At 38.8% G+C, this 121896-nt stretch overlaps 2 protein-coding genes across 4 annotated transcripts; both read left to right on the forward strand.

Moving 5' to 3' along the window:
* The first annotated feature begins 65115 nt into the window (after positions 1-65115).
* Positions 65116-86704, forward strand: CAV2 (caveolin 2). 3 transcript variants are annotated; one of them, XM_058528755.1, is made up of 4 exons: positions 65116-65424; positions 65765-65952; positions 70506-70671; positions 86040-86704. In XM_058528755.1, exons 1-3 carry the CDS (start codon positions 65275-65277, stop codon positions 70654-70656), a joined length of 489 nt encoding a protein of 162 aa, XP_058384738.1. In that variant the 5' UTR covers positions 65116-65274; the 3' UTR covers positions 70657-70671; positions 86040-86704. The 3 variants fall into 3 exon arrangements, with proteins under 3 accessions (XP_058384738.1, XP_058384748.1, XP_058384729.1); XM_058528765.1 differs by lacking the exon at positions 86040-86704 and adding an exon at positions 83884-83902; XM_058528746.1 differs by lacking the exon at positions 86040-86704 and having other exon boundaries at positions 65119-65424; positions 70506-72011.
* A 1172-nt stretch (positions 86705-87876) lies between these two features.
* CAV1 (caveolin 1) lies at positions 87877-121628 on the forward strand. The gene is made up of 3 exons (XM_058528775.1): positions 87877-88045; positions 89457-89621; positions 119371-121628. The coding sequence occupies exons 1-3, from the start codon at positions 88016-88018 to the stop codon at positions 119710-119712; spliced, it is 537 nt and encodes a 178-aa protein (XP_058384758.1). The 5' UTR covers positions 87877-88015; the 3' UTR covers positions 119713-121628.
* Positions 121629-121896: the final 268 nt, after the last annotated feature.

Raw genomic sequence — 121896 nt, forward strand, 5'->3', positions numbered from 1 at the left:
TCAATGTTAAAAATTTTTTCATAACTGCTCAGTATTCTACTATATGGATATAATTTATTTTAAAGTGTGTTCACAATTATAAGTTGCAGAGACAGTATTCCATGTTCACCAAAATCTATTTCCTCTACTGCCTAAGAATACAGCTGGAATACATTTCCCAGCCTCCCATACTATTGAGTGGCCGTAGACTGTGTCTGGCCAACGAGACATGAGCGGAAGTGATCTATGCCACTTGCAGGCTCAGCATAAAGCATCTTCCATGGGACCTCTATATTCTTGCTTCTATGTAGGCCAGCCAATGGTAGAGGATCTCCTTCAGAGGACTCCTAGGCCTCAGGAAATGGAGGAATCATAAGGTGGAAGGGGTTTGAGTCTCTGACTAACTACAGTCATGTGCTACATAACAATGTTTCGGTCAAAGACAGACTGCATATACAATAGTGGTCCCATAAGATTAGCACCATATAGCCCAGATGTCTAGTAGGCTATACCATGAGGTTTGTGTAAGTACACTGTATGATGTTTGCACAATGACGAAATTCCTAACAACGCATTTTTCAGAATGTAGCCTTGTCATTAAGCAGCGCATGACTGTATATGGATGTGCATTCATCAAGGACATGCATTTTGGAATTTGTGTGAGTGAGAAATATACTTTTCTGCATGTTAAGTGATAAAATTTTCAGATTTCCTTGTTATAGCAGCTATTGTTGTTACTTACTATAAATAATACATGAGCAATACTTTGAAGAACTTCTTTGTAGCTAAGTCTCTGTGTAAACACCTGATTATTTACTGAGAATATATCCTTAGAAGTAGAATTTCTGGGTCAAAGAGTGTGAAAACTCAAAGTTTTTTAAATTGCCTTCCAGAAAGCTTGTGTATTATTTAAAACACGTACCAGCAAGTCAATGAGAATTTCCTAAATAATTGACTTAATTACAATCTAACATTTTCTAACACAGGCAGATAAATTTTATAGGAATTTGCTAGGATCATGCATCAGCTCTTCTACTAATTATTTATATGTCTTAAACTAAATCTATGTAACATACCCATCCCTCAATTTGTTTCAAGGATTGAACATCATGGAATATTATATACTTAAAAAATTATAGGGGCCGGTCCGGTGGTGTAGTGATTAAGTTCACCTGCCCTGCTTCGGGGGCCCGGGGTTCGCGGGCTCAGATCCCTGCATGGACCTACACATTGCTCATCCAGCCATGCTGTGGTGGTGTACCACATACAAAAAAATAGAGGAAGATTGGCACAGATGTCAGCTCAGGGACAATTTTCCTTACCAAAAAAAAAGTTATAAAATATAAGACAATACAAACACAAAATAGATATGAATCTAATTTCATATATTTGAAATTAATAGTTGCAATACCAAATTTCATTCTGCCTTTATAAAATATCCACTGAAACCCTGCCCATATGATCTTTAATTAGATTTTCACTTTGGTGGACTATCATAGTAGCATTAGTTACTTAACAATACAGATGTTTCCTTCTTGTAGTTTTTATTGGCTCAAAATGAACATAAGCTTTAGTTCAAACAAATGTGAGAGAGTGAAATTTAAATGGGGAAGTGTCAAAATGTGCACTAGAAGAGAAAAGGAGATCAATGTATCAGCTGTTTGTTTTGTTTTCCTTTGAAAATGCTGCATCTCTGCTCCTGGTTTGACACTTGGAGGCTAGAAACTTTCCAGCTGTGTGAGCAGAACTTCTGTCTCTTCTTGGGAGCAGCAGCAAGCCATGGTAGACCACAAGAACCAATGAAAATACCTCATCCTATTTATACTGGATCACATTTCACCATTTCTGACAGACGGAACCTTTCGAGAAGAATATTAATGACTGTTGGGAGATGACACTAGTCATTTAGGGTAACACTCGATAAATAAGCACGTGATACTTTACACAGAGACTCCCTACATTTGTAAAATGCTTGGAAGCCAAAGGAAGCTTTCCTGGGGCTTTGGTAGTTTTTTCAAATAATAAAGCTTAATTCTGTACAATTCCCACATATGGTTAAAGAGTCCAGTAGTACCATGCTATAGTCTTTTAAAATATCTCTATTACTTTATATTTTTCTATATAAATTCTGGAGTTATGCAACTTAGGTGTTACTTGGTTTAAAAATATATGCTCTGTTTCCACCAATCATAAACCAAATGAATTAGTGTCTTAATGAAGGACCATGAAAGATACCTAATGTCAAGAAGTCATTGGTGACATCTTCAAGGGGGCCTCCAAAGCCCCTCACAGTGGGTAGCAGCCACTGTGCTAGCCAAAGGCCTAGAAGGCACCCCAGGGGAGAGGCACAATCATCCCTTACTCGTCCTGACTAGAAGGATCATTCGCCATATTGGTGGCCTAAGAAGAAGAGGGGTGACAAATACCTGCAAAGAAAACCAAATTTCTGCTTTCTGAAGTGAATATGTCCTGTTTTATCCTAATCTTTTTTTTTCTCCCCAAATCTCATGGCTATCAACCTAAAACAGTGAAGTATCAGACTAAGATTATTCTGACTAGAACAAGATGATAAGAGATCATGCACAACTGTGTATTTTATTCGAACCTCTTGCAGTGATACTACTACTGCCAAACCCCTTTTAAAATGAGTCACAATATTTCTCAATACAACTGATGACCAAAGGGATTCTCCTCTGGTTATTTTAGGAGCCCCATATTTTCTCTGATAAATTATCTAATATATCAAACATTGGATTCTCCTATCAGAGACTAGTCACTAAGCAAACAGTCAAAATCTTCCTCCAACAGAGGTTTTTCTGGTACGCGAGACTCTGCAGTCATCTGTAAAGAATAGCAAGTACTCCCCAAAGAACTGTCCCAGGATTATCCCTGCAAACGTCAGGAGGAAATCCCGGAAACCCTGTGCCTGCCACAGCATGAAATATGTCAAAAATGCTAGGGGTGCAGGGTGTGTTGACTTTGCTGTTTGGGATACAGACAACACACACTGCACAATGTTAAAGAAACAATTCAGACCTTCATCAGGGAAAATGAGTTATTTTAAACAATGTAAAGACAATACTCGGTTCAGGGGGAATTCCACTGAAGGAAATTATTAAAGAAAAATGTTGACAAGCTTAAATACGAATCCATGGTTAAATATAATAATGAAAAATCACGTGGAATGCTAAATTTTATCATTGTACAATTCTCATAAAATTAGAACTCTCTAGATGATGTTGGTGACACTGCTACATTTGTATCTGGTATTTTAAAAACAGAGGCTTATTTAAAGAAATGTTTGATGAGTATTGAAATGTTGGAGGAATTAAGCTGTGAGTGAAGATTAAGAAATTGTATAATTTGGCAGGATAGCAACTAATCAGGAAATAGAAAAAGAGCATAAATTCCATTAAAATGAGGAATCACTTAAGGTGGCCCATGGAGAGATATTAACTAGGAATGATGATTGGAACATATGAAAAGGAAAATTGAAGAATAAACACAAGAAAATTTTCCTGACAGTCAAACATTTTCAGTCTCTAGGGAGTCAACGGAAAATCCATCAATTGGGTTATATTAAACTGCACTGTTCGGAATCTACTTCTCAACTTTGCACTCTGAGAAAATATGTGTGCTGCCCCCAACAGCAGACTTCTTTAGGTTTTGGTATATTTTCTTTATAAACTCCTCCTTCGTCACTAGTCAATGATAGCCAGGAAGAACTAGTAAAGATGACAGGTAGCCAAAGTGGAAATGAGAAGTACCCAACTCTAACTCCCGATATCAGTGGATATATTAATCCACTTAATTTTCTCAGAAAAGTATATTGATAGTTAATAAATGATTTGTAAATAATTCCCAAAATACCACTGAAGCTACAATTTCTACGGCAGAAAGTCAAAATTCATATCTGTAATTGTCTCAATTCTCTAGAATGCATGGGTTAGTTTCAAATTTTCATAATTAATAGAGGAAATCTGATCTCCAATTCAGATCACAGGGACTCTCAATTCTTTACAAGTGAAGTGACATTTCATTCATGATTAAGAAAGTTCACTTTAAATGTGTTAAAGAGTTAAATGAAGTAAACCACATGTTCTATATTAATATCATTAGATACCGTCTTATTTCAACACAAATAATATGACAGCTTACAATTTATTAACATTAACAAATTATTAACATAATTAGTAATAATATTACTAATTATTAATGGCTCGATACCTAAATAGCTCTGTTTGTTCTATGGTGACAGTGGTCTCTGTCACAGATTTCGTAATTTTTGTTAAGCAAGATCCCAGAAGGCTGGGGCAAAGGTTTTCTTACCCTTGTTGAGACTATGTGTGGATGTCATGGACGGCAGATGTCTCCAGTGAGTGCTATTTTTCATTCAAATTTACTCTCCCTTTTGCAGGCTAAACTAGTAGTTCAGATATTTTCCATTAATATTTGCAAAGTCTCTTGCCAATTTGGGAATTCTACCGATTAGACTTTCCATGGGATGTCTCCATGAGCAGCTACGTATGCAACGTGGTTCAGGTGTCACTTGTAGACGTTTCATCTCCGTAACCAGTTACTTTCATTGCTAATATAATCTGAGCAATTCGAAGACAAAATGAGGCCAGAACAGCCCCTACACTTTCTTCTCTCTTTTTTGTGAACAGCCTCTATTTTCCCACCCAAAAGGATTGCTCTGTATAGATTTTCTCAACCTGTTTAATGGATCATCTACTACATTTAAGCCACTCTGTAGCTTTTTATAAGCCACACCAAGCCTTTCCCTTTACTACTGCTTTCCACAACAAGCTTGCAGTCCCCTCTCCACTGCTGATCTCAAGATGAGTTTTGCTCCTTGTAGGTGTGATACTGAACTCTGTTCCCATCTTCTCTGTCTAACTTAGTGGGAGCGGAGGAAGCATAGAGATGACGACACACACACACACACAGCACAATTCCTTAGGCACAGAGAGACCCTGAGCTATTTGTCTTTCTGATTGTCCTACGGCTGAGAGAGGAAGAGAGATGCAGAGGAAGGAACATGCTAGGTTTGGTATGATCCTGTTTGGTATGATCCAGCTATTATAGAGGTTATGTACTCTATACTCAGGTTATATACTCCATAGTCAAATTCAAATGCTAAATTGCAGATAAGGAAACTGAATGAAAAAAATAATATGTTCCCTCTTAAATCATCATATTCATTCTTTCATTATATTTTGTTCAACACACACAATATGACTATCCTAGTCACATCCCAGACTCAATGCTTTTTTTTCCTTTTGCAATCACAGATGGCGCCTGTAAGCCTAAATGTCCAGTCAAAAACTCTATTTGTGCCCGGTTTTTCCTCTTGCCTTAATTCTTCCTCTAATTCCGGCTCTACCCACCCAGTCTTTGATTTTTCTCACAGAACTCTTTGGTTTTCTAGTTATTCATCTCCCTTTTAAAGAAAGCTTCCTCCCTTGGATCTGTGTAATCTTTCTCGAGACCACACAATGTGCCTTTTTGTGTGATGATAGTGGACAGATGTGATTTTCCAATGTGTTCTATTTTGCTTGCTTATTTATGTATTCTTCAGACTTTAGTCTTTAGTCTGGAACAACATAAATCAAGACATTCATTTCTCCTAATTTATATTGAGGCGGGTTTTCATTAATTTGAAATGATTTGTTAATTATACAAAGTTCTTAAACCTCTTTATTGAAAATCATAGAATATACCAGGCAATGGTCAAAAGCACGTTTGTTTTTAAAAAAGATTTTTTAAAAGCTAGGCTGCAGTACTATTTAACGATAGCTTGTTTTTCACAGAACAGTTTTCATAATATTTATGCAAAATGAACACAAGTTAATGTTCCGTAGCCCATGCATCAAAAAATTCCAATTATGTTTCTCTTCCTTGAGATGGCTATTTTATGTTAGCAGATGATATTAGATCCAGAAGAGAGTTTAGTAGTTATCTAGCATTAAATCTTATTTTACAGATGAGGATATGAAAGCCACAGAAGCTGAATAACCCGCACGTGGGTTTATGGTTTGTGAGGGGCAAAGCCAGGATTGTAAACCAGGTTCCGGATGCCCAATTCTGGGCTCTTTCGCAATTACCTACATCTCAAGGGCTCATCCCTAGGATAAACAACTACAAATATCACCCCTGGGTCTGGTAGGTCACGCGGTAAAAGGACCAGACAGCACAAGTGGCTGCTTGGCAGGGCCGTATCAGGAACTAAGTATTGGGTGGTGGGCAAGGAATGAAAAGAGGGAGTAGAAATGAGACCAGGAATGTGGACCTGCTAAACTTGGGAGGATGGAACACTGGCACCTATGTTCTCCACGTTCACTGAGCCAGACTGGGACAAGGGTGGCAGGGAAAAGGCTGCAGTTTTTTCTGAAAGAAAGATAGAAAGGATCACTTCCAAAGGCAGATCTCCCTTGGAATCAGGAAATTAGACTAGCGTTGCCTGGGAGAGGTTAGTTGTAGTTAGCACATTGTCTCACTCATTAATTAGTTTAAAACATGTTGATCAATTGACTTTCATGTAATTTGAATTAAAAAGCAGCAAAGTGGAGTAGGGGAAAGGAAAACATTAGTCCCACAGCAATTTCAGCTGAAAAACATTTTCAGAGGACTTCTACCAGCAGCACAGCTAATGGCTGTTTCAGAAGCATGCTTACTCTGAAAGAAAATTCTTTTTTGACTTAGTGTGCTCCTTAGAGTATCTACATTCTTATTCATTTACCCATTCAGTTGTCAAATTTAGGATCTACCTACTACATGCCAAACAACTTAATCATTGTCAATATTTACAATAAAGAGAAGGCTTTTCTTTCATGTGGTGAAGCCTTGGAAAACACGTAATCCTTCCTTTAAAGTGTTTGTAAATATTCATTCTGCCAAGCTGAAATAAGTTATTGTGTTTGTGTTTGGAGCAAACAATTCCAATGTTTCATATTAGAAATGCAATTCATCTTATCTTCTTGAATGTTAAATCAACAAAACACACCTAAAAGAGTTGACTGTGGAAGAATGCGGTGCAATCAGCGTATACCAATTCCGAGAGTACGCACTTATTTCAACCGTGTATCATGTCATATAAAACGTATTCCCAATTAAGTACAGCACATAAATAAATTACAGTGTTAAGACGGTGGCATTAACTAATACATTTTTTAAACTTCAGAGCAACTTCCTCACCATCTTGGATAAAGATATTTTATGTACATTAATTATGTGGGAGGATTTGGTTTTCTCCTCCATCTCCCTAACCCCAGTCCCACTGCTGGTCTTCAGTAAAACAGATTAAAGAGAAAGAGATTTTGTTAGCATAATACACATACGAAAGAACACATGAACCATATTAAATATGTGTCTCCATGTGTAACAGTCATCCTTCTAGTAGCATCAATGCCTGAATTACTCCACTCTGCTCTCCTTCTAGAGTCCTGGCTCTATCTTGGAGGAGTAGAATCATATTCTGCAAATCCTGCATATCCGTGGAAGGGACTTTATGATCATGTTATCTTCAGGGTGACGCGTGGACAAGAAACAGATCTTCCTCTTGTAAATATTACTGCCTTGTAGCATAACTTGGAACTGTTATTTTATTTTGCTAAGAAGTTATATTCCATCCTACCAAATAATGGGGAGTTGCAGTGGAGAATAAAGCCATGTCTTAGCATATAATTACATGTATAATTAGCTTACATACAAATTAACTAAACAATTAAATTGTATATGCAATTACAAATGCATTTAGTACTTATTTTGGTTATTGTTTTGCCTTCCAGTGTGCCTTCAGTAAAGATTGTTAATATGCCTTAAGCCACAAGCCATGTGAGGCCAGAGAAAAGTGTTTTACAGAGTCCCCAATGGATTCTGTTGCCCAATCTAATCCCCTTTCGCTCCCCAAAACACTTCTACAGGCTAATGCAAAAGGATTGCCTGAATTATCATTCCCAGAGATTTGGGCAGAGTGCCACTAAAAAGACAATCATCTCAGGAAGCAAATATCCATTAAAAAAAAAAAAAAAACTTCCTTCAAATCAGATGCTGCTGACAAGCTCATAGAAAAGACATGGGCAAAGAAAAAAATTCAAAAAATAATGTCTTTCACTTGGTGCTTGGCACATTGTAAGTACCCATGAAAAGGAAATAATCCCTGTGTTTAAATGAGCAGACTAACCTGAACTGTCCACATTTAACTATGATATAGGCAGACAAGAAAAGTATCATCATCAGGGAACACACACTGTTACCCAAATAGTTCTCCAGAGAGAGAGGGCTCCAGAGAGGTCTCATGAAATTTTCCAAAATAAAATCTCAAACCAAAATCAATTAAATCATTAGAAAATGTAAATATGAAATGAGGGGGAAGAAGAATTGAAAAATCTAATAATAATATCCTGTCATTGGGAAAGGTCAGAATAACTGTCAAAACATATTTCACCTCATATTAGAAGGAAAGATGCCAGGCATTTCCTGTATTTGTTAATTATCATCCCATTGCAAAGAAGTTAGCCATCTTTTAGCATGTTTGCCAGATTAGTCTAATCAATGATTATTAACGTATGTTTTAGTATCAAAACCTAAGAACTGATGCTATGCCAAAGAAATCAGGGTGTAGACAAAAGAAATGTAAGGAATTCAGCCTCACCTTTTAAAGTTTTCAAGAGAAACTATTTCATGAAGAAAACATTTGGATTAACATAAGAAGTTTATTTCAACTTAGGAGTGTGTGAGTAGCAGATGAAGCAATGGAAGGTAGCTGAGCACAGGATGTGGAGTTGCCTGTGAGTCTGGCTCCTCCATTTTCTATTAGATTCTACACGAGCTCCCGCTGAGTGAGTGAGTGAGTGCGGATCCGAAGAATAGACACGAGTTAACCAACTTCTGAATCCTGTCTTTCTCCGCCCACCACACCTATTCTCAAAATACAGCCTTCCACACTCCCCCCCAAAAAGATCTCTTCAGTTTAAAATAGTCCCTTAGCAACACAGACAATGGTGTTTCCGATGTCTTTTTCTTAGATTTTTTATTTATTTGCACAGATGTTAGCTAGTCTATTAGTTCTCACATCGCAGCTTCCCTCCATGTTTATTTCCCCAGTTTTACACCAGCCAATGCGGTATTATCTCTCTAAATAAAGGAAATGTGCCAAAGTATAATTTCATAGTGGTCTCTGCTAACTTCCTTGTTTGCCCCCTACCTTGTCAGGCTGCTCAGTTCTAGGTTTCCCCACAGTCTGTGGGAACTTTTCAAGGATTTTGGATAATAGCTGACATTTTGTGCGTTATGCCTGGCAGTATGGTAAGTGTTTTTTATGTGTTATCTTATTTGGTCCCTAAAACAACTCTGTGAGATATGCACTACCATTAGCCTCATTTTTAAGATGAGGAAACTGAAGCTTGGAGAGATTAATTCACTTGCCAAAGGTAAATCATAGAGCTGGGATCTGAGCTCAAAGACGCTAACTCTAAAACCCACACTGTTAACCAGTTCAATATACGTGTGGTTTTTTAAGGAAGTATTAAATCTGTCCAAATTGCCTTCTGAAAAATGAAAAGAAAGAGAAAATAAGAGCAGAGGACACATTCTCTTATCCTGTCACCTTCCTTCCACAACCCACATGGAAAAGACCCGTACTTAATATTTTATTTAAAAATGACCAATGTACCAGCATCTATGCACTTTTCTTAAATTCATTATAATACCTGAGATAATCTTCCACTTTCTTAAAAAGAACTGTTATCAAAGACTATACTCTCAGGGCCAGCCTCAGAGGCCTAGTGGTTTAGTTTGGTGTGCTCTGCTTTGGCGGCCCCGGGCCTGGCTCTCAGGCATGGACCTACACCACTCATCAGTGGCCAGGCTGTGGCAGAGACTCACATACAAAATAGAGGAAGATTGGAAACAGATGTTAGCTCAGAGTGAATCTTCCTCAGCAAAAAATAACTATATTCTTGTCAAAATATAATGTCTTTCTACTTCAATCGAGGAATTATAAGTTACCATGTTGGGAAAAAAATTCACATACTCTCATTCATGGAATTCCATATGGTAATTTTGAGGTACTCATTGGTTGGGAACCAGGTAGGGCTTTTTTCTTATTTCTTTTTACAATTTTATTGAGGTATAATTGACATACAATAAACTACACATATTTGAAGTGTACAATTTGAAAAGTTTTGACAAAAGTATACATCTGTGATACCATTACACAATCAAAATAATAAATATATCTATACCTCCAAAAGTTTCCCTGTGTCCTTTTGTTATTTCTCTCTCCTGCCCCACTCTTCCCTAGGCAACCACTGATCTGCTTCCTGCTAATACACATTGGTTTTCACTTTATAGAGTTTTATATGAATGAAATCATATAGTATGTACTCTTTTGTGTCTGGCTTCTTTCACTCAGCATAATTATTTGAGATTCATCCATGTAATAGCATGTATCAGTTGTTCATTTTTATTGGTTGTGTAATATTCCATTGCCTGGATATACCACAGTTTGTTTATCCATTATTAGTTGATGAACAGTTGGGTTATTTCTAGTTTTGACTTTTACATGTAAAGCTACTAGCAGCATAAGTGTACAGGTTTTGTATAGATACACTCTTTCATTTCCCTTGGGTATACCTCAGAGTAGAAAGACTGGACCACATGATGAGTTTAACTGTTTAAAAAACTTCCAAATTGTTTTCCAAAGTGGTTGTAACTTTGTTTATTTCCACCAGCAGGGTATGAGAGTTAGATAGAAGAATAACTTTGTTTTTCTCAAATCCTGATCATCAAGATCCAACGGATCTAAGTTCTAAATAATATGTTGAAACACAAGATGGAGGTCTCCAATTTCTTTCTTGGTGATGAATTCTACTAAAATTTACATGCTTATGAAACTTAAACTAGCATTCCATTTCAGACTTATTTTCAGAGCCCCATATTCAAGTGACTAATTTACAATCCATCCAGTCACCCACACTAAAAATCTCAGAGTCGTTCTTCAGTCTACATTCTGCCTTATACCCCACACATAAATGCCAAGTCCTGGTGTCATCTTAAAGATATCACCTATTCAGCCCACTGCTCCATCTTTAGTTTAGCATTTCATTGTCCCTTGTAAGAGTCTTTTAAACGGTTTCCCTGGCTCCAGAATGGGACTTCAAATCCAACCTCTACATGTATAGCCAGGAAAAGATTTAAAATAAAAATATGACCATGTTAGTCCACCTGACTCACAAGATAAGGTTAAAGCTACTATTGCACATATGGCCTTCCATCTTTCCAGGTTTATCATTCATCACTTCCTATCTTCCCTTATTGCCCATGAACTGTTTGTAAGTCTCTCACATACCATGCTTTCTTCCCTCCGTGCACTAATACATGCTGTCTATTCTCTCTAGAATGGCCTCCTGCCCATTATTCAGCTAATTAACTCACCTCCATCATCATGTCCAACAGGAAGTCTTCCTCAAATCCCCAAGTCAGGTAAAGTTCTCTTCCTTGGTAGTTTCATATTTCCATGGGCATACTTCTATGACAGCACAAGCAGATTGTTTCTAATTATCTATTTATGATTTTCCCCCTGTAGAATATGAGCCCTTTGGCGCAGAGGTGTTTCTAACTCATTATTGTATCAGTGGTGCATAGAGCCATGCTTAGTGCATAGCAGACAACAACAAATCTAGATTGAATGAACAGAAATGTCAAAGTCTGAGAGATTTGGGGAAAGAGAACCTGCCATAAAGTCCTGAGATGCTAGGATATATTGGATCATAAATATAATACCAGTAGACCGGGGACCTGTGAATCTGCTATTAGATGCATTTTGACATAGTATATGGATGTTCTAAATTTAAAGTCTGCCTAATGATGAAATCCAGCCATTTGTGACAACATGGATGGACATTGAGTGTATTATGCTAAGTGAAATAAGTCAGAGCGAGAAGGTCAAATACCATATGATCTCACTCATTAAGTAGTAGATAAAAACAACAACAAACAAACACATAGAGACAGAGATTGGATTGGTGGTTACCAGAGGGGAAGAGGGGAGGGAGGGGGGCAAAAGGGATAATTAGGCACACATGTGTGGTGATGGATTGTAATTAGTATTTGGTTGGTAAACATGAGAACGTGATGTAATCTATGCAGAAATAGAAGTATAATGATGTACACCTGAAATTTATACAATGTTATAAACCAATGTTACCACAATAAAAAAATAAATAAAGTCTGCATAAATTACAAAGATTGACTGCCTTCACTGGATAGGTGTGTTTTTTAGTCATTACCCCTTTGTGCACATGATATAATTTCACTGAATAGATCTGGCTTTCAAGAGAAGTAAGCACATTGTCACAATAAATTCGTCACATAGCAAGTTTCTGTAGGATTCTCCCAAAATCGTGTTGTATCATTTGGCTCCTCAGGGAATAAAAAGTTGATGCCTGGAGAATACTTTCTTAAGGACTTTTGAATTTCCTTAGAAAATTATGTCATAAATATGTCAAGGGCTCTTGAATTGAACTTCTTATAATACTGGACAAGGACAAAAAATACCTTTTGAATAAATTATGTAATTAGTTAATTGTCTTGGAGACCCTTGACCAAAACAGGGAAATGCTTCTTCAGAATGGCTCTCATCTTCTGAGGATGCATCTGCATAAGTAGCAGGGCAAGGATGTGTGACTCAGAAATTCCACTCCTTGGAAGTCAAAGGCATATTTTTTCTTTTTCTATCTGGGCTTAAAGCCAATGTCACCATAGCCTTAATGGACTCAGTGTAGCTGTGAGTCGTGTGACCTCAGGAGTACAATCATAAAGATAAATTTAAAATAGCATTCCAGGAGATAGCTGACACTCTATTATAAAGTGAATAAATACGGATGGGGCATAAAACTGGAAAAATGGCATCGCTATATACATGAAATTGCTACAAAAGAGTTCTAAATTTTCACTAACATTTATCTTCCTGTGACACAGAGAGAAACCTAAGTTACATGCCCCCTCAGTCTAGCTCACTGAAACAAGAGACCACATGATTTAGATTAAATTAAATTCAATTAAAGAAATAGTTACTGTACTTATTAAGTGTAAGGCAATTAGCTAGGATACCATAGTGAACAAGATAGACTCTGTCTCATGGTGTACAACAGTGTGTCAAGAATTAATTTAGAACAAGGATAAAATGAAAAGTGATGTTAAATTAATATATTCCTTAGATTTTATTTTACCTGATATTAAGATTGCTACACTTCGTTAGCCATTGACTGATACATATTTCAATACTCATGTTTTTTATTTTTTGAAATCTTTTGTTTATTTCTTGGAACTTCCTGTTCTTGGTTTTATTGATATGCTATCTCTTGAATGTCTCTGAGGACATTAATAATTTTTTTTCTAAGTTTTCTGTTTTCTCAATTAGTTTCATTTTCTCAATTGATTTTTCTCAATTATTTGGTGATTCCTGGTGTGTTTGAGAATCCCTTTTTTGCTTTTTGGTGGTTGCAATGGGTCATCATGGAGAAAGGATGGCCTATGCTACCATGCAGAGCGCAGAGTGCTAGCAGCATATCTTCTGGGTTTGGGGGCTTCCTGCTGCTCCTAAGACCTCTCTGTCTCTCTCTGTTTCTGTCTGTCTGTCTCTCTTTCTCATCAGGGCCAACACATATGCTCACTACCCTTCATTGCAGGGAAAAACATTGTTTAAAAAAACCTCTCATATTTCAACAGAAACATGGCAAAAGAAAAGAGAGAACCGGCTCAGAATGCCAAAAACAGTTTTATAAATATGTACCTTAAAAATGCCCAGATTTAATCTGATCCTGACAGCATTCCTGACATATATTTGACGAAACCCTTGCTTTCCAGAGTTGATTATTCTGGATAGTATATATATACACATGTATATATATACACATATACACGTACACAAACACACACACACACAATCTGCCATCTTGCTCTCTATGTGTGTGTGCATTTCTCAGATACAATGGTCCACAAAGTTCTCAGTGTTATAAAAACATAACTTTATTTCCTCTAACAAATTTATCTATCATGAGCTCCCACCTCTGCATGATATTTAAAAAATCCCAATTTTGTCAACTTCCAATTTTCTCAGTCCAATCCAGTGATTCCTTTTAACCAATCCCGATTTTTTATTCATTCACATTTAAGGTATATGTGCTCCTGTTTTACCCTTAACCCATATTCCTTAGTCAAGAGGGCAGGTGATCGTTAGAGAACTGTCACCCTTCAGTGGTGCTGGGAACAGGAAATCTATCTTTCAGTCTCCCTTTTTCTCCATCCTATGCTGAGATTCTTTCTAATGATGTAATTTGACTCATGTGAAACTGGACAGCATGTGTGAAGCATATGGCACACTCAGAGGGCAATTGCCAACGGGTGGGTCACCTGGCACTTTAGCACTGCCTTCTTGTCCATTGCTGGTATGGTCCACTCACATCTCTGCTTACTGCTTTCCCACTCCCAAGACCTCTTGACCAACTTGTCCCTTCTCTCAAATGTGGATACACCACTTCACTGCCCCTAGTAGAGTGTACCAAATCTACGAGGCTGCTGCCTTCCAAGATTTTAGATGAGTAGTGGGGCACAAGACCATTTATTCTCGTATTCCTACTTAAGGTTAATCATATCACATGCTCCACGTACCACACCCCCACACACACCAGAATCCTAATGTGCGGAGGGGCAGAACACATGGTCCCTACAATACTTCTAACTTACTTATTTTCTAAACTCACCACTTCTCGTGAAGTTCCTTTACCTAGTACGAAGGGCAAAAAGACACTCCTATTCACCCTGCTAGTGGAACTACACCAAATCTTTTTGGTCTTAAACTGAGATGTGTTTTAACTGTAAGAGCTTAAAATATAGCTTGGAATATAGAATGTAGAAGCTCTTTGTTTTCACCTGTGGGATCTTCCTTCCCTGAACAAACAGGTGCACCCCTCCCTCGTTGCCCAATAGGGAGAAGGTGGCAGTTCAACAGGGAAAACAAGCAAGTGCACATTCGTTAGTATTTGAACCGTTGCTCCACCACAAATTAATACTTCCTATGCAACTTATACCTTTCTCGTCTCTGCAATGAGACTGAATGGGATCATCCCAAATTTGCCTTCAGCCTGAGTCTAAGCGGGTTGGAATCATAAAACTTGATCTGCATGGTGTGCTGTAGTTTGTCTTCATGTAGAGATAGCAGAGCTAGTACTTTGAATAGGCCATCTGGTGAGCTCAGGAGGGGCTGGGATGGTCTGTGATGAAACTGATAGATGAAATGTTAAATTTTTTTTCTTATCGCTCCTGTAAGGATCTTTCCTTTATCGCAATACCTTTTTTTAAATTTTATTTATTTTTATTTTTTTCCAGATTTATTGAAGAATAATGGACAAACATAACTGTATATATTTAAAGTGTAAGGTATGATGATTTGATATACATATACATTGCAAAATGATTACCAAGATCAAGATAATTACCACATCCATCGCCTCACACAGTTAACTCTTTCTTTTTTTGTGGTGAGACCTTTAGTTCAATTCTTAGAGATACAGGCACAGTCTAAGGCCTGTTCGTGACAATTGGCAGTGACAAATTAAAACAATCATGTCTGTCACACTCTATTTTTCATTGTCTTAATGCTCCACTTTGTACTGCAAGACTACATTCCTCAGGGCTTGGCAGAGAGAGAGAAAGAGAGAGAGACCCAAAAGGTCACACTCTAGTTCTCTACCATTCAGGACTAACAAACACAAAACTCAACAGGCACTGTATTCCAAATTTGTTTACAGAGGAATAGGAAGATTAAATTCTCTCTAGTTAACATCAAAATTCAGACTGCCTTGTTTAGACTCCCCGCTGGTGATCAGAGGTATATTATATTCTTTGTGAAATGACCATTCAGCATTAACTTAGCTTTGGATTGTTTTAAAATCCTAATGTCTCCAAACACATGGTATGTGTTGTCATATTTTATTTGATACAATAATTATTTGGTAAGGATAACATTTCTTTATGCTTCTACGGAATATATTCAACCTCCAGGCAAAGAACCAGGAATTGTAGAGAAGGAAGAATCAAAACCGTCTTTGCAAGAAAACAATTTCCAACAAAGTATTACTTAAAAATTTGAAAAGAAAGTCCAATTCCACTTCTAAAATTAGTAAGTAGAAGGAAGATGAATACATTCCACAGTTATTGGAAAATGATGGAACTAATTCTGAAATATCACCTAACAATTTTTCACTGTGATGCTCATAATAAATTCTTTTTGTAATGGGAAAATGACATAAGATTTTCATGCTTTGTGCATATTTAAAACAAGAATATTCATGAACAAAAGCAGCATGCCTTGATGGTTTCAGAATTAGGAGTTATTCTTCAATAACTTATTCTTCAATGGAATTTTTAAAACATCACTTAAATGTACTGCAATTTTTCTTCCATGAAATACATTTTTCAGATTCACGTGTCAATCAGAGAACTTTGGAGTAATACACTAAAGCTACTAATAAAATGTTATAATCTGAAGACCAAGTGAGAGCCTTAATTCAAAACAAAGATACCATTTTTTTTTAACCTGGAAATTTTGCCATCAATAATCTGCAGATACAAATGTGAAAAATTAAACATTTGTTATATTCAACTAGATGAGAGGCATAAGAAATATCTGGGAAGAAAGGAGGGAAAAGCCAACTATTTTAGTGTTGAATTGCCATCATCATAAATAGCATGTTGGAAGGATATCAAATGACACGTGCCCTATCAGGACCTTTCTGACTACAGGGTAAAAAATACTAGTACACAGTTAACTTTTGGAAATGGCTGTTCTCACTTTGATACATCATGGAAGATTACTAAAGCCAAAATAAATATCGAACTGCCCAAAAAGCACCCAGATTATTAAAATAAAATGAAGTCCCTGTGCCATATTTTGGAGCTAAATACCAACTCAGTGCCTGTCCCAGAAAAAGTACACAGTAAATATTTTTTAGAAACAATGAAAGAAAATGCCCATTGGTCAATGTATTGGTCAGACTGGTGCATTGATAAATGATAATTTAGGATTACAAAGATTAACGCTATCTCTTGTTTCATAAGAAAAATATGTAAAAAAATTACAATGCGATGTATTAAGTGTAATAATAGAGTCACAGTAAGTTTTATGGAATATAATAAAGAATGAGTAACTGCCTAGAGAGTTTGCAGAAGCAGCCACAGAATGAGTAGTAGTATATGAGCTGGTTCTTGAAGCACGAGCAGGATTGAAGTAGGTGGAGAAGAGTGGGAAAGGATCTCAGAGAAAGAAGGGTCAGCATATACAAAGGCATGGCATTTAAAAAACGTATTTAAAGCACAGTGAGGAATTCAGTAGGGCAGGTTTAGGGGTGTATGTGTGAGAAAGTGGCATGAAATGTGGTTGGGAAGTCAGATCCAGTCTATCTTGTGAAAACGTTTTTAAGCCATTCTAAAGATTTTGAATATTTTCCTATAGGTCTCAGGAAGCCATTGACGTTGTTTAAGCAGAAATAAGGTATAACTGAATTTGGGTTTTATAAAATTTGCTCTGCTTGCAGGATGTAAGAAGGCTCAGTCCGGGAGAGAAGATCAAATTAGGAGAAAGGCTCTCAAGATAGAAATCCCAAGAATCCACAGAGAATCCAAATACAACAACTGACAAGTACCCACCACTCTAACTCCAAGTGGTTGGGCCTCAATAAATACAGAACTCATGAGATAAATGAACAGATGAATGTGCATCTATTGGAGTTAGCTCTGAGACCAGTTTTAAATGTGGCATACAAAATTTTAGTGAAACAGAAAACTGAGATTGCAATGGGCTGATTAGCAGACGTTCTGTGATATATCCTAATCTCTTACTTTTCAGAGAGAGTTTCGATCATATTTAGTTGCATATGGGCTCAGAGTGAAACTAAAAATCAAGTCAAAGTAGTAAATCATGCTGCAGATTGTACTATATTGTAGTATACTGTTTTTATAAAGTATTACTAAGTACACAATGAGAGCTAAATAACTCTCAGTTCTATTTTCACACTGTTTTCTCTCTCAGAATTAACTAAAATATTCCAATTTCTTAGCACGTTGATTATTTCATATTTTGTAAAAATTATTTAGAGATAAATTTTATTTCCCCTGAAGAGTTTCAATCTGACATGATTTTAAAAGTTTCCTTGAAGAGGTTGTTAGAATGATTTAGAAGTTTACAGCTTAAAGATAAATGGATCTCTAACCAACCTTGTGATGTCACCATGTCTCTGAGGGCCTGCATCCTCAAAATGAGAGACGTAGTGAGCACTGGGGTTTCCTGTCTACCATTCACTACCCCAGCTCTTGGTAACAACCATTCTCAGTTTGCTTGTTCACGTGTCCCATAACGAACTTGTGTGCTTCAGGGAGAGCTGAGTTCATCGCTGGATCTAGAGGTAAGGCAGGAAGTTCAGGCATAAAGTGACCTGCACAAGCCCATCCATTGGTCATTGGTACTGGAGGGTATGTGACCTAATTTCTGTCTGTGAGGCTACAGGAGGTATTTTCAGGGGCTTCTGTAATAGAAGCTTTCTCTTCTGGGGCACAACTGGAGACACTGTCTCTTTCTCTGGATAGTGGCACCTAGAACAACTATAGCCAACCCCCTACTAGATCTTCCATCCAGTTGAGGATGAGGCTGACATCTTGAGAAAGGCAGAGCTGTGAAAATTATAGGGAACCAAACCAGACTATCCTAGAGTCTGACCTATCTCTGGACATTTTGGTTACATGAGCCAATAAAATCCTCTACATAATTTAAGCCATTTTTAAATGGGTTTTCTGAAACTTACAACTGAAAGCATCTCCATGGGAAGAAGTGGTTAACAGAAAATGACTAAAGATGTCATAAAGGAGCAGCTAATATGGAGATTAAGAGAAAGGACATTGAAACCATACCACTTGGGCTGACTCTGCACCCCCTATCTGTGTGATCTTAGGGAGTCATGTAGACCTGCTGTGCCTCAGTTTCAGTATCTGTAAAATGGAGATAATATTGTTTACCTCTCAATGTTATGAGTTAGTAACAATGAATTAATAAAAATGAGTTAATATATGTACAGAGCTTACAATAGTGCCTACCGCGTTGTCAATGCCTCAAAAAGAGATAGCCTTTATAAAGGTCTTTCTAGTCTTAATCTGTGGTTCAATTATTTATAATTCTGTAATCTAAAGCACATGGTATAGTATTTCCACTTGCAAGTTTCATTGCAAACTTCACAGCCAGATTAACTCTTAAGATCAAGCATGGACTGCAGTAGATCCAGGAATGAACGCAGAACTTCTGAACCATTCAGTCATTCAGCAAATATTAATTCTATTATGAAAAGTGTTGGATTTATAGATATATTCATTTAACAACTGCAGTGGGCCAGACATTGTTCTAAGCTCTTGAGTTATAATAGTAAACACAACAGACCCAGTCTCTACCCTCATAGTGTTTCCACTGGAGTGGCCATTTGAGCTCCATAACTAAGTTATGTTCCCTGCCCTTAACTTATTCAGACCCTGGCAGTACAGTTGGTGTCCCATATAGAAAAATGTTTTAAACTGTAGGACACTGTGATAAGTGTTATCATACAATAAAATGTATGGTATGGTGGGAGCAAGAAAACAAGGGATGATTAGAGAGAAAGATGTGCTTCCAATGTCTGACAAGGGGTTAATCTCCAAAACATACAAAGAACTCATACAGCTCAACAACAAAAAACAAACAACTTGATCAAAAAGTGGGCAGAGGGTATGAACAGACATTTTTCCAAAGATCGCCAACAGGCCCATGAAAAGATGTTCAACATTACTAATCATTAGGGAAATGCAAATCAAAACTACAATGAGATATCACCTTATACCTATTAGAATGGCTATAATTACCAAGACAAAAAATAACAAACATTGGAGAGGATGTAGAGAAAAGGGAACCCTCATACACTGCTGATGGGGATGCAAACTAGTGAAGCCACTATGGAAAACAGCATGGAGATGGCTCAAAAAATTAAAAATAGAAATACCATATGATCCAGCTATCCCACTACTGCGTATTTACCTAAAGAACTTGAAATCAACAATTCAAAGAGACTTATGCACCCCTATGCTCATTGCCACATTATTCACAATAGCCAAGATGTGGAAGCAACCCAAGTGCCCATCAACTGATGAACAGATAAAGAAGATGTGGTATATATATACAACGGACTACTACTCAGCCATAAAAAAAAGACAAAATTGTCCCATTTGCAACAACATTGATGGACCTTGAGGGTATTATGTTAAGCAAAATAAGCCAGACAGAGAAAGACAAACACTGCATGATTTCACTCATATGTGGAAGATAAAGAGACACATTGACAAAGAGAATAGATTAGTGGTTACCAGAGGGGAAAGGGGTTGGGGGGTGGGGAAAAGGGGTAAAGGGGCACATATATATGGTGATGGATAAAAATTGGACTATTGGTGGTGAGCATAAAGCAGTGTATACAGAAACTGATATATAATAATGTACACCTGAAATTACACAATGTTATAAATCGTTATGACCTCAATAAAATAATTTAAAAAAAAAGATGTGCTTCCAGGATGAAATGGAATTTGTCAGGCATACTGGTATTAGGCAGAGGAGAATCAAGTCTCTCAATGAACAAAAAAGGGACAGCAACACATGTAGAGGAAGAGCTGTCACACAGTATGGCGCACGGATTCAGAAAACACAAGGTGCCTCGTATGGCCCTGCCTTCGGGCAAAGTCAGAGGGACCGGCAGAGCTCAGACCCTGGAGGGCCGTGTGAGCAAAGCTAACAAGTTAGACCTGACATGATAGGAGCTAATGGAAGAGATCTGTCATATAAGTGTTGGTCCTACAAGGTAAGTGAGGAAATGTGAGCACATTGGGTGCCTCCTGACAGATAAGAGTGGATAAAGAAATGAAAGAAGTGTTCAAGAGAATGAAATGTATCCCCAAACAAATTGCCCTTACTAATTTTCTTTTAACAGATTCAGATCACTAAAAATACTTAATTCATTTTTAGAAGGTTTTAAAAAATAATAAAGATTAAAACACTGAACTGCATAACACCAGAATCTGTTGATTCACTTTGATCCTGAAAACATGATGCCTTATTCAAGTCAGCTAATATGTTTATGTTAATTTTTAAAAAGAACAAACAATACTTATGTGGCTCTAGCATATAATGCTTAGAGTTCGAGGAAATTATGTTAGCTTCATATCCAGGCATTTTGGCTGGAGCTAAAATATCAAGTGTTGTTTATGCATAAAATCATGTCATCTCAGAGTTGGAAGATCTTCAAGGTCATCTACTCCAACATCCAGACCAACACATGAGGCCATCCTCTCTAAGCCATCCAAATTCTTTTAAAAAGGCCTTGTATTTATTCATCCAATGAACATTTGTAGAGTCCCAACAAAGTGCAAGGTACTGGACCGGGTGCTGGAGATATAGGAGTTAACCAAACATACACTTTCTTCATGAAAATTTTTTTACTTTTTAAAAAAAATTGCCTAATTCACTGGCAATTAGCAATTTAGACTGCTGTTTTTCTTCCTATCACCACCATCCTCCCTCCCCTCAACATCAAAAAAATGCAAACCATTCTAACTGGCCAAGTATGTCCTGGAACAATGTCCACTGGCCCTCCGGGAGTAGCATGAATTCTATTCTTAGCCTGCTCTACTCCTCAAGCACTCAGCCACTCCCAAATGTTCACCCCTTATCTCTCTCCAACTCTCTGCTTTATGACTTTAAAAAAACCTACTGTACCTATCAGAAGCAAAAATAATGATTAAAATCTCCCTACTCAGAAATTTAAATTCCCAGTTGTTTTAATTATAGTAGTGTTTCTGTTGTTAGTGCCATCAAGTCAATTCTGATTCCTGTTAAAACCAAGATCAGTCTTGCTATACCCCTCTCACTGCTCACTCAGGGTCAGGTCCCACAGTTGAGAGTTTCACCAGTCTCCGTCCTGCTTACTCCTAGTTTATTTCCTTGCCCTACTACTAGTGTTGTTGAGGGTCTAACATGTCTTAATAGACCCCTGAGCTTTTCTGAAATATTAGAATCAAGGACAATGGCTTATGACTATCTTGGAGATTATCAAGATTCTTGTAGTATTTCATTTTAGTTCTGACCTGCACTATTTTTAGTTTCTCCTATAACTAATAGTGCTGTAGCAAAATTCTAGTTTACTTTTGATAAACATGGACTTCCATTTTATAAACACATCTAATCATTTATAAAGAAAATAAACATCCAAAGAACTATGCACAAATAACAAATGCGACTTTGCATAATCTCTAATAGTGTTACAATACTTTTTAGTATTGTAACTAATTTTTAGATGCTTGTGACTGATTTTTGTTTTGGATATATCTAAGTCTGCATTGTCCAATATAGAAGCCACTAGCCATACATGATTATACAAATTTTAATTAATTAAAATGAAATAAATTAAAGATTCAGTTCCTCAGTCTCATAAGCTACATTGTAGGTGCTACATTAGAGGCACATGTGGCTAGTGGCTAGAGTGTTGAGCAGCATGTGTAGTTGTCTCCATCGCTACAAACAGTTCTATTGGACAATGCTGATCTACGTGGTGTTAATGGTAAAGGTATATCTATAAGCGAGAATGATGTGTTCAAGAACAGACTGAAGTTCTTCAGGTTGTTAAATCCTGCCTTCCTTGTCTCATGAGTAAAATGGAATAGGCAAGTGTTTCACTATCTTGTTCTTTCCTCTTCTTTATCACACCAATAATAATTATTCATTATTGACAAAGTTAAAACACAAAGAAGTAAAAAGAAGTAAATCATGAATCACCCTAAATTAGGGGATGTTACCTTGATATAGAAATTCATCTAGAGTAATGATTGATTCTTCTAATTTTTCTGTTTAAGATACTTTTCTCCTTGACTCTTTCAGTAGGTAATAAGTGGATCTGCTGTGAACCTCACAAAAATCTACTACCATTTTACATATTAATATGCTCATTCATCAAGTAATCATAAAAATTTCCTGTGAATTAAAAAAAAAATTTAGACAGCAGAAAGACAGGTGCTCCACCCGGGGGGAAAAAATGTAGCACTTTAATGTAGATTAACTAATTTCAACTATTAGGAAACCCAGGGAATCCCATCCTTTTACAAAAATATTTTCACATTCTCTTTGAAAAGCGGAGTGGGAGAATGTTGAGGAAATGAGGCCTTCCTGTTTCTGCCACATGTGGATAATTATCCAGCTGCATTTCCAAAATAAGAATGGCTGGAAAGTTCTTTCAAAGAGCTCCTCGCAGCTGAATATCAAAGGAAATTTGCATGTTTCTAAAACTATTGTTCTTGTGGTTCATGATGGAATTATGAGGGCTCTCCTGTTTTTGTCTCTAAATATGAATAAAGAGAGTTCAGTGATTTGAACCTACAGGATCTCCCTGCAGATTTTTCTTCTTTTATGTGACGGCTGTATAATAAGCAAAGAGCATTTTGATGAGGACAAGTTCACTCCATTTACTTGAGGCCAAAGGCCACTGTAAAATCTTTGTTCTTCTTGTATTTCTAAATAGATCAGATTTTTTTAGTGTTTTATAAAATTTTATTAAGTACTCTTTATTAGTATTATTTTAATCTTTCAGAACTTTTTTCTTCCATTCACATCTAAGAAAAAGATCATGTCACAATAATAATGTCATGCTTTCCTTTACTGAACAAAATATATTTTACAGATGTTACTCGTTTATTACAAATGCAGATCTGAAGGAGCTTTAGGCAGTCAGTCCAGTCTGTTCTGTTTCCCAAGAGAGCTGATGAAGCCTGAGCTGGTGAGACCACCAAGACACAGTTCATGGTAGCAAGAGGGGGCAGAGTGTTTGAGATAAAAAACAGAGCACGCAAGTAGTTCTGCACTCCAGCGTCAGCGTTGTGACCATCATGCTTCCTCTCTCGGATGGGTCACTTTCTTAGAAAAGGAAACTTTTACCCCAATGTTAAATTCAAGATTTCAAAACCATTGAAACATTTTCCATATAATATTAAAAAGTACAAGAAAGGGTGGCAGTGGGGGAGCAATCAATGAAAAAATAAAATCAATACATGCTGATAAAAAAGATAAAATCTTCTGAATGAAAGTAAACAAATTTAGCCAAGAAATTCTTTTATGTAGAATAAAGAAGTTTAAAACATGGAAATGCATACTTGGTGTGAGATGTTAAAATGTAAATCATCTTTAAATACAAAATAAAAGACAAACAAAAAATTATACTGTTGGAAGAGTATAATATAGGGCGAGGGGCCCTAGGTCTGGAGAGTGATGTGGGTCAGAATTAGAAAGATGTTCTGTGATGTAGAAGCTGGTAATTTGAAAGAAGTTTGGCGTCTGAGAGAGGTGAAGGAGGGAGGGGAGTATAAATATTTTTCCACAAACACTCCTAGATCAGGAATTTATGTGACTAAGGCATGGTACATAACTGAAGTTTTTAATATGAGTCTAAAAAGATGTGACAAATTTCTCTGTAATTCTCTTGTGCTATATTTCCGTTCATGAAAGCAAAACAGTGGCGTCCCCAAGTTTTAATATTTGGAAAGTTTCCCACAGGGAATATCAAAAATACATATTCTTCTACTTCCCTTACTCTTCCACAATTAAATCCTGGCTTCGCTCCTCACCTATTATGGGACTGTGAGCAAGTTATCTGGCCTCTCGGTCTTGGCTTCTCCACCTGTAAAACAGAGAGACTAAGAGCACCTATGACAGAAAGTGGTTATCATGATTAAATGAGATAACGCAGACAAAGCACTAAGCACAGTGCCTAGAATATAGTTAGGTCCTCAGTAAATGGAAGCCATTCAAACTATCTCTGTCTTTAAGACTACGGAGATATTTCACGGGAACAAAGCAGTGATCTACGTAGTTTGTCAACCCGTGAGGGGAAAAAATAGCTAATGTGACAGAAGAGGCTAAACATCAGTGTCCATTGAGGGATGGCTCCAGTTGGTAATGGAGTCTGTACCTGTGGATTTCAGATGACCAACTGAACAAACCAGTAAGTATTGCTCATTTGCTTTACAGAGCAGCGCTCTGTTGGACAGCGTTATCCAGCAGAACTTTCTCTGATAATGGAAATATTCTATTCTTCTGTGTCCAATACAGAAGGCTTTAGCCACATGTGGCTGTTGAGTAATTGGCATGTGGGTAGTATGTGAGAAACCCAACCTTTAATTTACCTTATTTTAAATTTAAGTAGCCACACACATTATACCACATATATTCACGCACAATCACATATACATACATACACCTCTCACCCACATCCACACATACACCACACCACACACACGCAGACACAAACACTCACACATCACAAACACATTTACATAGTTCTTTTATATTTCTCTAAATGATTGGCTGATTAATTTTATTTAATTTTCCTCTACATCCAGGTATATTGTTTAGTCAGTCCATTTCTAAATACTTCAGAGAGCATATTTCCAGTATTAGCATTGTATACCTTCTCTCAGTTTGTTGTTAAATGGATGGCAAGGGTTTATGTTCCTTAAATTATTACATCACACCCACATGTTAGGGGTATTTTTACTTGGAGAAACATACACTTCTTTTTAGTTATCTCACATTCAGGTGTTTAAAAAACAGCACTGACAACTTCCAAAAGCAGTCCTGGCTTGGGGAAAGTGACCTTAAAGTGGTGTTTTTAGTACAGAAATAACAGGTAGTCACACACAAAAAGGTGATATTCCAAAAGTTAAATTTCAAGAGTATTTAGAGAGTATTTTTCCTTGTAATAGTGTTCTAAATAAGTGGTACATTTCCCATAATGCTAAAAGGTCTATATCGTTACCAGAATTGTATATATTTGCAATGAAAAGAACAGAAAGTTATATGTTGCAGAACTGTCAACCAAACAGGAAAATTGGACAATAAATACTTTTCCTTTTGGATTGTCGACACTGAAGAAAATCCAACACTTACAGATGATTTTAAGGGGTTTATGAAACTTTTGTTTGGTTTCACGTCAACACTCACCGTTTTCTGCCCAGCAGCAAGGAGAACTTAGCCTGTGCAGCCAAGATGTAAAGCAGGGTCCAGACCAGCAAGTTGGCCCACACCTCAGGGAGATTGGTTAGATATAAGGAGATTGGACAAGTAAATAAAGACATTGAGGATAATGAGAGCCATGCTTCTCACTGTTGAAGGAGGGAATTCAAATATGAAAAGGGAGAGTGCTAGAACAAACCCTGTAGCATTGGATTGGAATTGAAAGTATAGGTTGAATTCATGGCTTTTAATATAGGTAGATAGATAACTAGACATGTAGAATTAGATATAGATGTATGTGTGTCTATAAATAAATGTGTGTGGGGCAGCGTGGATATGCATTTATTTCCTAGCTCTGTCTGATGGAGGGGCCAAGAAGCAAGGAACCTCTAGTAGCATAAGCACATCTAGCACCCAAATCTGTTTCCAAATACCATTCTCTACTAAGAGTAGACAGGAATTCTTGGAGAAATGACTTATTCCGGGTTGGGATAGGAAAAATACATGATTCAAAAAACATGGTGCAATTACACAAAGTAATTTCAATAGTTGCTTGCGTTTTTCAAAGATATTTAGGGTGGTCCAATCTTTATTTAAGCAACACATCCTAAGATTCCGTTTGCCCCACTCTTCTCCATATCTGCCACACCCTGCATCTGTCTTAAATCTCTCAGTCTCTCTATCTTTCCCCCTCAACACCTAATAAACAAAACCCCTACGGCTTCTGACCTTTCTCTTCATTCTTTGGCTCCCTCCTCAATTCTTTCTTTTTTCCCTCTTTGAATAAATCCTTCCACTGCAAATCCCCCTTCCTTGTTTCTTCTTTCCTGTCTTTCTGACTCTGTGGCATATAAAGCCAGGAACCAAGACAGCAGATTCAATATATCTCCTAGAAGTTAAGAAGGCCAAGCTACCAATTCAGGATTCTCTTACAGATGTGGCCGAAGGGAGAAAACACGAAGCACTTATAACTTAATTTTTTTCCTTCTAATGCTTTTAAAATCCCAGGCATATGTATTATCAGTAGTGGTAGCACTAATCCCTGTGCCTCTTTTCTATCATCTAAATAAATTTCTTAAAATACCACACACAGAGTTAGCCATATACATGCAGTTGTTTGTTGCCTATATAATACTATAAGCAGAATTGCTTCTTGTCAAAAATATATCCTCATTTCAGGTTGCAAATATCCCATTAGAATGGGGTAAGCACTTCCTATCCAAGCATTATTACATAAAAATATAAATTCACCTAGCGGAATAAAACACTAAACAGCTATCAGTCTTTTACAATCAATATATCTGGTTCTTTCCTGTCAGATAGCAGCATCAGACAATGTCCAGAATGGGTATATTCGTTTTGTGTGTGAGGAAGATCAGCCCTGAGTTAACATCCATGCCAGTCCTCCTCTCTTTTTTGCTGAGGAAGACGAGCCCTGAGCTAACATCTATTGCCAATCCTCCTCTTTTTTCTGCCCAAATCCCCAGTAGATAGCTGTATGTCATAGCTGCACATCCCTACAATTGCTGTATGTGGGACGCCGCCCCAGCATGGCCGGACAAGCGGTTCATTGGCGTGTGCCTGGAATCCGAACCCAGGCCGCTAGTAGCAGAGTGTGTGCACTTAACTGCTAAGCCACAGGGCAGGCCCCAGAATGGGTATATTCTTAACAGAGGAAAGGCTGATGGCACTGTACCATAGGGTACAGCTGGGAAGAGTGTGCTTGAAAGAGAAGTGAAAACGTGAGATCACTAAGAATGCTAGAGTCAAGTAGGACACACAAAGTATAAATGGGTCGCTCCAAAATTCCTTATCACAATTTTGCCTATAGTCAGCCTTATCCATACATTGAATAATTAACACATGAACCACATACATTTAAATAATTTTGGCATAAAGTAAAATTCATGTTTTTATAAAAAAGCTTAATTAAGATATGTCTTAAGATATCATACTGTGAACCACTAGAAAACACATAAGTAAAAGACATTCTCACAGACTTTTCTCAGATCCTTTCTATTTCGGTATCTTTATTGATACACGAAAATAATGTGCTCTCCTTTATAGTAGTGAAAAATCATATTTAAGATGATGCATATTCAATGAAAAGATACTATATCTTTGAAGAATCAGATTAAAAATAAGAAGTCTTCTTTTGGCATTGTGCTAGAAAAATCTTATAAAAACTCATGAGGAACTTTCTCAAGGTCATTGTTTGAATAATCCAAAATTTGGAAAGGCATTAGAGGGAATGATTTGTTAATCAGTTGCCTTTCTTCTACGTCTCATTAGCACATTAATCTGTACCAAAGGGCCTTATACAAGGTCAAAAATGAAGCAAGTCCTTACCTGTGTGTCCCTAGAGCAAAAGAGATGCAAAAAAGACAAAATTCTGGGAATGAACTCATCCTATTTAAGCACTTGTGAACATTTTCTAATTAGAACTTGGAATAGAATGGAGATCAATGGTAATCAATCATTTCTTTACATCAATTCTATTTAGCACAGTCCAAGTTATGGAAGGTTTCACAATGTACATAGGGAGCACATTGAGATCAGTCAGTAGATGGGTGGAGAAGGTGGCTTCATCTATTTTAAAGCCTCAAGGCATTGCATTTGAGCCTCCCTAGCAGACCCCAGTTTGTTCGCCCCCAGCATCCGCTTCCTCTATCTGCCCACTCACCTGCCCTCTCTCTTCCAGTCACTGGCACTGCCCCTCCACTCTGTATCCCCTTCCTCCTTGCCCATCCCTCTGCTTTATAGAACCACATTAAATTCCCACTACCCCTTCAAAAAAGCCACGCCCATTGACCTGCCCAATTGGTTCCAGGAGGTAAGAATGCACCATTCACCCCTGTCCTCCCCTTTCCCTCTTCCACTCCTCCCTTCTTCTTCCCCTCCACATCCTTTCCACTGAGTATTCAAAAACCCTTTCCCAGTTCCTCCTCCAGCCCCATGGCCTTAGTTCAGGCCCTCATCACATCAGGCCTACGTTACTGCCCAGGGACCAGCTGGCCTTCTTAGCTTCCACTTGAGTCCTGTTCCACTTCCTTCTCCACACTACTACCTCCATAATCTTCCCAAGGATAAATATTTTGTTAAGTGACTAACCTGCTCAAAATCCCCCAGTTGTGGGGCTGGCCCTGTGGCATAGTGGTTAAGTTTGGTGCGTTTTGCTTCAGTGGCCTGGGCTCATGGGTTTGGATCCTAGGTGCGAACCTACACCACTAGTCAGCCACGCTGTGGCAGAGACCCACATATAAAGTAGAAGAAGACTGGCACAGATGTTAGCTCAGGCTAATCTTCCTCAAGCAAAAAAAAAAAAAAAAATCCTTCAGTTGTGAATGGCTACTATCCAAAAAAATCTCCAGAAAATAACAAGTGTTGGCAAAGATGTGGAAACATTGGAAACCTAGTGCACTCTTGGTGGGAATGTAAAATGGTGCAGCCACTGTATGAAAATAGTATGGCAATTCCTTAAAAATTTTTAAATAGAATTACCATACAATCCAGCAATTCTACTTCTGGATATATACTGAAAAGAATTGAAAATGGGATCTCAAAGAAATTTATATACCCGTGTTTATGGCAGCATTATTCACAATAGCCAAAAGGTAGAAGTAACCCAAGTGTCCATTCCAAACCAAGAGGAGTGTTTCCTAAGGAAAGAGATTTTATTTGTCTCTCTACTCTAGTTCCTGGAACATAGCAGAAGATAAACATGCATAAATTGATGAATAAATAAAGTGTCTTAAGTCACAAAGAAAGTTAGTCAGAATTAAATTGAGTCTTTAACATTTACCCTACCCATGAGTTATCTTCTCTCCTTTAACTAGTTAGAGACTCAAAAACTTCTCTCTTAGAAATTTAGGGATTTGTTTGCTATGTCAAGTGAGAGTTAAAAAGGTTTAATTTGACATTTCAGGCTTTATGAAACTAATCTCTATGTTAAACCACTAAAGACACCTTAACAAAAACAGGGATTTTGATATAAATAAGCTATATACAAACTTGACCTCCTAATTGAGGGAAAAGTTAGACTTCATATTTCCATCTGTACATTGTGCAAGCAATTCCTAAAATAATGAATCATGCCCCTAACGTGAAACAAGGAAAAGTTCCTAATAATGAAAAGCTATCCTCAGAAGGTACTTTAGGTCCTCAAAAACTTAAGAGGAAATTCATGTGTAGGTATTTCTGTGTGCTCAGACAGGATTGATACTTCTGAACAATTAATAAGTCAAGTTAGTGAGAATAAAAATAACTAACCTTTAATGTGTACTTAATAAGTGTGGGCATTTTCCTATGTTTTACATGCACTGTTTTATTTTAGCATTTTGGCAGCTGTCTAAGGTAAGTCCTGTTATTATTCCCATTTCACAAGCTTCGAGAGAGCAAGTCAAGTGTCCAAGGTTACTCAGTCAGTAAGAGGCTGAGCCAAGACCAGCACCTACTGCCCGGCTTCTAAGCCAGGCCCCTTTACCACGAAGGTGCGTTACCTCTTTTTGTTTGAAGTCAGCTTTTCCAAAGGCCACCTTCAGTCCAGGACAAAGCAGTCTGTCCTGCGGGCACATTAAGACATGCCCTGAGCCTCACAAAGTGCTAATGGAAATATCCAAAAAGACTGTACTACCAGGGATCAGTAAGAAAACAGGGAGACATAAATTTGACATACTGAAAAAATGAATCACACAGACATTGCCTCTATTGTATTTTTAGGCTAGATGAGTTTTGTGAAACACAATTCTTGGGACTTCAAACTGTGTGTATATTGTAGTTAAGTTGATCTCTTGGTTTTAATTTATGATTATATTTTATTTAGAATCACAATTGTTTTCATAATACAGCAATAACAAAACTATCATTCTGAATAAACAGGAATATATGTTTATGTTGTACTGTAACTTGCTCCAAGGAGTTACTAAAATTGTAAACCAGGCTTTACAGAAGGCAGAGGAAAGAGGAAAGCATGTTACTATCTTATCCTGCATTGCAGATGAAGATATCAAAATGGGCAATTGCCTGCCAGGCGTATTATAAACTATAATTGGACGAGACTAAATAAGGAATCAAGATATCATGCCAATACATTAAAAGAAAACGTTTTTGTTTTCAATATTTTTTAAGAAGGTCAGAGTCAAAAGATTGAATTAAAATCAATGATCAGTTTTTATATGCTTCTTTAAATTTTCCAAAGCATGTGTTTGCCTTTCTAATTTGCTACCTCAGAGTGTTTTGGATTAGAACATTTTCCTTCCTAAATTTAAAACAATAATGAAGTATTAAACTGCAGAAGTAAAAAGACAATATGTGTAAAATGTAGTTCCAGTAGTGTGTTACTAAAAATATGAAAGTCTAGCTGGATCATTGCTGGTACAACACTTTTCTTTTGTTGCATATGTACCGGGGGAAAAAATACAAGTTTAAAAGGAGTGTCTGGTGCGAGATGGTGGACTGAGCACATTTGTTTATCCTCTTTCCTTCTCTAGATCTTATTAAAAGTAAAGAAATAAAGAAGACATAAAACTATAAGAACACAAAAGTAAAGAGAACCAGAGATGGACCATCAGCAAATAAGAGTTTTCAATGAATTTTCAGGAGAAAAAAAGTAGAATAAAATGGGATAACTAGTGAACTTGGCCAGAAAAAAGTCACAGCCCGGAATATGTTGATTTTCAACTCTTAAAATCAACCTATATATACATCAAAAGATGTTAATTATGGGTGCAGAACACAATGCAAATGTCTTTAAACTTGACATGTATAAGTGTAGGTGTAAATGATGTAATTTGGGAGATGGAAAGGAGGAGGAGAATTTAAACCAAGATTATGGGCGCTAATGTCCTTTCATGAAGTGAGGAGCTTAGAGATACCGTCTGTAATTGGTAGATAACACAAATAACCAATAGAAGTCATAAAATAGTGCTGTAACAAAACTGGAAGGTGGTGGTGGTGACAAAGGTGTAGAAGGGATAACCTGGCTAAATCTTCATCTATCAGAAAGTCAATAAATAATGCCTATGTGGAAAATCAAGAAGTAGTGACATGGTATACATAGTATGTAGATATATGAAGCTAACTAGCAAAGAAGTTTAAGATGGAGACACTTGAAAGTGGAAAAAACTGTTACCTTTGGGGAACGGAGTTATGAGTAGGAAAAGATGGGGCAGGGGGCTGATCCTTTAAACTGTAAATTCTTCTATATGTTATTTTTAAACATGGGCATGTTTATAATAATCTTAAATGTATGTAAGAAAAAATAAAAGCTTTTGATTCTTTGTTCTATTTCTGTGAAAAGTGTTGTTGGAACTTTGATAGGGATTGCATTGAATCTATAGATTGCTTTAGGAAGTATGGACATCTTAACTATGTTTATTCTTCCAGTCCAAGAGCACGGAATATCTTTCCATTTCTTTGTGTCTTCTTCAATTTCTTTCAGCAATGTTTTATAGCTTTCAGTGTACAGATCTTTCACCTCTTTGGTTAAGTTTATTCCTAGATATTTTATTCTTTTTGTTGCAATTGTAAATAGGATTGTATTCTTAATTTCTCTTTCTGCTGCTTCATTATTAGTGTATAGAAGTGCAACTGAATTTTGTATGTTAATTTTGTATCCTGCAACTTTACCATATTCACTTATTAATTCTAAAAGTTTTTTTGTGGATTCTTCAGGGTTTTCTATATATAAAATCATGTCATCTGCAAATAGTGACAGTTTCACTTCTTCCTTTCCAATTTGGATCCCTTTTATTTCTTTTTCTTGCCTGATTGCTCCGGCTAGGACTTCCAATACTATATTAAACAGGAGTGGTGAGAGTGGGCATCCTTGTCTGGTTCCTGTTCGTAGAGGGATAGCTTTCAGTTTTTCACCATTGAGGGTGATATTAGCCGTGGGTTTGTCATATACGGCCTTTATTATGTTGAGGTACTTTCCTTCTATAGCCATTTTATTCAGAGTTTTTATCATAAATGGATGCTGTATCTTGTCAAATGCTTTCTCTGAATCTATTGAGATGATCATGTGATTTTTATTCTTCATTTTATTATTGTGATGTATCACGTTGATTGATTTGCGAATGTTGAATCACCCCTGCATCTCTGGAATAAATCCCACCTGATCATGGTGTATAATCTTTTTAATGTATTGTTGTATGGGATTTGCTAGTATTTTGTTGAAGATTTTTGCATCGATGTTCATCAGTGATATTGGCCTGTAATTTTCTTTTTTGTGTGTGTGTTGTCCTTGTCTGGTTTTGGTATCAGGGTAATGTCAGCTTCGTAGAATGAGTTAGTGAGCTTCCCCTTCTCTTCAATTTTTTGGAAGAGTTTGAGAAGGATAGGTATTAAGTCTTCTTTGAATGTTTGGTAGAATTCACCAGGGAAGCCATCTGGTCCTGGACTTTTATTTTTGGGGAGGTTTTTGACTACTGTTTCGATCTCCTTACTGGTGATTGGTCTATTCAAATTCTCTATTTCTTCTTGATTCAGTTTCAGAAGGTTGTATGATTCTAAGAATTTGTCCATTTCTTCTAGATTATCCAATTTGTTGGCATATAGCTTTTCATAGTATTCTCTTATAATCTTTTGTATTTCTGAGGTGTCTGAGGTAATTGCTCCTCTTTTATTTCTGATTTTACTTATTTGAGCCTTCTCTCTTTTTTTCTTTGGTGAGTCTAGCTAAATGTTTGACAATTTTGTTTATCTTTTCAAAGAACCAGCTCTTGGTTTTATTAATTTTTTCTATTTTTTTTTTAGCCTCTATTTCATTTATTTCTGCTCTGATTTTTATTATTTCCCTTCTTCAACTGATTTTGGGCTTTGTTCTTCTATTTCCACTTCCTTTAGATGTGCTGTTAGATTGTTTATTTGAGATTTTTCTTGTTTGTTGAGATAGGCCTATATTGCTATAAACTTCCCTCAGAACCGCTTTTGCTGTATCCCATAAATTCTGGCATGTCATATTTTCATTTTCATTTGTCTCCAGGTATTTTTTTATTTCTTCTTTGATTTCTTTGTTGACCCTGTTTAGGGCAAGTGTTATGATATAGTGATGTCTGTTTCTATTCTGGCAGTAAAGCCTGGCAGTGTGTCAGCTGTTATCCTGTTAAAAGGTCTGGAGTGAAAGAATGAATTAATTGTGTTTTTCATAAAAGACTTGCTGACAAGACCAGAGGGAGGCTTCATTTCACAGTCTTTCCCTTCTTTGGGCAATATAGATGATGGCAATGGGCTACCAAACGGCCTCTAAAATCTTTTCCTTTTCTCCTCCAGGTACAAATCTCTACAGTGTAGGAACACTCTGGCTAATTCTGTGATTCTATGATTTATAGTATTCTTGGACATGTTTAGGACTGTAGCAGCAAAAATAGCTTGATTTTCCAGAACATGGCAATGTCATAACACAGCATCTACTAATTTAAGAGAAAATGGTTTTTATAGGTCCAAAAATTTAGAAAATTCCAATGATTCATGGAGGTAATTGGTCAATCATTGCCAATTCAAATTCATCAGGAAAATACACACACACACACCCCAAAACAAATCTTTGCATTGTTTGGTTTTGTCCCAAAAGGAAATGATAATCCTTTAGGCAACAGCAGTGTCAACAGCCTGTAAGATCCTGGGTAGCACTCTGGGCCCGAGAGAGTTCATATTATCCCATATTAGGAAGGTATTAATTATTATTGCAGAACAGAATGTAAATGTTAGCAGATAAAAACGTAAATCATATATTTAGAAGGTACAGTTCTAAACGTCGCCCTCTGATTCCCAAAGCATGGACCTGTGTGAATGGCTGCTGTCAGCTTGTGTGTGACACACACAAATGAGGCCCACCTGACTGAGTTAACAAATTACTGTAACTATTAGCTGTAGATTAATTTATGAGCTAACACAGCTATGTAAACACAGTCTAGCAATGGAAATACAGGTCTATATCCATTCAATTCCTGATTCATCCTTCTATAAAAATAATTTAAGATAATCCTCACTATCCTCATGTTCCTCTGATGAGCATCATCTCTGTGGAGGTGATTGGTTCAGAAAGTCTGCATGCTCTTCCATTGCCAAGAGCCTCTAGTTAGGCTCTGTCTTCTTCCAGATGAGCCTGGCCTCCTGTATTCCAGTTGGTTCTTATTGGCAGCTTCAGAATTTTTACAAATGCTAAGCTATTAAAAGCTAATAGCAAATTAATAATAACTTATATTTGTCTATTACTTCGGAGCTCACTTTATTTGGTGTCATGCCAAATCCAAGGCACAACTTCCATAGACACCTGCATACAAGCTTCACCAAATTTACAGAGACTCCCATCATATTTCACGCTTCAATTCTGCCTTGCTGCTTATCACTAAAGATGAGCAGTCCATGCCCCTAGCTAAAGTCAATCAATTCTTCCACTTGTGCAGTAGACCATCTACTCTCCCTTGCTCAAGAGCATCACTTCAGCAACATTTGCCCCTCCCTCCTGCATCATCAATTTTTCCCTCTATCCATTAGCATACACTTGTGCTACAATTTTTCTCATTTTAAAAAACCTTGTTTTTGTTTCTTCTTCCTTCTTTAGCTGACACTCCATTTCTCTCACCCTTTATATTTTATTATATATATTTATTATATTATATATATTGTATTTTCTCAAAAGAGTTGCCTAAACCTACTATCTCCAACTCCTCTCCTCCAGTTCTCCCTTACATCCACTCCAGTCGGGTTTTCATCAAGCCTCCAAAACAGGGAGGACACCAATGAGCTCCATCTTGCCAATGTAATGGGCAATTCTCAGTTCTTATCTTACTGAAATATCAGTAGCATTTGTCATAGTCCATCACTCTCTATTCTCCTTGATAGCTTTCTTCACTTGAATGCCAGTGCACTCCAGTCTCTTGGCTTTCTTCCTGCCTTACTAGATAATCTTTGTCATACTCCTTTGCTGTTCTTTCTTTCTCTCTCAGATCTATCAACATTGGAGCACCCCAGGGCTCAAACCTTCTTCCTCTTCTCTCTTCTAACACCGTTCAATCCTCGGTGATTTCACCATCTCCTGAACTTAAAAACTACCTACGTGGCCAACCACTCTCAACTTCATATCACAAGCATAAACCTCTTGCCTGAATGCCTGCTCGTATATTAAAGTCCATATTTCCCACCCCCTTGCAGTTAGGCCATGCCATGTGCCTAGCTTGAGTCAACGGGCTGTGAGAGGAAGCAATTGGTGTCACTGGGCTGATATACAGTATTAGGAGCCAACACATGACTCTAATTTTTCTCTTCTCCTGTTTCATGACCTTGGAAGCTGTATGTTTCCAATGCAGTTACAATATGGCAGTGTTTCCATCACCTTTAGTCTCTGAGTGTATGTGTGAAGCAGAGCCCTCACTGCCCACGTTTCATGTGTACCATGAGTGAGAAGTAACCCTTAGATGTGTTAAGCCACTGACATTTTGAGACTTAATTTTAACTGTAGCATAATTTAGATTATCTTAAGTTAGATGTCAAAGAGACATCTCAACCTTAACACAACCAAAACTGAATTTTTGATGTTCCTTCCTAAAACTTACTCCACCCTCAGGTTCCCTATGTGAGTTGATGTCAGCTCCATCATTCCAGTTGCTCTGGTCAAATTATTTGAGCCACCCTGATTCTTCACTTCGTCTCACATCCCACCTCCAATCTATCAGGAGATACTGTTGGCTCTGCCTTCAAAACATATATACATTCAAGCACTTCATCCCACCTCTGTTCCTAGCACCCTAGGTTGATGCTGGTCTGTCGGCCAACATCATCTCTCTCTGATCACTCCAGCAGCCTCCTAATGGTCTCCTTTCTTCCAGTCTAGTGCTCTATGATATACTCTAAAGACAGTAGTCAGAATAGTCCTTTTAAAACCCAATTCAAATCACATCACTCCTCATCAAACCCTCCCAAGTTTTCTTATCGCTCCCTAGAATCAAAGAAAAATCCTTACCATGGCCTACAAGACTTTGTATGATCAACCTGTACCTGGTCTTCCTTATGTCTCTGATTTCTACCATTTTCCACCTCACTCCATTCTAGCCACAGTGGCCTCCTTGCTGTTCTGCCAACTCACCAAATATGCTTTAGGACCTTTGCCCTAGTGAGTCCTTCAGCTTGGAATGATCCCTGGTGGCTGACTTCCTGATATTTTTTGAGTCTTTTCTCAGATGCCACCTTCTCAATGGAGCCTACACTGGCAACTCTATTTTAAACTGCAGTGAGTTCACCCTTCCCACCAGGAGCTTTCTGCCTTTCTACTCTACTCTATTTTTTTCCACATCACTTCCCATCTTCTAACTTGTTATATGGCTTATTTATTTATTGTGTTTATTGTGTGTTTCCTTACTCATTTGTGTGTCTTCTGTTATGTAACATAAATGCCTAGAGCAGTGTATGTCCCATAACAGGAACTAAATAAATATTTATTGGATTAACTAAGGTGGGTGAGGCAGACTTATTTTTACCTTTCACAGGTAAAAGTACAGACTCAGAGACAATGTGACAATATAGAGACTTGCCCCAAACCATTCAGTTAATGAGTATCCAAAAGAAAAGATATAAAAGCACAATTTCCTAAATATCACAGAGGTAAGTGTCTATGTTCTCTAAATTTACCAGATAGTTTAAATCTTGTAGTTTCATCCCAATATTGGGCATTAACCTACTCAACTTGCTTGCTTATATGTTGGATTATACGCCAGAATGACACGTGCTGGGGTTCCATTTCACCGTCTTTAACAATTGGATTTATCAAAGAGGATTCTGAAGTAGATAGAAAAAGGTTTCAAGAAGATCTAGTATAGTGATATGCCTTAAATAAATCTGCATTTTGATTTTTTTGTACCATAATACAAATTCCTTATTTTGGGGAAAGCCACAATTGGCTCATGATCTAACTTTCTGTTCATCAAAGTTTCCTCAAGGGATGGAAATAATAAACAAGTTGGTATTAGTCAATAGTGATCTGTGCTCACAATCCACATGGGATGATCCTGCATCTATTGATATTCTACTTTTATGATGCGTTTCTTATATCCAAAATTAAAGTAAAAAGCAAATGAAGACTTTAAATATGTTGACCACATGCAAAATGTGTTTCAAATTGCTCATTAAAATTTTTCTCCACCCTTATAAAAAAACTCAATTTAATTTACTTTATACAGTTGTTGGACAAAATTAAAAATGAGGAAAAACAAAATATTTTCTCTCATCAAAATTAAGTCAATAATAGCAAACAATAAAAAATAAAAGCATATCAAAATCGAACACCTGAAGTCTAAAGAGAAAGAAAAACCAAAAGATGTATTGGCTTTGCTGGCAAGACATGAGCACTATCCAGTAAAACCTCAGTAAAAATTACTTAAATATAAACATTAACAAAGTCTAACTAATACACATTTAAGAAGCTTTTTTTTATATTCTTGCATTTGCATTTCTAATAATGACATATATTTGATCCATGAAACTCTGGATTTGGCTGATAGGGAGACACAGAATAAACTTCCAGAGGTTCCAAAGTTGGCTTTCTAGAATGTTTTTGTTTGTAATAGCTCCGTGTTCATACTCATACTTTTAGTCTTGCCACGAACTTGATTCACATTTATTAAGTCACATCTTTGAGCCATACTCTGCACAAGACATTATTATGTCCTTGCCTCAAAAACTTCAACCTTTCGTGGAAACAGATATAGAAAAAAAGTAAATGTAAATCAAGGCAATGTGAGCTTAAAGGGGCTTTCAGAGCACAAAAGAAGAATGGATTATTTCTGACTTCAGAACCAGGGTAAGGAATTAGGAACCAAGAGACTTTTGAGCTAAAATAATTGTTGAATTTCAATCACTGACATTCCATCAAATGCAGCTTAATTTTCTAGATGTAATTAAGATGAGTTTTCCAAAAGCTTCATGGGACTTTTTGCTTCACTCAAACTAAAATAGATTTAGAGCCAAATATGTGAATATCTTGGCAAAAAAAAATTTTAATTGAATACATAATTACTGGCGCATCATCTTATCTGTGCTAAACTAAGTGTGAAAGTCTTAGTTGTGCTACGGTTGGTGTAAGTAGGGTTATTGCACAAAAGTTGTTATACTTTTTCACTTTACTAGGTTATATGGAATTCATTTTCAGCTCAAACCCATTTTGGACATTTCTTTAGTAAGGAACAGATCTTGAAGAATTTGGGAATTGTACTAAAGAGTTCATGTTTTATTATAAGGCAAAAAAGGGAGACATTAGGGGCCAGCCCGGTGGCAGCGTAGTACTTAAGATCACACGCTCGCTTCCTTGGCCCAGCGTTGCTGGGTTTGGATCCTAGGGGCGGACCTAGGCACCGCCTATCAGGCCATGCTGTGGCAGGCATCCCGCATACAGAATGGAGGAAGATAGGCACGGATGTTAGCTCAGGGCCAATCTTCTTCAGCAAAAAGAGGAGGATTGGCAACAGATGTTAGCTCAGGACTACTCTTTCTCACAAAAAAAAAGGTGGGGGGAGACATTAAATAATTTTAAGCAGAAAAGCAAATTTCTTTTTAAGAAAGGTCAAACTACTGGCAGTGGCAAAAGAAGGAAGTTAGAAGCTGCTTTCAGAAATCCAGGAAAGAAATGGTAAGCATCTGAAAGCAATGACAGAGAGGATGCAGAAGAGGAGGTAGATTTGAAGGATTTTTAAGATCTAGAATTGGCGAGATTTGGTGGTGAATCAAAAATAGATAGTGACAGGGGCTGGCCCGGTGGCGTAGGGGTTAGGTTCACGCGTTCCGCTTCAGTGGCCTGGGGTTCGTTGGTTCAGATCCTGGGTGCGCACCTATGCACTGCTCATCAAGCCATGCTGAGGCGGCATCCCACATAGAGCAACTAGAAGGATGTATGACTATGACATACACTATCTACTGGGGCTTTGGGGAGAAAAAAGGGAAAAGGGAGGAAGATTGGCAATAGATGTTAGCTCAGGGCCAATCTTTCTCAAAAAAAAAAAAAAAAACCAGATAGTGACAGAGAGAGAGAATCACATTCTTCTGATTTGGTTAATAAAATGTACAGAGTTGCCAATAACAGATAGAAAATACTGGAGAAGGAGTTGATTGGGTCTAAGGAAAAGAAGGGAAATATTTAAGTTAGGGTATTTGTGTAACAATCCAAGTGAAAATATCTCATATCAGATATGAAAGTTATTATGTATATAATATATCTAAAGAAATCCTAAGTCAAGGGTACAGGGAACAGGTTGAGATATATAAAGTGAAGATCTTAGTTCCTAATGTATATTTTGAGCAAAGACATTGATAGAGATTGAGGATTTTCTACAACTGGTAATAAGGCAAGAAAATCAATAAGGAAGTAATATCCCAGCATTAAACACTAGGCGGGGAAAGCATAGAATCTGCAGTAGAAGCTATAAGTTGAAACAGAAAATTGAAGAATCTAATAGAGATCAGTATTTGGATTAGGCAAAATAAGACAGAGGATGCCACAGTAAACAAACTATGAAATCTCAATCTCAAAATTAATAGAATAACATCCCTCACGAAAAAAGAAGCAAGATTTTCAACAAGTATGAGCCAATCAGACGCAGCAAAATATAATAAAGATATTGCCTTAAGGCCAAGTGGTATTTATCCCAGGAATGCACGGTTGATTCAAAACTCAAAGATCAATTAACCACGCTAACAAAATAAAGAAAAATATCATATAATTATTTCAATAGATGAAGAAAAAACATTTTCAAAAATTAAACACCGTTCATTGGGGCCAGCCCAGTGGCGCAGCAGTTAAGTGCGCGCACTCTGCTTTGGCAGCCCAGGATTCACGGGTTCGGATCCCGGGCACGCACTGACGCACTGCTTGTCAAGCCATGCTGTGGTGGCATCCCATATAAAGTAGAGGAAGATGGGCATGGATGTTAGCCCAGGGCCAATCTGCCTCAGCAAAAAAGAGGAGGATTGGCATCGGATGTTAGCTCAGGGCTGATCTTCCTCACAAAGAAAAAAATTATTAAACACCATTCATGATTGGGAAAAAAAAAAACTCTCAGCAAACTAGGAATGGAAGGAAACTTCCTTAATCTGATACAGGGCACCTAAGGGAAACGCACAGCTAACATAATAGTTAATAGTGAAATACTGAACGCTCCTCCCTGAGATTAAGAACATGGCAAAGATGTCCACTCTCACCACTCCTATTAACATAGTGCTGGAAGTACTATAAGATAGGAAAGACAAATAAAAGTTGTAGAGAAAGGACTAGAACTATTGTTATTTATAGATGTCGTGCTAGAGTACATAAAAAATCCTAAGAAATCAACAAAACAACTACAGAAGTAATGGTAAATTTATAAAAGACTCAGACTTCAGGGTCAACTAACAAAAGTAAATTGTATTCCTATATACTCAAAACAAATAATCAGAAAATGAAATTTTAAAAATTATTACATATAATAGCATCAAAAACATAAAACACTTAGGAATAAATTTAACAAAAGATATGCTAGATCTTTGAAACTGCAAAACACTTCTGAGAAAATTTAAAGACCTAAATAAATGGAGATATATGCTATATGTCTTGACTGGAAGACTTCATATTATTAAGAAACCCATTCTCCATAATTTGGTCTCTAGATTCAACACAATTGCATTCAAGAATCCCAGAGGCTTTTTTACAGAAATTGACAAGCTGATTCTCACACACACACACACATTGGACTCTAACATACATATATTTGTACATATATATGTACAAAAAAATGTAGAATAGCTAAAACAGTTTTGAAAAAGAACAAAGTCGAAGGACTTGTATAAACAGATTTCAAGACTTAAAGCTACATTACTCAAGACAGTGAAGTGTGAGGATATACTACAGATCAGTGGAACAGAAGAGTGTCCAGAAAGAGACCACACATAGATGGGGAATTATTTTTTAATATATTCACCAAGATAATTCAATGGGAAGAAATTCTTTTCAACAAATGTTGCTAAAACAATTGCATATGAACAAGGAAAAATATCAAATGTGAACCTTGATGCTTATTTCACACCATAAACAACAATTAACTTAAAATGGATCATAGACTTAAACATAAAAACAATAAAACTTCTGGGGCCAGCCTGGTGGTGTAGCAGTTAAGTGCATGCGCTCTGCCTTAGCGACCCAGGGTTTGCGGTTCAGATCCCAGGTGTTCACTGACACATCGCTTGTCAAGTCATGCTGTGGCGGCATCCCATATAAAATAGAGGAAAATGGGCATGGTTGTTAGCCCAGGGCCAATCTTCCTCAGCAGAAAAAAAAGAGAGGAGGCTTGGCATTGGATGTTAGCTCAGGGCTAATATTCCTCACAAAAAAAAAAAAGAAGCAATAAAACTTCTAGGAGAAAAATATATGAGAATATATTTGGGGTAGACAAAGATTTCTTAGGAGAGATACAAAAGACATGAACCATAAAAGAAAGTTGATAAATTAGATAAAATTTAAAACTTCTGCTCTTTGAAAGGCATTAATAAGAAAATAAAATGACAAGCCATAGACTAGGAGAAAATATTCACAATACATATATCTGGCAAGGGACTTGTATTAAGATTTTATAAAGAACTTTAAAATTTTAATAAGAAGAAGACAAAAACCACACCTTAAAAAAAATGACAAGTCCTGAGCAGACATTTCACCAAAAAAAGTTTGTGAATTGTCAATAAGGACATAAAAAGATGTTCAAAATCATCAGTCATCAGGAAAATGGAAATTAAAGCCACAATGAAATACCACTACTCACCCACTAGAATGGCCAACATTAAAAAGACTCACGATGCCATGTGTTGGCAAGTGTGTGGAACAACTTGAACTTTTGTGCTTTTCTTGTGGTTCAGCTTTGCTGAAAACAAACTTTTTCAATTTTTTTAATGAAAAATGCCTTTATTTGGCTTTATTTTGGGGAGCAATGCTGCTGTTTATAGACTTTTAGATTGACAGGCTTTTTTTTCTTTCAACACATTAAAAATAGCATTCCACTGTCCCCTAGCTTATATAATTACAGATGAGAAATCTGCTATAATTTCTTTATTTCTCTGTATACACCTATTTTCTTTAGTTGCTTTTAAAATATTGTTTTTTCAATTATTTTGAGAAATTTGATTATGGTGTACCTCGATGTATTTGTGTTGTGTGTATGTGTCCATCTTGCATTGGGTCCATTGTGCTTTTGGAACCTGTGGGTTTATAATTTACACCAAATTTGGGAAATTTGGAGCCATCATTTCTTTATTTTCATATATTGCATTTTTTATTCCTATAAATTCTGTTTGGTTCTTTTTTTTTTTGGTGAGGAAGATTAGCCCTGAGCTAACATCTGTTGCCAATCCTCCTCTTTTTGCTGAGGAAGAGTGGCCTTGGACTAACATCCGTGCCCATCTTCCTCTACTTTATATGTGGGATGCCGCCACAGCATGGCTTGATAAGCTGTGCATAGGTCCGTGCTCTGGATCCCAACCTGCAAATCCTGGGCCGCTGAAGCAGAGCACACGAACTTAACCACTACACCACCGGGCCGGCCCCCTGTTTGGTTCTTTTTAATAGTTTACATTTCTCTCCTTACTATGTTCATGTTTTTAACATCTTTGTGTACCAATTCTAACAACACTGTCATCTCTGTGGTTTTCCTATTGACTAATTTGTTTCCTGTTTGGTGGCGCCTTTTTCGTTCTTGGCTTGTTTATTAATGTTTTATTGGATGCTGGATATTGTGAATGTTATGTTCTTAAATGTTTAGATATTGTTTTCTTCCTCTACAGAGTTAAATAACTTGCAGATCAGTTTCATCACTTTGAGGCCTGTTTATACATTTTTCTGGGTTGGGTCAAAAATACCTTTCACTTCAGTATTGGTTCACTCCTGCTTCTAAGGTGAGACCACCGGGTCTCCATCAAATTTCCCAGATGATCATCCAGGACTCTCCATTCTGGATGGTCAGAGCACAAACGTCTTCCTGCTGCTTGTGAGCTCCGGGAATATTTCAATTTATAGCTCCATGGTCATTCTTTGTCCATCTTTGTGGACCTTTATTCTACATGTGGGCAGCCTAGTACTCAATAAAGACTAGACAGGTCCCATGCAGATTTATGAGGTTCTTTTCTCCTAGAGTGCCTCCCTTTTTAAAACTCTGCCCTGTAACTTTCAGCTGCCTCAGCCTCCCCAGGCTCTCATCTTCATCTTTTCAAGTCAGCAAGGCATCCAGGATCTGTTTGGGCTTCCCTCCCTGTGCCCACAGTTGAAAATTGACTCTAGGCAGAAAGCCAAGAAAGTCAAAGGGTTCACAGTTGCTTCCTTTTGCACAAGAATCACAGTCTTTCTTATTCTTCAGCCACTAGAAACAGTTCTTTCATTCATTTGTTCGGTTTTCTAACTGTTTGCTATGGGAGGTTAGAGCTGGTCTTTGACATTTTGTTTTTTAACATGGTCTGGGATTTATTCCTGGGTGGAACCATATGGCAAGTATAGACTCAGACTAGGTGACATTTATATGGCAACTCCTTTCAGAAATTGCCACCTGAAGCAATGTGCTGTAATTACAACTTGAATGTTTCAACAAAGATATTTACTGTCATGTTATAACTGGTTGTGGACAGTCATCTCTGACTAAACACTAAGCTTGAAAGTCCCATACATCCTAGACAACAAATATAATAATTTATAATTAATTTAATTAATTTAAAAGTAATTATATAATAAATTTATCATTCCAAAGAAATTCATAGTTTTTAGGTTATACACACATACACACACATAAACTTATTATTATAGTACAAATGGATTATCACTTTGTTTCACCAGTGTGTATTTATACATATATGCATAGTCAAATTGATGGCTTCATTAAGAATGCAAACCTATTCAAAGTGTTCTCTGACTATTTCTAATACTGTCAAATGGATGCCACTAATATTTTAATTTGACCAATCTCCAGTAGCTATAGTCACTTAGTGGCATCCAACATCCTCTCTCTGCCTATTTCATGGGACCTCACTGAAGAACCTTGCAACTACCCCCATTGATGTTGCTCACCAACCCCAAATCTGTGCTGTGTGCTGAATCTTGAAGCTCTCAAAGCCATTAAACTTTGGGATGCCAGAGCAGGACTGGACTCCACAAAGAGTCAAAGAGAACAGGTCCCAAAGGAGCTCTAATACATCTAGAATTTTACCAAGTCTTTCAAGAAAACAGTTCCTCCAACTTCAAGCTCTTCCTTTCTAATCCCAAGGGCCCAATTCTAGTCCAAAGAGCCAGGCTGGGCACATATGCCATGCCATGCCTTCCATCCTCTTGCTTGTCTCATTTCTTATGACACCTTCCTTCAACCAAACTCAGAGCTGGGGGGAAAACAGAAGCTCCATGCATACCAACAGATCATAGACACATTGATGTGTGTGTGTGGGGGGGGGGGTGTGTGTGTGTGTGGACTAGGGGGTGGGAGAGGGGCTATGGATGTTTTATATTCCAGAAATACCTGCATCCCAATCCAGACATGAAAAAGACCCTTTTAGAGGGCATTAGATACTCATTGAAATTTCAGAGGTCATCAAAATGGCCTTTGCATAATGTATACATTTTCTCTTTTAAATACGTTTAACATTGTCAAAATTCCAAGGATTCTAAAATATCCTAAAACAATTACCATTTTAAGACACTTAGAGTAAATACTTTAGGTGCTCAATAGGATGTCATTTTAATATAAGTGATTATAACGAGTTACAGAATGTACAAGTTAGAAGACACAAAAATGTGGAAAACACATGTAAGAAAATAGCTTTTGGAGAACCACATAATAAATTCTACAAAACCAATAATTAAAGTAGATAAATACCAAAATCTACCATGCCATGTAAAATATGAAGAAAAACATCTATTTTACAAAGCATTTACACTGGTTACAAAAAATTTACAATTCATAAGAATCTTTTTAATAAACCTTTTCCTATTACTGTTAGCCATGATTTGGTAAATTGTAACTCCCAAAAAACTATAGTCATCTATTCACCCACAGATTTAAGTAAATCAAGAAAATGGAAATATATATTTTTTCCTAAATGTGAATAAGCTTAGTACATTATCCCTAAAAACCAAAATAATTTAATTGATAAGATCAGGTTATAACAAGAGAGATCATCACACAATTACTCTAAAATGATTGAAGAGCTGGGAGGATGGAGCACAACCAGGAAATGTCCTGTTCTGGGGCGTGATTAGATGAATTTGCCTTATAAAATTATTTATCACAACCTAGAGTATATAAATGTCACAATCAAAGGTACATGATCAAACTTGCCTTTGCAAATAGTTTCAAGATACCATTTTGGGGGAAGGAAGGATAAGCTTATATGTCAACAAAATATAAAATATATATAGTATTCATTTTCAGAAAATGTAACTGAGTACAAACGACTGCTAGTAGGAAAGGGAGGGAGGGAGAGAGAGACAGAGAGAAAGAAAGGAAAGAAGGAAGGAAGGAAGGAAAGAAGGAAGGAAGGAAGAAAGGAAAGAAGGAAGGAAGGGAGGGAAGAAGGGAGGAAGGGAGGGAGGGAGGGAGGAAGGAAAGAAGAAAGGGAGGAAGGGAGGAAAGAAAGGAGGAAGGAAGAAGCAGTTCCCTTTACTTTTCAGGACTTTCTTCACCAAGCTTCCATTTAACTCTTTTCTCATAATACTGGGACAGATTTGCGATCTTTCCCCTTTTTAATTCTCTTTGATGCCCTTTCTTCAGATTCTAATACAGCACATTCCATCAATCATTTTTAAATGCACAATCATTTTGCCACATTGAAAAGAATCTGAAGATTCAAATTCTGTATAATGAAATATATTCTGCATCTTATTCCTCAATTAACATCACTACACATAAAACACACATGAGTTTCTTCCAGTCACTCCCTATTTCACTTATTTCAACCCCAGAAAACTGGCTCCTCCTTACCAGATTTCATTCTTCTTTGCTAATTCACTGTTTCTCTACCCACTTCTCAGGATGAGCTGGCTAGATTAAACCAAGCTGGCCTCATCCCACTGACATTGTAATTTGGAATACTGCCGCTAATCCCATCCACACCAAAAACCCACTGCGGCCATGAAAACGCATCACCCAGATCTCCTGCTATGGAGAGCATAACTGACAGACGGCGCTCGCTGCTGCTCTCCGAATCCACCACCCTGCTCCTGCTGAGACCACACTTCCCACTGGTTGCCCCAGCCAATGACTGAGTGTGAGGATGCTGAGGCCAGCCCTAGCTTTCTGATTACTCTGCTGCAGTCTGAGACTCTTCCTAAGCAGCTCTTCTTCCTTTCCTCTTTCCTTCATATTACAATGTGATCTGACAATTCTCCCCACCACTTCTAGGTTTCCTTTCCTTTTTCTCTTACCAGGTGTTCCCCCAAGAAATTTCTTGCACATCTAGTATATAATCCCATTTTGGCATCTGTTTCTAGAGGACTCAATCTAGTGCCCCTCCAGCTCCATAGCCAGCCTATCTCTCTCCGCCCTACTCAGTTCAGCGGGCCCAGCATTAGCCCAGTACGGACTCTCAGTTTCTTTTGCCAAGTAGTTATAACACAAGCAATTTGCTCACATGAGGTACCTTTACATTAAAAAGTGTCTCACAGACACTTAATGAACATTAATTCCATTAATTCTATTGCCCCCAAAGCTGCACAGACTCACTTGAGGTTCTCAGAAAAAAATGAAAGTTATTCAAGGAGCATTAATTGACTTCACACTGTAAATCTAACACTGTGCTAGATGTGAAAAATTCAAAGTTCAGTAAGGAATGGTTGCTGTCTTCAATGAATCCATGGCCTGTTTGTAATAAAAGATAATCTTTAGAAAGTACTATAGAGTTTGCAAGGCAATTTAAGATACTTTTCCTCACTTATGCCTCACAAATCCCTTTGAACAAAGATATAGGGGATTATTACTTTTATCTTCATCACATAGTTGAGAAATTGAGCACTTACTGTGTGTCAGGTTCTATTCTATGCACTGAGGATGGGAGACTGAACAAAATAGACAAAAATTCCTGTCCTCAGGAGCTTGAATTCCGTGTGGCACTCACATAACCAAAGTATTTGAGTTGGGACTTAAACACAGCTCTTCTTATAACCACCTGGATACCTCTCCAAAACACTACGGTAAACAAAAAAAGCCATAAAAACGAGTACATGCTAATAGGATTCCATTTAGATAGAGTACAAGAATCAGCCAAACTAATCTATGGTGATACAAATTGGAACTGTCATATCCTCAGCAGGGGAGAGTGGATGGAAATTGACTAGCAAGGGGCACAAGGGGACATTCTAGAACGGTGACGTTCTTAATGTTGCTTGGGGTGATGGTTACCCAGATGTACACATTTGTCAGCATCCATCAAACTCCACACTTCAGATCTGCACATTTTACCACATGTAATTATAACTCAAAAAAAAAAAAGAATAAATAATTTTGTAACCTCCTGCTTTCACCACCACACTTTGTCTTCATTTATTAAGGGCTTCAACAGCTTCTTACCTATTGTTTTTTTTATTATTTCTCCTAGACAGATAAGACAGAAGTAAAACAGAATCCTGGCTGTTCAGCCTTCTCGCTATCCTTGGTTAACTTGCCTACATTCCCCCAATCTAAAGGAGTTCACTTTGTTGATCATCTCGCACCAAATTCAGCTTTAAATCCCCCACCCCTTGCCCTTCACTACTTTTTTATTTTGTCCTTACCCATTTCCTCAAGCTTCATCTTGTTTTAGTCTCTAACCTAACTCTTGTTTCATTTCTGTTTGATTATGTCTTTTTTTGTTCCATTTAATGCAGACATGCTGGCTTAGTATCATAACTTGATGTGTATTGATTTATTTAGGTTTCCACTCTTCTCCACTCCAATTGTGATATTTCTTTGTGTTTAGCTGTTTCTAGTCAGTTGGTCATACTCAGCTTCTCCTTCCTGTAATTTGCTTTCTAAGGAAAAAATTGCTTTGCTTTTATGATTCCAAGATGCACCGTTAAGGTCCCCACTACTTCCAGGTTATGAGCCTGTTCTTTCCTATTAGTTTGAAATAAGACCAGAATGGTCTTTCCCTCACTAAATCTCAACAGATACTCTGATTTTAACAAAATAACTCTTCCACCAACTGTCTAAACAGTTGACGCTCTTGCTTCTCAACTATGTCTTGCCTCAACGCCACCATTATACATATCTTCCCACTAAACAAGAGGGCTAGAAGATATATCCTCACAAATACACCTTTTGTCTCTCTTTCCTTCTATGGAGAAAGAATATTCCAATATCCATCACTGGAGAGCCTTCTTATTACTCAGTTTCTTTCACTTCCATTAAATCATTTTTTCTAAAAAAAAAAGTTAGAAAGGAACATATATTTATTCAATAACAAATAAATTCATCATATTATCATTGACCTTGTTTCCATGTTATACTGAAATCATATTTCCTTGTTATTTCTTTTTAAATTACCTATTTGTAAATGTAGTTATGCTAGAATAAATAGTGTTAAAGTTTAATTTAACTGAATTACAGAAGTTCTGAATCAAAGTTAAATATAGTTTTGAACTATACAGTTTTGACACTATGGCATAAGTCTTTGAAGTAATATAGATACAGAAACTGTTTCAAAACACTTTGAAATAAAACCTATTTTTAATTAAAATTTAATAAAAATAATAATCACTATTTAGAAATGCATATATATACGTATATACACACATACGTATATAATTTCTTAGCTATGCCTCTAAGGTTTGGAAAGATGGAGAGGAAGAATCCACTATGAGAAAGAAAATATTACTATTGAGTGATAAAGCAGAGTCCCCAGAGAATGAAACAAAACAGTTCACTTCCTTTCCTATCAATCCCCTCATCAGTTCATACTATGTCTGCCTTAAAAGTACTTATTGCCCCTGTGACTTCCTCAGGGTCTTGGCTCTCAAACAAGGAATATGTATAAGTTGTGTAGAGGAGGGTAACTTTAAGACCTCCAAACTCCTTGTCTGAGTCAGCTTGGGCTACCATAAAAAAAAAATACCATAGACTGGGTGGCTTAGACAACAGACGTTTATTGCTCACAGTTCCACTAGCTGGGAAGACCTAGAATAGGGTTCCAGCATAGTCAGATTCTTGATGAGGGCCCTCTTCCTGGCTTACAAATGGCTGCCTTCCAACAGTATCCTCACATGGCAGAGAGAGGAAACTCTGGTGTCTTCCTCTTCTTATATGGTCACTAATCTCATCATGAGGGCTCCACTCTCATGACCTCGTCTAAACCCAATTACCTCTCAGAGGCCCCATCTCCTAATACCATCACACTGGAGGTTAGGGCTTCAACATATGAATTTGTTAGGGGGAACATAAACATGCATTTCATAACACCCTTCAATTCCTTTAGAAACCGAGGAGCAATTCAGCTATAAGACATAAGTTTCTCTTAACACTGACAACCTCTTACAGCTCTAGTGTATTGTTATTCTCACCATGCTGGATATTTTCCAAGTGCTCCTCAAATATACTCCCCATCCTTCCCCACCCTGCTCTGTGCCCCAGAAAGCTGGCCTTATAGACTGCATCTAGGGCGGCCCTGCCCACTGTTTTCTAGCTGGGTTAGTCAGTTGGAGGCACCTGCAGAAGATCAAAAGGATGAGAGGAGAATGAATCTGGGTTTTAGTCCCTCAAAACCCACCAATAGCTGTATTCATCTTCCAAAGGCCACACTGTCAGGTGACTTCTGGGTTCTGTCACCAGCCCTTCTCCCTGCCCATCTGGCCTGTGTTTGGCAATGGCCTCCACTGCTGTTGGTGATTCCCCTTACCCATCTCACATCCTTGGAAATTGTCTCTCATTACACTCTCCTTAATGATCCCACCCATTTCCTTCCAGGATCTTAACTGCACAGATTCTCTGCCTCCTTTCTCCATTTTAACAAAGATCTCCTCTTATTAGCTTAATTATTCATGAGCCTAGACCCCAGGGAGAACAGGGCAAGTGCCAAACCACAAGAAAGGATCAAAGGCAGGAAAACCCCATTCTGCCACAGGGAGGACTGAGTTGTATGAGTAATAAATCCAAGTCACACTATAAACAGAGACCTATATATGGATGGACATTGTCACGAGTTAAGAACTGACCATATTTGGCTTGAAAAGATGAAAATTCTACCCTCAGTTAAAGCTTTGTTTCTCAGCTGCCAAATCAAACATTGCAATATACTTACCAACTTGCAATACTCTTATAATGTTTAAATGTAACCACTTTTCTGAAATTTTACCTGCTATAATTTAAACATAACTAGTTTTTTCTTTTAACTTGAAAATATTTTAAATGCTTTTAATATGTTGACCAAAATGCCTCTAAGAAATGATGAAAATTACTTTGAGAGGAAACATCAAGGGCCTTCTCAGAAGGTCTTGAAAAGCAGGCTTGGTTTACATCTCACTGGAATCATTGAGGATCATCTTCTGAGATGACTTCCAGAAGCAGAATGTGCCCAGAAACTGGACAGCTGCTGTTCTGTTTGCTCCCCTACCCTCCCCCAACACTAGGTTTTTCAGATAAATCAGGACCAAAACTAATATAATGTACAGCGTCAGAGGGGAAAATAAGTAACAAAAACGAAGCCTGCGCCGTTGGAAAATACCCTACCTTGAACCATAGCACTGCACTTCCCTTTATTATTTTCTTTGCTCAATATCCCCTGAAAAAGTTTGGGAAAAGTATGCACCCCTTTGTAAATTTCTAGGTTGACATATAAAATGTCTTCTTCACCGCAGTTTAAATAGCTGCAAAGAATGTAATTTCCAGAATATTATAAATACTAACATTACTGTTTTAAATGTAGCCAGTAGAATGTAAATATCACATCAATTTGATGCCATCATCATCTCTTTTATTAATATATGAGCAAATACATGACAAACTTTTCTTTAATAGTCAAAAATTGGCTTGGTCTTTTTTCTTCTTGAAATAATTATTCCATGTTACTTCTCCTACAGCGTCTACAGAATACGATTTGAAAGTAATATATTTTTTATGCTCAAAGGTACTTTTGATCACCTTAGCATACTTTTTTGCTACATAAATATCTATAAACTGAAATTAATTTGTATTGCCTGTGATCTCAAACATCTAAGAATTATGTTTCCTTCTGGAGTAAAGTATTGTTATAATTATTAGTAGTACCTAATAATAAATAATAATAATTACTATTAAAAGTATTAGTAGTAAATCATTGATCAAGACAATATAAATATTTCACAAGTTTGGGAGGAAATTACTAAACAAAGAAATAAAAGTGTATGGGAAACATTTATCTTAATGAGATGCACTAATGGTAGTGCTTATGGCTCCTTGACTGAAGAAGACTTTGCTAACACCAGTATTTTGAATTGTCCCTTCCCCACTTTCTCCTCCCCAGAGGCTTTTACAGCACTGAGCACAGCAGCGTGGTAAGTTCAGGGTGGGTGAGAAGTCTGCATTTCTTTGATATAAAATGGAAAAGGAGCAACTTTGAAAGGGGAAGTGGGAAAAAAAACCAACAGATGAATTACCAAGTAAATTAATTTTGGTAAAGTACATATGGATGTCAAACAAATGAAAAGTGATACCCGTAAAACTACTTTTGCTCACGTAACCCTTGGTAAGCCTCTGAATATCCCCCAATAGAAGCTATGGATGTGATTCTATTTGTCCTATTGACAGAGATGAGAAAAACTCCCCCACACAACTCTATAAAACAGCAGCACAGGGCCCCTATGCAAAACACTCACGTCCAAAGGGAATTGCCCCAATCCCCTTATCTCAAGGATGCTATTTTACTTAATCATCAAGCTCTGTTAAGCTATGAATTAAAAAATTTAATTTGGTAAAATCTCAATTACCCAATACTTGATGAAGTTTATTCTTTGAGGATACTGGTTCAGTTATTTTCTTTTTAGCTTTAAGACTTAATTTAAACCAGCCTAGCACAAATGAACAATCAAATGAACTAGTCAATAAACAATTCTTAGTGAGCCCAAACCTCGTGCTCATCTTTGTAGTAGGTCCTGAAAGGTTCTCAAAATAAACAAAAGGCATAGACCTTATCTTCTGAGAGTTTTAATCTTCCTGGAAAAAATTATATACTGCCCTCAGAAAAGATGTAACTAATAAGACAATACACTATAACTTAATACAATATTTAAATACAATACAATTTAATGCAATATAACAAATACACTATAACTTAATTGCCATATGACAAATCCAGGGGAAAGACATAACTATGGAATATGAATTATATGAAATGAACAAAGGACTTTCACAGTGAAGAAAATATTTTGAGATAAAATTATTCAAATTTGCATTTTAGAAGTCCCAATTTTGCCCCTGAAGGGCATATATATTAGGTAATACTCTGGACAAAACTGAAATCTATAATTAGCTACCAGAAAATGCCAATCAATGAGTGCTACGGCCTGAATGTTTGTGTCCCCCCAAAATTCATATGTTGAAATCCTAATGCCCAATGTGATGGTATTAAGTGGGCCTTTGGGAGGTGTTTATGCCATGAGGGTGGAGCCCTCATAAACAAGATTAGTGCTGTTATAAAAGAGACCCCACAGAGCTCCCTAGCCTCTTCCACCATGTGAGGATGCAGCAAAAAGATGACTGTCTATGAATCAGGAAGCCCTCGTGTGGCCCAAATCTGCCAGCACCATGATCCTGGATTTCACAAGCCTCCAGAAATGTCAGAAATAAATGTTTGCTGTTTACAAGCCACCCGGGCTGCGGTATTTTGTTATAGCAGCCCAAAAGGACTAAGACAATGAGATACCACCACTTACCATCCACTAGGATGACAATATTCAAAAAGAGAAATAACAATTGTTGATGAGGATGTGGAAAAACTGGAACACTCATACGCTGCTGGTAGGAATGTAAAATGGTGCAGCCACTTTTGAAAAGTTTGGCAGCTCCTCCAAGGACCAAACATAGAGTTACGATATGACCCAGCAATTCCACCCCTAGGTACATAAGCAAAAGAAATGAAAAATGTCTCCACAAAAACTTGTATACAAATGTTCATAATAGCATTATTCATTATAACCAAAAAGTGGAAGCAACCCAAACGTCCATCAACTGATGAATACATAACATTACTAAGAGGGAATATTATTCATCAATAAAAAGGAATGAAGTACTGATTTATGATGCAACATGGACAATCTTGGAAACATTATGCTAAGTTAAAGAAGCCAGTGACAAAAGACCACATATTGTATGAATTCACTTATATGAAATGCCCAGAATAGGCAAATCCACAGAGACAGAAAGTAGATCAGTGGTTGCCTAGGGCTGAGGAAATAGAGGGATTAGGGGATGATAGCTAATGTGTAAAGAGTCTCTTTCAGGGTGATGAAAATGTTCTAAAATTGATCATGGTGATGGTTGCGCTACTCGGCGAATATAAGGAAAACCATCAAATTGTACACTTTAAATTTGTAAATTGTACGGTATGTGAATTATAGCTCAATAAAGCTGTTATTAAGAAAATAGAAACCTAAAATATGTCTAAATTTTTTCCATATGGACTCTTTCTTCCAGTTAGACCATTCTCCCAAATCATGCAAAGTACATGTATTTCATTCTACTCTTTTAGTCCAGTGTTTTCTGAGGCACTTCAGAGCTATTTGGGCTGAACCTGCAGCCATGTGGGTGGCCCCTTCCCTTGCTGCGCTCGGGGTCAGCCCACCCCCCTTGGAGAAGCATGAGCCACTCCTATTGACTTGGAACATTGTCCACCTGCTTCTGCTTCTTTCCTTTGTTGTTGAAGAACTAGCAAAGTCCTGACTATTAAGCTCCAGAGGTTTCAGGATTAACTCTAGCTTTCTCATGCTATCAATTGAAGAAGGCATTGGAGAATAACCCTAAATAACAGTTGGCCCATGATTTACTTTTCATTTGCCTTTGAAATAATTTATCACAGATTGAAATTATTAATTCCATTTTGGATGTAATATCAGCATTCCCAGAGCATAATGTTCTCACTGAATAGAGGGTTGAAGGACAACTATCTGAGGTGTTTCTAGTATTCAGGGAAAAGCAACTGTAGACTTGAACATTTGTTTTAAAATAACCATAAAGTGTGTAATATGCAGATAATGAAAGGTTAGCGATTTTATCCCTTAGCTGCTTCCAGAACTGTAATCAACACCTCGCTTCTGTCAAAAAATAAAGCAAAGCGTATCATATAAGCAAACACACCTTAAATATTTTATTTAAAGTTCCTTTCAAATCAGTGCCCTATCTCAAGCCTGGGGACCAGAGTTAATTAATTCCTCGTCCATCCAAAAGAGGCAGGAAGAACCTGACATGTTGAAAAAAGTCCTGGACCAAGGCTCAAGAGACTTGGGTTTATGCCCTGGACCTAACATTTAATAACCATGGAACTTTGTCAAATCTATGAACTTCTCTGAGCCTCAGTTTCTTTGTCTCTAATGTGGGTGTAATAACAATTGCCCTGCCCATCTCACAGAATAGTTCTTAGGAGCAAATGTAAAATTACTTGGAGAAAAATATAAAAGACGTATGTGATATTAAGAATAATGAGCTGGGTGAAAGAATTGGACCTTATTCAATCTGAGGTCACCTCCTCTCCCTTTGTTTACCTTCTTATCTGCAAACATTGACCCTCTGAGGAGAGTAAAACGTACTGAGTATCTTTTCTGGCATTTTGTTTCATTCTTATGTCATGACCATCTTACAATGAAGAACCCATGGATAATAGCGATTGAGTAACAACCCAAGTTACACAGCTAGTGATTTCTAGAACAGGAATTAAAACTTAACTCTAAACTCATGTTTCTTTCTACTAATTAAGACTTTTGGGGAGATTTCTGCTTTCCTCGATCTCCTGAACAACCCTCATCCCTTTAAGGCAACCAAATTAGTGTCCACCATCCATAGTCCCTGGATATGAGGGATAATGGTCTGAAGACTGTTGTCAAGCTCAGACGGCAATAGGTTCCAATTTGCCCAGGACAGTCTCTGTCTCCCCTGGTTGTCCTGATGTGATTATCAACAGTGCCCCTGCTTTCACTCTCAAAAATGTTTTGGTTTGAGCCTTCAATGCTAACACTGCCTTTACATCATAAAGGTTAATCAGTATCATCAAGGAATTAGATCAGTACTTCTCATCTGTCATCACTAGACATCAAAATTGTAGATTTGTAAATGTGCTACAAATTTGTATTTTTTTTTAAAAGTTGTATGCAGTTAAGCTAAAAAGGAATATACATGTCTGAGGAAGATAAAATCTAGCTAAGTAATTAGAGGGAAGAGACAGCAAAGACAAGAGAAATAGAGAAGTTCTGAACATGTAAATGAAGAATTGTGATACTGGATGTGTCAACATATTCAGAGAAAAATAATCCACTCACTCATAATAAGATATTTTAAAAGACAGTTTGTAAAAGCAAGATGTCTCCTCTAACACTTGATGTTATCCCTTCCCAGGAAGCCAGTAAAGTGAATAAGAATGCATTTTCCACTCCCCAAAGGGACATTTTAGCTAGGTTGATTATTTTGGCCCTTGTGTGTTCCTATGAGTGTATGTTTTCCAGTGACCTACCCCTTGGAAAGAATATCAGTTTCAAACAAGTACTAGATTTTGCTTTTCATCTACCTCCTGATTTTAAAATAACAGCAGGGATCTGCCACCTTTTACTCCTGAGGTTGCTGACCTCAATATTTTCTTCTATTCTTGTTGAATTACCTAATTTAAAAAATTGTTTTTGCTATTTAAAATCAAAGCTGTATGTACACATGGTGAGGATGCAGAGCAACAGGAACTCTCAATTCACTCCTTGTGGGAATGTAACTCAGTATAATCACTTCATAAAATTGGAAGTATCTACTATTTTTGAACACACGTTCACCCTTTAACTCAGCGAATCTTCTCATAGACATAAATCCAGCCAAAACTTGTCTATATCTGCACCAAAAGACATATTCAGAAATATTCATAGCAGTATTATTCATAGCAGCCCCTAACAGGAAACAACCCACATATCCATCAGCATTGGAATGGATAAATTAACTGTGGTTTATTCATACAATGAAACACCATACAGTAATGAAATAAAAATGAAAGAAGTACTCCTCTATACAACATGGATATATCTGACAGTCATGCTTAATATAATGAATTGGACTCAAAAAAGAGTAATATGTATGATTCCCCTTATGTAAAATTTAAAATAAGCAAGTCTAATGCATCATGGTAAAGTTAAGTTATTTCGGAGGAGGAGATGAGGGTGGTGACAGATGTGGCATGGGACAGACTTCTGAGGTCTGGTAATGTTCTATTTCTTGATCTGGGTGGAGGTTATAGGGTGTGTTTTCCTTGTGATAACTCATCTAGCTGTATATTTATGATTTGGTCACTTTGCTGTGTGATACTTTAACAAGAATATTCATTAAATTGTGCATTCTTTTTTTTCCACAATAAGTCTAGTTAACATCCATCACCACACATAATTACAATATTTTCTTGTGATGAGAACTTTTAAGATCTACTCTCTTAGCAACTTTCAAATATACAATATAGTATTATTAACTATAGTCACCCTCTGTACATTACATTCCCATGACATATATTTTATAACCGGAAGTTTGTACCTTTTGACCCTCTTTGCTCATTTCACCCACTCCAAACCCCTACTCCTGGCAACCACCAGTCTGTTCTCTGTATCTATGAGTTCAATTTCGTTTTTAGATTCCACACATAAGTGAGACCATATGGTATTTGTCTTTTCTCTGATTTATTTCATTTAGCATAATGTCCTCGAGGTCCATTCATGTTGTCACAAACGGTAGAATTTCCTTCTTTTTATGGCTGAATAATATTCCACCAGATATATATACCAGATTTTCTTCATCCATTCATCTGCTGATGGGTGCTTAGGTTGTTTCCATGTCTTGGCTATTGTAAAGAATGACGCAATGAGCATGGGGGTGCAGATATCTTTTCAAAGTTAGTGTTTTGTTTCCTTCAGATAAATACCCAGAAGTGGAATTGCTGGATCATATGGCATGTTGTAAATTAAAAGATCCTTTGGCTGTTGTGTGAAGAAAGCAATTTCTGGGAGAAGAGTGGAAGTAGAGTCAAACATGGAGCCTACTGAGAATGGTTCAAGTGAGATGTGAACTTGGACCAGGGAGAGGAAGTGAAAATGGAAGAAGGTTAAAAGCACTGGTTTGGAGGTAGAACTAACAGGCTTGATGGGGAAGGAAGCAATGAGGGAAACGGAGGAATTAAAGTTGACTCCTAAGTTTTGAGTTTGACCAACTGTGTGATGAGAATGACCAGAGGACCAAACTTGGGGGCAGAAATCAAGAGCTAAGTTTGGGGATATATGAAGTTTGAGATGTCAGAGTTGTCTGCAGGACATATGAATTTGAAGCTGGAAACAGGCACAATAGAGCTGTAAATTTAGAAATCGTCAGCATATAGATGGTATTTATAGCTATTACATTGAAATGCTTCATAATTCGATTCTCAAGCCTGCCTTATTCAACATTTTATCAGTGACTACGGATAAATGTACAAGCAAGATCACAGATTAACAGTAAAGTAATACACTGAAAACAGTGTCAAAAATAAGATAATACACTGAAAACAGTGTGAAAAATAAGAAAACAACTCAAAGCTTGATATCATTTAATAGGAAGAATGTAGTTATCCTCTTAGGTTCAAATCATCAATTACTTCATATTAGCACTGTGACCTGATCAAAATACAAATAAGTACAGAAGACTTAGAGAGTTTAATATCCAATGAGATTAATTTGAATCAGCACTAAGATAGAGCAGTCAAAAAATCAAAGACTCTAGAGATTAAATCAAAGAAGGTAATAGAGTATTCTTGCTTTACCCTGTACTGCTCAGACCCTAGACTAAGTGTTACACTTTGTGTGATTTTTGAGATATAGAACAGATCAGAGAAACAGAAAATTACAAGATGGATACAGTGACACATGGAGAACTGAAGGAAATGAATCTGTTTAGCTAGAAAAGGGATTCAGTAGAGACAGGTGTTGGTGTTTAAAAACTACCTTCAAACACTACAACGGCTGATATTTCACACTTTTTTTAAAAACTGTAGAAGGCAGAAGACAATTGATAGAATTTCAGATAGAAAGATGATTCTGGCACAAATAATGAAGAATTTTATAACCACCAAATTTGGGTTGCTTTATACAGTAATTCCCTATTGCTAAATATTCCAACAGAACCTGTATAGCCACTCTGAAGATTCATTGATGAGTTGATCATTGGTCTAGAATCTCTATAGTTCTTCCCAACCCTGAGATATTGTTAATGAGTGAGACTGTGACCAGGAAAAATAACATTTTGGAAAGGAAAAGAGCAAGAAAGAGAGAGAAAAGAAGGGGAGGGGAGGGGTGGAAAAGGGAAACAGTTCTATCATGGAAACACTTTCTCTGGCGGGAAAAAACAAAGCAACAAAAAACACTGAAGGAACTTAGGGGAACATAAAATCCGTGGCAGGAATGTGGGGCTCTAAAGTAGGTCTTAATATCCTAAAACATCTCCCTACAGCTGAAAGGAACTTACTCACATTTTAATCTTTTCCTAAAGGACAGTCCAACTCTGATAGATAATCGGCATCTTATAGTTATAATTTAAACCTAAGTCATTCATTTGTCACCTCTCGCTTCTTCTGTTATGCTATTTTTCTAATGAAAAAGACTTGCAATACATACACGGTGAAATTGGAGAAGCTTTTCCAAAGTGATAAAATAATAAGTCTATTTTTTGGCCCAAACATTTAGCTATTTGTGCTCTACTCCTTCAGAAAATACTTTGCTTTTATAGTAAGAGTCTTCAGAACCAAGTAATTTGAGTAGCATGCCCTTTACAGCAACATTCTGCAAATTCTACTATTTCCAAATAAAGTAGTGTGCAGTTTTTCAGGACCACAGTGTTTTACTATCTAAGTTTATTTTCAGTGACTTGTTTATCCAAGAGCTTCCAATGACCACAATAATTTTTAACAAGGAAAAAAGCATACTTGTTAGTAAAATGTGTAATTATATGACTGTATATAGACCGATAATAAATGACAAGCAGAATTTTATATTCATTCACTATTATAAGGGGAAAATAGTTACCCTGTCTATTTAGTAAATAATTGTTATCATTTCCCAAAAGTGAGATGGTGACATAAATACAGATGTTATAGAAAACAGTGCATATTTCAATAAAATGTTGTTTGTTTGTTGTTTCTCTTGAGGTTAGTATGATGAGAATGTTCTGAATGCTCTGAAGGATTTCTATCTTTTTTTTTTTTAAGAAAATGCCAACATCTACTAAAACCGCTTTTGAATTAAGACATCTATTTGTTTACTAATTGTTTAACTGGAGAAGAATTACCTTATTCAGACAAACAAGAATGTCAATAGTCCTATTTATAACGTTTTTAGTAGGGTAACTTCTTAAATATCTACCTTTAGATCCAATCCTCTCACTGTTATAAACAAGGAACCTAGAAGTTAATAAGCAGTTGGCAGACAGTAAGGGCCTAACTGGGCTTCAGTAGCCCAGAAAGCGTGGATATACACACCTAAATTGCCTAATTTATTTTATGCCTTTATGTAATGTAGAAATCTGCCTTACAGTTTTGTGTAACCATGAAACAGAAATAGACAAACATTCTTTTAGTAAACTCTCTGGAAACAAAATTCTTCCCAGATATTTATTGACAGGAAAATATAACCTAAAAATTCTTCTGCCCAGCCTCTTGGCAGCATCCCAGTCTTCCATCTGCTCCGTGCAGTTGGGTTCCCTTTGCTCTTGACTCCCAGATAACTGTCCCAAGTATTAAAGATTGCCTACTAGACACTAAAACAGTAATATACAAGAACCAGGTGGAAGGCATTCCGTGTTTTTGTCCTTATTCTCCTATTGGAAATATGCAATAAGACTAAAATTTGTAAAACAAAACAAAACAAAAAACACAAAACTTCCCAGCCTTTTTTCTCTTGACTCATGCAGATTAGCTATGCTATTTTTAAAAGCTGGTATTTACTTTAAATCAAAGTAGAATAACATTTGTAAAAAGAAGAATTACTAGAGACAGCAAAGGCTTCAAATTGAGCTATACTAATTTTTTTTTTGTAAGGAAGATTAGCCCTGAGCTAACATCTGTTGCCAATCCTCCTCTTTTTGCTGAGGAAGACTGGCTCTGGGCTAACATCCGTGCCCATCTTCCTCCATTTTATATGGGATGCGCCACAGCATGGCTTGACAAGTGATGTGTCGGTGTGCGCCCAGGATCGGAACCCTGGGCCCCCGAAGTGGAGCACACGCACTTAACGCCTACACCGCCAAGCGGGCCCTATACTAATTATTTTGTCCAAAGCAAAACCCTGAATCAAGAAAACAACCTCTAGATCTGTTGTTTCAGTAACTAGTAATCTTACTGTGCACATTTCAGTTGGTATTTGGAAAACATGTAACTATGCAGCTTTGCAAAAATATGTTCCTATTTGAATACAGAAGAAGTTGTACTTATTAAGAGTTTCACTGGAAAGTTAGGGCTCACCAAAAGTTAATTAGTGCCTATTTCATGTTCTGGAAAGATAAAATATGAAAGTCTTGTGGAGATGTCTTATTTATACATACAGTATTCCAGAAATCAATGGAATACTCAAAAGATTAAACAGGAATATCCTTTACTTATGGAAAACAGGATAAATAAATCTAAAATTAATTGTCATACATTGTTTTGAATGAGAATGGAATGACTCATCCTACCAGCTCTAATCATGAACATAGACTTTTCAAGAGCATACCTTTTCCTTGTCTATTTCTAATAGCCAAGCATTCCCAAACAAAAGTTAATTCTGGAAATTCTTGTGTATGAAAAGAGGTTTTTGGCCAGAGGAGGTGCTATTTGAAACAGCCAGAAGATTAAACTGGCACCAATTACAGACAAGCTACTGTGCCTTAATATTAAACTAAGAATTATCTGGTTCACTGGTACAAGGCTAATTTTACCCAGAATGTAGACAAAAAGACAAGTGATAGGTAAGAAAAAAAATGAACAAGCTTTCATTAAATGCCATAAAACTATCTGGCACTACTCCACAAAAGTGATTATTGATTAACTTTATTTTTTTTTTTAAAGTGTTATTTCTTTTTATTTATTTATTTTTTAATTTTTTGTTTATTGCAGTAACATTGGTTTATAACATTGTAAAAGTTTCAGGTGTACATCATTGTACTTCTATTTCTGCATAGATTACTTTAAAAACAGACATTTTTTAATCTGTTCCTTTAAACGTTTTTATGGGAGGCTGTCCTGTGCATTGCGGGGTGGGGGGGGATAATTGGAGGGTGGGGATGGACAGAGGAGAAGATGAAAAGATACACCAATGAAGGAGTAGGGCACAGGGGGTTATACAAGGGACAGTTTATGCAAAGCCCATTGCCCACAGAGGGAATGGCTTGTATAGGACACTGCAGGTCTTTCCAAATTTCTCAGACTTTGTCCTTTCTGACGGTAAGAAAGTCTGGGAAGGGATGCTTGAAGGCTTGGTAAGCAACTGCCTGGCTGTTCCACTAAAAAGCCCATGGACTTCTCAGTTTGGGTCACCTAAAACTTGTTAAAACAATTCAGTTGCTGAGGAGTGTCAAAAATTACTAAATTTTACAGTCCTAAGATGGAATCAAGAAGTCCCAAATCTCCATTTTTCCAGCTATAATTATTCAAACAGTCCTGGCCTTTGTGAGGAGACTATAGGAGGCTGCAAGGTAGACAGGGCCTAGTAGCCGCTTCTTGTTGGTCTCTTAATGAGGTACATGTATCCTTCAAACGATACCAGCATTGTATTGAAAATTGGCAATTAATCGATGATAAGGGGTTCTTCTGAAAATTTTACAGGGCAAACACATATCCTTGAGCTTAATTTCAAAAATCCCTGGAGTTTCTAACACATTGGTATTACAATTCTGAGATTTAAGCATGGATTTGTAAATGGACAGCTAGAGCTTAATTTTTCCCTTTCACATAAAGAACTGTTTCAACTACATCTTACCCAATGGTTCTCAGCCTGGGAAAGGCAATTTTGGCTCCTGGGACATTTGGCAATGTCTGGAAACATTTTTGGTTGTCATGACTGGTGAGCACTATTGGCATCTAGTGGGTAGAGGCCAGGGATGCTGCTAAATATCCTGCAGTGCACAGGACAGGCCCCCACAATAAAGAATGATCCAGTCCAAAATATCAATAATGTTGAAATCAAAAAACTTGGTCTAATCCAAATGCTTTAAATATTATTAAACCATAATGGTGAAATTAAGAAGTCATTATTATTTTCATTAATAGCCAATTTTCACAAAGGCAATTTGAAAAACAGACTCTGCCTAAAATTGTATGTAAGCTGTACAAGGAAAAGAATGACACATTTGTGATTTGGGGGAAAAAAAAAAAATGAAGGGAAAAAAATTAGATATTTTTATTCATAAAAGAATGTGTATACAATTTTTAATGACCCAGAAGAATAACCCTCTTTTTAGACACTATGCTGAGAAAAGTGAAGAACAAAATAGTTATAAACTATCCTACTCACAAATATTAATCTATTATCAAGTTGTTATTCTTCAAATTTACTAATATACCATCTGAAAATCAGCCATCTTGTCAGAAGCATGATAAAAGCCAGAAGATGAAAGCACCAGTATGGATTTATTACAAAATTTTTTAGTTCCCTTGGTTTTAGGGTAATTTTTTAAAAATTAAAGAAAGCTTATTGGAGAGTAATCCTGTGGTCTGGGAGATAATAGAGTGTGCTCAGACATTTATAAAGGTCCAACCCACCTCCTCTCTTCTCCCTTTCCTGGTAAATCTCCCCTCCAGTTAGCGGACACTGGATGCCATTTGCTGTGGTAATCACTCTGTTTTAAACTCCTTAAGAACAACAGTAGCTAGTCTCTTCTAAACATATACTAATAGGATAAGCAAAATAATTTTTATAGCTCCTCTTAAAAAATCTTATGTGTTAAAATGGTGAAATGGACAATAATTTCATCAAAATAAGAACCTCATACAGACCCAACTCGTTGGGGGGAGCAGGTTACTCAATAAAAATTTGTAAATGAATGAACGAATGCATCCTCCTCTTATAGGTTGTGTGCTACACACAACAAATCTAGATGGGTTTCTTTTAACTTAGATTTCAGAGACATTTTTCATAGTTACCTATCATTTTACAATTGAATCTATAATCTAAGCTGTCCCATTAAGACCAAGTTAATTTCACCTTCTTTTTGGCCTCCTACTTGTGATAACTACTGTAAATGTTTTACTAGTCCCACTGGAAATGTAAACGTGATCAGAGGACAAAGAATGGTAAGGAAAGAAGCCCTAATGCACTATTTTCAGCCATTGCCTAAACCCACTCTAGCACAAAGGGAGTGACTTTCTTCTTTGGATGAAACATCTTGAAATCTGGGGTTAAAATTTTAAGGAAAAAAAATTTTTACAAAATGTTATTTAGCTATAAACTCACTTCTTTTCCATTTCCTGGTAATTGATATTACAGACAGACCTTCTGATTCTAGATCCCTCGCTCTCCACCAGCAAGCTGCTGCTCTCCAGTAAGTCCTTCACCCCTGGGTCAACCCGCCAGCTCTTATGCATCACAGTTCTGGGTGTCTAGTGATGTGACCAAAGAGGGAGCCCTCCGGTCCCTCTTGGGCGGAATGCGGGTCCTCATCCAGGGGCAGGTCTCCCCCGCCTGAGCAGAGCCGGGATGTGCCTAATTGGGACGATTCCCTGCGCTCCCGGCCGGGGGGCAGACGGGGACCCGGCCAGGGAAGGGCGGCGGAGCGCGCGGCGCTAGAGCCGCGTCGCGGGCTGAGTCCGGCCCCCGCCCCCTGGCGGGCGGGGGGCGGGGCTCGGGCCGGTCCCGGGCCGCGAGCAGGAGCCGGCAGCGGGAAGCGGCCTCCGTCCGGGCCGCGCGGGGCGAGGCGAGGCGGGGCGGGGCCGGGCGCGACGGGAAGGGGAGGCCGCGCGAACCCGGAGCCGCGCCGCGCCAGCCGGGCTGCAGCCGCCGCGCATCGAGCGCCGCGATGGGGCTGGAGACCGAGAAGGCGGACGTCCAGCTCTTCCTGGACGACGAATCCTACAGCCGCCACAGCGGCGTCGACTACGCCGACCCCGAGAAGTTTGCGGACTCGGACCTCGACCGGGATCCCCACCGGCTCAACTCGCATCTCAAGGTGAAGCCCGGGGCGGGCCGTAACCTGGGCCTGAGGCTGGCCCAAGCCCCCGCCATGGCCTGGGGGTGCGGGTGCCCCGCTACCCCCGCGCTGACCCCAGCCTCCACCGTCGCCACTAGGCCAACCCCGCGGGGTTCGGGAGCCGGAATCCACCCGCCGCGGGGCCGCCTGCGTAGCCAGGGATTCTTAGCCAAATTCCTGTGCGCCCACGGTGACCCTAAGAGGAGGTGGGGCACCCCAGCCAAGTCCTTCCTTCCTGCTTCTCCCACCTCCAGCGCTCCTGGTTCCCGGGGCGGCAGATTGGGCAACAGTTCGGGATCCCTGAGTCTTGTCTCCGCAGGTGGGCTTCGAGGATGTGATCGCAGAGCCGGTGTCTACGCACTCCTTTGACAAAGTGTGGATCTGCAGTCATGCCCTCTTTGAAATCAGCAAATACGTGATCTACAAGTTCCTGACGGTGTTCCTTGCTATCCCCCTGGCCTTCGTTGCGGGAATTCTCTTTGCCACCCTCAGCTGTCTGCACATCTGGTGAGAAGGGGTACACTGGGGTGGACCCACTTTCTGAAACGTAGTAATGTTCTTTGCCACCTGCCTCTGCCCTCCCCTCTTCCAGACCGGCTTGCTGGGGGAAGAATGCCCGTTAACTCCCGACGCAGTAGCAAGAACCGGGAGGCCTTGAAAAGCAGTGTGCTTTCTTTAGAATCGTAGGTTGGGTTAGGAGTTTAAACAGAAGAAGGAAGGTCCCTCTGTCCTCCAGTGTGATTTTCCTTCAGATGCTGAGGCCCAGCTGACTGTGGAGGTGGAGACCTGGAGGCCATTCTTCCTGCTGTCTTGTAGGGCCATGTTATGACTTGTGCCTCTGGTTGTGGGCAGGGCTCTTATTTCTTTCATCACCTTTTCTTCAGTCACCACCTGTGCTTGGGGTAAAACAAAAATTATCTCTGAGCAGAATGCCGGTGAGATATTGTTGGATAGTCAGACCAGGTTAAGCAGTGCTATCGAGGGGCTGCTCCAGTCCTGCCACTGGCAAATGGCAAAGATGAGACCAGTGGAGATGGGAGGTGTGTGCAATTCAAGTGAGGGGTTCCCAGCACAAATGAATGAAAACTCAACTGCAGAATAATGCAATGAGAAGGACTCCAAATTACTTTTTCACCTGTAAGATATGAATGAGAGTCGCATCTAGTTAAAGAGAAAATAAATGTAGAAACCTACTGGACATTGATAGGATGTTTTCACTAACTTTATTCACACTCAAAATGCATCATAAAGCTTTGGAGAACATTTCTAAGCATTAAAAAAAATTTAAAGGAAAATGTTATAGTTTACCAAGAAGTTTTTTTTTTTTTTTTTAAAGATATCCACTTTATTCTGAGAGAAAGAACATTCAGATCATCCCCAGTATCGAAATAGTTGCCGAGCTTGTGTTTTAGGGCAGTCCTGATAAAATGTATAACCCCAGATGCCTCCATGTCTTTCTTAATCACTTTATATGGTATTGCCCCACCCTGACACATGCTGTGCTCATTGTTAGAAGTTATGAGATTATTCTCCATCCCCTTTACCATCTGAATCAATTTCTTAGGCAGTTAGCCAGCTAGCTAGTTCAACTAAGAAACTTGATTGAGTGCTTAGTTTGTGCTGGGCATGCACCCAGGAAGAATAAGATCTAGGGTCTGCCTTCAGCTTACTACTTACAACACATCAGGGCAGCTGGCTAGGTACAGAGCTGGATGCTGAGGGCTAGGTATAGAGCTGGATGCTGAGGAAAACTCAGTTAAATCTGTCAGGGAGCAAGGAGGCACAGGGAAAGCTTTGCAGAGAGAAAAGAATCTAAAGATGCTTTTAAAGGATACATAAAAATTCACCAAATAAGTAAAGGATAAACAATGAACATCGATTTAATTTGATCACTAAAGATTGTAAACAACTAAACTATGTTGAAAGTGCCAAAAGACTGCCAGAAGAATGAAAATCTTTTCCTTGATACATGAGCAGACCCACAAAGGCCAGATGTATAGTTAGCTCATATTCTGACATTAGCACATGGATTTTTTAAAAGATACCTAAGTCAGTACATAAAATTTTGGATTCCTCATTAACTAAAACCAGTCATCTAACCTCTATGGCAGTTTTCTCACTTTCAAGTGTGAAAAACAGAGTGACCACATAGCATGTTGTGAAATGTTGGCTATGAAGCTATTTGGAAATATAGAGTGCCATATTTATAGTCAACAAAGCTAGGCTTTCCTAAAGCACTTGTGGAAGAATTAAAAACAAAAAGGGTGTCATTTACTAAATGGTGGAAAGATATAAGTAAAACTACAATTAACCAAATGATGCTTCTCTCCCCCTGGCTTTCCTAAGAATTAGAGGCTTTTTTGTGTGTGTGTAGTGCTTCCAATGGTGAATCATCAAACCACTTCTTTTTCAGCCACATAAAATGTATTATTTAACTTGGGCTTGTTTTTCAAATTACATTCATGTGAGACGTTAATATTTAACCATTATATATTTGTCATCAGGCAGCTATGATTGCAAGTAGAAGAGTAACTTCAAAAAAAATGCTTAAAAGTTAGTTTATACCTTGATAAAAGAGATTTATCATTAATAGATTACATTCCCATGACACGATAAGACCAGATTAAGGAGAGGCCTTATAGAAGAACAAAGACATTTGAGTAAGCTTCCTTCTTTCTTTCTTTTTTTGGCAGGGGTTGGGGGTGTTTATTGTTTTACCAAGAAGTTGGTGACCAAAGCTATGAAAATACGCAATAATAGATCTTTGAACCACATTGCATCATCACAACGGATCTGATTTTAGATTCTGTAAACAAATAACAACAACAACAAAAACCCAGAACTCAGTCTGATGATGTTGAATCCTAGGCTAGAAGTACAGGGTATTAGGAACCAGTGAATTGGTTTGATTCCATACCCGGTCAGATTGAGATAGCCGCCGTTGGGCAACTGCAGATTATTGGGAATAAGTGGATCATACCAAAGAAATGTGGCTGGAGTTCCCTTACCCCTTGTTTCTCCTGGGATGCAATTCAAATAGATGGTCCAACTGATAGAAACACAGTAGTAGCAATCTCTTTTCTAGAAGATGCTTTTAATACAGCAAATTGCTATGACAGTGCAATCTACATGACACTATAGTTGATACAAATAAAAACCTATGTCCTTAGGGCTTTATTATCCAATGGAGGAATATGTAATCTTACAAATTATAAGATTTATTTAAGAAGTGTTTGGTTGGCCACACTGGGCCTCAACCAAGTTTTAGGTCACTCTAAATTGCCTGGAGTTTCAGAAGGGAAACTATTTGGGATGTTGAGAACACAATTTAAATTTGATGTCAGAGGATAATTGGAAAATCTGTGAGAGAATAAAGTGAGAGAACAACTTAAAGAAAATAAAATTAAAGAGTTCATCACATACTATGAACTGAAGTTCTCAAATGTGGTCAACCACACTATGCTGAACTGGAAAATGCACTTTTGTTCTGTGCTTACTTCTCTCTTAGGACATGGAAATCTAAGGAGTTATGGGAATAGAAAATTTCTTAGCCTAAGGAAGAGTGGAAAGTGCATTATATTCTGAGTGAAGCAGATTTGGTTAGGAAGCTTTCTGATCTAAACTTCAGTCTTGTAGTATGTCAATTTGAGATTGTTATGATTGTTATCATTATATATTCTGACTTCAAAATAGTTCTATTTATTATTCATTATAATGACGGCATCATAGGACAGTTCAATGGTGCATGATAAGTATTAATCCTGCTAGCTAGTCTGTACAATTTCCCATTCTTATTTTAATTTGTAGTGATTTGCCCAAGGCCACATATCAAGTGAGAAACATAATGGGATAAGAAGTCAAAAATTGTCATCATTCAGGTTTCTATTCAACTGTTTAGCTCTGAAACACCTAGTAATTAATTTTCTTAAAAAATTGCTTCCAGTCTCTAGCTCTTGGAACAAAACACAAGATAAATATAATTTGTGTAGACAGTCAATATGAATAATTCAGTATCCTAAAAATAGCTCAATCAATCAGACAGTTTGCCTGATCTTCCCTTCACTTTGGGCTAAGTATAACATACCTTTATTTAAGTCACATTTTAATAGCAAACCAAGAAAATCAAGCTTACTTCCTTGTGCCCACCCAGGTAATAATAAAAATTCCATTAAGGCCGCCAGCAATGCCTGAGAATTCATAAATAGTTTTGTGCTCAAAGGGGACTAATACAACAGACAACATTATTCACAGGATTACATAGAAAATTAACCAGCCTGAGTAATATGAGGATATGCAGTTATCTTAAGAAAAATAATTTCATACAGAAAATATATACAGAAAAAATAATTTCAGAATAGTCTAGTTTTTCTTGTCTAAGAGTTCTGACATAATTACAGGGCTCTTTTAACTATACCACACAGCCCTTTTCAGTGTATGTAATTACTATGAAAAATTAATAATATAAAGCATAACAGAATGCCAAATTCACTTCAGCTCAAACGCTTACTAAGGATCAAGGATGTCCTCATTTAACAAGCTTACATTCTAATAGGGAAGACAGAAATATAAGCATCTCTTTGTGATACCTTTTGGTAAATTTGAGGATTAAGAAGTTTGCTTTAGTACTTTAGAAGCACAAAAAAGGAGTATCCAGCCCAGCCTGGTCCAGTGGGGAGGAAAGTGGAATGAGGTGATAGGAAAAGCTACCAGGGAGTAGAAGCTCGGGGAAATATGGAGAGTTAAGCAGGTTAATATTTAGGGGCAGAGATCAGGTAGATAAATTTACTGTTTGGTTTATTTTTTGGTTTACTTTTTCAGATAGCATGCCACCAATAGAAAGAGTATTAGTGTTTATCATCTACCTGTGTGTTTATTTTTTTAAGCAACACCTTCTGTGCATCTTACCACTATGTGGATCACTGTTCATTTGTTTGTTTCAAATGTTCAACCAAATTTAGGTGAATTAGGCCATTATTATATCTTTTCATGCATGTGTGAGAGTCACTGGCCTTATTTGGTAACACTAATAATCCACACACATCTCTCTTCCTCCATTCCAGGATTATAATGCCTTTTGTAAAGACCTGCCTAATGGTCCTGCCTTCAGTGCAGACAATATGGAAGAGTGTGACAGATGTTGTCATTGCCCCATTGTGTACAAGCGTGGGACGCATCTTCTCTTCTGTCAGCTTACAACTGAGCCACGACTGAACACTTGGACCCCAGGTCTGGAGATTTAGATACTGTAATACTTCTTTGTTGTTATAACATAAAAGCACTACTGTTCTGTTCATTCCCCAACTGTTCTAATTAAGAAAACTATTAAGATTGGCAATCACACTTAGAAATGTTTACTGGCAGATCTTTTCAAATAATGCTTTTCTAATTAATAGCCAAGTATTTCATATCTAACTTTATAACCGGAATTGTACAGTAGGTTGGCAACACTTAATTTTAAAGGCAACACTTTATTTTGCTTTAGTACAAAAGTATGCCTATTATAATGATGAATTTATAAGGATCAAGGGACATTTCTCTCAAATGCTACAACAGTTTTGTGCACAACTGCTCATAAAAATATGGGATTTCTTATTTTTTTTTCCTCTGTAAGTAATACTTTTAAAATTACCTTTACAGATAAAGTCATGGGAATACTTAGAGATAAGATATACAGATATCCTAGAAATTGCAGTAACAAAAGCATACAGTGGTGATAGGGGCTATCAAGTATAAAAAACAAATGTGAAAATAGATTCATGAAAATGTATTCCTTTAAATAAGGTATTGTTAACCTACAAGCCTATTTAATGAGGTGTTTCATTTTACTGTATATTTTGTACTTAATGTAAATGTTGCTCTAATCAGATTGCTTTCAAGCACTTTTATTATATTTGTTATCTTGTCAAACTAATATATAGAATGAGAAAATATATCTCCTGTGAAGAACTTCATTGGTGAGATTGCACTGTCTTGATTATGTAAGCATATATATCTATTTTGGGAATAGAATGTAAAAGAATGATATACAAGGCTTTTCTTTCTACCTTTTTCAAGCAAAATCCTGAAATGTTTTATGGCTGATGTTTATCTGGCTGTGATCTTAAAATAAGCCAAATTTAATTGTAGTTCTTTCTCTCTTGTAGTTAGAAATGAAACCTATATTCTGCAATCCTATTAGTGTTTCACTTTACCTTCAAGTAATACGGGTGCTATTTAATAACATTTTATAATAAAGGCTATTTCTGACACTTAAATATGATTTCAACTACAGTGATTCATGGAGAGAAACTTACAGGAGAGTTGTCAACTTGTTGAGTCCCTGCTACTGAGTTGTCTAATACAGGTTTTGTTACACAGTGTAAAATTATTCTTATCATTTTTGACCTGTAGAGTCCTATTTCAATGTTATGAGTCACTGTTTTTTAAAAAAATCTCTATTCCAAAATGATAGGCATGTACAAAAGATATCTGTGATATAAGTGGTTACTTTAATTTACACATCTTAAAAGTGTGTAAATGCGGGCTGGCCCCGTGGCTTAACGGTTAAGTACGTGAGCTCTGCTATGGCGGCCCGGGTTCAGATCCCCGGTGCGCACCAACGCACCGCTTCTCCGGCCATGCTGAGGCCGCGTCCCACATGCAGCAACTAGAAGGATGTACAGCTATGACATACAACTATCTACTGGGGCTTTGGGGGAAAAAAAGGAGGAGGATTGGCAATAGATGTTAGCTCAGAGCCGGTCTTCCTCAGCAAAAAGAGGTGGATTAGCATGGATGTTAGCTCAGGGCTGATCTTCCTCACAAAAAAAAAAAAAAAGTGTGTAAATGCTCAAATTTCAGAATTACTATCAGAACCTGAATTAACATTCCTTTGAAGATCTTCATAGATGACAAATCTTATTTATCCAAGTTGCCAGGATGGGTGAATATAAAGGATGATAGAACTGGAATGCTATTGGGGACTAAAGCAAACTAATGATTAAATTATGAAACTCATTTCCTTTTGAAGGTAGCTACAAAAGAGACTTTTCAAAACTGCCTTAGGCCTTTGTAGCATCCTTAGAAAAGACTCAGGATTACTACCGGAGAGCACTACCACTCATTTGACTGTATAGATTTTATGTTAGTTAAAAAGGTCAATCAGTCTCATGACTTTATACTTATACCTTGTATTTAAAGTGTTTTTAAAATATATTTGGATATGTTGGTTGGCCAAAAGTATTTGATTAATAAAATACCTATTTGAATAAATCATGAGCTTCTATCTTTTCAAATAGATATTGGCAAGTTTTAAAGCCAAAATATATGCACACAGTCATATAACAAAACCTGTTAACTTTTAACAAGTGATACATATGATTTCCTTATTTCTGAATAGCATTGATTATTTTCAAAATGAATTTTTATTGAGATTTGCCATTAACCATTTTATTTAGAAGACCGAATTTTTGTACCAGGTGGACCTAGGTTTCATGTGCAAACATGTTGGTTCTTTTAGTTGGGGATGGGGGTGAGGTAGATGATGAGACTTTCCCAGTATCTGTAATAAACTTTCTAAAAACCCATAAACTGTGTTCATTGCTTTTATTACGTTAGATATCAATCTGATCAATAAAGAACCTCTTTAAACTAAGTTTTACTTTATTAAAAACTCATAATAAATGAAAATATATGTTATTGCTTATTCAGGAACGTTTTCGTGAAAAATGATGAGATTGGTAATTTAATTCTTTGTTTTCCCAGCACTTAAAGATGTTCCCTATAAATTTTTCTATCATTTGATGAATAGTACGGAATAGCTTGTTCGCAAACCCACCATACTTCATCATCTTCATGACATAAAGTCTCTTGCTAATCCTAAATAAAGTGGTATTTCTGTTTTCAATTTTTTTAATAAGAAAGTGAAACAATATAAATCACATGTACTTGGATATGGGTACCATGAAGCCAGACTAGAGTTCAAAATTATTTTTGGAAAGTGAGTATGTGAAGAGTAGTTGCTGATATTGGCATACATTTCCTTGTTGTCAGTTATCTTGAAAAATGACCAACCTCTAATAATAAAGCAGGTGTTTGGCTTTTTAAAATGTTCTTTATAGTTTCAAAGAACTTAAAAATTTCCATTTTTGAATAGTCATCCACATCTCGTTAATTTATTTAGATGCCTTTCTTGAGAAGTTGTTGGATGGTAGTGAAAAGAGCCCTGCCCTCCAGGTCAAGCGTCTGGATTCCAGTCTCAGCACTGCCATGACTGAGGTGTGTCACCTCCTACAAATAGTTTCATCTCAGGGTCTCAATTTTTATCTTTTTTTTTTTTTTAATAATTTTATTTATTTATTTATTTTCCCCCAAATCCCCAGTAGATAGTTGTATGTCATAGCTGCACATCCTTCTAGTTGCTGTATGTGGGACGCCGCCTCAGCATGGCCAGAGAAGCGGTGCATCGGTGCGCGCCCGGGATCAAACCCGGCCGCCAGCAGTGGAGCACGTGCACTTAACTGCTAAGCCACGGGGCCAGCCCCTCAGTTTTTATCTTTAATGAAAGGATTAGACTAAAGGATCTCTCAGGAGCTTCCCATCGCATTTTTTTCTGTGACTTCAGTAGGATAAAGACTTGGCTATGTATACGCAAACCAGTCTAGCTGTTTGACCAGGAATTTTTAAAAGTCATGAATTTTCTATCAATTGGAGGGCTGATGTGCTATAAATACAATAATTAATGCATTCGCTTTTCACTACTCGGTTGATTGTGAGACTGTGTATGTGGCTTTGATTCTTCATGACAAGTATTCCTAGATTTCTAACAATTCTGAATGTTTATTATTGTGACATTTTCTCCAAAAATAGTGTGTTACTCTATATTTTAAATTAATTAAAATGTATTTTAGTTGAAGGTTTTTCTACCAGAATCACTACTATACCACCATAATCATCACCATCCTCATCTTTTGCCTGGTTGGTTGCCACAGCCTCCTAACTGGCCTCACTCCCAGCCTTCACTGTGATCTTCTCCAGTCCATCTTCCCCTTCAAAAAAAAGTGATCCCATCAAGACTCCCATGTATGTAAGCAATAGTAAAACTATCGCTTGTATGTGATTGTCCTTGGAATAAAAATCCAGCTTCTTGAGCAATGTATACAAGGCTTTCACTATCTTCATATAAAATCTTGTGCAAACTCCTGTTATCACTTACCACATGGTAAAACCAACCATGTTAACTAACCATCTGGACTGCTAGTTAGGTCTTTGAGAACCAAAAACTTGAGTTCATCTTTGGTTACTGGGATTCTGAAATGGTGCCTAGCACTTAGCAAGGTCAGTCAGTATTTTCCGAATGAATGACTACGTGAACAAATAATTGAAGAAAACTTGGGATGATTGCACAGCTGGGGTGGGAATCACATTTTGACTTCATAATTTTCTTCGTTTGCAAGAAGGGTTTAAAAGGTACTGATTCTAATAAGATTTTCCTTCTCACCATTTTCTCACAAATCATTAAGTTGGGAAAACTAAAATGAGTGTAAAGCATATCAGGTGTATTTCATCCTTTGAGGTAATGCCTGTCTTGACTCTCAATTCTCTTATTGGAAACTTATTTTCACATTTTTAGGGGTAGGAAACACTAGCACTTAGAAACTCGTTAGGAAACATACTTTCTGGCATTTTAGAATGTTGCTATTTCTTTTACTATCCTATTTCCCATTTTGAAATTTATAATATTAAAAGATTGTTTTTATAGAGTTTTACATTTTAGAAAACACAGTCCCATACATTGTCTCATTTGAATCCCAGGACAAATTAAATAGCATTGTGGAGAAATCATGTAAGTAATGGCTCCGTTTCCTTAGCTTGCAACTTTGTCATTTTAGAATGTTTATTTAAGATAACAAGAGCTTAAAGAATTTTTACAAGGTTACACATTACTTTAAGAAACTAAAAAAAAAAAAAAGAGTATTAGGTAGTGCCGCAAGGAAAAAAATACCACCACTAATGCAATTTATCAGGATTTGGTATATTTCCTTCCTTCTAGGTGTATATATGTGTAGGGAGACAGGGCAGGAATTGAAGGAGGAGGAAGCAGGGGATTAGGATATGCTACATATTCAGGTTACATTTTTTAGGAATAAAAATAATTTGGGCTTCCATAATTTAATCATCCCAATTTCCTCTCCTTGTTCACTCTCAAATAGGAAAATGAGCAAAAGAAGGCCCCCTTTATTGTACTTTTTTTTTGTTTAATTTTTTCCCCCAAAGCCCCAGTAGATAGTTGTATGTCATAGCTGCATATCCTTCTAGTTGCTGTATGTGGGACACAGCCTCAGCATGGCAAGCAGCGCATCGGTGCGCGCCCGGGATCCGAACCCAGGCCGCCAGCAGCGAAGCGCCAGCACTCAACCGCCGGCCCCCCTTTGTAGTACTTTTAAATCATTTTTCTATCCACTCTTCAGCTTCTTTCTTCAGACTGTATCTGAACTGCCACCATTGGAACCTTACACCTTGACTCTTGTTTAAGTGAAAGATACCCTTGGGTGGGGTAACATTTCAATCTACTAGCAGTCATCCATTACTTCAGTGTGAGTGAACGATCTGAGAAGGGGACCCAAGCATGAGGGCCTTGAACTGAGCACCATATGAAAGCACCATACACTGATTAAAAGACACGCCACCAAAGAGAAAGTCAGCACAGAAAAGGGAAAACACAGGAGGCTCCAATTTCACATTCTTCACCCCTCACACCCCTGCCCCAAACCCCTAGTGAAGGAGACAATGGAAAATGAACAGGGGTGGAGGGAGTTGAAGTCAGCTAACGACTTTTCCTTTTTCCATAAAGGAAAGTTGCTTATGTCTCACTAAATGAAAAGGGCCCAGGGAGGAGGCATGAGGGCTCTGCTAGAATCATGTGCCCTAAAGACAGTGCAGAAGAGCAAAAGTCAAAATGAAAACTGAACTACAACTTGTGGCCATCTGTCTCTCTTCCACCTCACCTCTCTGTGCTGTTGACTACTGCAGTGTATCTGTGGCAAAGAAAGAAGACCACGCAGCAGTCAGAGAAATCAGAGGACACCACTTCAACAATGATCCAAAAATAGGACAGAGACACCTATCTGCCTGCACTTGGACGTGTTAGGTCACTCAGCTTGGCTGCACGGCTGGAGAAGTCATTTTGCCATTATAGGAAAAGGTAGGGGTGGGGAATGATGAGAGAAAGGAAGAGAGATGATTCAGAGTGGGAAACAGCACGTAACCAAGGTCAAATATTTCTCCCAGACATAAATGGATCAGGAAGATCGGAGCAACAGGTCATCTTTGGAGCATTCTTTTCTTTCCCTTCCTCCGAGTTACTTGTCATCGAGCACCTGCCAGTAACAAAAGGGGAGAGAAGGGCAGTGAGCAGGACCTGCTTCTCTAGCTGAGTGGCACACCAGTTCCAGCCAACTGCTGGCTCGGCTAACTGGGACAGCGAAACAAGGAGTCATTGGGAAAGTGGCAGGGATAAACACACCATTTCCCAGTGAGACAAGTAAGTGGCAAGGATTAACATGCTTCTTTTACCAAGGAGGAAACTGGTTGGAATCCTTCATGCATTTTATCAGTGGGAGAATTCTGATCTCTGGTACAAACGATAACATTTACATTGTTGAACATTCATTACCCGCTGGGCATTTATTTAATCTGAACCATAACCCTATGATGTGAGTTCTGTTATCATCTCTATTTTTTAGATGAGGAAACTGAGGCCCTGCAGGTGAGGAATTTCCCCAAAATCACACTGGGAGTCAGGATTTGAGCCAAGAGAATCTGATACCAGAGTCCAGGCTTTTAATCACTATAGAGATGATTTGCTATTTCTAGCATGTATGCATGGCTGTTCTAATAACTTATTCTCCTTTCTAGCCAAAATTTTCTTTTTCATTCATCATTCAGTCATGTCACCTTTCCTACTCTGAGAAGTACGTCTTTTTCCTTTCTCCTATCAAAGGAGTCAGTTCCAAGTCCCCAGTGGTGAGAGCTCCCCCCAAGCTGGTACCTGGGTACCCTGTACCCTCCTCACTCTGCCCCCTTCTAATCCCTGAGCCCTCTCCCAGCCCTATACCCTGCTTTTCTGGGCACACCCTTTCCTTCCCTTTATGATCTGTGCTCTAGGCCCTACACTCCAGCTTAGGCCAGACAAATATTTTTCAAGTGCCATTATTCCTATCTTTTGTAAATTTCATAAAATTTCACATCTTTAACAAAGACTTCCTTAATATGTATCAAAAGCACAATGATATTTCTCCTGGACATCTTAATACATAAAATATTAATAATTGCAGTAATAATGTCTATTTAGACCAAGCATATATTTTTCTAGACAGAGGCCATATTTTGTATCTTTATTTGGTTGGAAATTTCTTGTCAGTTTGTACACCTTTTAGTATATTATGAAATCTTATTCACAATTATTTTATCTTGTAAATCCCAGGGAAAACCATAAATAAATTTATTTTCCTCCTAGAGGATAATTTCTCATGATAAATTTTCAAAAGCAGAAAAACTGGATTGCAGTATACAAGCATATTAATGGCTTGGTTGTATATCGTCATACTGCTTTTCAATAGGTTTCTATAATTTGTAATTGCAATAGCAGTGTATGTGTGATTGTTTCTCTACACATTATCAGCATTTCTGTGTATATATGTGTATATCAGTAAAAAGTTATATATATGTAATTTTTACTAAGGCATTAAGTGGTATTATAGAACATTATAGTATTCTATTTCACACATACAAAAATTTAATAAACATTTTTCTATAGTGATAATGAGCATTGTGATCCCCATGCTCATTTTTTTCCCTAATTTTTCATTATATTCACATCTAATATAGTAATGCTGTCTGTGCTCTGCAATAATGGTTACATTGGCCCCCTACCATATGACACAGACTTTACATTTCCCAGGATTGGCAATGGCTAGCATAAGATTCATCCACTCTTCTCTTCCTTTCCTCTTTCTCATCTTCCCCACTGTCATCCAGTCCAGTGAACTAGTATTTTAGATGGTTTGAAGGGTGAAGGTTTACAGTGCTTTCCTGTGAGACAAAGAAAAACTAACTGAACCATGCAATATGATCTTGATATCTTTAGAACTTTGTCTTAAATGATCTAACAAAGTTTAATTTGAAACCTTGTAAACTACAATGCACCGAAATAAATCACCAAATGAACATATCTGCAATGGCAAATATTTTTTACATACATTTTCTCCCACAAAATTCTCTCTCAGCAGTAAACTAATTGATATCAAAATAGGGAGCAATATTTAAAATGAGAAGTCGTGAGACTGGAATATATAAAGAGAAACATAAGATGCAACCAGCCCTTCCCCTCCAGGCTAGATATGACCTTGCTGAGGCAGTCACTGGAATAGCACACATTATTTAGGGTTAGATAGTATAAACAAGATAAAAATCACCACAGATTCTCTAACATATTAGATCAATTTCATGGGATCCCTGTGCAGGGGCCATGCAGGGAGTAGAAGGGGTGTGGGACAGGCATGATCAAAGAAGTGGGAATAAAACATAAAAAATCATTTGTTATCATGTAGAAGAAAAAAGTAAGCAGTCAACTGAATTATTTATATACATCTTATTTAGAAGAGTGAAAGATCCTATGATGATTAAAAATTAGAAGTAGACCCCTGAAAAAGAGCCAGAGATGTTAGTATTATTTATTCTAGAGGTGATTAAAGGGCCACATGAAACATGAAAAATATTGTACAAAGAACAGTTTTATTAAAACTATTTTTCTGAGAGAGGAAGCCTGAGTGGAATTCTCTTAAGTGATAATTTCATTACTGTAGGCACACACAATAAGAATTGTGATCACAAATATATTCAAACAAGGGGAAATGGCAAAAAGAAGATTGCAAAATATTTTTCCTAGAAGAACTTTGGGAATGATGAGCAGTAATCTATCTGGGACAGAGCAAATGCAGGCAGGATCTGTGCTGCACGATGAACTAGGGATTCATTTAAAGATTTCCATAATTTTATGATTCTTAGAATTAAAGAAATATTCAGAATTGCAAAGGAAAACTCCCCCAGTCTTAAAATCTGCAATGAACTGTGCCCAGCATGAAATGCTTCATGGTGCAGGATAGGTTTGGGCTACTTTAAAGCAGTCCCTGGGCTGGCCCCGTGGCTTAGGGGTTAAGTGCGCGCACTCTGCTGCTGGCGGCCGGGGTTCGGATCCCGGGCGCGCACCAACGCACTGCTTCTCCAGCCATGCTGAGGCCACGTCCCACATACAGCAACTAGAAGGATGTGCAACTATGACATACAACTGTCTACTGGGACTTTGGGAGAAAAATAAATAAATAAAATTAAAAAAAAAATAAAGCAGTCCCTAAGGAACTACTCTGTCTTCTCATAAAGTTAACAGGCCAGTGCAGCCTCAACTCTTGCGATGGGCCAATACCTTTTGCATGTGGATAATGAGAGAGTTAATATAGCTCAGGTCCCTTCATAGCAAAAAAAAATCATCTTGGCTAGTGCCTAGTTTGTAATTTTTGATTTCACATTCCAAGAAGCCTTCAGTTTATAGAAAAGGAAAGAACTGCCAGTTCCCTGCAAGCAACTTGGCCAGCTTAGCTTGTAGGGTTCCCCTTTAAATGATGCTTCCTTCAATTTGCTTACAAATATTTCTTTAATAGTATGTTACTTCCTCTTGTGGAGTTGGGATTCCCTGTAAGTCATCCAGGCTTCAGTTCTACCGCTCTTCCCATGATGTAAAGGCTCTTTTATGCATGTATTTGTGGGGGGTTTTCTTCATTCGTGGTTCTTATATAGGAGAGTTGTATTGGCTGGCATAACTTCTGCCTTTTAAAATGCCTTCATAGAATGTGCAGTTTCAAGTTTCCCCTAGATCACTGCTTCTCAAAGTTTAATGTACGTATGAAAAATCTGGGGATCTTGTGAAAATGCAGATTTGGATTTGGTAAATCTGGAATTGGGCCTGAGATTCTGATTTCTAACAAGCTCCCAGGCAATGCTGATGCTGATGCTGCAGGTCCCTGGACCACACTTTTAGTAGCAAAGCCCTAGTAATTAGCTTGGGTAAGACACGGAGAGAGATGAAGATGAAGGAGCTGCAGAGAGAGAAAAGAAGAAACTGACAGAGAGATCATTTGTTTGGCCCTGTGAAAAGATTCTATGGTCCATCCCATAACTATAATTCCCCACACCTGTTTTAAAACATATCCACATTCCCTCTGATGTAACCTGAATTGATTGAAGGCAAAGCCAGCAGTGCAGAATTAAGCCCATGGTCTAGTACGTACAAAAGCTAAGGTTGCAATCACCGATTTTCTCTGGAATTAGTAAAAAAACAAACATCATATGATTATAACAAAGTACAATTCCCTATAAAGACCAAACCACTTAACGAATGGTCAATATGAACTTATACATACTTTTTAAAGAGTGAAATACTTTATGATTAAGCATCATTGCCTTGAAGGGAGTGGTTGTAGAGAGAAATTTCCCCCAGGTAACAGCAACTCCTGGTAAATAGTTTATTTACTAGGGAAAGAGCCAAAAGGAAAGAGAGTTTCCTTTGTTAAATAATGGAGCTCTGACTTAAAGCCAGATGGGTTGATTATAAAACAAAGGGCTTTTGTGGAGGACTGCTCCTAAATATTTACATTAACTTAAAAAAATATATATGGAAGTTTATATCTCCTTTTAAATTTTGGTAGCATTTAGGGGCTAATGTTATTTTCATTTTTTATCATTTCATTATAGTTAAAATGGAATTTTAAGATTATTTGTTAAAATAAAATATGTGATGTTCTAATATGCTGTTTAAACACTCTACTAGTATATTATAAAATGGCAAATATCTCATATATATTATATTACATTATATCATATCATATTATATTTTGTTGTCCTATTAGGTTTTCTGAGAGTTATTCATACTTTGGATAGATTTATGGAGTTTCCGTATTTCTAAAGTGTGCTCATAATTTTGTTTCACTTGAATAGGAGGAAATGTAGTCATTGTCCACATGTCTGAATATTCGACTTCTCTCAACTAGATGTAATGTAGTAATCTGGTTCACCACTTGACCTCAATTTTTCTGCAAATTGCTATGCCCAAGCCTTATGTTAAATATTTTCAGTCTTGGATTAGGTAAGACTGTAATTATTACTTTTATTATTAATATAAACCTACCTAGATGAAAAAATGAGCCAAATATTTATTTACCTCTCATTTCATGCTTTCTGAATGCATTATCCCTTGATTATATTAGCATTGGCTCTAAGTTTGGACTAAGACTTTCTCTATTTAAAGAATACTAGAACAATTATTTTGGTAGCACTACTATAATTCAGTTATTAAAATAGTCAAGGTAGGTAGATCATCCAATTTCATGGCAGTTACTCTGATTTCTTACATGTCATCACGATGAGATGATGTATTGGAATTTTGGAATTTTGCATGGACTTTAAGCACAAATAAAAAAGAACTCAATGCGATTTGTGTTTGCTTATCACAGCATTTTCTCAATATTTAAATTTACTTTTAAGCTGACAAATCAGACTGTTTTTATGATTTTGTTTTTAATGTAATTTGTGGAAGAAAATACCTCAAAGAAAAAAATTTTACAGATAAAAGAAAAAGTAAGGCTATAAGTTTCTACCTACCTTTAGAGACAAATTTTGCTACATGTTCAAAGAAAATCACAAGTTTCATCAGATTTAGTTCTTACCAGAACAGTAATAATTGTGATGACAATGATAACAAGATGATGGCCTAATTTTTTGAAAGTCAGATAAATTGTTAACTGCCTTGAAAATCACATTCTAATTTAAGGCAAGAGAATTTATCTTGTGACCTGTCTGGGTTCCTCTCTCCGAGGTCCTCTGTTAAGCATCATGTTTGAGAATTTTCATATAGAAGTTTGCAATTAATTTAAGATTAAGGGATTTTTTTTTTGTTACCAACTGTTTAATGGGAAGATTTTTAATACATTATATAAAGCTTTCTGAGAATGAAATAAAAAATGGCAAAAGGGTATATATATCTCAGAAATTAGATTAAAACATGGAAAACTGAAATCCAACACTAGTCCCCAATGACGAACACATTTGATGTAGATTTGGGTTCTTCATACCTTCCTGCATTCACATCCTTGCCATGGCCTCATCATTAATGGAATTTACTTTCCCAGCCCTTGGCTTTGGGCTGGGTCACATGACTTGCTTTGGCCAACAGAAATGGGCAGAAGTGACAGTGTGCCATTTCCGAGTCTAGGCTTCGAGGAGCCTTGCATACTTTTCCTTGTCCTCTTATGCAGCTGCTACTTCTTGGCTCATGAGAAAAACCTGCCCCAACTAGCTTGCTGGTCCAAGGAGGATGAGAGACATATGGAGCAGAGCCAGCATAGACTTGTAGTGAGAAGCAGAGCTGCCCTAGCCAGCCCAGCCTAGATCAGCTGAGCCCCAGCCACTCAACCCGTAGATCTGTGAGAATAAATGGTTGTTCCTCAGAGCCACTGAGTTTTGTAGCAGTTTATTTGTGCCAAATTATTGTAGCAATAATTGATTGATACACCCTAAAATTCAGTTTTAAAATCAGTGTTGGATATGTGATGACAAAAAAAGCGTCGGTTCACGTCATCTTTCACTTTTAATTAGCTATTGTGATAGCACTCACACATAGCCATAAAGCCTCATCTGCACTGATTTTACTTCAGTATAACTATGCTTTTACCAATTTTAGTTAGGACACAGAAAAGAATTGTACTTTTTTACACGAAGTTTGCTACTCAAAAGTTTTCCCAAGAATTAACCTTATTTCAATCATATTAAGTAACCAGTCAGATTGATCTGGTCTTGAATAATGAAAGATTTGATAAGAAAATTATAAAGTAAACTGACATAGTGAAAGCTAAAGGCCAGATGTAGTTTCCACTATCAACATTTTGAGTTAATTAGAAGGATAAAAGCCTTAAGGCTATCAATGAAATATAAATATTGGCAGAAGTTCTAAAATTATATCTTTGGAATTTGAATTTGAGGGTTTGCTGTAATTCAGAAATACCAGATAGATCCTAAGTGACGTTACTGGCAAAATCTCGACAGAATTTGGTTGAAGGGAGAAAGAAAACTGGTGAATGGTGACACTTTTGAAATGTTTGCTGATGTTCTGTTCTGGATGCCCAAGGAGCCTTACCCTACCCTACCCACCCCCATGCCCAGGGAATGATTATTACAGCAGAAAAGCAGAGATAAAGAGAGATAAGGTTTTTATTGATTTCAAAAGGCTTGGTCCTAGAGGAATTCAGGGCATAAAAAAAAATTATTGGGTGATATATGAGCAAGGCTTGAGGAAGCAGAAATTGGGAAAATGAGCAAAGTAATTTTTGATGCATGTGTGTCCTACCACAGGCCCAGATCAATTGGCGGATCTAAGAGCAAAGATACGTGTGCCTCCTGTTTCTGGGTAGTGCCCGTGGAGGTAGCAACTCCCTGGAGTCGCAGTTACTCTGCTCTCTAGACCACACTCACTGTGCGAGGCTCCATGACGCTGCATCCCGCCTGCCCACTCAGATGCGTTAGACTTGCACAGAGCCCCAAGAAAAGGACGGAAGTAGTAAAAAGTATCTCTAGCCCTAAGGATCATACTGAATGAGCATGAAGGACAGTGTAGCAGTTTCCTGAATGAATCAGCAACGGAGGACAGACAGGATGATGGATTTAGCAGCAGATCCAAGACGCACAGTAAGGAAGAGACTTTCCTCCACAGACCCACCCTGAGATTCCTTGGCAATTCATAAGCCCCTGGAATTTAGATGTAAGCCCAACAAAATGGAGGAAACTGGGAATTGACTGACATGAAGATTCTGCCACCTGAAGGAATGGGGATTTGTAAAAGAAATTAAGTTCAGTTATAGAAAAAGAGAAACTTACATCCCACAAGAGACTTCAATAGTAGACTTAATGTTTTCCACTTCAAAAAATCTGAAGCAAATAAGGCAAAACGATATTTTTTGATCAAGCTTGATGGTGGGTGTTCATTATTAGGTAAATGTCAATTATATTTTTCATTTTACAAATAAAGAAAGTGGAGCTGACTTAAAGAAACAGTATAAAAAGAATATTTTCTCAGCCATCTTGGACAGAAAGATTTTTTAAATGTAGAAATAGATGTTAATTTTTTTAAGAAAATAATTAGAAAAAAATCATTTAAAATACTCAGAATGGAAAGACCCAAACCGAGGGAGATTCCAGTGGGGCCTTCAAGCCAGAACAGGGATAGGGAGAAATCAGATGATGAGACAATTCTTCCTCTAGAAAGCCGTTTCTATGTATAAAATGAAAGTTATGGAAGGACAAATGGCAGGTATGGGAAGAAGACGTAAGGGACTTTGGCAGATGGGGATGAACAGGGGAAGGTAGTGAGGTCATGATGGTGAAAAACAGGGTAAATATTCAGCTGAACACAAAGATTGTGAAAATATTGACATTTATATACTTGCATGTAAATAGTTACGCTCTGAAATGCACCCCCTCCCCTCTCGCCCTTCTCCTAAGGGCCCCCAACCTCCCAGTGAGCCAGCAACTAGCCAGCAGGACTCTTAAGGCACAGCTGCAGAGCTGTGACCCAAGTCTGGAATGACTGCTGGGTGGCTCTGCCATACTGGTTATTACATTTTTTTTTTTGGTATCACACCAAGTGATAACCCCGTTTACAAACCAAGCTATACTCCCTTTTCTAAACTTATCAACAAAGGCACATTGGGGCAGTCTCAGGCTTCCAAGTGTTGGGAAATGTTGGAAAGATGCCTGCTTCTTAAAACCTTGATATCATTATAAGTGGTCAAACCTTAGATGCCTAATCCTAGCGTGGGAATTAGATGGAGCTGGCTGAGGGTATGAAGAGGACCTAGGGTGGTAGGGACAGGAAGCGGAGGCTGTGCCGGGGCTAAGGGGACTAGAGAAGATGAGAGAGAACACTAGGCAACCAGCCTCACAATCTTGCCATGAACAGGCCCTCACCAGACTACTTAAGAAGCTCATGTCCCATAAATAGAACAGGTGATCTAGTTATTTACCAACTTTAAAATGTTTCAATATCCCACAAAACTCCTCAAGAACAAATCATTTTGATGTATTTAAATTTCAGCTTCCTCATCTCTAAGATGGCTGGTTTGGATGATGTGTGTCCCTTTTAGCTCTATAATTTTGGTAACATATAATGCACGAGCTGACCGTTAAGGCTGCTGCTTAAAAAAAAAATACAGGGCAAATGAGTCGCCATTTACCTGTTTTTTAGTAAATGATTTCGAGAAAGTTATTAACTTGCCTCCAAGCCTAAAGTTGTCTGTGCGGATATCAAAGTTATCTGTGTATTTTTACATCACCTAGTCAATTCACATCTTGTACCTATGCTAACAATGTTCTTCATCTTTTCTTTATTTCTCGTAAAATTGGGGCCAATCCTCCCGTTCAGCTATTATAACCAGAATAAGATCTGCTTCTCTTTGGTGCCAGCTTCTCGTTGAGGTAGGTTAATGAAGAGTTGTGGTTTTTCCTCGCATTAGGAATTCATTCGGGCATTGACAACGCTTCACTGATCATTTTGATTCCGAGTGCTGCTGCTGATTCGGCTTCGACGTGGACTTCTCCAGCGAGGCTGCTTTCCCTCTTTGGAGTGCTAATTAAGCATTCACTCACAGGCCTCCCCAGACAGTCCATTCCTTGCTGGAATGCAGGACATGCTTTCTCCCTGTTCCTGTTGACTTTTTTTTTTCACAGTCAAGATTACTCATCAGCAGCTGAAGATTGAATAACAATAGATGGGAAATGGTTTCCACATTTTTCCATACAACAGAACCCCAACTGCTTTGCAGCCAACAATTACAAAGAAAGAATTAGATGAACAGCAATCTTCCAGCAATCAGTAGAGGTAGACTGGGTACTACCCAACAAATTGAACCTGACACCACCCTTTAATAGCATACCATGTTTGTTAACACACCATTTGTTCAAAGAATTTAGAAATGAAATTTGGCAGAAATAAAAATAAGAAAATCCAACTTTTGGAAGCTCTTTAGTATTCTAATGATGACTAGCCAGCATGATTCAAGTCATGCCAACATTTGTGACATTTTCTCTGCCGTATAATGAAACTGATCTTTTTTTCAAAAATTGCATTGCCTTTTTGCTATCAACAACAGCCTAATCTTGTATATTTTCATGTCTTCTCTCCAACTAGGTAATCCACTCTAAGGATTCCGTCCTCTATTTCACTTTCTCCTCCTCCTTTTGTGCCCCTGCTCCAATATACAGACTGCCAGTATTTTTAATGTAAATTGTGCCCCTTCAGGTATATTCCCAGCTGTTTTATTTCAAGTTATAATTTGACTTATGATTGCATACGGATCCTTAGGTAAAATGCCCTTTCCATTTTTGTATAGTAAATTTCCTGACATTATAACCAAAATGTAAAATGATTGCTTATTATTTAATTCGTCTTGTGCTGCTTTATAATAGAGTGAAGAAAGAAGCCCCAAATTGAGGAACAGATATAATATTTTAATTGCTAACCATTTTTTTTTAATTCTAATCAATTAGTAGAAAAGTCAAGCCTTCTCTAACTCACAGCCAAGCACATTTAAAAAAAAAATAAATCTTCTCTGGTAAATTTGAAGCTCCAATTAAATATTTCTACAATTGTAAATATTTTATTTATTTTGTGAATATGGCATAACCTGTTGGCATGAATTTCCCTTGTTCCAGAAAAGATCAGTAAAGGTTAACATTTTCATTTCTTATTTCAAAGCATTTGTGAGACATTTCAGAAGCGGCTGGGAAACGTTAAATTCTGTATGTCTGCTTCTCCAAGTTTCCATCCGCACCGACTGAGTGTCACCAAAAGCACACAACACAGCACCCACACAAATTCCTTCCTTGTGTTTAGATGTGAAATGCACCTAAAGGTTCCGGACCATTTTTCATCCCTTCCTCTGCGAAACAGGGAGATAGTTGTGTCTTAGGCAGCGATGGAACGTGGGCGATGAGAAGAAACGGCTTAGAACAGGGCAGAACTCTTTCTGAAGCTCGGGTGCCCATACTGGGCATCTCTGCAGGCGCGGCGGCTCTATCCACTCCCCCCACCCCACCCGCCCCGGGATGATGCACTGCGAAAACACTCGCTCTCCCCAGGACTCCTCTCGGTGGTTCATAGCTGGGAAAATGTTGCCCCAGGTTTAAAATATCCGCGTAAGCAGCCCAGCTTGGGCGAAACGCTTTCTCACTGCTCTTTGCTCCCTGCGGGCTCTCCCCGCCCTCTGCTGCCAGAACCTTGGGGATGTGCCTAGACTCGGCGCAGCGCACGTCCTGGCCAACCGCGAGCAGAACAAACCCTTGGCCTTCGGCCAGGAGGCTCCCTCCCAGCCACCGCCCCCCGCCAGCGCCTTTTTTTTCCCCCATACAATACAAGATCTTCCTTCCTCAGTTCCCTTAAATCACAGTCCAGTGAAATCTCCTCAGAGCCTTCATCCAGCCACTGGCCAGCATGTCTGGGGGCAAATACGTAGACTCGGAGGTAGGCTTGGGTGGGTGCGTGCCGGGCCCCGGGGTGCGCAAGGAGTGCCTACTTCTGCTATCTCCCACTCTAAATATCCCAACTGCTTTCCCTGCCCCAGCCCTCTCTCGACTTCGGAGCACTCCTCTCGCGCTGGCACTGCTGAGGAATGGGCCTGGGCGGGGAGGTGAAGAGGAGGCAGGAATGTTTTGTTTTCCTATTGGGAAGGGGGCCAAGGGAGCCCCTAAGCTAGAGGAACGCGGAAAAGGGGGTCGTCGGGGTACTCAAGTTGGGTCTGCCGGACCGAGGACGCGTTTCTGGATGGGTCCGGGGTGCTGCCTTACTGCAGGACCCCCTCGGTCCGGCTCCTGCCTGCTGGGAGGAGGGGAGCTGGAGGGCAGGGCGGGAGGTCATTCACCCGCAATCCTCGGGACAGTCCCCGCGACTCCCCGCCAGGCGCCTGGACTCCTCGGGGCGGTGGCGCTCATTGCGCTTGCACTTTCCAAAGCTCTTGGGCCACCTCAAGAACTCTTCCTGCATCTCGGCGTCTGGCAGGGGTGTTTGGAGAGGGGTGGACCTCTCCTCCCCCCAACTACCACCCCATCTTCCAACCAGCCTCCCGCGCTCGGGCTCCGCCCGGGTGTGGAGACATCGTTTTCCCAAATGCAGCCGTGGTTCAGCCACCGGCCGGCAGCCTGGGAGTGACCTGAGGGTGGGTCGGGGGAGTTGTGCAGGTGAGATATCTTTCTAGGGAGTTTAGGGGGTCTGACACATGGCTCGGCCCAGAGACGGGGGCATTCGGGACTGTGACGACCACGTGGGGGGGCCGGGGGGCGGGGGAGGAGGGCAGAGAGATGGTGGGGGACGCGGGCAGGTGCGAGAGAGACGCGGCCAAGAAGCAACGAAAATGAGGACACTCCGTGGGTCAGGGGGTTCGAGTTGAATCTTAAGGATGAAGCTGGAAGGGATTATGGAGAGAGGGGGGATGGGAGCAGGGAAGGGAAAGTGGAGCAGGTGAAGCACTGGGGGCGAGGGCGGCGCGGCGGAGAGAGGGGCTGGAGAGAGGTCAGAATCCGGGTCTCCTCCCCTGTCGAGGTCTCCGCGGGGTACCGCGGGCAGGGCGAGCGCAGGGCGGGGGTCCGGGCGGACCGCGCTGCGGGGTTTGCCCTGACCCCTGGCGGCGGGCGGGGGAGGCAGGCGCTCCCTGCCTGGTACCGAGGGGTGTGGTGTCCTCTCCTCGATCCTCTTAAAAAGCTTGCGGCGCCAAGGAGTTGACTGTGCGCGGAGCCACCGCTGCCGAAGCGGTTAGTTTGATTTTGAGCCTCGAGGTTTGCCCCGCCGCCTGGCTGACTTCTGATCGCTGTTTTCTTTTTGAAATTTTCTTCCTACCGCCCGTGCTACCCTCCCCCTGCTGGTCGTCCGCCCTCCGCAGGGACATCTCTATACGGTTCCCATCCGGGAACAGGGCAACATCTACAAGCCCAACAACAAGGCCATGGCAGACGAGATGAACGAGAAGCAAGTGTACGACGCGCACACCAAGGAGATCGACCTGGTCAACCGCGACCCCAAGCATCTCAACGACGATGTGGTCAAGGTAAGGTGAGGCGGCCAGCCAGAACAGCAGCCCCTCGAGGGGACGCTGTCAGGGCCGGGACAGCTCTCCTCTGGCAAGCAGCCTGTGCATCCTTCTCTACCTTTGCCACACACACAGGGCTTCCTGGGCTTGATGTGTGGGAACTCCCGCTGTCGTCTGAAATGTCACATCTCCCCTCCCCCCTCCTGCTGCTTAGTTCGGCTGGAATTTAGCAAACTTGAGTTTTGTAGGCGTTCATATAACTGCATTTTTCTCCTAGCAAATGAACCTCCTGATCTCAGCAACAGACAGACTCGCACCCCTTGAGAGGGTGAGATGATCGCGCGGCAGGTCACCCTCTCTCCATTCCCAGGTTGAAAGTCTACTGAAGGCTGGTGCCCCATTGCACATAGAATTAGAGCAGTAAGACCATTTTGCAAGGTTTTGTGCCAAAGGTGAGAGCCGGTATACAGAGTGGGCAGGTTCCTCCAGCTAAAATTAAGATAACCTGAAGGGATTTTCTATAAAATAATAAAGTGGGTGGAAATACTTCTGACTAAAGACAAATAATATAATATTTTGTATATATATTATGTATGTAATATACATATGAAGGATATTTTAACTGGAAAAGCACGGTGCTTGTGCACAGCTAAGGAAATTTACAGAACCAAAATTAATATGCACCTCTTGATTTCTCCCACAGACATCTCTAGTTAGGTGTGAAAGTTGCTTCTTTAGTAACTACCTGGGTCAGCCTTCCCTGAACTAACGGGACATTTGAGTTGGAGTTCCTTTTTATACTTTCAGGATGCGTTTGGTGACATTAAAAATAGGTTCATTGAATGGGTTATTGGCCAAATTTAAATCTGTCCTTGTGGTCAGTTTTTCATTATCATTATGTTATTCAACTTTGACCCTTTTAGCAAATCTCATCAGAGGAATTTATTGTCTGAATTCATCTTGATTGGGAAATCATGGGCCTGAGCCATCCTTGGCAAAAGGTTCTGTTTGAGGGGCTGGGAGGGCCAAGGAAAGTCCTGGCCTCCAAGATTAGAGTATGAAGACCCAGTTCTATACAACCCTAGAGCAGCCAATGGGGTGGATGAGAAATTTCCACCCACCCAGTCCCCTCTCTGTGGATGGGAGGAGCTATAGTTCAAGGACTGTTCACATTTATGAATAATATATTTCAAAAAGGGGAACAATTTAATCTGTAACTGGAAGGAAAATGTAACTTTCAGAATTGACTCTCTTGGCTTGCTAGTGGAGGAAAAAGGAAAATTGGAGCATTAGCAGGTTTTTCTACTAGCCAGAGTATGGCATATTTAAAAGCAGGAGCAATAACAAAAGTAGTTTACAAACTGGAACTTAGAATTGCTAAAAACTATTTACTAAAAACATTACCTTAAAGGGGGAAAGGGCATTTTTGCTTTTTTCCCTTCTCATGTAGCTTTGGACAAGAAGAGGTGCCAGGAAAAGAGGCAGATTTCAGAAAGGGCTGGCTTCATTGGAGCCTCCCTCTTGTTCCACTGCAGTGTGAGTGGGATTCCTGGAGCAAGCAAACCTCCCTGGATGAGTCAGAGAAGCCAGCAGTGTGGATGTGGGTCTCCACACATAGCATGACTAAGTTGAGAAAGAAAGGCCCCACTGGGAAAACAGACTTCAACACAGATGGAAAAAAGGCATAACAAGCTCAGAGGAAATAGTAGTTTACAAAATAGCATTTCAAAGAGCAAGTGTGGGGATCTTCATATTAAAGAAATTAAAAGGAAGAGTTAGGGCAAGCTCTTGCTGGCCTAGAGAAAGTAAACCGCGCCCTCTTGCTCCTAGAACTGTGAGCAAAACAAGACAGTCAGACCAAAAAATCCACTTGGAGAAAAATTTGGTAGGCCCGCTTACTCAGATGCCCCACTTAGAGAAGACTTCAGAGAATGCCCTGCAGAGAAAGCCCAAAAGATTGCCATCTGCCAGTAGGGCCAGGAATGGGGTCCTACACCCCATGAAGACTCCTATTTTATAAATTTTCTTCTTTGAGTCCAAGCATAAACATAATGATAGAAACAAGGATGATCCTCTCCATGTTACCCTGACAGTAAGTAGCAAATTTCCCTAAATTTTACTTTGATGACAAAGCCTTCTTAAAATAATAAAGACACCCAAAGTTTCACTGTTAATGTGTAATAGCTTAAAATTTCACGTGATAATAAAGAAACAGTGGTCAACTGAATTACTATTAAAGGTACCAAATCAGGTAAGGAAAGGTCTGTTCTAAAAACAAGCAGCTCTATAAAAGATGCCAATTCTGTCCAATTCGGTAGTACCTAGCCCCTTGTGGCTATTTCAATTTAAATTTCAAGTAATTAACATTAAATACAATTTAAAATTCAGTTCTTCAGTCACACTAGCCACATTTCAAGTTCTCAACACGTGAGGCTAGAGGCTACTGTATTGGACAGCACAGATATAGAACATTTCCATTGTCACAGAAATTGCTTTTGGACGGTGTCAGACTAGAGTGTTCCCTGCATATTAAAAATATTCTCATACCAAGTTTAGAAAAATAACTCTAGATGGAGAAGAAATGAAACCGTGATGTACAGCGCAAGGAGCACACTGCACAGTATCCTTTTAGTCCTATAAAACAGCTACGTAGAGAGGGAAAGAAAACTCAGAAGCTGAGTGGGCCATGAATTTATATTTCAAGAAGGTGGAGTATTATCACCTATTCCACTGGTGTTAATGGCATAAATTAGACTGTACAATTTAGTTCTACTAAAATTGGTTTCTTGGCTTACTAAAGGTTTGCTGCACCATGTTATGAGATATCTGCATAGACATTTATCCAAAAAAGAGTAGGTTATGAATGCTTTTTTAAATTTCCTCTAATTAAAATGATCACAACTTGAGACCCTCTATTCTCCCTCTGAGATTTCTATGTCTTCTTCTTTTGTTCACATTTTCATTCATAAATTTATTACATACTTATCTGGATTTTCTAGATAAAGAAAATGGCTTCAAATTTATGATATCAAATTAGCCATCAATCAATTTATTAAACTTTTATCACATGCCAGACTAGACAGTGTACTATGTATTACAAAGGATGATTCCTAAAATAAGTCCTAGCGCTCACAAAGATTAGAGTGAGACAAGATGCATACAGACAGAAAGTTTTTAAAAGTACACACATGCACACAATATCACAACAGTAAGTCACTGCCAAATGGTAACTAATGGGTCCTTTTTTGCCTTGACTGCAAGGAAACATAACTAGATTTTGTTTTATTAACGCATGTTACTTATTCTCACTCACATATGGTTTTTAATATTCACTTTCTTTTTCAACTGGCATGCTATTTATGTGGTCTGTACTGTAAGCCTTCTCATCATCATTTTGGAAATAGACGAAATATACGCTATAGTAAATCAAAAGTAAGTAGTATTAAATATTGCGTAATAAAAAGATTTTTAAAAAGTGAATCATATTAATTATCTTCATCTTGGTAATCATTCTACAAAGTAGATGTATATCAAATCATGTTGTACATTTTAAGTATTTACAGTTATGTTTGTCAATTATTCCTCAATAAAGTTTTTTAAAAAGTGAATGGTACTGATATGAAGTGTTAGGGAGCCCCTCCTACGGATAGGGCAATAGTGTGAGAGAGGGAGGATGCATCATAGATGATAGTTTAATGGAGAAGGGCATGAAGGAGTTGCAGTCTGAGCTGGACCATAAAGGACAGATGGAATGCGAATAGCTGAGAAAAGCACAGGAGGGCATTCTAAATGAGCAAGGCGTGGAGACGGGAATGTCTCACCCAGGGCACGAGCCTGGCAGGTTTAGTAGCCCATTTTGACTGGAATTAGAGTTCATGTGGAGCGTGGTGGTTCATAAAGATGAAAAGACTGATTGCGGCCAAATGGCAGAGTCCTGAATCCAGGACTCATGGTAAGTTTGGACTTTATCGTCAGCAGTGAGAAGTCAGGAAGAATTCAAGCATAAGGATGACATGATGAAGGTGGGCTTTTTGGAAGATGACTGGTGAAAGTACAGGATGTAGTAAAAGGTCGCCAGTCTGGATGAGCAGAGAACAGTTATAATGTAATTGTATGGTGGTCCAGACATGAAATGAGAAGGACAGCATTTAGTGGCCAGGGGGATAAACCAGACAAGCACAAAATGAGAGAATGCTAGAATCAGAAGGGAACATAGGGTTACCAGGCTAACCTCCAACTCTTCTTTTTTAACATTAAGAGAAATTTAAGGGCTAAAGAAGTTTAAAATTTTATCCATGTTTTCACACGGTTACTGCCCAAAGCAGATATTTTGAAATGTATCATAAGGGAAGAACAGACAAGATTACGCGATTTCATGGACTATTTTCACGAAGGGAGAAATGAGTTGAGATGATTCTGAAGTTAGCTCTGAGACAAATCAGGACATCTGAGAGGAGATCTTTGCTGGAAAATAAAAATATGATTTGCAACTTTCTTTTCTAAAACTTGAATGTAATGATTCTTAAATATGCGCAGACACAAAATTTTCTTTAGTAGTCAAGAAAAGGCATACATATGGTAATCAGATCAGTTTTGGTTTCAAAATAACAGCCTAATACCTCTGTGATCCCTTTCAACTAGAAAGCATTCTATGGGAATTGGTGATTAATATCAATATAATAGTAATTTTTAATTTTTTATCTGATAGACTTATAATCAAAGCTTAAGATTTAAAAAATCAGATTGTCTCAAAGTACTCAGCACCATGTTAATATTCTCTTCTGTTGGAATTGGTATCAGTTTTGCTTGTTTGTTTAGGAGATAGCTTCACAAGATCGTGATTGATATTCTGCCACACATGAGATCATGCATGGAACTCAGAATCCTCAGCTTGTGAAAGAGCATTAAGGTCATCTTTGGTGGGAAATTATTCTCACATCACTGAGCAAAGAACGATACTAAAATGGGAGATATTATTCATTCTTAAGCATCTAAAACACTTTCAAGTTCAGCCAACAATGATATACATTTTAAATGCTTATTAAAAGAAAGTCTTTTTTCTTCTCTATCTCCTAATTGTGGTCAAAAAACATTGAAGAATTAGCTCAACTTTGGTTCTAACTGAATAAAATTTCATATTGTGTATTAAAATTTAAGAGAAGATACACCAAGTATCCTGGAATTATGAAAAAGTTTGTGATGTGAGTTTAATCTTCCAATTAACAGCAGTGTTGGCTACAATTTAAAGGGTCTTAAAGTAAGAACAGCTGCAGTAGTAGACAGCATCTGGAAAGTCCAGCCATTTCAAAAACCATCTGCTTATGCATCCTGCCCACTCAAGTCCATAAAATAACAGACACTTTCATACTCCAAACGAAACTGCTCTTTAGTTTGCCCTATTTTCAACATAGGTTCTCTATGATGAAATGCCCAGAGAGATCTGGTCCCTAAGAGAATGGGACTGTGTGCACTGACCTGTGGGGTTCTGGACCCTTTCATGATCCTCCTGGCTGGATTTGTAATGGGGAAAGGGCAAGGCTGCTGTTTTCATGCAAAGATGGTTTATGCCAAGAAACAGACATTCCTTCTTCCACGCTCTAGGCCTTGTATATATATTATCTTCATTACTATACACTAAGGCCCTGGAGAAAATATTTGCATACTATACTTCTAGTTGCTGTATGTGGGACGCGGCCTCAGCATGGCCGGAGAAGCAGTGCATCGGTGCGCGTCCAGGATCCGAACCCGGGCCGCCAGCAGCGGAGCGCGAGTACTTAACCACTAAGCCACGGGGCCGGCCATACTATACTTCTTTTAAAAGAAGTTCCTAAAAAAGAAGCCCTTAGCCCCCAGAAATATGCCTAACATGTAGGTGTTCAGAGGTTCCCTGATAGAGTGGAAAGAGTATTGTGCCAAGATAAGAAAAGATATTTTTGCAACTTTTCTAACTTTCTTCTCTAAAACTTGAATGTAGTGATTCTTAAATATACAGACACAAAATTCTTTTTCTTTAACAGTCAAGAAAAGGCATGCACATAGTAATCAGATCAGTTTGGGTTTCAACATGAGGGCCCAATGCTTTCATGATCTCTTTCAACTAGAAAGCAACTAGTCCCATTAGCGTGTGACTGGACACCAAGGAAGGAGGGGTGAAGGATGTCAGGGCAATAGATTTCTCTTCCTCAGTAGTCCTTGAGATTTGGGCTTATAAATAGGGAGAAAACTTGTCTGGCTAATAAAAGTTAAAAAACACCAGCCCTTAAAAATATTTGGGGCAAGCTCTTTTATGTTTCTATGCTTCAATTTCCCTAACTATAAAGAAAAGAATGAGAGTCATTCTCATATAATAGCATCCTCCCCCCAAAGCCATTCATCTTTCAATAAACGATTGTTACACATCTACTCTTATGTGCCCAGGGCTACAGTATGGAACAAGATAGATATGAGCACTGCCCACCCAGAGTTTATGGCTATCTCCTTGCCTCTCTCCATGCAGTTTCCTTGGAAATTCCTTTACCAAATTCTACTGTCTGTTAAAACCTTATAACCTTCAGGTCTTAGTTCAAAAGATGTCACATCTCTAATGCCTCAAATTGTTCCTAAGCCAGTAAACAAGGCTTGGGCAAAATGAGGAACATGTATTTTTTAAACAATTTGCCCCTGTTTTGATCCTATAAAACATTGTAATTAAATTATTAAACCTTCAGGTCTTAGTTCAAAAGATGCCATGTGTCTAATGCCTCAAATTGTTCCTAAGCCAGTAAACAAGCCTTGGGCAAAATGAGGAACATGTATTTTTTAAACAATTTGCCCCTGTTTTGATCCTATAAAACATTGTAATTAAATTATGGAAAATATTTCAGCTCTTCTCTAATATTCTCTCTTCTCGTATTGGTGCTCAATTTCTAACCTTCCTATTGAAAATTAGAAATTTTCACCCTTTTTTAAACCTCATAGCCCTTTACAAAGCAGAGAGGGCTCTCAAATTTAGCTGGGAATCAGAATCACCAGAGGAGTTTTTAAAAATACAGATACCCGGGCCCACTACAAATCTTTTAAATTAGAATATTTGAGATGGGGCCTGAGGATCTGTATTTTGCAAAGCTCCCTAGATGATTACATTGTGAAGTCAGGTTTAGAAATGATTGTACTCAAGGTTGACTTAAAGATATACACCCCGGATGGTTCCACCCTAAGAGAACAGAGGTGTCACACTGCATAGTTCGAAATGTTCTTCTGCCAGAAGACAACTTGAGGGTCAGACCAGTTTAAATCCTGCCAGGGAGTTTTGAAGCACCATAGAGGGTTCCCAAATCAACGTTGCTCAATGGTCCTCCATCCCTTGAGGCGACTCGGGCTTACAGCCAACTGTAAGCTGAGAGCCTCAGGGTGACCTAGGAATGGGGTGGCCATGTGTTCTAGGTAGTCCCATACAGACCAGTTAATACTGGTCAGCCCTGAGTCACTATTAATACTGCCCCTTTCATGTTCAGAAGTGATCCAGTTTGGAAGAAAAATTATATGGTCACGAATGGATTGGCAAGGACCTGTCACTGATTCTTATACCTGGAATACACTGGAAGTCCCTACACCCACTGTTCTTTAGTAGAATGGGCAAAATCTCCACATGCCAAGCACGTCATGCTTTTCTTTCCGTTCCACTCTCCAGTGTCACCTCTCTCTTGCCCTTCATTACAGCCATCAAGCTGCACTATAACTTGGAAGAGGAGCTCTTACACACCAATCTACTCTACGCTCAGACCCTAGTTTCTTTCCCTGCAACACAGCGTTAATGAAACTGACATCCTTCTATCACATATTCTGTCAACTACTCAAAGATTAAAATGTTTACAATGGTTTTAACTATTTTTCAGGTAGTCCAGGAAACATAAAATGGCATACTTTCACTTGAACTATTGTTTAGGGTGAGGGAAGTGTTTTTAATTTTGTCCTAAAGGAAATCTGCATGATCCATGTACTGTGCAACTACCAAGGGAATTAATTGGTAGAACAGACTTACACAGAATACATATTTCCTGCCTCTCATGAGAACTATGTTGATGTTTCAGATATAAAATACATCTTGTTTTCTTTATGGAACCTGAGAAGATGTCTCTTGTGGGTCATTATTGCATGGCAGGGGAAGTACATATTCCTAAAGATACAACTGAGTTCCCCTTAGCCATCGTTAGCTTTTTAGGTAATTAAGAGCCAGGCATTTTTAATTTTCAGGAGGCTTAAATAAGTTTTGATGGTGTATATATGTGCTTAATATGCTATCTCACAGTGATTTAAAAGTGAAATTTTAAAAAGGTACATTCAATATATAAACCTTTCCGGAGCCTAGCAAGTATATTACCGTACAAATGGACATCAATAGAGTCTATGTAAAAAGATAAATTGTGCCTTCAGATCGTACTGGGTCATCTCATGTATGTTGCAGGTATCAAACATAATTACATTTTCTCATTTACAATGAATAACTGGAAAAGATGCTGATTTCTGGGCCCAAATAGTGAGACAGTAGGAGACTAGGAGGAAAAGAAGCAAAGATAAAGGAAGAACCATAAAGCCCTTCTTCCTGTCCTGCCACTTGCTCTGTGCTGTACCAGGCTTTACTTGTGCCAACTCCAGGATCCCCACATCCATTGCTTTGCACAATGCTGCCATGTCTGATGACATGATCAGGCTCAGGCATTGACTGAGTATTAACCCACTGCTCCTGCCCCCAAGGGGTTTAGAATGTAGCCGGGAAGCATACACGTAAACAAATCTGAGTGAGGTCTTGTAACTAAGGGACAGGTCAGTTGGGCACAAAGCAGAAAGTTCTCAGTAGTTTCCAAAGCCAAGCATGTGGTCACCAGGCACTCGATGCAGGAAAGGGTTCTCAGCAGAGGGAGCAGCAGGAGCAAAGGCCCAGAGACCTGAGGGCGTCTAGCATGTTCTGGGCACCAGCAGCAGGTCAGTGTGGCCAGAGCAAGGAACACAAGCAGGAGCCAGATCAGCAGGACCTTCTGTGCCCAGCGAAGGCGTTTGTCCCTTTGTAGGCCATGGCGACCCACAAAGGCGTTTTTAGGCTAGGAAGTGACCTGATGAGATATGGCCTTTACTAATAGAAGCGCTAACTTGGGTGCAGTGGGGCAAACCAAGGGCTACCAGATGTATGGGTGAGAGTGAAACAGGAGGTGGGATGCTTCTTCCAGTACTTGGGACAGGCTAGCTTGGTGGTATAGATTACTTTACTTCTCCAAGGGCCCTGCGAGGTGGGTGCTATTGTTACTATCACAATCATATTCATTTTGCAGATAAGGAAACTCAGGCTTAGCCACTTACTCAAGATTATATAGTTAGGAGGCGGTAGAGACAAGAGTTTGAACCCAGACAGTGAGACCCCAGGGCCCGGGTTCTTAACCACTGCACTCCAGTGCCTCTCTGTAATAGGTCGTGATCCAAGCAGACAGTGGCGTCAAAGAGATGACTGTGTTCTCACAGGAGGGGGGCAGCACGTGCCAGGGGATTTCAGACGTGGTCTGTGTTGGGAGTGACAGGCCTGCAGTTCTAAGGTCAGACTCTAGATCCTGGCAGGTGGGGTGGGGAAGGAGCGGGTAGGACCAATGTAAAGACTAAAGTAAAACGTCAGATCTCAAGAAATATGTATGCTGGGTGAGTTTCCAACGAGGTGGGGAGGGTCAAGTCCCAAAGACCAGAAGTGGGCTACAAAGCAGGGGTGTGGTCTCAGTGATTAGCAGTGGGACATGCACTCAGAACCAGACAAGCTGCAATGCTGGCTTGTGTTGAATCACCTGAGTCTTTAAAGCACCCGGATTGCCCAGGCCGGCCACGGTGCCTGGGGTGCAGCTGATCCTGCCGGGTATGCGGGGAGAGGTAGGTGAAGGTAGAGGTAGAGGTAGAGAAGGAAGCAGGTCCCAACAGGCACTTTGCATTTAACAGTCTCATTTAAGGTTCTCAATTTACCTGTTCGATTCCTACAGATATTCGTGCCATTACAGCAATATGTTGTAAAAACAGGAAACAACTGAGAAAAACCTTACTCTTATGCTAGTGGGAGAAGTGCCCATTTAATCCTGAAAGTAGTTTCTCTGAGACTTCCTCCCTACCAATTACGTATTTGTTCTCAAAAACAAATGCCAGAAGTAAGGAACAGACATAATAGTGCATTTTACAAGGCACTCAGAAGAACAATTAAAATGTTCTGTCAATCATGGCTCACCATTTGCCTTTTCTATATTATTAATAGTAATAACATATATAGCTGGAAATGGACATATCAAAATATGGCAAGGGAATGGAATGGCATTCATTGGATTTCATCATCAATTATTTCGGTTAGGTTGATAGATCTTTCCTCCTCTCTTGATCCTGAGCGTCAGGCTTTTTAGTAGGGAGAGAAATTGTTTTTCTAAAACAGTTAATAACCACCAGTTCACCAAACTATTTTGGGTAAGCCCCCCTATTACGCTAGTTATAAAGGTAGGAATGAGAGTCGTTCTCAGATAATGTGCTCCCCAGAAAGGCCATTCAACAAAGCACCTGCTCTGTGCCAGGCAAGGAGAATGTCATGAGTCCAGCCTACCTGACAGAACCGCAGCCACCAGCCAAGCCTCACCTCCGCCATCTGGGCCTCTGTCAGCCTTCCCTGGCCACCCTCGTCAGAACTGGTCCTCTCTTCTCTTGGCCCCCACCACGTTTTGGTTTTATTTCTATTTAACACGTATGGAAGCCCTCTAAGGATTCTGCTTCTCTATCCCCAAGCCTCTCTCTCCCCTTCTCCTGCCACTTGGCGCATGAGTCCTTCAGAGCAGAACAGTGGCCCTCAGTGGCCCCAGGACTGTGGCTGCCCAGTGCCCACCCCAAGGCACCACACTGAATCCGCCATCAGAAAATGGATGCCGATTGTAATCTGCCAAAAAGAATCTGAAAATCTATTTTTAAAGTAATGAAATGTCTTCTGTGCATGAAAGACAGTAAGATTACATTATTGTCTTCCTTTGCCCCTTTTCTCTACAGCAGCCACATCTAAAACCTCGTAAGGCAAAAGATATCCAAGTACTTAATAAAGAAATCCAAAAACATTCACTCTATTTACTAAGGTAAAGAGAAAACATGTTCTAATATGTGTATATATTTATTGTTCAGAAAGTTTTTTAATCTCCAGTTTGAGGAGGACACAAATACATCTCTCCTGAGCCTTCCAGTAAGAAGGCTATGGCACCTGGAAGATCTCCGGAGGCCTGGAGGATAAGTCTAATCTCCTAAGTATCTGGCAGACAAGGCAGGGAAATTCCCAGGATGCCGAGATGCCATCGCCGCTGCTTGGCATTGCCCCCTGGGGCCAGAGCATGGAGGCTGAGAGTGGATCTCAGGCCACAGGAGAACTCTCCTGCCAAGAGAAGGGTAGAAGGACTCCCTGTTGAACCCTCCATACACCCCTGGACAACTGCAAACATCAGAGGAATGACTAGGTCAGGAGATAGCCCTGCAGAAAAGTCCAAAACCTTCCACTCCTGAAGAAGACAACAGGTTTGAGAAACCCAAGCTTTTCCTTCTCTTTAGCTTTACTATTTCCAGATGTTAAATACACAGAGCTCTGAGATGTTACTAGCTGGAAGGTGACCATTAATCCACTGTTCCAACAGCATAGAAGTTTCTTTGTACCTCAGAGGTAGTCTCTCATAGATCTCAGATCTCTTCTCAGGAAAAATAAAAACAGGCAAAATTCTTAAGTGTCTCTAGAAGGGGTCAGACATCATTCATTTCATTCTTAATGTCTGTGCCAAGTAAAAAGAATGTTAGCTTCTTTCCTAGATTTGCTTCTTTCACTGGGGGTGGATTTACTGTAATATTATATGAAAGTAAGACTTGTCAAATTGACCCTAAATAGTTTACCTGTCAACAAGCTAAGTATAGGAAATCAGGATCATTATTCTGTTAAGGACTAGGAAGTAGCCATCAAAAAGGGATGATGATGGTGCCGCCCGGTGGCGTAGCGGTTAAGTGCGCGCGCTCCACTGCGGCAGCCCAGGATTCGGATCCCGGGCGGGCACCGACACAACGCTTATCGAGCCGTGCTGTGGTGGCATCCCATATAAAGTAGAGGAAGGTGGGCACGGATGTTAGCCCAGGGCCAGTCTTCCTCAACAAAAAGAGGAGGATTGGCGACAGATATTAGCTCAGGGCTGATCTTCCTCACAAAAAAAAAAAAAAAAGGGATGATGATGTGTAATGTGAATTTTAGGTGTGACTCGTATCTAAAATACAGCCAGGACCACAGTCCTAGCACATTTAATATTTTATCAGTGACCGGAACGAACAAGTTAAGAGGACTCTCAACTTACAAACGACACCAATTATGATGCCCTCGTTAACGTCTATGATAAAAATAACATCCAAGTGATTTTGACAAATTACAAATAGCCCAGAAAAATAAGATAAAGACCAATACCAAGTGAGATAATGTTAAACAACTAGAAATAAAGCGTATAGATATTAAGTAGGAAACAAATAGGTAAACATATGAAAAATAAGAAAATACCAGGAGAAGAGTGTCATTTCTGTGGAAAACCAAGATGCTTGGTGAGCATAATGGATATGGAAACCCCTTGTAATAATTCCACAACCCCCAAGGGACCAAGATCTCTGGGGCGAGAATCACTATTGTAAACACACCCTTAAATGAATCCACCACGCTCCATATCCCTTGGGCAATAGGGGACCCAAACTAAGTCTATCTATTGTTCCTGAATATTAAACATCTCAATAATTTAATTATATTTTAAAAGAAGCATAATGAATGGAATCAAAAGGGCAATGCAATAAAAAGAAATGTCATATACAAGATTCTTTACTTTATTTGCTATTGGTCGGCCTTCTTAAGAATGAGTTCCTATTTTGATCTTAAAAGGGAGATAGAGATGGTGGAGAGATCCTAGGGAAGAGTGAAAGGAAGGAGATAAGGGGTGAAGAGAAGCCCCCAGGTATGGCTGGGGAGGGACTGTTTTGTCTGGATAATTTCTTAGAAGAGTTGGAGGAGAACATGGAATGACAACTAGTTGCCTTTGGTTATTGCCAGGTTATATGAGACTCATAATATATATATTATGAGACTAACAATGGAAACACAGCTCAGACACAATCACCATTCAGGACAAGGGGAAAGGAGGAAGGGGTGGACACCTAGTTTAAAAAAAAAAAAGTTTTAGGTTGCATGGGAGAAATTTCAAGTAATAAGAGTAGTTAATCCCAGGAATGTGTCACTAGAGGTTGTTTTGTAATAGTTGTGTGTTAAATTCCTTACTTGTCTATGTAACTTCTCAAATCCTTTTACCACTACAATTACAATTTGGTGTGTAACAACCTTGACGCACAGCCTCATTATTAAGCACAAGCATGCGCATGAACGCCTTCCTCTACTCCAGCAGGATACCTGGTTTGTTTGGAGGCAAAGAGGAGTTGATGCGGCATTGTTTTAAACAGTGGTTGAGCATGCAAGTGGTAAACATCTGAAAGTAGAACACTGCAAAATGCATGCATTGTATGTACCAAAAGGTCAGCATGAAACATTATCTTTATGGCAAGCCTGCCTATCCACTCCCTCCTACACATTGCATATTCACACAATTTTGCAGCTTGTATAAACCCCTATTGTGTATGTGATTTAAACTCATGAGAGAGTGTGGCTTCTGCAAAGGATGGCTGTTTTGTGACTTTAGACCAGTGGTTCTTTACTCTGGCTACAAATCATCTGGGGAATGTTTAAAAATACTGTTGTGCACGGCCCATCCATAGAAGTTCGGATTGAATTGGTCTATGATAGGGCCAGGCCTATGTTTTTTTTTCAAAGCTCCCCTAATGTACAGCTGGAATTGAGTCTGGTTTAGATTTTCAGAATTTCTCAATAATAATACTATGTACCATGATATAACTTTCAGGACCATAAGGGCCACAGTGGGGAAATTATTACTTCTCTAGGTCCTCATTTTGAGGACTCCTTAGTATTTTTATTGGACTATGATATTTGTCACTTAAACTCCTGTTACAAAAAATACTTTCTGGAACTCTGCGTAGCAACTGCATAAGACAGACTTTATATGTGGAATAAATCTCATGTCACTTATGTAATCCAGTCCTGTTGTGTTTCCCTTTCCCTTACTCATTCTTTTATTCTCTCTAAAAGGAAAATCAGCTGGTTAGAGTGTCAGAATGTCATCCCCATCTCTCTTTTCCTGCCTGAGTTCATGGCCCAGGCATATGAGGAATGGGGCTGACAACATGCGCAGGTTTTTCTCCTAATGGTGTGGTGGCCACACGAAGCTTCACTGGACATAAGGATAGGGAGGTGTCATTCATTTCTCCAGTGCCTGGCACAGAGAAGGGACCCCGAGTCACCGAGAAGTGCTTTGATGCCAATCACTCCTCACAACAGATCAGGAAACTGAGCCTTTGATGAAACCTGAATTCCAGCCCTCTCTTGGACACTGACCCTGAGCATTACCTTGGGCCTTGGAAAAGTCACTTGGACCCTCTGGATAGCAGTTTCTTTATCTATAGCAATCAAGAAGTCGAACTATACAATCTCATTCATTTTCATTTCTAAAATCTGTGATTCTACTTGACCAGTATACATAAAAGAGTGGAAGCCTGTAAAAGTACCTAAAAGTCCATGCAGAGAGAATGGTGGGAGACCATCAATAATATTTTTATTACCTTCTTCCTAGATTTTACCAATTGTCATTCTCACTCTTAATATTCAAGCTGTGGGGTTTAATTAAATCATCTTTGAAATACTGAGCTATCAACAGATGGCATGCTGAACGCAAATATACCACAAATAAACATTGGGGACTGAAGAAGACCAAGAGCTGGACTGTATTTCCTCTTCTCATCTGGGCTCAGAATTCTTCAGTCTTGTCTTTTACTGCCCTTGCCTCCAAACTGGCTGTTTATGTTCGGAGGTGGATCAGAAAATCAGTTCCAAGGTTGGTTACAAACTTTCAGTAAATTTTTTTCTTTGTAACCAGCCAAGTCCTCTCAGTTCACGTTAACAGAGAAGTCCATAATTACTTGCAAATTTAGTTACAGCAATTGTCTTAAAAAGGGCTAGCTAAACAGAAAATACTCAGACTTTCTGAGTGCTTATAGTTGTCAAATTCAACTAGTTCACGTGGCCACATTTCTGAAGTTCTTTTACCGGCGCATCTGTGAGCAATAGAATCAGATGACTAAGAGTTACAGGGCAAAAGCAGTATTACTCTGAGTCAGATTTTCCCATTACCCAGCCATAAAGAGTTTGTTTCTCTCTGACCCATATAAAGTTTAGCATTTAGGGCCCTGTATAATTTTAATCCCATCACTTAGCACCCCAGCTGTATGATTCTGAAGGTAAACATGAAGTTGTTTGAATTCCAGACCACCTGAACCCTCTTAGGAAACTCATTAGCTCCCTAAGTAAAGCTATGTCTAAATCTGTAGGTTTCAGCCCAAATTTCATGATAAACAAAAACTGAATTGATCTGTCTTCCCCGTCATTAGTCATCTTTTGTTCACTCTTTTAGCGAAATTACTGTGACTAGGTTAGAATAAATAAATGCAATCAATGGATACAATTACTAACCCTTTAGCCAGATAACAACACATTCAGAACTTTCTTTCCTAAAGGAGATTTTATCAGGTTAGTGCTCTTGTAAATAGGAGAAAGAGAGGAATATAACTTGGGAAATGGCAGCATTCACTAATTCATTCATTTATTCAACGAATGTTAATTTAGTGCCTACTATGTTCCAGGGATTTCATAGTCCAGTAGCAGAAATGATCACACACACGCACAAACACACACATACACAATCACACGTTGAGTAAGTGGGGGATAGGCTGGATGAAAAAAAAGTCCAGATGAGAAAACAGATAGGGACCGGAAAGAAGTCTTTGAAGAAAGACCATTCAGGTTAAAACATTACCAATAACTCAGAGTCAGCCAGGTGAAGAGTAATGGAAGGAGTGTTAACACCAAGAGCAAGAGGGAAGCCCTCAAAGCAGGAAAAGTCTAGGGCCATTGTCCTGGGAAAAATTATTTAAGATTCCAGTCTAAATTCAAGCGTTTAGTGATTTGGGGAAGGGCAAGAAAGTGACTTCCTCCATGACCTTAAAAGTAAAGGAGTGCGGGGCCTGCCCCGTGGCTTAGCAGTTAAGTGCGCGCGCTCCACTACTGGCGGCCCGGGTTCGGATCCCAGGCGCGCACCGATGCACCGCTTCTCTGGCCATGCTGAGGCAGCGTCCCACATACAGCAACTAGAAGGACGCGCAGCTATGACATACAACTATCTGCTGGGGCTTTGGGGAAGAAAAAAAAGGAGGAAGATTGGCAATAGATGTTAGCTCAGAGCCTGTCTTCTTCAGCAAAAAGAGGAGGATTAGTATGGATGTTAGCTCAGGGCTGATCTTCCTCACAAAAAAATAAATAAATAAAATAAAAGTAAAGGAGTGCACCAGGAAGGACATCACCCCTCCTTGCTAACACTTCCTGAGTGAGCCTGAGCAGCCAGAGGCCATCTCTATTTTATTTGCACTGTCCCCTTTTCAATGATCTGTAGCCAGCTCATCGACCCTGTCCTGGCTCTGTTTCCTTGTTTCACTTATTTCATCCTCAGAAAGTAGGTGTTTCATAAATACTGAATGAATGAATGACCTCACAAGACCATAGTACTGCAAACCAAAAGTGCCTGCAAAAAGTAAGGAAGCATTCTAGGCTATAAATATTTCTAAAGGTCAGTCCTGTCTTATCATATTCTGATTTTCCATAGCAGCAGTTTTCCACCAGGGATAATTTTGCTTCCCCTCCCAGGGCCATTTGGCAACGTCTGCAGACATTTTTCAGTTGTCACAATTTAGGAGGCACTACTGGCATCTAGAGGGTAGAGGACAGGGATGCTGATAATCATCCTACAGTGCACAGGACAGCACCCCTACCCTCACCCCTTCAACAAAGAATTATCTGGCCCAAAATGCCCATAGTGCCCAGATGGAGAAACCACATGGTAGAAGCTGGGGGCAGTGTATTGGGAGCCACATAATGGGCTGTGATTATCCTTGCTTAGACCTTACAAGATCCCTAGTGTACATCATTTTCCTCACTTGTCAAGCCATGTTCAAACCTGCAGAGATTTATTTGATTCATTTTCTATTTGCTTAATAAACAGACTCAAAGCACTGGAGGGAAAAATATTCCAGCAGTGAGGTAAGACGAAAGCTATTAGTAACCCTAGTTTGACTTAACTGAATGGTGGGAAACAACCTCTGCCATCAGGAAGTGAACTGTAGAAACAGAAAAGAAGTTAATAGTGTTTAAAAAGCTCTGGTTCAAACAAATGTCTACACGGACCAATGGGTAGCCTGAAAATGATGAAGACATTTCCGTTTCTTGTGTCTTTGATAGAATGGAAAGAGCTTTTCTTTTCTTTAGTGCAATAATCATTCATATCTGTCCCATGACACGCCCAGAAGTTCAAATAACAAACTCCCAAGTGTCAACACAGAATTTTGTGAGCGAGTGAGGCCTCTTGATGAATCCTTATAATTGCGTATTTGGATAAAATAAGATTTTCATGCATTAAACAATGCACGGCTTTTCTATTTGAGAAGAGAACTGTCGACACTTGAAGAGCTGTAGTTATTTCTCCTCAAGGATGGCAAACATAAGTGCCCCCAAGGTATCTCTCCTCCCTGTTCGAGTTCAATGCTGCAGTCTCAATGCTCCTATCACTGGCCCTTTTGTGGCCTATTTTTATGCTGTTCACTGTTCCATGTCTCTTGTTTGGTGATACTCAACATCAACAAGTGCCACCAAATCAATAACAGAAGCTAGAAGATTAAAAAAAAAAAAAGGAATGAAAAGATATGCAGCCTTCTTTGTACCAAGCCATCTGCAACGAGGTACTTTTCATGGTAATGAAAATGTGAGGCCGTGTGGACAGGAGAGATGGTTCCAGTTTCCTGAAAGAGGCCCATGGCCAATTGTCTCAGGTGTACCAAATGTGGTTTTAGATTCTTGCCTGGGATCTCCATAAGAAAGGGTGGGTAGCCTACATGAGAAGGTATGAAAATGCTCTGGAACCCCAATATCATCTTATCATTGAGGACAGTTTTTAGCCGTTTCAAAGAGGATGCATATTCACTTCCTAGGGCTGCCTTAAAAGTATCACAAACTGGGTAGCTTGAAGCAACAGAAATTTATAGTCTCACAGTTCTGGAGGCTAGAAGTCCGAAATCAAGACGTTGGCAGGGCCATGCTCCCTCTGAAAACTGTAGGGGTATCTTTCCTTGTCTTTTCCTAGTTTCTGGTAGTTTGCTGGCAATCTTTGGCATTGCTTGGCTTGCAGCTGCATAACTCCAATCACAAGGCCTTCTCCCTGTGTGTCTTCACATTTCCATCTTCTTATAAGGACGCCAGCCATATTGGATGAGGGGGCCCACCCTACTCCAGTAGGACTTCAATGTAATTACATCTGCAAGACCTTGTCTCCAAATGAGGTCACATTCTGAGGGATTGGAGATTAGGCCTTCAATGTATCTTTTTGAGGGGGACAAAATTCAACGCAAAGCAGTATGTAAACTAGGAATGTATATCTTTGTTATCAAAACAGGGAAATTTAGCTTAAATTTTCAAAGTGTAATACAAACCCTAGGGTAATCCATACTCCCTCCTAAGAAGAATAAGAGATGGAAAAACCTGGTGGTTGCCTTCAAAATAAAGGAAAGGAAGAATAAGGCAAATAGGAATTAATCCAAAGCAAAGAGAGTCCCATCTAGTTGCTGTTGGTGCCACATTCTGACACATCCAGGCACTCAGTCAGTTGGGGCACCTTCTCCCCAGGGCATATTTGGTCGCTGTATGCCTCTTATTTATAATAAACTCCAGAAGGCTGATGAACTTGCTAGAGATGAGCTAATTCTTCCTGCTTGCTTAATGACAGAATGTAAAATAAGCAGTCACCCGAATGAAACGATTTCAGGAATGCCAAGAAGTTCTCCTTTTCCAAAATATCTCCTCCATCCTCCGGACACTGTTACTGAAATCTCTGACATTTCCCCACTTCTGGTTGGGGCACCTGGGCCAGAAGCTCCTGATATAGCACTGACCGTTGCCCCAGGCACTGTCCCAAACATTTTGCATAAGTTGTCATTTAACAATCCTATGAGGTACTTCCTATGAGGTATCTGCATTTTACAGATGAGAAACTAAGGCACAGAGAGGTTTAGTAGCTTATGTGAGATAACACAGCAGAACTGTTCAGGGTACCATATTGCCTTTCAAAAGTTTGGAGCAATATAGTAAATAACCTACTAACACACCCACTCAGATCTGAGTGTCAGATTTTCCAGATCCTCTCATCTAGCTGAGAATGAATCCTAAAACAGCTTTTGTTCTCAAAGTGTCCTCCCCATACTACCTGCATCAAGACAAGGAGGAGAAACAGATATCTGGACCCTACCATCAGACCACCGATTCAGAATCCCAGGGCCCAGGAATCTGCATTTTAACAAACATTCCCCAGAAAATTCTTGAGTGTACTAATGTTTAAGAATCACTGACCCTAAAGGAATGGAATAAGGGAAAGATATAGCATGTGGTAACCAGGAAAAGCCAGAGAGAGATGACAAGGCAGTGAGGACCCTGGTAACCAATGGTCAGTCGAATGACCCGGGGGTCCTGGCCAGAGGAGCTCAGTTGCTGAGGAATGAGAGTAATACTGAGCATGGAGGTTTGACAGCAGGAGGAGGCCAGCCACATCCTCCTGCTTGGATCACACGCCTCGTGCTGGTAGAAATGGCTATTTGCTGAGTCGGAGGAGACGTTTTCTATCAGTTTGGATGGGAAGCACGAGTGCAGACAAGTGAGAGCAACCAGAGCGTGTGGACTCAGAAATCCCTGCATGATTCTGTGTGAATGAGCGGGGTTACATAAACAGGATGAGGTTTTGGTGTGCAGTTAAAGAGAGCGGTGTGATGGAGGGAGAACTGAATGATGAACGAGGGACCTACGTCCTAGGTTTGGTCCGGTCACTGACGACAACCTCCCTGAGGCTCAGTCTCCTAGTCTGTAAAATGGGGAAAATAATATCTGCCTCACAGGTCCTCACACACAGGATGTAATGTGAACCCACTGAGGCACATAGTGCTCTATAACTTAAGTTATTGCTATTCCAAGGCCTCTGTAAAAGTGTCCTGCCTCAATACATCTGCCACACTGACGCCTGAAGTCCACTAATGACACAGAAAGGACAACGGCGATGATTCCCTGCCTTGCTCTGTGCTGCCCTCTGCACCCTGGCCGAAAAAGAAAACACAGTCACCTAAATTCATTCTAAGGTACAAATTACTTGTAGGCCTCCTTTCTTGCACTGGACACACACGCACATGCACACGCATGCACGTGAGAAAACATGAGGCAAAGTGAAGGCTAGAGGCACCAAAGAACAATCGCTCTCCTCACACTATCCCTCCCTCAGCGGGGTGCTGTGCTGGTCCCCTGGGGGACTGGGCTGGCTGCTGCTCCTGCTTCCTCTCAGAGGCCCCGCATCATCATCCAGTGCATGCCCCCTGCTTTTGGGCCAGGTCTACACAATTGCAGTTATGCAGATCATTGGCACAAAACTACGCTTTCATTAATGTTTTCTAAATCATTTTTCCTTAAAGGTGAAGACTTCTAAGTTTTAATTGCCCCCTCCTCTGTAGGCTTTCCATGCTGCCCAAGTAACCTGAATGATAACTAACCCTCCACTTCATTTTAATCAGAATGGTCGTGGCATTATACAGCTACAGGGAATAAGAACATCATTTTGAATAAATAAGGATACCAAAAAAAAATTAAATAAATAGATAAATAAAAGTGCACTTGAGATACCAAGCAATGAATTCATAGGAGATAAAATGATGGTTAGTGAAATGTTATGTATGCCTACATCCTTTCAATGGACATTTTACCTCATTTAAAATACTATACTTATTGAAGAAATATTTATTGGCTAATTAATGTGTGCACAGTACTACTAGGTATCACGGAGGATATTTGTGCAACAGACACAGACCTGCCCTAAGTTCTGGTTTGGTCCAGTCTTTTATTAGTTAAGTGACCTTTCCTTAGTGGGAAAATAAGAGACTGTTTTCCATTCTTATTATGAAGATAACCTAGAACTTCATAAGTTTGTGAAGAGAAGCAGATGAGTAAAATAGGGCACCATAAATGTAAAATGTCATTATTCTGAGGCTTCTGTAATGTCTGGAAAGCAACAAGGTCCCACCTGGAGGCCCAGGCCAGGGAGTGCAGATCCTCTTGGCATCCCTCTCCCTGCACCCCAGACTTGCTCTTGCTCACAGAGGGAGGTAAATACCCACCTTTCTATCCTCTTCCAGCTTGAAACCCTGATTAGTAATGCAGCCCTCTGCTTCCCTCCCCAAGAAGCAATCTTGTGATCTTCTGAAAGATGAAGTTGCCTAGTACCTGCCACCCCCAGAACACATCAGTGTTCCCACCCCAGGTTTACATTTTTCCTAGGATGCTCTGTGGATCCTCTGGGAATCCAAGTAATCTCAGGCATTAACGACACAATCCAGGCCTCCTGTTTTCAGTCAGGGCTGCAAGAACACTGCAGCCTTTTCCCCTAACAGTGCAAGTTTGTCCCAGTAAACACATGGGTATTTGCCCTTGTCCCTGAGAAAACACACGGGCATCAGAGCAAAGTTCCTGTGTTCTGGTAACATTTAATTGTGCTAGTTCTCAACCTCTCCACACCCACACACTCACGCACAACATTTATTCCATTGACTTCAAAGGCTGCTCAACATGTTGGAAATATGTGTGAGAACAGTGAAGGGAGTTGGAAATTAGTCTAAACCCTCTCTCTGTATGACTGAGTGTAGTACATGTGTTAGGATTTTAGAAGTGCATGTTTGATTTTTTAAAACATATATTTGTTTATACTGGGTTTAGAAACATGAAAATAAATCAAGATTTCTGTTTGCCAATTTGTGTATTTTTCATAATAAATAATAGTTATTCATCCTTATTCGATAATACATATTTATAGGTTTAAATTAGGAAAGGATTTTCAAAGAGAATTTCCATTCATTATCCACCAACTTCCAGATGCCATCCAGCACATGAGGAGCTCCCAGAAAGAAGCAGGAGGCAAACTAGGGCTTCAAGGCATGGAGGAGAAAGGGTAGCATGGACAAAAAGGAGCTGTTGCTAAATCCAAAGAAGCACAGCATGCTCTAGTTTAGTCTTTTGCGTGAGAAGAGAGGAGAAATCTTGTTAAAAATACAGATTCCCTAGGCCCCTCCCCAGAGCATCTGATCTGAGTCTGAAATGGGGCCTAAGCATCTGCATTTTGACTAGCCCCCTCCTCCTAGCTGATTCATTTGCCACATGCACCTGCTGAGAACCCTGGGAATTGAGGACCCCTGTGCTAGTGCATTCAGGAGCACTATATTTAAGAGTCCAGATTTGGTGATGGGTCTTCTAGATGGAGCTGACTCTTATTCTTTGGTGCATATCCGGGTATAAAGCCAAGAGCCACTTGAGGTATATGAGCTGATAGCATGATCAATAGCCTAAAACTTTTCTAACATTCTGTTTGACATGAGTTATAGAAAGTTGAAATGCTGTTTTTCCTTCTCATGTATTTCTAAACTTTGCCCCAGAACCAAATTCTAGGATATTTATATACATTCATTGCATGCATTTTCCTATAAGTATGAACATTTAATTTTCTAATAGAAAAGGGCAAAAAAATAGAAAACAAGAAATGATAATCAAAATAAAGGTGATTTTTCTAGAATTGCGTTAGTTATCTATGGCTGCATAACAAATTACCCCAAAATTTAGTGGCTTAAAACAGCAAACATTTATCATCTTACAGTGTGTCAGGAATCCAAGTGTGACTTCGCTTTGTAGTTCTGGCTCAGGGCCTCTCGCAGGCTGCAATCCAGGTGTCAGGGCTGGAGTCATCTCAAGGCCCGACTGAGAGGACCATTTCCAAGCTTACTCACATGGCCAATGGCAGGATTCAGTTCCTCCCAGGCTGTTGAACTGAGGTCTCAGTTTCTCAATGGCTGTTGGCCAGAGTCCTCCCTCAGTTCCTTCCACGTAGACCTCTCCATTAGGCAACTCACAACATGGCAACTGGCTTCCAACAGAGCAAGCAAGCGAGAGAGCAAGAAAGGAAGCAAGATGATGCCGTAGTCTTTTGTAACCTAATCTTGGAAGTGATGGCCCACCCCCCATCACTTTTGTCATGTTTTATTATTTAGAAGCAAATCACTAAATCCAGCCCACGCTCAAGGGGAGGGCATTACACAAGGGCGTGAATACCAAGAAGTGGGGAGGGGGAATCATTGGGAGCCATCTTAGATGCTATCACAGAATACACTAATTTGTTTCTTTCGTAGTCAATTTATCATCCTATTTATGTTTTGCTAAAACTAAATGTTCATGTAAAGCAAACATTTCCTATACTTGTTAGATAGCATAGTCTGGGAATAGAGTCTAGTAGTGTTGGAAAGATACACTGAGATCATAAATTGAACTAAGGTTGCTAAATGAGGAGCTGTACACCTACTATGCCAGTCAACAAGAAAAAGTGTTAGTTAATCACTTAGGAATGCTTTCTGCTACAGGTAACTGAAAATTTGAATAGCTATGTCTTAAAAATAAGGGTATATATGTGTCACATAAGGAAATGTCTAGAGGTGGACAGCTGCTGGCATTGTTTCAAAAGTTCAGTAGTGGCAAAAGCAACATCTTCTATGCTCTTGGACTTTTAATCATGCATGTCACCTCATGGTCACAAGGTGACTTCTCTGCAGTAAGGCAACACATCATATTCTAAGCAGGATGAAAGGGGCAAAGGGCCATACCATATGCCTCTGTCTCTTTTCATAGGGAAGATAAAGCTTTCCTGGAAGTCCCGCCCAGCAGACTTCCACTTAGATCTCATTGGCCAGAATGTCTACCCCAAAGTAATCACTCCCCAAAGAGACTAACATTACCATGACAAGTCTAAACCGACCATGACTTATCTCTGAAGTCAAAGGAGTATTGCTACTACCTTAATAAATAAAGATTCTGTTGGTAGAGAAGTGGGACTATGGAGGTTGGGCAGACAACACATGTCTTCTGTAAACATCTTGTGTGTTGTTATTTATGTGTTCTATATATCCAATACAATCACAATTTCTACTAACCGTCTAAAAAGATATTTTCCCATAGAAACAGAATATGCAAGCATCATTGTTTATGAAATCCCAAACATACTTAAAGTTTCCATCTTGAAAATTCTTTATTCAGACATAAGATTTTAAGACAAAAAAGATCCCATTTTTTTTAATCCTGAGTACGTATAAACTGTTTTTCAAATATTGCCATCAGATAAATTAACAAGTTGAAATCTCCTGAAATTTACTGCATTAGCCAAGTATTATCAAAACACAAGACAGATTGCTTTTCTTGATGTCTGCTGCTAGATTTTTGTTAATTTATGTTTCCAAAACTGTAGCATCATAAGTCAATGTTGCACAAAGGTATTTAATGTCATTTATAAAAATCTAGTAATATAAATTGTTGACTCCTTGTAAAGCATCCATTAAGACACAGAAATATCACTGAAGCATATTTATGCCTTTGATCTTGAGGTCTGCATAATGATTCTTGCCAGAAGGGCAACTTGTTCCCTGGATTACAGAACAGAAAATCTGCTCTTGGAAGAGCAGCTCAACCTTATCTGAGGTATTTCATTCTAAGAAACTAAAGGGCACCTGCACCTCTTGGTTTTTGTTTTTGCTTTTTGTTTTTTTAAAGCAGATCTCTAATTCCTGTTCTGCTCCAAATCTAAGTGAGCAGATAAAGTTCTGCTCTGGACAAGACCTGCCCTCCTGTATTGGGGTAAACGGAGTGCACCCCTGAGGAAGCAGGACTCCAGAGTGATAGTTTTGATGAGGGTTAAATCAAATTGATGATGCATATGAACGATGAGCACATTGGGGATTGTCAGAAACAGGCACCATCGTTCATTCAACAATGTTCAAGTTCAGATGCCAGCCTAGTTCTCTTCTGCATTGGCTATGGAATGTAGCAGCCAGACTAATTGAAGATGTGTGGTGATAGCAGACAGTAGAGAGCCCAGGAGAGTTCCCAAGCCTGAATTCCAATCCTGTGTCTGCCATTAAGTGGGAAGGTATCCTTGATCCAGTCATCTGACAGCTTTAGCCATCAATTTCTCTATCTCAAATGGGACTCCATTTCTTTAAGGATGCCTTCGGCTTTAAATATCTACTAATCTGCTGAAGCAACTGTGCTTTGATTGATGTGGAATTTTGAACTGCTTTTAAATGGAATGACTGATTACTAGCAGAACTTTGTTGGGTTCAGTGCATTATGAATACATGTCAAAATGTACAATGAGGATATTTTTTAAAATATTCCCTCCAAATTCTTTCATCTCAGATAGATGTACAGAAATGTCCATGTTCACGTTGTGAAAAGGACATTTCTCCTAACCTCACACAGAGATACATTTCAACTCAATGTCTTAGAAGGCAATAAGAGACTTAGGGGAGACCTAGAGATAGGAATCGGGTAGGAGGAGAAGGGACTTCAGGAATGAGATGTAAGTTCCTAGGGAAGGAGTGTGGAGCACAGGGCTGGACCTGGGCCTGGGAATCAGGAAGTTAGAGTTCTAATTTCAGCTTTTCCAGTGATTCACTTGGGACCTTGAGAATGTCTGGCCCATTTTAATCATTCCGTGCCTCAGTTTCCTTATCTGCCAGCTAGAGTGAGAGTCCTTGGCTGAGTGCCCAGGATTGCGAGAACATACTGTGCAGGGCCATGAAAATACAATCAGTACCAAAAATGCAAAACATCCTACTTACTAGATGTCCTAACTTAGAATGGAAACCCTAAGAGTAATTCCTTTAATAATCAAAATGGGAATGTTTTAGGAAGCGTATCTATCTGGGTGAAGATTAAGTGAGTAAGACTGTTATAAGGGCTTGTAGTCCTGGGGATACATAAGCAAAAAGAGGTCAGACTTGAAGTAGGACAAGTTCCAGCTTTGCCACCTAGCATTTGTGTGACCTTGAGTAATTTCTTAACCTCCCACGGTACCCTTATCTGTAAAACAGGAATAACAGCATGCATCTCAGAGAATTGGGGTAAAGATGATAACAGATGGAAGTTCTTTTGAGCCACTGGCGGGGTTCGAATTCACAGCCACTATGTACTTTGCAGCTGATAGTTTCTCTTATTACAATTGCCTGTTAAAAAGCTTAGTCCCCCACAGCAATGAATTTTTTAATGCTATTATTTACTGAGAATTTACTATATTGCAATGCTCTATCTTCATGCTAAGCAGTTTACATAAATTATCTCGTGTTTACATAAATTATCTCCTCACAAAAACGTATTACTATTACTGCTGTGGAAATGGAGGTAGAGAGGAACCAAGCTTTATTTCTGGCTCCACTGTGTTTCCGTAACCTGCCTTCCTTTCTTTTTCTCAACTACATCTAATTGGCTGTACTTTTAGTATTCTTTTAAGCCACGTTAAATTTTCAAGACTAAAGCAGCAACTAACAAACTGAATATATTTATATAACATGTTATTTTTGTCATGTTGCTGTCCACCCCTGGAGACCTGCTCTAAATTCACTTGGATATTTGAGGATAAATCATGCTCACTGGCAGTTTCTGGAAAGCACTGAAAAAGGAGCTACACTGAAATTTTCTAAGCGACTTAAAAGAAAGCTTAAGAGTTTCCAATATGTTATTTGAAAAAAGCATTTATATTTATGCTTAGAAAAATAAAGTTATTATCAAGAAATCTTACACACATTCATAAGTTCACAGATCTTCACTAAGGACCAATTGCATATGTGATGTGTATGACCTCATCCTAACACTGTCCCCAGAGGCCATGCTGTGCGAGTTCTTACAATCACCCACAGGGTTAAAGTCAGCAGACTCTTTTTTGTTAATGTGTCTTTTAATTATGAAATACTATAATTGCCTTGGAGGAATTTGAAAAGTTGTTTTTAAAACAATGTGGTATTAAAGATAGAGTTGGTATCTTTTAGACCAGATTCGAACTTAAAATCCACCTCTTATTTGTCCAATTTATTAACATTTCTGAACCTCACATTTTTTTTTCTATAAAATGAGAATAGTATATTAAGAGTTGCTGTGAGTTAAATGAGAACAGTGTCCAATCATAATAGCCAGTCAACAAATGTTAATTACTATCCCTTCCCTTGGAAAAGAATCTCAAGGCAGACGTGCTTCAAGTCTGCTCTGTAAAGAGATAGGAATCCCCTGCCCCAGTAAAGTGCTTCCCGCCCTCTTTTGGTAATAGACTCTTTTTATTTTCTAATAAAAGTGATGGACCCTCATCCATTGTACACTCAAAACATATGTACCCATTTCAGGGCATTCATGGACCACCAGTGCCCATCCTTTGACCTCATATTAAGAACATCTGCTTTAGTGTATTAATTTTGGCTTCACCCAATCCTCTTACAAAACAAGATCATCTTTAAAAAATAAAATTATTTGGGTACCTTGCTGTTGAATGAAGGAAAACTACAGGCCTTTATTTTTAATAGCTTTGGAAAAATGCACTGTCAGAACAAAGCCCCATAGTAGACAATTGAGTAAATTGCCCAGAAACTTCATTAAAGGATTGATCTAACTTGCCACGTATTTTGTGAAACCTTTTAAAACGCGCAAGTCAATGTTTACCCCTGAGTCTAGATCTAAATGGGCAAAGAAAAAATTAGAACAGCAATAAATCTATATAACTTCATCTACATAATTGTGAACATACCATTTTTACATATTACATTATTAGGATATTGGACAATAGATCAAGAAACAGGATGTTCTAGAAAATAAACTTTAACTATTGGTAAGCATCATGTACTTTTTCCAAGAGATGTTTTATTGTGTTGAATCAAAGGTGGCTCCTTGTCACTGAGAGCCTTCACGGAGTCAGTCACCAAAGTGTTCATTCTCTAATCCTAAACTTGGCTAGATTACTGAGGGCAATCATCAATTTGTGTGGATTTCAAACTATATTAGATCTCTTCAGATAGCCATCACCACCAAGCAGTTGAGTTGGCTCTGTCCTACTCTTGGTAATTTTTTTTAATCCTATGCTTCAATTTAGTCTATAAAAATCCTTCCAGAGGGATAAAAAGTAATGAGAATTCACTGGTTAGGTGAGCATGTACCATGGGAAAGAACGGTATTGGGAAAGGGGCCAAGTTTGCATTCTGGTCTCACCATTGCTGTGTGCTTGATGCTAACAAGTCACCTTCACCTCTCCAAACTTCTGTATCTTCTTTTGTAAAATGATAACAACTCACCTTCCTGGATTGGTTTGAAACCCCAGATCACATGGAGATGGTGCATGTAGGAGTACTTGGTAACTCTTAAGTGCTATGTGACTGCAAACTCATTGATTACTTTCTAGTGGCCACCACAAAGGGACTACTACAGGATTCATGAGGTGTGGACCACTGATATTTGCATCTGTCCTTATTCAAAACTTTACTCTGTTTGTTTAATTCAAAAGTAAAGCTCTCCATTGACATTTTTTTAACTCCCTTCCTTTCTAATTTTTTTCTTGCCATTAATGTCACCTCTGTTCTGCCTAGCAGTCAAATCAGAATCTCAAAGCTCAAAGCTCATCTTAGGCTTTTCTCTCTCCCTATCCTTGAACTAATCAAGTCCTGTAGATTCTTCTTTTAATGTCCCTGGAATTCATTCTTTTCTTTTCTTTTTTTTCATGGACACTATTCCAGGTTTGACCCTACCATCTCAAACTTAGGATAGTCTTTCTGCCTCGAGTCTCTTTTCCCTTTTCCCCAGCCTGCACACTGCTGTCAAATTCATCTTGATAAATGACCACATTGGTTGTGGCTGCATTCCCTGACCCTAACATCTTCAATTGACCCCCAATGTATGTAAGATAAAATCGAGTCTGGCCTCAACCTGTCTTTCCAGCTGTGGCCACACAGGTCTATCTGCCTGTGACTCACCGTATCATCCTTCCTTGTTCCTGGGGTCTTGTTCACACCATTCCCAAGCTCCCTTCTCCCTTCCTTTCCAGATCATACCCCATTTTCCAAGCCCTGCTAAGTCCCACCACCCCATGAAGACTTCTTGAGTCCTCACAGCTCACAGTGATCTAATTTCCTGAAGAAATTCTATGAATTAACTGTTTGAAGAGTCGATAATCAGTTATGAACTAGCTACCCCTTAACATGGTGTGTGTAGTTGTCTTGAAGTGCAATTAACTTAGGTTGTGTCATTTACATTTTACTGAGTGCCTTTAATAAATAAACACTTAGTAAGTATTTATCCATGTTTCTGGGTTTTACTTGAAGGCAGGAATTTTATCATGTCCTTTTGGTTTCCCCTAAAACAGTGGGTCTCAACCTTTCACGTGGGAGAGAAACACCTGGAGAACGTGTTAAGAGTTCTCCAGGATTCCACCCCTAGAGATGCAATAAGCTCCGGGGGAGTGCAGGGCAAATATTTGCATTTCCAAAAGTTCCAAGTGATGCTGATGCTGCCTTCAAGCATCTCACACAGAATCTGTACATAAAAGCTAATCTATATTTATGGATACTCAGTAGTGGGTTTTTTTTCCTCTTTTATTCTATTTTAAGCTCATGTTCTGTCACTTCTTCCCTTTAGATTGATTTTGAAGATGTGATTGCAGAACCAGAAGGGACACACAGTTTCGATGGCATCTGGAAGGCGAGCTTCACCACCTTCACTGTGACAAAGTACTGGTTTTACCGCTTGCTGTCTGCCCTCTTTGGCATCCCAATGGCGCTCATCTGGGGCATTTACTTTGCCATTCTCTCTTTCCTGCACATCTGGGCAGTAGTACCATGCATTAAGAGTTTCCTGATTGAGATTCAGTGCATCAGCCGTGTCTATTCCATCTACGTCCATACCTTCTGTGACCCACTCTTTGAGGCTGTTGGCAAAATATTCAGCAATATGCGCATCAACATGCAGAAAGAAATATAAATGACATTTCAAGGATAGAAGTATACCTGATTCTTTTTTTTTTTCCTTTTAATTTTCTCGGTGCCAATTTCAAGTTTCAAGTTGCTCGTACAGCAACAATATATGAATGAATTTTCTTGGTTCAGAACAAAGAAATCACTCTCTCAATCTTCATAACTATTATTTGTCTCTTCTGAGCTAGTTCATCTATTTTTTTTAATGGTCTGAATTTTTTAAACCCATTTAAAATTTTTTCCTCACATTTTTATTTCCATGTGGATCATTGTTTTATTGGCTGAGATATGAACCTATTGTTGAAATATAATTTGAGAGAAATATGGAGAACTGAGGAGGAAAGAAAACAACCAACAACCTCAACTGCCTGTTCTAAAATGTTGATCATTTTATGGTAAGGGAAGAATTCCAGGCTATGGCCATTGAGAGTACAGGTATGTGGCCAGGTTTTAAGCAAACTCTTTCTCCACCATCTGAAGTGTTAGTGGATTGCTGCCATTCACGTTAATGATCCAATGGGCTATAGTGATCTTTATCAAGTTAGAAAACACACTCTGCATTCACATGGTCCGACTAATGCCTTACCCTTCTTCAAATTTTAACTTGTGATACATTCTGTGCCTAAATATTTGTTATATAGATAATGAAACCTAAGTGCCTTCGTATTCTTCACACTTTCCTTTTCAAATAGGGTCCAACTCGTCAACTTTCATTAGGTCAGCAGCCTCCCTGAAGACCAAAATTAGAAAATTCATTAACTAGTTCTCCATGCTTGTTTCTGACTCTGAGATACAGTCGGATGAAGTTCATGACTGCACTTGATCACGCAGTATCTTTATCCATGTCGAGTATGGTTCACATCAGCCCCATGAAACGAATTAAGGTGGACGAACAGGGTTGAGCCCTCTCTGAGCTGGCAGGAGTGGAAGCCAGCTTTCCCTGCCTCTCATCAGCTGAATGAGGTCAGCATGTCTATTCAGCTTCGTTTATTTTCAAGAATAATCACGCTTTCCTGACTCCAAACTAATCCATCATCGGGGTGGTTTAGTGGCTGAACATTGTGTTCCCTTTTCAGCTGATCAGTGGGCCTCCAGGGAAGGGCTCATAAAATGGAGGCCATTGTGTGAGACTATCACAGTTGTTGCAAATGTGACCCCTTCAAAGTAAAGCACTTGCAACCGTCTGTTATGCTGTGACACACAGCCCCTCCCCTTGCCAGGAGCTTTGGACCAAATCCAAGCATCACTTTGCTCAGAGAGAAGACGGGGGAGGAGGCAGTAATAAAAGATGGAGGTAATTTCGCTGGAATAAATTCAGTTCTTTTGAACTCAAACTGAGGAATTTTACCTGTAAACCTGAGTCATACAGAAAGCTGTCTGGTACATCCAAAAGCTTTTTATTCCTCTTGTTCATATTAAGATTCTGCCCTTGGGGATTTTATTTTTAACTTTCAGTTATGCTTTTATTTTTATTTTCATACACCTATTGGAACCCTGCTTGTTTGTTGGGTTTTTTTGGGGTTTTTTTTGTTTTTTTTGCCTCTTCCAGTTTTCCTGACACTTCAGTTATCAACCTGTTACCTACTTTGATTTTTTGCATTTAAAACAGACACTGGCATGGACATAGTTTTACTTTTAAACCGTGTACATAACTTAAAATGTACTATACTGCATACTTTTTAAGTGTAAAGATATTTTTATCTTTATATGAGGAAAATCACTTGGGAAATTGCTTTGTGATTCAATCTGTAAACTGTGTATCCCAAGACATGTCTGTTCTACATAGATGCTTAGTCCCTCGTGCCAGTCAAGTGCTGGTCCAGAAGACTGCTAAAATTTTATATGCTTACTGATATATTTTACACTTTTTTATCCTGCATGTCCTGTAAAGGTTACAAGTCTGCACAATAAAAATGTTTAACAGTTCAACAGTCAGCTTTAATATTTTTCCCCAAAATAGATGTGCATGTGTCAGTGTCCGTATGTGTGTGTGTAGGGAGCATGTACATAGTGTGTGTACATTTTTGTAGTGTGTTTGTGGGGGTTTTTCCACTTTTCAACTATTACAAAGTCATTTAGGTGGGATCTTGCTTCTAAGGCAATCGCCATTCATGAATTACTTCAGACAAAAGTTACAATTAATAAGAAAGATTTGTTTAGCAGTTTACCCAGTGCTTTATTATATGTCATC

The sequence above is a fragment of the Diceros bicornis genome, chromosome 3 (genome assembly GCF_020826845.1).
Source record: "Diceros bicornis minor isolate mBicDic1 chromosome 3, mDicBic1.mat.cur, whole genome shotgun sequence".
NCBI classification, from domain to species: domain Eukaryota; kingdom Metazoa; phylum Chordata; class Mammalia; order Perissodactyla; family Rhinocerotidae; genus Diceros; species Diceros bicornis.

What these genes read in the sequence shown, in the direction of transcription:
- CAV2 (XM_058528755.1), top strand. Translation starts at nt 65,275, where the DNA reads ATGGGGCTGGAGACCGAGAAGGCGGACGTCCAGCTCTTCCTGGACGAC. An exon ending in GGCTCAACTCGCATCTCAAG is followed by an intron (nt 65,425 to 65,764) that starts GTGAAGCCCGGG and finishes TTGTCTCCGCAG; the next exon opens with GTGGGCTTCGAGGATGTGAT. An exon ending in CTCAGCTGTCTGCACATCTG is followed by an intron (nt 65,953 to 70,505) that starts GTGAGAAGGGGT and finishes CCTCCATTCCAG; the next exon opens with GATTATAATGCCTTTTGTAA.
- CAV1 (XM_058528775.1), top strand. Translation starts at nt 88,016, where the DNA reads ATGTCTGGGGGCAAATACGTAGACTCGGAG. An exon ending in GCAAATACGTAGACTCGGAG is followed by an intron (nt 88,046 to 89,456) that starts GTAGGCTTGGGT and finishes CGCCCTCCGCAG; the next exon opens with GGACATCTCTATACGGTTCC. An exon ending in TCAACGACGATGTGGTCAAG is followed by an intron (nt 89,622 to 119,370) that starts GTAAGGTGAGGC and finishes TCTTCCCTTTAG; the next exon opens with ATTGATTTTGAAGATGTGAT.